We start from the raw sequence: 121,896 nt of genomic DNA on the forward strand, positions 1-121,896 counted from the left end.
TTTAAAGAGCAGCAGTTTTTAAGGTCTGGAGGGTAGAACTCAGAGGAGGGAATAAAATAATAATTTTCAAGTGCAAGGCACTTACTAATCAACTGAAACACACTTCAGGAACACTTCACCAATCCAGCATTGAGCCATGTCTCTTAGCTCTGCCCTCAAGCCATGATGAATAAGATTTCAAGAAATAAGTTTGTACCCAGGAAGGTAAGGGTAATTTAAGATAGACATAAGACAGGACTTCCTGAAGCTATAATCATTTCATTGTGGAACAGGAAGTCACAGGATAGTAGTGATAGGAGTTTAGACCTTTTGTCACTGCTGAGGAATCATAATTTTTGAATGCAGAATTTACATCCTATTGTGATGGAAAAGCCTCTTAGTAGATAAAATGTGTGTGTGTCTGAGTCTCTCTGTGTGTGAATGTGTGTGTGTTGATATATGGCAGTTGGACTTGGACATGCTCCTTAGATAACACCACTGTAATCACAGTTGAACCTGGACACGCCCCTTTATCATGCCAGGTAGAAAAGGAAAAATTTGGACCTTTGTGGGGAGGACTGGATAATAACCAGAGTAGCGCTTACTGGTCTGCAGGGGTGAGGGGCAGAGATGCTGCCTGCTTTGTATCTATTTCTTTCTCTTTTTTCTTGTACTAGGGCCTCCCTCACATACACACGGTGAATTTTCATCTATTTTTTTCCCTCTCTCTCAGAAACCTGCGAGGGGAGCTGTGGCAGGCCTCAGACTCTAAGAGGAATAAAAAGTATACTTGGTTTCTCTTTTCTCTCCTGTCTCTCAGTCCCAGGTGGGCAGTCACTATAAATTGGTGTCCCTGGGTGGGCACGAGGCCCCACCCAACAGCCAGGCCCCACAGGCCTTTGCAAGACTTGCAGCACTGGGCCCTAGCAACCTTGGCCCTCTGCAGTGTGCAGCCCTGCAGCCCTGGCAGCCCTTGAGCCTTTGCATACTGGAAGGTAGTGGATTATATTCCTAGATTGGTGGGAGAGATGATTCTGTGGTCTCTTCAAGAGTGGATATAAACTAAGTTTGATCCAAGTCTGTGTCCCAACAGTAAGAGAATGCCTGTTAAATTTAGCACCCAATCCCAGAATAAACAACCAAAGTTATCACTTGAAAGTTGGGGTGGTAGGGTCCAGGACAGTTCAAGGTGAGGGAAAGCAGTGAGCAGGCTGGGTTGGTAAAAGGAGGATCAAAGACAGTACTTTATAGATAGTATATAAGATTTGACTCTGAAGCACTTCTCATATCTGAATGGTAAATTAAAATGACTAACTATTCAAATACACATTTATTAGACTGTAAGCCCACTGAGTGTACCAGATCTTATTATCCTATCCTTGTTCCTTAAGAATTCTTAGCATTTACCATACATCATGGCATGAAGAAATACACTATCAATATCTATCCATCTATCCATCCATCCATCCATCTATCTATCTATCTATCTATCTATCTATCTATCTATCTATCTATCTATCTATCTATCTATCTATCATCTATCTATATCTGATTTTGGGTCAAAACTGGCAGTGCTCAGGGGTTATTCTGGCTTTGTATTCAGAAACTACTTCAGGACCATGTGGGATTCTGGGGGCAAAACCCAGATTGAGGGGCCAGAGTGGTGGCACAGGCGGTAGGGTGTTTGCCTTGCACATGCTAACCTAGGATGGACCATGGTTCAATTCCCCAGCGTCCCATATGGTCCCCAAAGCCAGGGGTAATTTCTGAGTGTAAAGCCAGGAGTAACCCCTGAGCACCACCGGGTGTGGTTCAAAATAAAACAAAACAAAACAAAAAACAAAAAACAAAAAAACAGATTGGCTGCATGCAAGGCAAACACCCTTCTAGCTGTATTGTGGTTTTGGCCCAACTATCACTATTTATTTATTTTATGAGTAATAAAACCAGGTACAAGGACAAAGTTCTTTAGCTGAGTACTCTATTACTCCTGATCTTAGGGAAATGACAAGATGTTTAACTTGCTGAATTTGAGAGGAATGCTTTTTGCTCAGTGAGAGAAAAATGGAACCTATTCTGCCTTCTGACCCAAAGACCCTCAGATTTTATTCCAAGATGATGAGCATGGGGAAGCTATTCATGTTAATTTGATTTCAGGATCACAAATCTTTTTTTTTTTAATTTTTTGGGCCACACCTGGTGGTGCTCAGGTATAACCCCTCCCCCAACTTCTTCCTATTTCACCTGGAGAGGGAGACCCTGGTATCACTGGGAGGGGTCTGTGGTTGCTAATAAAGGGGTTGCCTCAGGGGTTTAGGGGGATTGAGACAGATTCAGGAAGAAGCAGCAGGAGAGGTTGGCAGAATGGAGATATAGAAAACAGGTTGAGCTGCTGGGCGGCTGAAATAGGCTGCTTAAAAGGTTTAAGCTAGGGCCTTGAATAAAGCTAATGTCTCCTGAAACTTCATGACTGCTGTGGATCATTTCCTCGCTGCTATCCTGAATCCTCAGACCCTCCAGCTAGAGGGGGTTGCAGGCGCGTGGCCTGGGCTGGCAGAAAAAGGCCTCACCATCCTTCTATCACCATCTGACACCATCCAGGATTCAATAATTAATACGTATTTCTACACTCAGGGGTTAGTCCTGGCTCGGTGCTCAGAGAACACTCCTGGTAGTCTTGGGACCAATTGGGATGCTGGGGATTGAACCCAGGTTGGTCATGTGTAAGGCCATGTGCAAATGCCTTACCCACTGTGCTATCCCACTCTCTCTCCCTTTTTTAAATTACTATACTTCTTACCTGAAGCAGAGGGCCATATTCCAAAATTTCAGCACAGTATATATCTAGATAGCAGCAGAAAACAATGTGTTCAGTTCATTTAAAACATTCCTGACAGTATACTGCTTGTTGTTATTTAAGGATCAGGCAGGAGATTATGTAGAGTTCTAGCAGGGCAGTGGCAAAGAGAAAGGTCTCATTAACTATGGTAGGGTCTGTTATACCTGTTCATTTCTTCACAGAGGAAGCAGAAGGCAGTACCTTACATGTGATGTTGGGAAGTCTCCAAGGCTTATATAACTTACTAAGTAAAACTCTTAAATTAGCTACTAGACTTCTTTGGACATTGGCTGCCTCATCTATAAACCAAGGGTAACAATATTAATACGTCCCTCTCCCCCCCCCCCCAACTCCCATCTTTTTTTCTTCTTCTGGAGATTCAGAGCTAGCCACTAGGCCAAGTTTGTGAAAGTTTTTATTTCTAAATTCTGATGTCATGACAATCCCCCCAACACAAAGATTCTTAGCTAAATTACATTTACTACCACTAGCAACTGCAAAAACTGGTCTTTTGAATTCATGCTTATCATGTCTAAGTTTTCTTTTTCTTTCTTCCTTTTCACACTTATTGCATAGTTTGAAGACATTTTTCTTTTATTTTTAGACACACTTTTGGTGCTCAGGGTTTACTCCTGGCTATGTGCTCAAGGATCACTCCTGGCAGGCTCAGGGGGCCACATGAGGTGCCAGAGATTAATCCTAGGTCAGTCATGTGCTAGTCAAATGCCCTCTCTCACTCTGGTCCAAGAGATTTTCTTTAAAGATCTACCATATTGTTCTGGTTTTGATAACATGGCAGAAAGTAAAAGTCTGCAATAGCATAGGCGTTGTGCTCAGAAGTTGTAAAAGTTTATTCAAAAATATGTTCAGTGTGATAAAACAACAACAACAACAACAACAACAACAACAAGATGCCTTATTGCAGGGGCCGGAGAGGTGGCGCTAGAGGTAAGGTGTCTGCCTTGCAAGCGCTAGCCAAGGAAGGACCACGGTTCTATCCCCCGGCGTCCCATATGGTTCCCCCAAGCCAGGGGCAATTTTTGAGCGCTTAGCCAGGAGTAACCCCTGAGCATCAAACAGGTCTGGCCCAAAAAACCAAAACCAAACAAACAAAAAAAGATATCTAAAGGGCCCGGAAAGATAGCACAGCAGTGTTTGCCTTGCAAGCAACCGATCCAGGACAAAAGGTTCGAATCCTGGTGTCCCATATGGTCCCCCGAGCCCGCCAGGAGCTATTTCTGAGCAGACAGCCAAGAGTAACCCCTGAGCAACGCCGGGTGTGGCCCCAAAACAAAACAAACAAACAAAAAAAAACAAAAAAAACAAAAACAAAAGATGTCTTATTGCAGAGGTCCAACTTGGACAACAGAGACTGAGCAGAACCTTTGGATCCATAACATCCTAGGCTTCGGCTTAGGGACTGAACGAAAACAGGGAGCAAGTGTTACAGAAGACTGAACATCACAACAACGATGGATAGGAACCTCTAGAACCTAGAAATTCTATCCTAGATCCTGATCTATAACCTGCACAGATACCAAGATCGCTAGCTACAGTTGCTTGATTTTCTCAAACACAACCGAGAGGAAACTTTCCTGGCATCACAAAAAAGCCTTTGGGATGGGGTAATGAGTACATATGGAGCCAGGAGTTGATCCCATGATGGTATGCTTCAAGGATGGAGAAACCCTGACTCTCTCAGGCCACGGGAATTCCCTTTCTTCCCCAATGCTTACTGTGCCTATGCAAAAAAAAACCAAAACAAAAACCAGTGGGGGGAATGCCAAACCCTACCACTCCAGCACCCATACTTACTTTTTCTTGTTTTGTTTTGATTTGTTAGTTTTTGACTTTATTTTCCTTCTCTTTGTTCTTCCACTTTTCTCTTTCTTTTTCACACTTGTGGTTATTATTTAGAGATTTATTTTTATTTGCTGGGTCCATTTTTTTTTCTTTTTCTTCCATTTTTCTTTCTTTTTTTTTTTTCTTTTCTCCTTTCCTTTTTTGGTAGTTGTCACCAAATTTTTTCTCCCCTTTTTCTTATCCTTTTTATATCCAATGACGGTGGTATGGATGCTCAATCTACAACAAATTGTAAAGTGGAGACCAGTTGCACTGGCATACTGGGGGATAGAAGAGGGAGATGTGGGATGCATACTGGGAACAGGGGAGGAGGGAGGACAGCACTGGTGGTGGGAATGCCCCTCATTCATTGTCACTATGTACCATAAATGATGCAGTGAAAGATTTGTAATGCACTTTGGCACAATAAAAATTAAAAAAAAGAGAGAGAAAAGGGGGATAGAGAGAGAGTACAGTTAGTTTTGCACATGGCCAACCCAGGACTGATCTTTACCATCTTATATGATCCCCTAGATAGAGCAACAACAGGCGTGATTCCTGAGAGCAGACCCTAATCACTGGATATTGCCAGATGTATCCTGCCCCCCTCAAAAAAAACAAACCAAACCAAACAAACAAAAACACCCAAAGAGGTCTGAGGGGCGGCACTTGTGGGAGCTAAGGAGGTAAGAGGTGGTCTTTAAAGGGGCAGGCGTTGCACAACCTAGTCCTGCTGCAGGAATCTGCGGACTCTGAGGTGCTACTGCTCCTAATTTTTAAGAGAAACAGCAAATCCATTCAGGCTTTTCAGATTGAGAACTTTTTTTTTTTTTATGTAAACAGTGAACCACATAAAACACATCTGGGCCCGGAGAGGTAGCACAGTGGCGTTTGCCTTGCAAGCAGCCGATCCAGGACCTAAGGTGGTTGGTTCGAATCCCAGCATCCCATATGGTCCCCCGTGCCTGCCAGGAGCTATTTCTGAGCAGACAGCCAGGAGTAACCCCTGAGCACCGCCGGGTGTGGCCCAAAAACCAAAAAACAACAACGACAACAACAACAACAAAACACATCTACACACTATATCTGATTGAGTATTTGATTGGTATAATCATCTGTGAAACTAATAGAGTAACAAACATGGATGGACATGGAAACTATAATGCTGCATGAAATAAGTCAGAGGGAGAGAGACAGACACAGAATAGTCTCACTCATCTGTGGGATTAAAGAAAAATTAAAAAAAAAGTATGGTAATAATACCAAGAGACAATAGAGATGTGGGTCAGAAGGACTAGCCCATGATATGAAGCTTACCACAAAGAGTGGTGAGTTCAGTTAGAGAAATAACTACACTGACAACTATCATGACAATGGTACTGAGTGAAAGAAATAGAATGCCTGTCTTGTATACAGGCAAAGAGCTAGGGGAGGAGGGACATGGGAGGCATTAGTGGGAGGGTTGCATTGGTGAAAGGGGACATTCTTTATTTATAACTGAAACCCAACTACAAACATGTTTATAATCATGGTGTTTAAATAAAGATTATTAAAAACAAAACAAAAAAATATGCTCAGTGTGGAATGCAAGGATCTTATCTACATATTGCTTTAAAACTTTTAAGCACTAGGGCCAGAGCAATAGTACAGCAGGTAGGTAGTTTGACTTGCATGAAGCTGACCTGGTTTCAATCCTTAGGCACCCCATATGGTCCCCAAACCCAGCTAAGAGTGATATTGAGTGTAGAGCCAGGAGTAAATCCCAAGCACTACTAGATGTGGCTGCCCCCAAAGAAAACCCCTATAAACTTGTGTTATGAGTTTTGGACCAATATGACCAGTACCTATACATATCTCCAGTCCTCTGCTATGTTACCCCTCCATTCCTATATTTATCTGCAGCCTATGATTATAGCACTAAAATCTTTTTCTTCAGTGGTTTCTCTAGAGTGGAGGCTGAAAATGCCAGGAGTAACTTGTAACCAGTGATGGATAGGAGCCGGTGAGTCAGCACGTGTGTTATTTTTTTTTTTTTTTTTTTTTTTTTTTTTTGCTTCTTAGTTTGAAGAAGCCTGTGGTCCTACTCTACCAAGTCTCTAGATTCTTTCTATAGGATTAGGCTTTGGCTTTGGCTACTCATAGTACACTGACTTCTTACCTTAATTGTCTCATGTCTTCACTCCCTTCTTTGAGTTCTGGGATCACTTTTCAAATAAATTGTTTTAGCTTACATCTTTGTCTTAGGAACTGCCTTCTATGTCCAACTTAAGGTGAGTTTCTACTTGAATCAAGATGTTATGTAAGGTGTTTAGGAACAAAATGATGTATTAGGTAGAATCATGGGCCCAAAGTGTACACAACTTCTTGTTCCTTTTTTTTTTTTTTTTTTTTGAATTTTGGATCTCACCCAGCAGTGCTCAGGGTTTACTCCTGGCTATACACTCAGAAACCGCTCCTGGCAGGCTCAGGGGGACCATATGGGATGCTGGGATTTGAACCACCATCCTTCTGCATGCAAGGCAAACGCCCTACCTCCATATTATTTCTCTGGTCCATGTTATTTCTTCAGCCCCATTCTTGTTCTTTTTTCTCTCTTTCTTTTTCTTTCTTTCTTTCTTTCTTCTTTCTTTCTTTCTCTCCTTCCTTCCTTCCTTCCTTCCTCTTTCTTTCTTTCTTTCTTTCTTTCTTTCTTTCTTCTTTCTTTCTTTCTCTCCTTCCTTCCTTCCTCCCTTTCTCCCTTCCTTCTTTCTTTCTTTCTTTCCTTTCTTTCTTTTCTTTCTTTCTTTCTTTCTTTCTTTCTTTCTTTCTTTCTTTCTTTCTTTCTTTCTTTCTTTCTTTCTTTCTTTCTTTCTTTCTTTCTTTCTTTCTTTCTTTCTTTCTTTCTTTCTTTCTTCCTCCCCTCCCTTCCTCCTCCTCCTCCTCCTTTTTCTTCTTCTTCTTCTTCTTGTTCTTCTTCTTCTTCTTCTTCTTCTTCTTCTTCTTCTTCTTCTTCTTCTTTCTTCCTTCATTCTTCTCCTTCTCCTTCTTTCTTGCTATAATTTTTGGGTCATACCTGGTAGTACTTAGGGGCTGCTCGACTTAGTGCTGGGGATCATGTGGGCTGTAGGGACTACAGCAGATTGGGCCATTGCTTTGCATGTGGCTGAGTTGGGTTTAAATTCTGACACCCAAAATGGTCCCTAGAGACCTGCTACAAGTGATCTATGAATATCAGGAATGATCAGGAGTAAGCCATAAGCACTGCTGAGTGTGGTCCAAATAAAAGAAATAAACCAAACCAAAGTAAAGCAAAACTGTGGCTCTAGCATTCCAAGCTTGCTCTTCTGTACTTTGTGGTACCTCCCAGTCCCCTTCTAAATTATTTGACTATATTTTATAAATTTTCATTTCCTGAAGCATTCTTGTTTGCAGTATCTATGTATCTATTATGGCATTTATTGCAACCTACCACCTTTGTGTTCATAATTTGATGGCTTGAAATCAGCTGAATGGGAATATTGACACCAGAGACATTGGGAAATGCTCTAAACTAGAAATGCCCTCTACCATCTATCTGTGATAACTTGTAGTAATATTTATAGATCATCAACCATGTATTTTTCTGGAATCTTGCAAATGCCTTACTTCTCATCCTGAGACATTCTGTCAAACAGCCCCAAACTCTTCTTATGGGATCTTTCAAGTTGTAGATCATAATGCACTATTCTCCTTCTTAACTCTCCCTTCCTCAACACTGGCTTCTCACTTCACCCTAAGTAAGGCCTGCTTCTCTATTTCTAACACTAAGATATGGCTTTGTTATATGACTTTTGCTAAAATCAAAATTTCTGGGGTCAGAGAGATAGCACAGCCGGTAGGGTGTTTACCTGGCATGCAGCTGACCCAGGACAAATGGTGGTTCGAATCCTGGTATCCCATATGGTCCCCTGAGCCTGCCAGGAGCAATTTCTGAGTGCAGAGCCAGGAGTAACCTCTGAGCTCTGCCAGGTGTGACCCAAAAACCAAAAAAAAAAAAAAGAAAGACATTTCCAAGAACTTATTGAGAACTTTAAAAGAGGACTTACTGTATATATCTTCCCTTGAATCCCTCACAACCTTTTGTTTTCTGTCACTTGAACCATCTGCTAAGCTCCTCTCTGCCCCTCAATTTTTTTCTCTCCCACTAATTCTTCCATCTTCTTAAGACCAGATCAACTACTCATCATTTAGCTATCAACTGAACTATCACCCCAGAGAGATTATTTTTCTGATCAAATTCTTTATACCACTGAAATTTCCATTTTCAAATTTCTGCTTTCTCCTTTGCACAGTCCATTCAATTTTTTTTAATAGCCCCTGACTCCACTGGTTCATTTTACTTGCCTATTAATGAATTTGCTCTCTCCCATCCTTGTATGAGTTCCCTGGAAGAAACCTGTTGTCTTTGTTCAGAGATGTCTTCCCAGCATGTAGAATAGACAAGTAGAAGTAGCTACTAAACTGGGTTCATTTGTTAAATAGCTGAATGTTGTTTATACCTTCCTTCCCACTTCTTTCTTAGCAATACAATTTATTGGTAATCATACACTTATCTTCTCTAAAACATGTTCACCAGCTCCCTACTGACTCCAGAATTACTTTGCTTAGCCTAGACTCTAATATTCATATTGCTGGATTTCCTTGATAAGACTTTATTTAACAGGGCATACCATTCTCCACATATTGAAACTTTCTCCTATATGTGAATCTATCCTTTCTTGATTTGTTGCTGTTGTTTTGAATCTCTCTGTCTTGAACTCACTAGGAGATTACAGTGACGCTACTTTTTTTATTGCTAATCATATCTCCCCTTCCCTTGAAGGTGGTTTACACATGTGACCGATTTTGATCACTCAAATTAGTTTGGAAACTTTATGGATCTCCCTGTGTACTTCTGCTTGTTATCTTTTGATGTAGTCATTGCCATGGGAAGTGGATTTCATCTTTAGTTTTCTAGAACCAGAAAAGGGAAAGAGCCAAATTATGAGAATGTCATAATCAAAATAGAGGTGAATCCACAAGACTCTTAAATGAGCCAAGCAAGGTCAGTTGACCCATGATATGAGTTCCAACAAGTTGGGTTTTAAGTGATTTTAATGCATCAAAAGCTAATTGATTCCTTTGCATGGTTTCTATTCTTTCTCTAGGACTCTGGCATAGTCTTTATTTTTTTTTCAATCCACATATAACTCTGAACTTTAAATTCTTTATGATCACCTGCATTCTTAAGGTAAGAACCATGATTAGGCAAGAACTCATGCTTAGATTTCCAAACTATGTTTTGTTTGCTTGCTTTTTGCCTCCCAAGCAATGTCCAGTGAGCCTAGGGCCACTCTCAGTATTATTTGTCTAACTGGACTGTATCATTCAGTGCTAGGCCATGATATGATACTTTTCAGGTTCTGTAATGTTGACGACCACCATCCCAGAGTTGCTTAGGGGGTTCCAGAGCCACATTTGGAAATGATGGTGGAGGTCATGCAGTATCAGAGACCAAACCAGAGTCAGGCACACATGTTTTTTAACCATTATGTTATCTCTTCAGATTTCCAAAATGTTTTACCCCCCTGGCTTTGACCCCTGAACCTCAGACATACAGAACCATATCTTGAGCCTAATTCAGTTTAGGTGTAGACTCCTTGAATCTGACATGTTCAAACTGCCTGCAGTATCATCCATACCTCCCACAATTTCTGTCTCCCACTAGTTCTTTCTCCTGTGCTGTCTCAGCAGTGATACCACCACTTTTTTTTTTTTTTTTTTGGTTTTTGGTTTTTGGGCCACACCCGGTAACGCTCAGGGGTTACTCCTGGCTATGCGCTCAGAAGTTGCTCCTGGCTTGGAGGACCATATGGGACCTCAGGGGATCAAACCGCGATCCGTCCAAGGCTAGTGCAGGCAAAGCAGGCACCTTACCTCTAGTGCCACCGCCCGGCCCCGTAATACCACCACTTTGCCTGTCATTCAGGTCAGAAACAGATTCACAGGTGACTCCTCCCTGTCCCTTAGATCCCGTAGATGCCATATACCACCCATTTCACTTCTGAAACAGCCCTCATGGAGGATCTGGCATACCCTTCCCCACCTAACCACTAAGCCTTGGGCACCCAATGGAAAACAAGAACTGGACTGTCCTTGTTTGGTAGTTCTGAGGATGAAATCATTTGACTAGTGTATAAGACATCCAAAGATGTCCAACACGTAATTCCTGAAAATGCATTGTTATCTAGTGTTACCTATTCTTTATGAGGAATTCCCCTACCCTCATGATATTTTATTCTATCATTTATGATTCTTTCCTAGAGGTGGATAAAGCCAAACTGCTTTTTTTTTTTTTTTTTTTTTTTTTTTTTTTTTTTTTTAAATTTTTATTTTTAATTATGAGAACAAGGGTGCAAAGTAAGAGGACAAGGTAAAGTTACAGTGGAAGGACAATCACCCATAACATAATTCTCAGAAGTCCCCTTGCTGATATATTAACTTTGAAATTTCAGCCAAAGAACATTAAGATAAATAACACAGAATCCATGTACAATTACTTTGTCCCTCAAGTCCCCAGATTGTAATACATTATAATATTTCTTAACAGTACACAAGGCAATCTAAAGCCATAAAACTTACGTAACTCCTTAAACATTACAGGCATAGTATTTTCTTACATTTCCATATACATGCATATTAGCTTAAGTTAACCTCAAATTTTAAGTGAGTTCTTTTTAAGGATTAGAGTTAAAGGAGCACAGTAAGAATGGTGTTAGAGTGGCAATTGTTGTTTGCATAGGCTCACCAAAATATGAGGAACATGGAAAGAAATAACCTTGGCCTAAGTACAAAGAGACCAGACCCCTGAAGTTTCCTGGCACAAGACCAAGTCTAGGCTCCAAGCAAGCTAGATCGTCCAATCCAATACATTGTCTGTAGTGCCAACACACTTTTATTTTTCACACAGTCTCTGTTGTTGGTATCATGTTTCTGTATTAAAGATCCTGGAATCTGCATATCTTACATTGAAGTCAGGACGTGGAGCATCCTCTCCTTTCACCTCACAATCAAAGGGCAATGCAGGGAGCCCTGTCCTGTAAGCCGGTCGTTGTTGTTGTTAAGTCTTCTCAGTGTTAAGGGAAGTCTCTTTTGAGCAGGTCGAAGTCTGAGCAGTGTAGGTCTTCCATGGTAGAGGATTGCTTCCAAGTGATGTTATAGACCAGCCTGGATGTTTCGTGGATGGCTTTCCTGGTTCAGGGGAGAATGGAATATGCCCTTTCTTCTGACGTCTGTGCCAGGTCGTTATGTCAATGTTCAGGGTGTAAGGTCCCTTTGCACTACAAGGTTTGTGTGTTCTAATCTCTATTAGATAGGATCTTATTTGTATTTATACTATTTTCCCATTTTAATGTGCCTATGCAAATAAGAAGCAATGCCACATGGTGTTATTGGCGCGTATGGGGGCCATAAGAACAATTACAATGATTCCATTGACATGATTCAATCATAAGCATTAAACTGGGGGACTCTTCCACCAAAATTCCTTGTTAAACAGCTCAAAAAGAGAACATAAAAAGTGGTTAGAATCATCACTATATAAGACAACATTTAGTAAGAATTATAGCTGTCAGAGAAAAAACACAAAATATTCTAAAGAAATACGTGTCCATTTTATGTATCTTGAAACAGTTTGGGGTTGTCATACACAATGCACAGCTTTGGACTGTGATTACGATTCTACACTACTGAAGTTAAAAAGAGAAAACTAGATTAGTGATGTTTGAGAAGGGGTTAGAGAGTTAAGGAGTGAAAAAGAGCTTTGTAGGGGTGTGGGAAAGGGGAGAATACAAAATAAACATTCTGTGTACGGAAAACATAACATAAGAATAAGGGATATTCTGAATACATGAAATACATGAAGTACGCGCGGGGGCATAAGCCCCCGCGCGGTTCTGTAGTTTTTGGATGCCTAGGGAGGAATTTCTCACCCCCTCCCCCCAAGGCCCGATTAACCAGGCGTGGCCCTGAAGACCCGCCTGGTGTAGGGGGAATCATGCTCTCCTGGACAAAGTGGTCAGCCCAGGGTCCTATGGCTAGCTGTCCTGCCCAGAGCCCCCATCATACCAGTCAAAAGCCCACGAAATCCTGGCATGTGGAGTGTTCTGGTCCCAGCCGAGCCTCTGTGGTTTTTGGATGCCTAGGAAGGATTTCTCACCCCCTCCCCCCAGGGCCCGATTAACCAGGCGTGGCCCTGAAGACCCGCCTGGTGTGGGGGAATCTTGTTCCCCTGGACTAAGTGGTCAGCCCAGGGGTCCTATGGCTAGCTGTCCTGCCCAGAGCCCCCAACATACCAGGCAAACACACCAAGAAATCCTGGCATTCGGAGTGTTCTGGGCCCAGCCAAGGCTCTGCAGTTTTTGGATGCCTAGGGAGGAATTTCTCACCCCCTCCCCCCAAGGCCCGATTAACCAGGCGTGGCCCTGAAGACCCGCCTGGTGTGGGGGGAATCATGCTCTCCTGGACAAAGTGGTCAGCCCAGGGTCCTATGGCTAGCTGTCCTGCCCAGAGCCCCCATCATACCAGTCAAAAGCCCACGAAATCCTGGCATGTGGAGTGTTCTGGTCCCAGCCGAGCCTCTGTGGTTTTTGGATGCCTAGGAAGGATTTCTCACCCCCTCCCCCCAGGGCCCGATTAACCAGGCGTGGCCCTGAAGACCCGCCTGGTGTGGGGGAATCTTGTTCCCCTGGACTAAGTGGTCAGCCCAGGGGTCCTATGGCTAGCTGTCCTGCCCAGAGCCCCCAACATACCAGGCAAACACACCAAGAAATCCTGGCATTCGGAGTGTTCTGGGCCCAGCCAAGGCTCTGCAGTTTTTGGATGCCTAGGGAGGAATTTCTCACCCCCTCCCCCCAAGGCCCGATTAACCAGGCGTGGCCCTGAAGACCCGCCTGGTGTGGGGGGAATCATGCTCTCCTGGACAAAGTGGTCAGCCCAGGGTCCTATGGCTAGCTGTCCTGCCCAGAGCCCCCATCATACCAGTCAAAAGCCCACGAAATCCTGGCATGTGGAGTGTTCTGGTCCCAGCCGAGCCTCTGTGGTTTTTGGATGCCTAGGAAGGATTTCTCACCCCCTCCCCCCAGGGCCCGATTAACCAGGCGTGGCCCTGAAGACCCGCCTGGTGTGGGGGAATCTTGTTCCCCTGGACTAAGTGGTCAGCCCAGGGGTCCTATGGCTAGCTGTCCTGCCCAGAGCCCCCAACATACCAGGCAAACACACCAAGAAATCCTGGCATTCGGAGTGTTCTGGGCCCAGCCAAGGCTCTGCAGTTTTTGGATGCCTAGGGAGGAATTTCTCACCCCCTCCCCCCAAGGCCCGATTAACCAGGCGTGGCCCTGAAGACCCGCCTGGTGTGGGGGGAATCATGCTCTCCTGGACAAAGTGGTCAGCCCAGGGTCCTATGGCTAGCTGTCCTGCCCAGAGCCCCCATCATACCAGTCAAAAGCCCACGAAATCCTGGCATGTGGAGTGTTCTGGTCCCAGCCGAGCCTCTGTGGTTTTTGGATGCCTAGGAAGGATTTCTCACCCCCTCCCCCCAGGGCCCGATTAACCAGGCGTGGCCCTGAAGACCCGCCTGGTGTGGGGGAATCTTGTTCCCCTGGACTAAGTGGTCAGCCCAGGGGTCCTATGGCTAGCTGTCCTGCCCAGAGCCCCCAACATACCAGGCAAACACACCAAGAAATCCTGGCATTCGGAGTGTTCTGGGCCCAGCCAAGGCTCTGCAGTTTTTGGATGCCTAGGGAGGAATTTCTCACCCCCTCCCCCCAAGGCCCGATTAACCAGGCGTGGCCCTGAAGACCCGCCTGGTGTGGGGGGAATCATGCTCTCCTGGACAAAGTGGTCAGCCCAGGGTCCTATGGCTAGCTGTCCTGCCCAGAGCCCCCATCATACCAGTCAAAAGCCCACGAAATCCTGGCATGTGGAGTGTTCTGGTCCCAGCCGAGCCTCTGTGGTTTTTGGATGCCTAGGAAGGATTTCTCACCCCCTCCCCCCAGGGCCCGATTAACCAGGCGTGGCCCTGAAGACCCGCCTGGTGTGGGGGAATCTTGTTCCCCTGGACTAAGTGGTCAGCCCAGGGGTCCTATGGCTAGCTGTCCTGCCCAGAGCCCCCAACATACCAGGCAAACACACCAAGAAATCCTGGCATTCGGAGTGTTCTGGGCCCAGCCAAGGCTCTGCAGTTTTTGGATGCCTAGGGAGGAATTTCTCACCCCCTCCCCCCAAGGCCCGATTAACCAGGCGTGGCCCTGAAGACCCGCCTGGTGTGGGGGGAATCATGCTCTCCTGGACAAAGTGGTCAGCCCAGGGTCCTATGGCTAGCTGTCCTGCCCAGAGCCCCCATCATACCAGTCAAAAGCCCACGAAATCCTGGCATGTGGAGTGTTCTGGTCCCAGCCGAGCCTCTGTGGTTTTTGGATGCCTAGGAAGGATTTCTCACCCCCTCCCCCCAGGGCCCGATTAACCAGGCGTGGCCCTGAAGACCCGCCTGGTGTGGGGGAATCTTGTTCCCCTGGACTAAGTGGTCAGCCCAGGGGTCCTATGGCTAGCTGTCCTGCCCAGAGCCCCCAACATACCAGGCAAACACACCAAGAAATCCTGGCATTCGGAGTGTTCTGGGCCCAGCCAAGGCTCTGCAGTTTTTGGATCCAAACTGCTTTTTTATGCTGTAAAAGATAATATGTTTTGATCTTAGTGCCTCCTCTTAAAATAATATTTGCAGTTTAATAATAGAGAGCAAAGTACTCTCATGAGTTAATGGGCCATACAAGGCAATTATTCTTGTATGTTTAGTTTTTTCTAATAAAAAGGCTTTATTTGTTTTTAATATACAACTAAAACCTAATGTACTTTTTATTTATTTATTTTTGGAGTCAGATTGATTAAAGTGTGTTTGTTTACAAATCAAAGGCACCCTTTTCAAGAGTGTATGATTTGATGCTTTTGATCCCAGTTGCATAACCATGTATATCATCGAACCATGGAATATTTCTATCAACTTGAAATAAATCTTGTGTCCACAATGATCACACTTAGAGATAAACCTCTTTCAAGCTACTCTTTCACTCTTAAAGTTTTGACAAAATACAACAACTCCCTCTGGCTCACATGCATCAGGCTGTCTTAGGCCACCAGGTCTTTGCCCAAAGGGTAGCTCATCAGGCTCCCCCTTCCCTATCAGTAGGCTTAGAAGCTCTGCTTTTTTCAAGATATAGAGTAGTTTTTCTTTTACCAATGTGCCCCTTGAGAGGGAATGAGGTTGAACCAAAACTATGTGGCTGCACAGTCCCAGAAATGGCTGTGATCAGTCGCAGTGGTCCTCAAACTTTTTATACAGGGGCCAGTTCACTGTCCCTCAGACCATTGAAAGGCTGGACTATAGTAAAAAAAAAACAAAAACAAAAAACTATGAACAAATTCATATGCACACTGCATATATCCTATTTTGAAGTAAAAAAACAAAACGGAAACAAATGCAATATGTGGCCCGTGGGCCGTAGTTTGATGACAACTGGTCTAGAGGGATGAGAGAGAGGTGTCTTAGGTGTGTTGAGTCCTGGTGAGGAAAAGCTGATTTCCCGGCTCCAAGTTGTATAAGGATGACAGTATTGGGGGTTAAGGACTCCCCAGTATAGCTTGGCTAGCGATAGGATTGGGAGCAGCAAGGGAAGAAGAGCAAACACCCCATCTCTTCTTATATATATATATATATATATATATATATATATATATATATATTTATATATATACACACACACATATATATACATATACATATATATAATTATTTTTTGTTTGGTTTTGATTTTTGGGTCACACCTGGTGACTCTTGGCTCTACACTCAGGAATCATTGGGTGCATTGGGGATAGAACCCGAATACAAGGCAGGTATCATACCTACTGGACTGTCACTCTGGCCCCCACCTCTTTTCCATATGAGATCATAGGCTGTGTGGAGGCCAAACCAAATGTTAAACTACAGAAGGGAGCAGAGAGCTGCCTTCACCCCAACACACACACACACACACACACACACACACACACACACACACACACACACACACACACACTTTAACATGGGTTTTGTAATGAAATTTTTCCTCCCAGGGATCTTGTACTACTATAATTCAGTTAACAGTATTTATGGAACCTGCATTTCCTGAGCCTCCACTCTGATCCCTGCATCAGGTACCAGGTCACACAACACAGGTGACATTATCAAGCCCTTAGGCACTCATCCATCTGCCTATAGCTTCTGGTTGTAAGAAGATGCTTCTCTCTGCTGGAAGATTTTCCGTGGCTGATGGGGTGGGTTGGGGAGAAGCCTATAAAAGGGCCCCAGAAAACACCTTCAACCAAAGGACTGTCACTGAGTGGCTAAATAACCCATTTCCTTGCCTTGGGGGTGGTGTGGTATGGTGTGGTGTGGTGGGGTGGGGTGGGGCATCTCCCAAGGATATGCTCTCAGTTTGCCATGTGAAGCTGAACTCTGATACTTTGGGCTGCCTCTTCCTTACTTGGCAGCTACTTAGTCACTATCTCAGCTTTTCCCATCCCATCCTATCCCATCTTATCCTATCCCATTTTACTCTCTGCCAATGGTTTCTTTGATCATGTCCCACACGAATTACTAGAACCCAAACCCTCCTTTAGGGAAAACCACAGCACATAAGGAATAGGATCAAGGAAATCTCTGACAATTGGGTCCTTTCTTGATCTGTTCAGCACTCTAGCCTGCTTGCTCTGCTTAATAGTGAATTCCAGACACTCAACAAATATCAGGGAACGAATGCATGAATGATGAATGTTCCTTTCCTCAAACCCGAAGTGGGTTAGGGTTGTTCCTAAGAAGATGGAGACCTATCTCTAAGGGGCTAATTATTAGTCCAGTGGTGTATACTTCTATTCAGAGAGGTTAACTTATTTGCCCAGGATCAATTAGAATTAGTAGGGATCATATTCCAGTAACTGGGATTCCTGATTTTTCTTTTAAACCAGGACTCATCACAGGAAAAAGACTTCATGTTGAAAGCTAATCCAGGTCAATTCCTATTGATTAATCATTAATGTCTTAAGGAAATGCTGAAATTAAAAAAGGAGCTGTTTAATTTCAACTTTATTTCCACAGGATAGATTATGGTTTCCATACCTTTCCAGTTACTAATCCAATAGGAGTGACAGAAAGGTACTTAGTGGTATGATCCAGGAAGAGATATTAGGAAAAGGATCCTGGAGCCACCAAGCTAGGGTGAGGGGGTGGTGGAGCAGGGTGGTTAGTTGCTTGGCCTCTCAGAAACTTTAATTTCAAAGAAGCTGACTTTGGCTCAAGTTCAAAGAGTTAGCTTTATGAGACAGTGATATAATGGTTAAACACCAAGCTTCAATTTATCTTAATTGGGAGACTTATTTTGGCGCTCCAGAGAGAATGCGGCCTATATGGGGGAATGCCACGTGACGAATAAATACCAGTTGCTCAAGTTTCTAGAAAAGGAGTGTGTTTCCTTGGATCAGACCTTCCCGTTCTCCTCATCCCATGAAGTGAAATGTCATAAAGTGGGTCCTAATGATTGCCTTGCTAGTTGTGGTTTGGATCCGTGGCACCAATTAGGTAGGCCTTAATTGTACCCACCCTAAAAATGGGTGCGATGACTTTCCACTTTCAATTCCTCTGACCTTCCCAATTCCGTCTCCTCCCTCTTCTTAAAGCATATATTATTTTGTCCTTCTCTTTGCAGCTGGGGACTTGCCCTCCGCAAGCTGACTCCCCCCCCCCCAAATGGGGCCAGCAAAACTTGTACAGGCTCACAGCTTGGCCAAGTTGGGGGGGGGGCGCTGCATGTAGGAGGGGGTCGGGGAATCCAGTTGCAGTTGCATTTAAATCAAGCATTTGTCCGGAGGGTGGTTAGGTTTGCGCAATCCTGCTCAGGGCGACACCCACCCCTGCCTGCCACGTCAGCTCGCAGCAGACCGCCGGGATTCGAACCTTCTGCGACGCCGCCCGCCGGCCTAAGCGGAGCCAGCGGCGAGCCGCAGGCCTAGTGGGCGGGGCCGGCGAGCGCCCCCTCAACCCCCCCATCTCGTTGGGTTCCGGCCCCGCCCCAGCCTCGCGCAGGCAGGGCCGCGCGGCCACGCCCCTCTCCGGCCCCGCCCCGAGGGGGTGGGCGGGGCCTCGCAGCTCCTCCCCTCTCCCATTGGCTTCGGGCTAGCCCCGCCTCCCCGCCCAATGGGCAGCGGCGCGGCTCGTCCGTCTGCATTCGGATTGGCCGGCGGGCTCCGGAGTGACGTCCCGGCGGCCAATGGGCGAGGGCGGCTGGATGAATGGCTGTCCGGGTGGGGAAAGGCTGAGGCGGCGGAGCGGGCGGAGGGGGCCGTTCGGCGGCGCCGCGGTAGAAAGTGCCACGACTCCACAGGCGTGCGCAGCGGCGGGAGCGGCCGGAGCGGGCGGCGGGCGGCTGGCTGCGGGCGGGCGGGCGGACGGGGCGGACGGACGGGCGCGGCGCGGGACGGAGCGGGACGGGGCCGGACGGGCGGCTCTGCGGCGGTGTCGGCGTCGCTCGGCCGCGGCTCCCTCCCCGGCTGCCGGCTGGCGGCGGCGGCAGGTAAGAAACTTGGCGGGGCCCGTCAGGCCGGCCGGGCGCCGGGCGGGGCGGGGCGGCGGCTGGCGGTCCGGGGGCAGGGGGGCACGGTCCGTCGGGGCTGGCCGAGGCCGGGCCGGGCCGGGCCGCGAGTGACACGTCTGCGGGCGCCCCTCCCCCGCGGCGCCGTGGCCGGACGGCCGGGCCGGGCTGGGGCCATCCGCGTCCCCGGCCCCGGCCTCTTCCCCGCTCCCCGGCCCCCGGCCCTCCCCGGCCGCGCCGTCGAGAAGTTGGGCCGGGAAAGTTGCGGTGGGCCGGGGCGGGGTGAAGTTGGGCACCGGCCCGGAGAGGACGGCAGGGGCGCGGCGTGGCCACGTCTGTGCGGACGGGCTTCCCCTCCTTCCCCCGTGCGCTCACATTTGGGGGCTCCGGGGTTCGGGGATGAGGGCTCCAGGGGCTCCGGGGGTCCCAGGTCCGGGCGGCCTCCCTGGCCGGCCACTCACTTCCCGACTTGCGGGACCAGCTTCCCTGCTCCCCCTGGCGGCGGGGCCGGGGCCGGAGCCGGAGACGGTGCGCCTCGGAGGGGCGGGCGCCCGGGGTTGCCCTGTGCGGGGCCGGGAGCTCCGTCCTCCCCCCCCCCCCCAGACACCCCGACCCATCCCACCCCGCTCCGGGCCCTGTCTGGCCAGCCCTGCCGTCGTCGCGATGAATGGGCCGCCACCGATGCCAGGCCCGGACGGAAGCGGGCACCTCCGGTCCGGCCGGCCAAGCGCTCTCACTCTCGCTCTCTCTCTCTCTCTGGCACCCGGCCTGCTGCTGCCGCCGGGCCACCCCACACCCGCACCCGCGCCGCACTCGCAGGGTGAGCGTCTCGGAAACTTCCTTGCACCCCCTTGTTCAGAAGTTAGATCCTAAAGCGGAGCCTGCCTGGCAGAGTGGGGAATGGAAGGGCGTGTGGGGGTGTCCCAACTTCCGGCGCCCCATTTGCAGGGCCCAGATCTTAAAGCCTGGGAGAGTGGGAGAATGAGGGAGGGACGGTTCCCAACTTATTGCAGCGTTGAGAGGGATTGCACCACGGTGGCCCACCGTCCCTCCTCGCTGCCCCAGGTGGTGTCCTACACTCAAGAGAACTGTGAAGACCCGACACCTACAAGCCATCCTCAACAAGTGTCTGCAGTTGAGTTCAGATGAGTTTTTCTGGGGACCCTGCTGGCGCCCACTGGAGGGAAGTGAGGTCTGGCTGCCTGCCCGCAGGTTCTCAGGGCCACTGGCGGGCCTCCTCATAGTCCCAGGTCTGGATCCCACTCCTGGTAACGCTTAGAAACCTACGCAGGCTCCTTACCCTCCTGAACCCAGGTTTCCTTATCTGTAGCCTGGAGATAGAACCACAGTAGGGTCCAGGCTGCCTCTGGACAAGGGCTAGGGAAAACCGGGACCTTGTGCAAACAGAAGGTGGTTTGGCAATCACTCCCGAGGTCAGAGGTTAGCGGAGATGGGAGCTCCAAGGAAACGAAACTTTGGAAGCGCTTAGGAGCCACTAAAACACCCGGCTTCCTTTGCCCAGTGTGTTGGATCCTGGAGATTGGGGGCCGCTGGAGGGCATTTTCTGGAATTGGAGGTGAACCACCCAAGGGTCTCCACCTCATGCTGGACATCCAGCTACTGTGCTGGGTCAGCTGACCAGCATTTCCAGGAAGGACCTTCTGCAGCCCAAGGCATAGATTCATCCTGATTCTTTACATTTTAAGTCTGTGCTTTACATGTTAAGTCTGTTTAGTTACTCTATTATTCCCTTATCTCGCACCAGATAAGTCTTGGTCTGCTGTATCACGCTGTTATGCTACTTAATAGTGGTGATGTCTTCATTCTTTTATGAACTTTCTAAAGGTCAGCCCACTCCAGCCTGCCAGCCCATTTCCTTTCCAGAAAGAAGCTTCCTTCCGGTCTTGAGATCCTGGAGCGCGGCTATTTCCTTATCTGTTTTTGTAGAGGTGAAAAAGTGCAGATACGGCTTGCCAGTGTTTCTGGACCCATTAAGATCTGAAGGATCATGGAGAAGGAACTAGAAAGGGGTCTTGGGGTTTGCAAGCAGAGGGTGTCCAAAGGCACAGTGTTGTAACAATCCTCTTCCTCACTCCCCTCTCACCCTCCTTCCCTTGGTTAGGAATCAGTTCCTGAATATCTCTAATAATGATAGTGTTAGAGTGGGTCCTTGGTGCAGGAATATTTTTCAGTGATGGAAGAGTTTTAAATAAATCCTGAATCATTGAGTCACATTTGAGCAATTATGCTCTTTGCTGAAAATGAGCCCTAAGTCAACAGGCTGCAGTAATTACACAGCACCAAGTTATTTGGTTGAATGCAAATGATTTAATTGGAATATTGGTTTATTCTGTAGTAAGGGCACCTCTTAAAGATGTCAGGACCCCAGACTCTTCCTACTTGTTCCTTTATTCCTGAGAGTTTTAACCAAGGAGAAACACCCATGGGCAGATAGTTAACAGTCATATTTTCCTTTGTTAAAATCTTGTTTCAGTAGAATAAAAAAGATATGCTATAGACAGATTGTGCTGTCCAGTTGTAGTGCCTATTCCTGTGATGTTAAGGCCTGTCCCATAATACCAAGTGTTGACTCACTGAGATAAGACTACCATACTGATTAACATACTGTCATTATTTATCTGTATATCTCATTGGGTTGATATAGCTGAAGCCAGCTTGACTTCGTGTTTAGACTCAGATTCCACAACTTTGACATATATGTAGGTCTTGCAGTGTCCTTGGTCTATAGAGTAGCAATGATTGTTCCCATTCTGTGAAGGCCAGCAGGTCAGGTATTGGGCCAGATTTAGTCATGAGTAGTAACTTTCTGAATGTTCATCTGCTGAGGCAGTAACTACCTAAAGGGAGATTCAGTTCTGTAAGATGAAATTAACTTCAGTTGGAAGGAAAGTGGGGAATTGGTTGAAAAAATTAGCAGTGCCTGAAGGTGTATTTTATTTTTTTATGAAGCTTCTCCTGTGTATATGCTAGTCCTTCAAATTCTATAAATATAAACATGTAAGACTTAGTTCTTACCTAATGTGTTTCTTACCAAGATCAGTGTTGTCTGGCAGCCTGAGATAAAATACAGGACTAAGGACCCACCTTGTATGCAGTAGTGCTAGCTCAATCTCTGGTATCCCATATGTTCTCCCCAAATCCTCGCAAGGAGTGATCTTTGAACATTCCAGGAGTATGCCCTGAGCACTGCCTGGTTTTGCCCCCAAACCAGAAAAATAACAACAACCAAATATCCAACCAAAAATCTGTGTTATCCAGCAGTTTCTATGTGGAGCTATTTGAACCTTTAAAAGGTTCAGTTAAAATGAAATTTTAATTTCTTAGTCACAGTACTAGGAACATTTTTAAGTGCTTGATAGCTATGTGTTGATCATTGGAGCTTTAGCATATTTCCATCGCCATGGGAAGTTCTACTGGATTGTGCTGGTCTTTCTTAACTGGTATTCTTTAAACATCTTTGTCTCTGCAGTACTTAGAAATACTATTTTGAATATTGTTAATTCCATAGTTTAAAATAGTTAGCTGGTAACATATCTCATGCTTCAAGTAACCACTTTTGGGAAGCATTTATTCCTGACTTTTGTGCATGTTATAAACCATATATCTGAGTAAGGGGGTGGCCCAGGTACAGGGCAGGCAACAGAGATAATGGCCCTGCCCTGAACAGATTTTTACTTAGTGCTGACACACCAAAATGGTCAGATGTAGCAAACATAGTAAATAGGTACGAGGTAGAAAGCATATGGCTGGTAGGCAAAGTCAATATTTAATTCTAAGTAGGAGAGCCTGGACAAGGAGGGCCACGTAGCATTCTAGAACATTAACTCTTTGACTTTGTAGGAGGTGCTCTCTTTTCTCAGGCAGACCCAATCTGATGAGCCTCATGAAGGAGGTGGCCTGAGTTGCATGTCTGGAAACCAGACCTGGTGTGTTGAAAATGTATGGAGGAGATCGTTGCTCACTTGTCTATCAATGGACATCATAGTCAGCTCCTCAGGTTTTGTCTTTATAAATTTTTGACCAACCTGCTTGTTTTCACATAGGTGGCATTGCCATACTTGACATGCTGAAGTTGTGTCCTGGGTCAGTATTTACTTGCTGGATACTGCATGGGCCTTTGGAAAGCTCTCTTGAGAGCATTTGGGATGTATATTTGCATTCTTTGGAGTTGGGGGTGGGAACCACTCCCAGTAGCTCTCAGGAGTTCCTCCTGGCTCTGCACTCAGAAATCATTCCTGAGAGAGAGCACAGCGCGGTAAGGCGTTTGCTTTGCATGCAGCTGATCCAGTACAGACTATGGATCGAATCCCGTCATCCTGTATGGTCCCTCATCCCAAGAGTGATTTCTGAGTGTAGAGCCAGGAGAAACCCCTGAGTGCCGCTGGGTGTAAATCAAAAAAAAAAAAAAAAAATCACTGCTGGCAGGCTCAGGGGAACATATAGGATGCTGGGGATCGAACCCAGGTCAGTAGTGTGCAAGGCAAACACCCTACCCACTGTGCTTTCACTCCAGCCCAGAATCTTTGCATTCTTAGCGGTGCTGATTTTAGTGTTTTATGAAGAGTCAACTTAAACATAATAAGAAAACCTTGGTTGGTATGTAGGCAGCTTCTTACTTTCTCCTGGGTCAGAGGAGGAGGGCAGTGAAGACAGGAAGTTGTCAGCTATTTATAGTCACAATAAATACCCTCTGCTGACTCAAAAGTTGGAAGAAATGACTCTCTCTAAAGCCCCAACTTCAGATTCCATGTGCTAATCCTGGTTGAGGTGTGAGCAGCCTCAGACTGTCTGGAGACTGGCTCCAAGCTGGTTTGTGAATGGCTTGAACTTCATCTGCCCATGACACTTTTCTTGTCAATGTGGCATTAGTAAATAATTGAACAGTTTCTTTAAACAAAAATTTTTATGGCCATTAGTTTTGGGATCCTTCTGGGGGGAATGAGGATTTCTGGGTACACCAGGTCTGCTTTTTTCCGCATGGCAACTGAGGGCTGTGATTAACCACTTTAGGCAGGGCCCTTGCCCTTGTTCACCGGCTCCCACCCTAATTATCATTAGATGTTGGATGATCCCTCCCAGCCTCTGAGAGTGAGGAGGAATGGGGGTGGAGGACATACCTGAGTTGCCTGGGTGCTCAGGCTGCAGCTTGGCCAGGGGTGTGTGTTTAATTCCAGAAATAAGAGGTTTGACCTTGCACTTGACTTTTCTCTCTGAAGTTCAGTTTCCCCGTCATGTGAAATTAGAGAATTCCAGATGGTTCCATATTTCAGGTCGTAAACTGTGTTTCTCCCAAGCACCTGGTCTTCTTGCTTGTGTCCTGTATACCAGCAAAGCCCATCAACCTCCTGTTGACTCGAGAGCCAAGATTTACCCATTCTTAAAACCGTGATACCATCCTGGTTTAGACATCCCCCTCGCGCTCACCCCTCTTATGAGTTCTTTCTTGTCGAGTTCTTTCTTGTCTTAGTACACTGGCTCCAAATTGCTCTCTTATACCTTAAGCCTCTGTCCATTGTGTTCCTGGAGCAGATCCTGCCCCTCTTTGAAGAAAATCTGTAGTCAGATTCATCCCCAGGGACCCTTCTTTTAACGTGGACTTCACTTCCACTGCCCGTCCGGCCTCTGCACCAGGCACACAGGTCTACCCTTTTACTCAGGCATGGTTTTGCCCGGGTGGGGCTTTTTCTGGGGTACTTTTGCAGATAGTTGCCAGAGTTTGCTCTTCTGTCTTCTTCAGATCTGTGAAATGTCTTTGCTCTCTGACCACTGAGTTTAGAGTAAAGGCCACAGTCCCAGACACGCTCCTCCCCTGCTCCTGCTCCCTTTGCCCATCTCTTGGTTGGCACTGCTAGTTGTGCTGGGGGTGACAGTCTTGGGTGTCTGCTATGAGCAGAGGGATGTGTCTGCTTGGTTTGCCCCAAGTATCCCCCAACCTCTGGAGCCAAGCTGGACACAGTGACATGTCTGTTTGTGCTGAACCATGGGAGAGATGTTTTTCTAGTGCTATGTTCTAGGAATATATTCTTATTTAGCGTGAGCCAGGTTGGATTCCTAGGGACTTTGCTTTCATTTCTCTTCTCTTCTCTTCTCTTCTCTTCTCTCTCTCTCTCTCTCTCTCTCTCTCTCTCTCTCTCTCTCTCTCTCTCTCTCTCTCTCTCTCTCTCTCTCTTCACTCTCTACTCACTCACTCACTCACTCACTCACTCACTCACTCACTCACTCACTCACTCACTCTTTCTCTCTTACTATGGCTGGAGCCATACTACTTCAGGTAGGATGCTTTCCTTACATGCAGCCCACCCAGATTGGATTTCGGCTCCCTCTCTGGTCCCCTTAGCCTCTCCAGCCCAGTGTCATAACTGTCACACAAACCCTCACTATCTGTAGAGGGCACTATCTGCAGATCTCTGCCAGCAGAGGCTAGGGGTTCAAGGTGCCTGGAGGGACTTGGTGTTGGAGCTCTTCTGGGCTAGGTTTGCAAATCTCAGAGCTGCCTGTCTCCACAGAGCATCATCCTACATATACCTCACCATGCAGAGGTTTTTCTGGGTTCATCATTGAAATGAGAGCCAGTTGGAAGGCAGTGGATGACTTGAATTCCTTTGTAGAGCTGATAAACGTTACGTTAGGTGGGGCTTGCAGCGTAATTAGCAATCTGTGGCAACACTTGAGGCAACAGAATGTTATTTCTGGTTTGAACAAAGTGCCAGCTCACTTGGAAAAGAGATGGGCTTTGTGTGTAGTGAGCAAGCGTGTGCCTTGATGGCAGGAGGGAAATTCTTTTCCTTCATGTTGGCATTCCCTTCTTTTTTTATTTATTTTTTTATTCACACTGATGAGACTGAGGAGGAAGAGAGTTTGATAAGACTAAAATCCTCAGGTGGTTTTCATTGCACTCAGAGCACTTGTGTAGGAATCTGAGGAGAGGTGACGGAACAAGGAGGCTGCTGAGGGACTGCTTAGAGCCCTGGGCATGCCTCGCCCTGCTCTCTTCCTATTTGTGCTTTTATAGAGCTCTGGAAAGTAAGTCTAGGATTTATATATTTTCTGATATGATGGGAAGCTGACCAGGGAGTGATGCAAGGCCCTTCTCTAGCCCCAAGCCCAGGTGGTGAGGTTTTATTTATTTATTGGTGAATTTTGCATTTAGTGGTCAAAATGTACTTCATTGCATCAAAAATGATTTTTCTTTCAATTAAGAATCCTCCTGAATAGGAATTAGGTGTCACTTATCCGTAAAATACACTATTTCTATGTCAGTTCTAGATGTTTGGTTTTTTCCTTAGAATTTTGTTAAAATCATAATGATGGAAAGAAAGAAGGAATCAGTGCTGTTGCATAAATGCATTATTGGGCCAGCACATGCTTTGCATGCAGGAGGCCTGATGTAAATGATGGCTTGATCAGAAAGCCAGGAGTAGCCCCTGAGCGTTTTCAAAATTAAAAGCAAAACGAAACATCTAAACCAGAATAGATAGATTTTTGACATCCTTAGTCAAAAATCTTATTTGTAATGTGAGGTCTCCATTAGTCACAACTGCAAATCCCAGCCACTTTTTATTTTCTTCTCAAGATGCTTCACTTTGAGTTGGAAGCTCCTGAGTACTATTCTGTGCAACTTTTACAAATGAGCAAGACGGCCAGCAAGTAGACATTGCTTAGATGATGAGGGCCTGTGTGACATTGTAAGCTGAGGCTGGAGGAAGCTCTGGGCCAACTGACCTCTCCTTGGTGGGGGTCACACTCAAATGTGAGAGAACTGGGAGGAGCTGGAGTAAGCTCTGTGAGTCCCCAGGCAGTAAGAGCAGCAAGAACCATTTCGCTCCCAAAGTTGCCTTGTATTTGTAACTCTCACAGCTATATAAAAACACACAGATTTTCAGTCAGTGAACTTCCTCAAACTTCCCACCCTTTGAAATAACTCAAAGTAGACCACTTCTCTTCCCACTCCCAGCCTCCAACTTTTGTTGGGCTGACTCCAGTTGTGGTCCTATTTAAGGGGATCAGTGGTTCTAATCTATCTGCATACTTTGAACTCTGTGTCAGTGGGATTCAATGATGTAAGTTCTCGATTCTTGTGTTTAATATTATTGTGGTGTGACTCATCAGTGACTTGGGCTAGTACCTTCTCATTGTTTTATAGTATGTTAGCATGTCCAGATCACAGTTCCTCTGCTTTACTCTACATGCTTATTTGGATAGCTTTTAATTTGCATTTCATCATAATCTAAACGACATTGCATCACAGAATAGGAATTTATGTCCCTGACTTTGGTGTGGTGTGACCACTTGTCCACATTTTCAGTGGGACCTGTTCCTCGAAATGGAATTTCAGAGCACTGAGGGAGATGGCTTTCGAAGAAGGGAGTGCCAGAGATTTAGACATAATTGCAGATTAGATGAACTGGAAGATAGAGCAGAAGAAAATGTACAGGTTGTTTTCTTTTTTTTATTATTATTTTATACCTTAAGGAATGAAAAAGATGATTTTGTAAGTTTAGATATGTAAGTTAAATCCTAGAGAGGCTTGATTTAGAAGTGTGCCAAGTTGGGATATTTGGAGAACGAGAGTAAGTGAATAGAGAGATAAAATAGAATTTTATAGATGAGATAAGGTACCCATTCTCAAATAAAACGGGCTGGGAAAAAAAAAGCCCATGTGTGGAAAATGTAGTAAAGCAGCAAGTTGGGTGGGGGTAGAAATCAAGAGTGAGGGGAATGAAGATAACTTTTAGAAACAAGTTAGTTAATTAACTATGGACAGATGTTCACTAAAGACACTTCTCAAAGGATGTTCTTGGAGAGAAAGTAACTTTGAATGGAAAGAGATACACAGACTTGGAGAACAAAGCAAGCAGCAATTTGGGCATCTGAACAAATGCAAAAGAATATTTTCCAGTGGGAAAGGGAGGGAGGTAAGAAAAGGACAGGACTACGTATGTACATCACAGTAGTAGCTGCAGTTACTGCAGGGGCCGTGAAATTAGTAGATAAAGCTGTGGGCTTTATTGTTTCCTCCACTCTTCCCTTGATTGTTGATTATGATGTAGCTTTGATAGATAGAACACGTTACCTGGCTGTGATCTCCTCATACATGGTGCTCTTTTGGGGTGGGAATGAGGGTCAGGGCAGGGTAGGGAGCATTGTCACACATTAGCTTGCCGTGCTTGCATGTGGAGCTATAGTGCTTATTGCAATTTGCACGCCTTAGATTTTAGAGCTTGCACCATTCTTACTGGGACTCAATCACCCTTTTTTTAGTTGAGGCACATAAGTGCTCCCCCGAGGGCTTGTCAGAACTTATACTTCCTGACTTTAGCCTTTGTGCTGCTTTTTATCTGTGCTTGTTGGGGAGGGGAAGGGGCCTTTGTGTGCTGCTTACACTACACTTAGCTGTGTTGAAGCTAGAAATGGGGTGCATTACTGAGAACTCTGGAGACCTGGGCAGCTGGGATGCACTTGGCATGTGGCACATTGGGAATTTGAACTCAGGATCATTCACTTGCTAGTGACTCAGTTTTTTTTAAGGGAATGTTGTGAACTCTTTCCTTTTTAATTTTGTTTTTAAAGGTAATTACTAAAAGATATAGGCAGTGTACTTTTATATGGTAGAGGGAGGAATGAAATAGTGGGGGGAATAAAAGTTGGGAGAATGGGGTAGAAGGTAGACCAAAAGAATCCCTAAGGAGATGGGGAAATTACACAAAGTAAGATTTAAGTTTCAGTGCATTAACATTCATGTTACATGTATTATGTTGTCTCCAGTTAAAATATCAAAAAGTCTCACTAGGTTTTAAATACCCAACTCTGTTACTGTTTTTAAGAGATAGTGAAAGTGAAAATTAGGAATGTGGTCTATGGCTATAAATAAAATAATGCAACCAGTTGATTTGTAAATGACCTCAAAATTTTCAAATAATGGCCATATTTGCAACCTTAATTTCAATAAAGTAAATTGAAGTTATATGAAATTGATTATCTTAACCCCAACCAGAAATATGAATTGAAAGAGAAATAGAAAGTCATCTTGTATTAGAAATGAAATTATCTATGCTCCTAGTACTTATTGGTGGGCCCCTCCCAAAGGAAAATTTGAATAATATGAGCATTTTTAATAATAACTGCTGTTTATCCTAAGTTCATAAATTTATTACATTAAAAAAGGAAAGATTAAAGTTAGTCAATAAGGAAACATTGGTTTTTAGATGTTACAAAAAGCAAAATAAATTTAAACCAGTTAGAAAGAAGAAACTGTGAGAAGGAATTCATGAAACAAAACGAACAGTAACATTGAGCAAAGACAAACAGTTTAACAAAAGATGGCAAATATTGACGAATAGCAAACAAACTTGATAAAAGAAAAAGGCAAAGATAATCATGATCAAAATAAAATGGAATTTCACTATAGATTTGTTAGAAATTAAAAAGAGAAGTGGTTATTAAGAACCATTTGTGCAAAATAAAAATAAATGTCCCAAGTGTCATAGGTGTTTACTGAAGCTATATGAAGGATTCAGACGAGGGGACAATAACATATCATGTGACTTTGATTTTATGTCTTTATCAATAATTTTACAAATAATGTAAATTTGTAGGGAAATGCAATATTAATAACAAATGAAGAATAAAACCAAGAAACTGAAAATGGATATTTACAGAGTCTGCAGATATAGCTTGGTTGGTAAAGCACAAGCGGTATGTGTGTATGTGTGTGTGTGTGTGGGGGGTTGGTCCTGAGTTTGGTCTCTAACACTTTAGTCCCCTGCCCCTGAGCACTACATCACTGGACTGAACATTTGCTGGTGGTGACCCAGTTAAAAAAATTTTTTTTAAAGAATATCTACAAAAGGCCTGGAGCAGATATCACCAAAATAGCAGGACATTCCAGCCATTTAGTTTGAGATTAGGAAAAACAATCTAATTCATTTGTATTGTGTTGGAATCCCTACCCTGTAAAGAAATTAAGAAAGGTGAAGTGGGGCCGGAGAGATAGCATGGAGGTATGGCGCCTTTCATGCAGAAGGACAGTGGTTTGAATCCTGGCATCCCATATGATCCCCAAGCCTGCCAGGAGCGATTTCTGAGCCTAGAGCCAGGAGTAACCCCTGAGTGCTGCTGGGTGTGACCCAAAAACCAAAAAAAAAAAAAAAAAAAAAAAAAAAAAAAGAAAGGTGAGACAAGGAGCCAGAGAGATAGTAAAGTGGCAAGGCCTTTTGTTTGCCTTGCATAAGCTTGCCCTGGGTTCCATCCCTAGCACTATATATGGTCCTCAAGGGCCACCAGAAGTAATCCCTGAGCACAGGGCTTGGAGTAAGGGTGTGCCTTCCCCCCAAAAAATGGTGAGCAACGAATAGGAAGATTGGGGGGAAGGGCAAAACCGTGATTATAGGTTATGTATTCATATATGTAGAACTTTATTTTAGTATGTAGTGTGTTACTAGAAATGGGTCAGATGATGGGTAGAGAGGGCTACCCTCTTAAAAGTAAGTTGCATTTCTATTTTTCAGCAAGGAACAGAAAATGGAATTTAAAGGGGGGGATACTTGTAAAAAACTTTGAAGAACTAAGAAATAACTTTAAAAAATAAACATGTTAAGACTCTCCAAGTGTGCATTATTTCTCACTTCCTCATCAGTTTCACTGGGGTCCTTGAAATTATGTCAGTGAATGATGAACTATTTAGTGGAGCCTTCATTGAGCAGATCCTTAAGAGTATTGCTGGTTGGGCCCAGAGAAATAGCATAGCGGCGTTTGCTTTGCAAGCTGCCGATCCAGGACCTAAAGTGGTTGGTTCGAATCCCGGTGTCCCATATGGTCCCCCGTGCCTGCCAGGAGCTATTTCTGAGCAGACAGCCAGGAGTAACCCCTGAGCACCGCTGGGTGTGGCCCAAAAACCAAATAAAAGAAAAGAAAAGGAAAGAAACAAGAAAAAGAAAAAAAGAAGGAGTATTGCTGGGCTACATTGAGACCCATCAGAGCTTGAGCCCTACTTTCTGGGCACTGAATGTCTATTACAGTGGGCATCTGTCACCAGCTGGCACCACTGCCATTGTGGCCATTTTGAGTATCAGGACTTCTGACTCCTACCTCAGAAGGCTGTTGTCTTCATTAATAGACTGAAGCCTTTAGGCTTTTTTCAAGAACTTGTTTGGGGGACTGAAGCCTTTAGGCTTTTTTCAAGAACTTGTTTGGGGGAAACACAAACAGGTGAATTCTGAATTTTTTTTTATCTTCATAGAAATTGAATCTGAAATGGTGGATTTTGAAAAAGCAAAGGTTTACAATTGAATGCCAATTCAGTTGGTATGATTGAATGCCAATTCAATTCAATTCAATTTTTAGTACTTCAGTCTTTTCTTTAAAATGAGTTGGCATTGTTTCTTGGAGGAGTCAGGTATTTCCATCCTCTTAAAACATTAAATTCAGAGAAGATCTTTTAGTTACCTGTTTTCTTTTAGATTCTCTGGTGTTTTTTTTTTTTTTTTTTAATAAAACAAACACACACAAAACTGGTGCTGAAGAGGCAATACAGGCAATCAGCTGGCCCTGGTTCTATCCCAATCTTGCTGGGTAATGGCCCCCAATCCTCAAAACATTAAAAACATTAAAAGTTGAGAAGTAAACTAGAATTTACAGACGACACTCAAGTTTTAGGTGAATTTATTTTGAAACTCTTATACCATTAAGAGGTATGAGATTAAACTTTTAATTATCATTAAAAGGCCTAGCTGAGTTCACAAGGTAGTAATAAGGAGGGACTACCAGTGGTCCTGAGCAGAGGTTGCGGGGAGTTAGCTGAACCTAAGGTGTGGATGGAGTGTAATCATCCAGAGACCTCTGGGGTCCCATGTCAGGTGGGAACTGGTTTGTCAATTTGTGGAAGTACAGAGCTGAAACTGCATCACTCACACTCAAGAACAGTTTGCTCCCTTGAAAGGGTAAATAGAGGCTGAAGGCTGATGGGCTTCTGCTGCTTGCAGGAGAGTCATGCCTTTTTGTGTGTGTGTGTGTGTGTGTGTGTGGCATTTGGGTTACACCCGGCGGTGCTCAGGGATTACTCCTGGCTCCATGCTCAGAAATTGCTCCTGGCAGGCACAGGGACCATATGGGACTCCGGGATTCGAACTGATGACCTTCTGCATGAAAGGCAAACACCTTACCTCCATGCTATCTTTCCGGCCCCGAGAGTCATGCTTTGAGTAAGAGTTAGCCCTTGGTAAAGGAAGAATGAAGTTCCCTTATTTGACCTAGGGGACCCCCCCCCCAAATCATCCTTGACTGCTGATTTTTCTGAAGGCCCTAGTGGAAGCAAAGATGAAAACAGTTTTGGGGTGACAAGCTCAACACTCAGCTCAGACAGGAGAAAGTCTGAGAAAGTCTCCCTAAAGATATGATACAAAGTCACCATTAAGTTCCAAAAATGTGTTAATGGGGAAAAAATTCAGAAAGTTCTAGATCAGTGTGGGGGGAAAAATATACACCAGCAAATCCCAGAAGAACTCCAGTGTCCTGATAATAACGCTGGTTCAATTTAGCTGAAGAGATAATGAAGTGGAACCTGTGTTGAGATTTTCCAGACATTGCATCAGTATGATTGAAGTCCCTTTCAATGGTCCTCAAACTATGGCCCGCGGGCCACATATTGTATTTATTCCCATTTTGTTTCTTCACTTCTAAATAAGATATATGCAGTGTGCATAGGAATTTGTTCCTAATTTTTGTTTTTACTATAATCTGGCCCTCCAACAGTCTGAAGGACAGTGAACTGGCCCCCTGTTTAAAAAGTTTGAGGATCCCTTAGGTGTTCTGCTGCAAAGAAGCAAGGATTGAAACATTTTCACAGAACTAGGGCAGTGGGCTTTTAGGATTGCTAGTAGGAAATCGTGACTTCTCAAACTCAAAAGCAGGATGGACTTGCTAACAAAAAATATACAACAAAAATATTTTGAAAAATTTTTAACTCCACACTGGATCTTAAGAGTAATGAAGACCCCCCCTTTTTTAAAGTATTATAAAATAATGACAGTTTTACTAACAGCATAATTCTTACTCTCAAAAATCCCACCCATTTCTTCCCCCAAAGAAAACTATTAGCAGATAGATCATATAATATCTTCAGTGTGGTCAAAAAATAACCTTTGGCTGGTGACTCTAGACATTTTTTTGTTCATGAAGAGTGAGTGTATAGTACAATTTTTTAAGGCAGAGAAAGTTATAAGAATCAATCTTTACTGAAAGAACTAATCAAAAAATATGTTATGGCAAGCTCAGGAAGGGGGAGTGAGACGAAAGATCCCGTAAAATGTATTTGAGACATCAGCTCTCTGGAACAAAACCATAATGCATATTCTGGATATGTATCTGGTGACAGTGAGGGATGTCCCCAAGATGGAAAATGGCTCAAATCAGATGAGCTGCATCTTCAGACTTTGTGCTTATATGGTTAGAGAAGTCACATCAGTGAAATCAATTATGTTAGGGAAGTAAGTGTAAGGTTAAAACTATTTATATATGTAATTTTTGAAAGTGTGCTCACTTACAGAAAATAAATAAAAACGTTTAAGTTCCAGACATTGAAGGAATATAAGATTTGATTAATGCAATTGAATGGGAAAGAAAATTTGAATAGTTTGATCTAATGAGAAAGTATAAATTTTGTAATGATAAAGGAAATTACAGCAGATGTTGAAATATCTATAGATTGAAATATAAATAAATATTGAAATATTTATTATTGAAATAAACCTTCCAGTTTGAAAAGACAGATTTTTATAAATTGTTGGTCTGAAACAATCCAGCCCAACTCTATTTTTAAGTACTTTACTTGAAATATATGAACATTGGAAAATTGAAAGTTGGGAATATTTTTAAATTTCAGATTTATTTTATTCTGCCCCAGTTAGTATAATTTATTTCTTGTTATTTTTAGTGGGGTGGGCAAATTTTTGAACTGGGGACTACTTGGCTAAATGGCTATTTGTTCCATGATAGGGTGGGAGGATGCAGTGCTCGGGTTATTTGGGCAGAGCTGAAGAAGGCCTCCAGGGCCTGCAATGCTCCTGGGGACTGGGCATCAACCTTGTATGTGCCATGCCATGCACACACAAGTCATGTATCAGCTTCTCCACTATCCCTCCAGCCCTTCATAGACCTTTTCAAATAAGATGAATTAAATCTTAATGAAAAATTTATTAGCAACAAAGAGACTTATCAGGCATGTTTAATAGAAGGCCCCCACCTCCCTAAAAACCCATGAATTGAGGACTGGAAAGATAGTACAGTAGGTAAAGGTGCTTTGCATGTGACCTATCCCAGTTCGATCCTTGGTACTCCATATGGTCCCTCAAACACCATCCAGAGTGGTTCCTGAGTACCAAGCCAAGCATAAGCCTTGAGCACTGCCACATTTGGCCCAGAACAAATGCCCCCCCCAAAAAAAAAGAATAAATTGAGATTCTTGGGAGAAATTGGTATGTCATTTATTTATTAGTATTAGTATGCTCATGGTGGGAAATTTTTAAAACTCTCAATAGCTGTTAGATTAAGCAGGCAAAAAATAATGTTTCTCTAGAAGAAAATAACTTAAATTCAAATTAAGGGTTCATGTAAAACCCTTTATTCCACAGAATAATGACATTTATCAAAATTGACCACAGTCTAACAAAGTTCATAAGTAGAATCTAAATCATTGTTTTTGCAACTGTAAATCATTAGTGTTATTGTGTGGAAAACCTTTGCAGCTACATGCAAAATAGTGAACTCAGAACTCTATTTTTGTTTTTGGACTATACCCAGTGTTATTCCTGACTCTGTGCTCAGAAATCACTCCTAGCAGGCTTGAAGAACCATATGGGATGCTGGGGATTGAACCCAGGTCTATCTATGATTGCATCAAGGCAAACATCCTACCCACTTTGCTATTTACTGTGTAGATATCCCCCCGAAAAACCCTGAAATTGAGCTTCCATATGATCCAGCAATACCATTCCTAAGAATATACCCTAAGAGCCCCTAAACAATGCAGAAAAACCCTCTGTACTCCTCTGTTCACCACTGTTCACGATAGCCAGAATCTGGAGACAATCTAAACGCCTAAGAATAGATGGATAAAAAACAGTGGTACATCTACAAAATGGAATAGTACACAGCTGGTAGGAAGAAATTATGAAATTTGCTTATAATGGATGGATATGGAGAGTATTATTTTGAGCAAAATGAATCAGAGACAGGGATAGACATAGAAAGATCTCATTTGTGGGGTACAAAAAATAAAAGATAGTATGATAATATTCAGAGTCAATAGGAGGGCCCATCCATGGTAGGAAGCTTACCACAGGAGTGGTGAGTGCAGTTCAGAGAAGGGACCACTATGACAAAGCTAGTTGAAAATGATCACTCGGGTGGAGAGATAGCATGGAGGTAAGGCATTTGCCTTGCATGCAGAAGGACAGTGGTCTGAAACCCGGCATCCCATATGGTCCCCTGAATCTGCCAGGAGCGATTTCTGAGTGTAGAGCCAGGAGTAACTCTGAGTACTGCCGGGTGTGATCCAAAAACAAACAAACAAACAAAAAAATCAATCTGGACAAGAACTGGGTGCTAAAAGGAGATAAAATGATAGGCATGATTTTCCTTCAGAAACTATATAGCAAACCACAGTGTCTAAAGGAGGATAAAAAGGGAGTGAAAGAGAGGGAAAAAGAGAATGAGAATGTCTGCCTCAGAGGTAGACATGGGAGGGGAGAGAGAAAAGGGACACTGGTGATGGGAAATGTGCACTGGTGAAGGGTTTAGACATTGTATGACTGAAACTCATGAGCAACTTTGCAATTGTGATATTAGTATTGTTTCATGAAAATTTTATTGTTTATTTTTATATGCATTTGTTTGTGTGTACACACATATATGTATGTCACAATATATGTATACACACACATATATCTCTGATGAGCATTTGGGATTTATCAGTGATAGTTTAAAACCCCTGTTTTAGGAACTTCAATGGCACTGCCACCTCACGAGTTAAGAGGTAGTTCCTGGCACTGCATTTTCCCCTTCCTAATCTCGTAGGTGCAGTCCCCAGCACTACCAGGCCAGGTAGCACCTCATTGCCACCTGTGCCGCTGAGCTATGTTTCTCCAGGAATGGCCCTGAACCTCCTGAGCACTGCTGGGAAGGATCCAAAACAAAACAAAACAAAACAAAAAGAACTTCCAGTACATTTAAAAATAGCAGTGACCTTAAAACAACAAAGAATTTGGAGAAGACTTTCAGAAACACTGTAAAAGCTATCTGAAGGATAAACACACCAAACATGCTGTAGTCATTGGTTAGAATCACCTAGAGTAGCATATCAGTTCTTGGTGTGTTCATCTATAAACTTAGCATGACTTCCATACATATCACAGTAGAAATTTTGAGGAGCATGCACAGACTAAAAACGGTATGTTGATGCTGGCTGGAGATGATGAGAATTCCGATTGAACTGGGGTGTCTGGTAGCTGATTTGGGGTATCTGACCCCAAATATTTCAACTGGATGGGGCAGAGATAGCTGTGTGAGTCTTAGAAGGGAATGATGTGGGTCTCTGGGCTACTAGGGATATGTTAGATTGAGACATCAGCCACTAAAGGGTGTTGTGGAATTCAAGGGATGGGGAAAATTCATTAGAGCACTATTTCCTGTCATCTGTCAAAGTAAATCCTTGGTGATGAAGGATTTTAAAAAGCATCAGTGAAGTTTTTAGAAGAAAGTCACTTCTGGTGAAGTGTAAAATGATTTCCGTCATGTGGCGGTCTTTTGTCCCATTGGTTCGTAAGAAGTGTTAGGATGATTTTTTTTTTTCACTTTTTATGAACTGTTTAGTTTCCTTTAACATTAGACCCAAAGGAATGTATTGCTTTTCTTCAACATGAATTAGTAATTCTTTGAATTTAAAGAAAATAATGCTTTTTTCTTTTTCTAAACAAAAATGGAAGCTCTTTAGCAGGAGTGATAAAGGCAAATCTGAGTAGATAGGACTTCAGACGGAGTGGTGGTTGATACCCCAAAAGCACTGCTAATTGGTAGAAAGAGAAAACATGGACTGCACCACCTCAAACAAGCAGTGATTAATACCTACATTATTCTAAAGGAGCGGGCACTCAGGAAAAGGAGGCAGACCAGTAGGAATGCAGCAGAGGTTGTGGACAAGTAACGAAGGCAGAAAACTTGGAAGAGCCTTACACCTGGGAGATGTTGCCTTCCTCCCTTTGGTTCTGTGTTTCCTATTTGTTCATAATAGGACACACAGGCTGAGAGTGAGTGAGGGAGAAACTCGTTGCTGCACTGCCCATTTAGGCCTCATTCATGAGAGAGCCCTGCCCACCCTATGGCCTTGTAGGTCCATTGTGTGTTCAGCCTAGAAATTTTGCACAGGGAAGTGGGGAGGCTTGTTTCATTTTAGAGCCTAACAGTTTAAACCCCCAACTTAGGCTTGTGGATCCGATCCATCTCCATTTATGGTCTGGGTAGGTATAGAGGAGTCAAAAGTGAATAAAGCTATATGTGTTGAACAGGAATGAATCTCCAGATGGTATTACCTATAGTGGTCATATTAGAACACCAGCACTCAGAGCAATACCATATTCATTGGTGGGGACACACGTTTGTAATGTACACATATGCAGAAGTGTTGAGTAACATGTTGCAGATTCTGGCTCAATGCAAGGAATGCCAAGACTCTGTGAGAGTGTGTGTGTTGTGTAAAGTAAAAGGAAGGTCACTTAGTTCTCTTGAATATTTGAATTATTTATTAATGTATTCTATTTATTTTTAGTTTTGGGGACACATCTGGCAATACTCAGGGGTTACTCCTAGCTTTGTACTCAGGAATCACTCCTGGTGGACTTAGGGACCATATGGGATATAGAGGATAAAAACTCTTCTATGTCTGAAGAATTTGGGTTCCACTTACTTTTGTTCCTCAACTCTTTGCCTCGTAGGAAGAGAAGAAACTTCATCATCTCAGGACCCTTGGGGGACCAGTGAGTCTCAGCCAGTCCAGCCGACGAGTGATCTCACCCTTCAAGTGACCCCTGCCTCCTTCCCTTCGAAGTCCTTTACCTGTCCACCTTACACCAGAGCCGTTCAACCACAGTAAGTGAGAGCATGTGCTTTGTAGATGTTTCCTGAATTAATAAGGTTCTTCAGGATCTGACCATTTGTACTTATAGATGGATTGAGTACACAGTGGCCTCATTTTTTTTCCCACTTGGGCACAGTCTTGGGGGAGACCCCAGGCAGGACCTTCCCCAAAGTCCTGCTTTGAGGTGGGTTGCTTTTAGGACAGTAAAGCTCTTAGATGGCTGATCATTTGTTGTTGTTATTGTTTTGAAGGGCCACAGCTGTCAGTGCTCAGGGGTTGCTGCTGGTGAAGCTTGGTGCTGGGCCATGTGCAATGAAAGCATCCTGCCTGCTGTGCTGTTCCTTTGGGTGTAGAAGGCTGATGCTGAGAGTACCCTGGGTGTGCCTAGTTGGTTCACTCCCTATATATCTGTCCCCACAAGTACCCCTGACCTCCCTCCGACTCCAAAGCACCAGGAAACCTGTCTCTGCTGGCCCTTTTCTCTGCTACTTGTGGTGTCCAGCCTTCACCTTGTCTTCTTGTCTCTCCTTCTAAGACAGGGTTTTTTTATTTTCGTCTGAAAGATTCATTTCAAGAAATTCTCACTTGGGAATTAGTAGTGGGGATGTCCTTTCTGTTCAAAGCAGCCTGTTATATAAAAGTCTGGATGGACTCTTGTGCTGCATCAGATGTAATATTTGTGTGTGCTCCAGAGCAGAAATCCTTGTCTGAGCTGCTCCCAACAGTGAAGGCATTTTAGTATCCCCTGTTTGCCTCACTTGTATAAGAGTACAAGCTCATTTTTCAACCTTGGCTTTTGTGCCTAAACCAGGTGGCTTCCCAGCACCCGCAGTGCTTTTTGTACAGGCTTTTTGTACAGGCCCTGCTTTGTGTACTAGTCTTGCACCACCAGAACCCTGGCTGCTGGGCATGGAACTGGAAGGTCTTCTAGAGGGTCTGAGGCCCTGGAAGAAGAGAGTATTTCCAAGGGTATTTGCATTCTGAATATACTAGATGTTGTGACTCACATGTAAGTTGTATATCTGAACATGTAAGTTGTATATCTGAACATATTCACAACTGAAGCTCTCTCAGATTCTGGGAAAAGTCCTGGAGTTTTAGTTGGGAGATCTCACAACCAAATGGAGGTGGACAAAGCTTTTTCTGTTTTATTTTTTGGGCCACACCTGGCTGAGCTTGGTGCTTACACCTAACTCTATGCTCAGGATTCCCCCACACCTGGTGGGACTTGGGGATCATATGGGGTGCCAAGGATGGAATAGGAGTTCAGCCCCTACGCCAAATCTTTTTATCCCTGTCTTTCTAGTCATTGGATTCCTTCCTGGTTGGACAGGACCAAGTTCCATAGTCCACAGAGACATACTGGTGGATGTATCACTAGGAGTAGCTCAGAAATCAATGTAAAATATCCTTCCTCGTTCAGTGGAGTCTGATGTGGCCTTTCAGAGTGGGGTTATGGTCTGGGAGAAGTGAAGCTTCTGCTGCCAGCAAAGGAAGCAACCTTTGTGGATAGCACAGACTCCGAAGTGTTGGGCATGAACATTTAGATTCTCTCTTTACTGCAGAGGTTTTAAGAAAAAAAGTCCATTTCTCAGAGTTATGATTATTCTTAGGACCACGATGCTGAGATCTTTTAGGTACTCCCTTTTTTTTCAGCCCCTTCTCTCAACCCCACTCCACTTTCTAAGGAATGAGCTGAGACCAAGTGTGCCCACTTAATCTCAATAATTTTTTTCATGGGGCATAACTGTTCACCTCCTCTCTTTTTCTCCTACCCCTTTTACCTGCCCTTACCTATCCTTTTTATGCTTAGCTTCTCTTTACTAATGCTATTGCTTGTTCTTGAAGGGTCTGTGAGTTAACCTGTCCACTCTAGTTCTGGAAATGTAATATCAAAATGAGTGTGGCATCAAAACGAATTGGTAAGAGTTGAGCACAATTAAATACCGTAAGCTGCTTGGAGTCTTTTTTTTTTTTGAAGCCTGATTGATTAATCAGGCCAGATTGTGGGGACCTGGGTGTTTCTGAGCCTTTAGACTTTGGCCCAGAGGCAAGTGGGAAGGGTGACTGTTTTCTGGGTTGGATTTGTGTCATCAGGCCAAGGGGCCCTTCCCCAGGGTAAAGATGGGGCTTAGTGATAAGTGTCTTCCTTAGCTTGAAGCCTGTAGCTATGAATTGTCACACCCTAAGCCTTCTATTTGGTGGGCTTCTCAAGTGAACACTTCCCATTTCTCAGCCTGGTTGGTAGGATTGCTGGCAAAAGGCTATTTTCTCTTCTCAATTGCTTCATCATCGGATTGTAACCTGAGGTTTTCAGCTTTGATGCCTGGTGGTGTATCGGAAGGCACTAGGAAAGCAGGAGGGAGCAGCAGAAAGCTGGCCCATGAGGGTCATGCTGGCCACAGTGCAGGAGGAAGAAAATCACAGACACACTTGGTTTGGCTTCGGTGGTATTTTTAAAAATCTGTCAGTTTTACCTGGAGAGAAAAAGAAAAGCTTCTGGCCTAATGTGAAAAAGCAAAGGGCCCTCAGCACAGTGCTCACACCTCTCTAAATCAGCTATGCCTGACGGACATTTGCATGTTATTTTTGAGGGGTCATTTTTTGCCATAGCCACTACCAGTCCAGCTCTTACCACATGGTCTGATCATGTACATCCTTGTCCCCCACATCTTGACTTAGGATGTTTCTTCTGAGTTTCTTGGATATTCTCTTTATAGATTCTGTGATATATTTTGTATAGTCCCATTTATAGATCTGTTTATATCTTGTATACGAACTTTTAAAGAGGAGCAGGAAAGGATATATGTAGTCTCAGAATTTACTTGGTTTGTTCCGTCCTTGTCTCTTAGTCTGAAAAATTAGTAAAATCTTAAGTTGAATAACCTTACGTTTGATGATGGCTTGGGATTAGAAGTTGTTGCATTTCTGGAAAAGTGATCCCCATGTCTGTGTTGACAGGTAAAAGGAAAGCAAGCAAGGATGGATTTCTACGATACTCAAACATTGGGAGTGGTGGTCTTTGGTGGATTCATGATTGTTTCTGCCATTGGCATCTTTCTGGTGTCAACCTTCTCCATGAAGGAGACATCATATGAGGAAGCCCTAGCCAACCAGCGCAAGGAGATGGCCAAAACTCATCCCCAGAAAATAGAGAAGAAGAAGAAGGAGAAAACAGTGGATAAGAAAGGAAAGACCAAGAAAAAAGAAGAGAAACCCAATGGAAAGATACCTGATCATGAGCCAGCTCCCAACGTGACTATTCTACATAAAGACACAGTCAGAGCTCCTTCAATGGCCGTGGCACCAACTCCCATCCATTCCTCTGTAGTTCTTACCCCAATAGCCACCGTAGCAGCCATGCCCCAAGAGAAGCTGGCTTCTTCCCCTAAGGACAAAAAGAAGAAGGACAAAAAAGTGGCAAAGGTGGAGCCAGCCATGAGTTCTGTAGTGAATTCTGTTCAGGTTCTTGCCTCCAAGGCAGCCATCTTGGAAACTGCCCCCAAGGAGGTGCCGATGGTGGTCGTGTCCCCAGTGGGTGCTAAGACCACTGGCACTGCACAGGGCAAGAAGGCAGAGGGAGGCCAGAACCAGGGCAAAAAAGCTGAAGGGGCTCAGAGCCAGGGCAAGAAGGCAGAGGGCAAAAAGGCTGAAGGGGTGCCAAACCAGGGCAAAAAGGCAGAAGGGGCCAAGAAGACAGAGGGGAGCCCTAACCAGAGCAAGAAGGCAGAGGGAGCCCAGAATCAAGGCAAGAAAACAGAGGGAGCCCAGAATCAAGGGAAGAAAGCGGAAGGAACCCAAAATCAAGGCAAAAAGGCAGAAGGGGCTCAAAATCAGGGCAAGAAGACAGAGGGAGCTCAGAATCAGGGCAAAAAGTCAGAGAGTGCCCAGAGCCTGGGTAAAAAAGCAGAGGGAGCTCAGAATCAGGGCAAGAAGGCAGAGAATGCCCAGAACCAGGGTAAGAAGACTGAAGGGGCCCAGAATCAAGGTAAAAAAGCAGAGGGAGCTCAGAATCAGGGCAAGAAGACAGAAGGGGCCCAGAATCAAAACAAGAAGGCTGAAGGGGCTCAGAACCAGAGCAAGAAAACAGAGGGAGCCCAGAATCAGGGCAAGAAAGCTGAAGGGGCCCAGAATCAAGGCAAAAAAGCAGAGGGAGCCCAGAATCAGGGCAAGAAAGCAGAGGGAGCCCAGAATCAGGGCAAGAAAGCTGAAGGAGCCCAGAATCAAACCAAGAAGGCTGAAGGAGCCCAAAATCAAGGCAAGAAAGCAGAAGGAGCCCAGAACCAGAGCAAGAAGGCAGAGGGAGCTCAGAACCAGGGCAAAAAGGCAGAGGGAGCCCAGAATCAAGGCAAAAAAGCAGAAGGAGCCCAGAATCAGGGCAAAAAGGCAGAGGGGGCTCAGAATCAGGGCAAGAAGGCCGAAGGGGCTCAGAATCAAGGCAAAAAAGCAGAAGGAGCTCAGAATCAGGGCAAAAAGTCAGAGGGGACTCAAAATCAAGGCAAGAAGGCAGAGGGGAGCCCTAACCAGGGTAAGAAGACAGAGGGGGCCCCTAACCAAGGCAAGAAGGCAGAGGGGGGCCCTAACCAAGGCAAGAAGGCAGAGGGGGACCCTAACCAAGGCAAGAAAGCAGAGGGAGCCCAGGGCAAAAAGGCAGATGGAACCCCCAATCAGGGCAAAAAGGCAGAAGGGGCTCAAAATCAGGGCAAAAAGGTAGATTCAGTTGCTAATCAGGGTACAAAGGCAGGTGTTGGAAACCAGGGGAAAAAGGCAGAGGGCACTCCAAACCAAGGCAAAAAGGCAGAGGGAACCCCAAACCAAGGCAAAAAGGCAGAGGGAACCCCAAACCAAGGCAAAAAGGCAGAGGGAACCCCAAACCAAGGCAAAAAGGCAGAAGGTTCCCCTAACCAGGGCAAAAAGGCAGAAGGTTCCCCTAACCAGGGCAAAAAGGCAGAGTCAGCTCCTGTTCAGAGCAAGGACACAGATGTGGTTCAGAGCCACGATGCAGTGAAGCTAGAGGCCCCTGCAAAGAAGAAATCTGGTTCAAAGAAGAGAGGAGGTGAGCCTGGTAAGCAACATTGAGTTCGTCTGAACCTGGGGGAGAGCTGTCTAAGTGATTTACTGTATCCCCTGGGGAAGCGGACTATCAGTTAGCTCTTGCCAGAGACTGGAACAAGCATTCCCGAACACAGCACAGACACCAGTAGTCATTTATTCTTGCTTATGCTTCTTCTTGATCAAAGGTTGAATGATCTGTTATCTCAGCTGGGTGACTCTGCTCTCTACTTGGTTTACCTGGGTCTGGTTCCTGGCTATGTATAGGTTTGTTGTATATATCATTTGGGGTCCCAGATCGATGCTTCCATGACTCTGAAAGGAAGAAGTTATGGCAGAACCTCGAAAAGAGCACAGTTCAAGGCAGCGTTTGACTGGCCAGGGCAGGTCAATTAATAGAGCAGTTGCAGGACCCAAAGTCCTGCCTCCTATGGGAGGGGATAGTGAAATGATAGGAAAAGATGTGAGCACAAGGAGAGGTGAGGGGACCTAATTCCACCCATCCACATGCTGCTCAACCTCACCTGATGCTATAGCATGCTTTTAGGCATTTTTGTTTGTTGACTGAAAAACCGTGGGATGATGCTTTGAAGGATCAGTGGCATCCACGTTCCTCTCCCTGAGTCCCTTACCTCCCATCCCAGTCATTCAGTTGAACAGTTAGAAATATAAAATATATATATATATACTCACGTACCTATGTAAAAGATGTTTGATTATGTTGATAATACAGAATGTGCATTTTCATTATATTTTGTCATGCTAATTAGGTCCATGAGCTCTTGTTTTCTATGTATCACTCATTTGACATAGTTTGATATTTAGTTTTTTCATTTCAGTCTTTTGAATAACCATTAGTTGACTGGCAGACTTTGATAGCATTGGCTTTTCAAGGGACTTGAGGGGCTCAGAAACTTTGGAGCTATATTGAGGGGACCTGAGTGCCCTGTGTGAAAGGCTTCGAGTTCCTGTTGCAGGCCAGTTTACCTGGCTCCACACACAAGGTGAACTTTCTGGTGTCCTAAAGCCTTTAATGACCCAACATTCTGACCTATGTGAAACCATGTGGTAATTCTAAGGAGGTGGATATGGCAAAGGGTGATTGGAACAGAGCAAAGGAATACACGGGCCCCTGGCTAAGAAGTACTATGAGAGAGAATGTGGGCATTGCTCCCTTAGTGACTGTGTTTTTTGTTTTGTTTGTTGTGAGTTTTACCCATCCCCTCTTCTTTGAAAGGCTATTTGAAAGGTCCTATCTGGGGGGAAAAAGTAGGTTTCATTTGGGAATCACCATGAGTGATACTTGAGGTCCAAACCAGGAACAAATCCTAAGCACCGGTGGATATGACCCCAAATCCAAGAAAGAAAAAGAATAGAAAAAAAATTCGGTCTGACTTGAGTAGACTTTAATGTCTTTTGGGTAGCCAGTTATGTGTACTTTTTAAGTCTGAGGAGGACGCCAGCCTGTGGTCAGTCCATTTGCTGCACCACAGCAACCTTCTAGGGAGTAGGGATGCCAGTGCACGATCAGGCTGATGGTAGTAGTCATGGCAGCAGCTCTGAGATCCTCCCTATGAGAGGAAGGGTCGATGAATTAGGTTGGATTTAGAAAGCAGGTGCAATAACTTAGAAAACAGAAAAGTTCGCCCAAACGGATCTTGGCCATGTGACCCATGTGGCCATTTTCCAGGGATGCAGTGGGAAAGTCACCAAGGCACCACTGTCATGACAGACCAGACCAATGCACTGTGGCTCAGAGCAGTATGTGTAGTCTTAGCCCCTGAATAAGGAGTTTCTCTCTTAATCTTGACTAAGGGCCTGGAAAATGTGGTGGAAAGACATCTCATGTGTTTTGATTTAAGTTTTCCTGAACAATCCTGAACATCCTGGCATTGTGAGATCTATTACTGGCCTATTCTTTATTTTCCCTGGGTGGGTATGTAAAGCCATCTTTCCTCCTGGACCTCAAGGTGGATACGATCTACCTTTCTAATGGATTTTCTAAGAAATGGTCCAGTTGTACCCCAAAGTACAACAGGTTCAGACTCAACTTCAACTTCTTGTTGAATATCTCAAGATTCTGCCTCAGTTTTTCTGGACAGGGTCTGAAATTGCATGACTCCTGTGAGGTGCATACAGTGTCAGGACTGCTGGGAGATAGTCATTACCTCTAAGTCACTGCCAGAACCAGGTAGCACTCTGCTAAGAGAGGTGACATGGTTTTTCTGCAATGCTTGGCTTCTAGCAGCTTTGGCTATTCTTGTCTATGGAAGTCTGCTTTGAGGGTAGAAGGACAAAGCATGAGCCTCTTCTCTCACTTACTCTAGATTTGCCCTGATATACATGAGCAGTTCAGGGCTGGCTATTTCCATATTCTTTCCTTGGCTAGAAAGGCTGCATTAGCTTTGGTCAGCTTGTCCTTGACCTCCCTCACCAACCAGGGCTGGACTTCTCTGTTTAGAGGCTGTCTACCCTGCTTCTTCAGGGCCCAGGAACCCACAGCTAGAAACTCTAGATAGAACCCCCTCTGGGTTTACTGGCCCCAGACATTTGGAAAACCTGCCCCACCCCCAATCTAATAGCTGGGGGATGGGGCACATGGTGGAATGGTTTTCTGACCCCTGGGGAACCTGGGAGAAGCTTGAAGATTGGGTGTTAGGCCGTGGGTGCAGCATAGGCCTGGAGAAAGTGCCTCTGAGTCTTTTTTAGTTGAGTGGATAAAGGCAGTGGGTCTGACACGTGTTCATTGTGGTGGTCAGAGTACTGGATTCTAGGCCCTACTGCTCAGTGGGGTTGCTGCAGTCTCTTGGTACCCTGAAATTCCTCTCTCCTGTCCCTAGACTCCAAGGCTGTGGTGAACCAGGGGCACTTGACAGCAGCAGCTCTGTTATCTCAGAGCTGAAGTATCTCCCTTTGCCCCCTTCTCCCCCCAATCAGCCTATCAGGAGACTCTGAGGGATGCTGGGCAGATGTGGAGGAAGTTTATTCAGAACATGCTTTTGCAGGCATGATCACTGCCTGCATTAGAGCGTTCCCAAAACTTCCCATCTGATTTTCTTGCAAGAGCAAATGGAGCCACATGACAGGTTTTTGCTGTTTGTCTGTGGCTGAATTTGACAATGAACAACTGCCCCAATCCTTGCTTTTTAAATTCATTCTCGTAAAAATATGTGCTTCCAGCAAACAAAATGCAGACTGGAGAAATGTGGAAGGTGAGAATTGAATTGAAAACCATGTTCGCTTCCCACCCATCCACCCACCACTGCTCTCTAGGGTGAACCCCAGAGCTGCTCTGCTTGTCACCCACTATTGACATGCACTGGAACCAACATCTCTTTTCCTAAAGGCACCTGTAGGGCCTCATACTCGGAGGCAAGAGTAGGTTCGTTTATTGGGGTGATATTAGCGGACAGTGTTTTGCTGCTAACATGAATGTTCCAGTAATTATGTGAATATGTTTGTAAATTCCTAATGCTGGCATTGCCATGTCCAAAGGTAGGTGCCTGTTAAATTTGGAACCATCTTGTTCCAGAGGAGCTACACAGCTCAGAGCCCTTCTCTTGCCTTCACTCTTAAGTAGGACTGAGATTATGTTGGACTCTAGGAAGCATTAGGACCCTGGCAGGTACTAGGAAGAAAACACATGTCCATGAAATCATTTGCATCCATGGCCTTGTCCTGGGATCTGGAGAAGAGGGGATTGTGGGAACCTCCCTGAATGGAAGCTGCTGAGGGTTTTGCTGTACACACTAGCAGGTCTCTGCTGGCTTCTTTGCTGGCAGCTGCCAGGGTGATTCTGCATTGGTGTGGTCGGAAAGCCACGGTTCTTACCTGAGAAGTATGGGTGCAGGGCTAGAGGGATTCTGGAAAATCTTTCTGGAATTCTGTCAGTGCTGCTCAGCTGGTTACTTCTGAGCTGGATCCACTGTGGACCAGTGACCTGGTCAGTGTGTCCTTTCAGGAGCACCCACCAGGAAGTGAGTCCAGGCAGCATAGTGGTGCACCCTGGAGGACCCAAGGATTTAGATTGGGATGTGCAGGAGACATGTCCTGGAGGCCTCACTGATGGCCTCCACTCTGGTACACCATGCTTGCTCAGAACTTGGTGTGCAGCTAGGCGGGAACAGGTTGGCTGACAGTCATCGTGTCCCTAGGAAGTGGGGGGAGCTGTAGGGATTCACTGAACTTCCTTTCCAGACTTGCTTCGGCCTTTCTGCCTGTTGGGAGTGGGTGGGTGCTCTGGCCTAGTGCGTTCTTCAGACTGTGAGCTGGTCTTATGCTGGGTTCCTTTGTGCCCCTCCCCCAAGCGCCTTTTCCCGTGGGTATGGGCTGTTCACTTTCAGACCAGAAGCTGTCACCTGGGGTCAAACCCTTTCTCAGAGGTGTTGGTGGTGTGTCTGTGGGACAAATACCCACAAGTTTGTGTGGAAAGAAGGTTCTGGCTTTGGGGCCAAGATTATAGATTTGCTTTTAGACTTTCCCTCCACCTTTCTGTTTTCTTAACATATCTTGCTTTATGGAAATGAACAAAAGTTCCCCTTATTTACCTTAAACCATAAAGCATCAGTTTCATTGGAATCAAGGGCATCAGCCTGTCATTTGGTGCACTGTGCTGCACCACAGGTACCTGGGACACAATGAAAAGAAGTTCTTTGCTCCTTCAAGGGGTCAGATTAAGGCAGAATGGTTTACTCCTTAACTTGTCCTTATCTTATAGACAGCTCTCCAAAATGGTCATGATCTAAGCCAAGGAAAAAATTCAAGCTGGCCCTCTTGTCTGCTGACCTAGCAGTCAGCCTTTTTTGGTGGGGAGGGCATTTGGGCCACACTCTATGGTGCTTAAGGGGGTTACTCTTGGCTCTGCACTCAGGAATTGCTCCTGGCAGTGCTTGGTGGACTATATGGGAGGCCAGGGATTGAACCCAGGTAGGCTGCATGTAAGGCAAATGCCCTACCCACTGTACTATCGCTCCAGCCCCTAGCCAGCCTTTGGTGTAAGACCTCACCAGGATGTTTCTGCCTCTGTTAGATATATTAAACATTCACAGTAGGAAAGACCCAGAGCCTGAACACTGGGATCATGTTCTGTAAACTGACAGGTATGAGAGGGCTCACTAGGGTCAAGGGACTTTTCAGGTCTTTATTAGTATCACCACACCCTCTCTCCCAGGCCCTGCACCCTGGCCTCCTTGTACCCTGTTCTGTGCCTGGTATCTGCTTCTGAGTACATCCCTGCTGTCTTCAACCACCAGGTGTATGATTTATGGGCTTCCTTCCTACTTGTTTAACCCCCAGCTTTCTCTAAGGTGGCTTTGTATTTTCACCCATTTGAGAGAAGCATATACCAAAGCTCAACCCTGTTTTCCAATTGCCCCATAATTCACCAGGCCCCTAGGCCTACTCCCTGATATCTGTTCTTTGTGTTCTCTGCCCACTCTGCTGATGACTGGCTAGCAGATGTGTGGGAAGAATGGCAGATTCTCCTTTGAATCAAACTTTATTTCTTGTTTCTTCAGAAACTTTGTTTCTGAAGCTTAGAAGGAAACTCCTGGGCTTTTGGTTCCTTACTTTCTGTATGTTTGTCAAACTGAACTGTCTTCTTGTTAGAAAAAGAAAAATATTCCTTTGGGAAGCATACCATGTATTAATGTGGCCCTGCTACATCGTAGAGAAGCTGCCAGAGGAGTCTTCCCGAAACTTCCATTCAATACTTTCAGCAAAATCTTCTCTGGCCCCCCCCCCCATTGCTGTGATCAGGAAGTCCATGGTTACACATCTCCTGTCTCTCCTGCAGGCCTCAGGTAAAATCTCCATCGTCATTTAAGAGGTGTTCTCCTTGGACCAGCCTGCATGCCTGAGGAAGCCCAAGGATGGCTCTTGCCCAGTGACCCTCCGGGAGTTGTCTCTTGTTAAAGAGAATGCTGTGATGTGGTGTTTTGGTGTTTTTTGTTTTTAAGACATAAAATTGATTGTCGCAATTTGGAGTGGTGTGGGTGAAGGAACGAAAAGAATACAAAAATAAAAGCATTCGCTCTGTAGGATTTAAACATTTTGTTAGCCATCATTAAATGTACAGCCTTTCAGATGACATTTCCTCCAAAGGAAAAGGCCGGACTGTGTAGGCCCCAGTAGGGCTGCTCCTAAGCTTACTTGTTCTTGTATCTGGGGTACTAGAATGCCAAGGTCACTGTTTCTGGCCATCAGAGCTCAGGGGAGACCTATCTTGGAGTCTGCCTCCCACAAGGAGATGGTCGACCATCTGGGCAGTGATGGTTATGGGGTGATGATTCATGTCACGTGCTGACGCAAGGCAGAGTTGCCTAGTTCATCAGGTAGATCTTCCAGAGACCTGCATTGGGGTAGTGACCCTTAGGGCCAGTGTCTGTAGATGTGCTGCCAGAGGGGAATGGAGCATTTGTGCTGGCTTGCTACCCTTGTAAGAACAGGTTGGCCTGCTGATTCCCCTGATAGAAGGGAGCATTGCTTTGGCAGGGCCTGCTTATTGCCCTTTTTGGAAGCTGAGGTTATTAAAGCAAGGTGCCACACTGCATAATCTACCCTGTGCAGCAAGATTGTGAGGGAAGAACAGGTAAAAGACCCAGATGGAGGAAGGGGCACCCAGGAATCTTTCTGGGAAGAAGCAGATCTGGAGATCAGGTCCCTGCCACTGGACTGGCTGCCTTGTTGACCTTGGCTGCTGCTGGAGGTGGCCTGCAGGCTGGACCTGAGGGTGACCAGGAGGTGTTTGGTCAGCCCTCGGGTTTATTTGATTGGCTAGTTTTCTCTTCTGTAGCTTTAATATCAGAGCAGACAGTCTCACCTAGGGCAGGCCTGCGGCTCTGTTTCTTTGATGGTTTGGTCTGAGCATGCCCTGGGCCACCCTTCTCAGAGGAATCCCTGCATCTCTTGGAAGCTAGGCTATGGATGCTGCTTTTGCAGTGAGCCACTGACCTGCTTTTCCTCCAACCACACCCTCCATAGTTCATTCTCACCTGCTAGGCCATGCAAAACTTGTCTTTTCTCACTGCCTTGGGGGTTCCATGGAATCAGCCAGCTTTGATGTTATGGCCCACAGGGTTCATTTCGAGTGTCATACTACAAATGCTCGGATCTCTGGGTATGGGTTGTTTGCTTTTACCAATGGGGTCCTGGCAGGGCAGTGTTCCTGGGAGGGAGAGTATGGGTGTCCCTGGCTTGATATCAGATTGAGCTGAGTGCCCCTGATGTGGGGAGAGGACTCTGAAACCCAGGAGTGAATGTGACTCCCACAGAGCTCCTCAGGTTCTGGTGTCTGCTTCTGAGTGGTTTCCAGTTCTCTTCCAGCTTTTCTTCTCCTGATTTTGGGGAAAACATGAACAGCACAGATCTGATCTAAAAGACTGAATGAAAAGTTTTGTGAGAATGAAGAAAGCCAGGGAGGTTTTCTGGAGGAGTGGGTGGTGGTAGATTGTTTTATCTGTGATAAGTCAATCCCCCTGACTACCCTGGGATGCACTGAAGTATCTGATGAGGTTTGGAGAAACCTTAGAAACAATTAGAGAAATTTAGAAGGTTCTGGTAAAGACTAACCAGGGTGCCAGTCAGAATATTTTCTTGGGATTGTTGCGGTGCCCCCGGGTGTCCTCTTTAGGAGAGGCTTGCATTGCACCCAGTGATTTTGAGGTTTCTGCAGGGATTTCCATTTGAGGTTCTTCAGAGAGAACAAGGCATAGATTGGCTTGTCCATGGAAGTGCATGAGGGAGTCATGAAAAGAAATGAAGCTTTCCTTGCGGTCAGCTTTTTCAGAAAGGCAAATAAGAAACAAATGGAATGCATCTTTTTTAATTTCAACATTTTATTTAACTTAATGGCCTGGTATTCCCACGTGTATCATGTAAAACTGTTGGAGCTATTATGATGATTCACTTCTCAGAACCTGGGTCTCTGACTCTGTGCTTCCACTTCCATATAAGTCCATTTGCACCAGTCCCATTTCTTCAGGTGCCCAGAAATAGTAGGGTAGGGCCGGATCTCTGCACAGATAAGTGATGAAAGGGAGGCAAGAGGGCCTGGAAGACTTTGGCTGTGAATATCTGGCTATTGACTGAATGGGAAAGTTAGGAAACCCCCAAGTTCAAATGCCACCTGAAAGCAAGGTTTCTTCCTGAGACTTGTTTGATCTTAAACAAACAAACAAACAAACAAAACACTTCTTTAGTTGGGGCTCTGTTGTGCTCAGAATGTTCTTGAGTGTGTTTCTGGCTACTATGAAGGTTGCGGGATGTTCTGGTTACCATTAACATTGTATGATATACGCATTTCACTGAGAGGAAAACAGAGTGAAGGGGAGGTACCCATTGTGTGGCGCCCACCCACTCGTGCCACTCGGACTTTCGTGTCTGTGAGGCTGTTTTTAATTTCCCACTAAAAGTGAGGTAAGTAGCTGGAAAATGAGGTGTCAATAGCACCTGCGCATCCATAGCCCATGCTCCCTGTATTAAACGGTCGTGCTAAATGCTGCCCCTTGTGATGAAAATATTAAGCCTGGTAAGTGAAAATATCGCAACAAGTAAGAGAGTTCAGGGTTTCTGCGGAGACTCCCCATTCTCTGTCTGCGGTGAGGGGTCTTTGCTGAAAGTGCTACTGTAGCCTGGACCCTTGTCTTTGCTTCAGCTGCGTTTGGGCCCATCATCTCTGGGCCAATGTAGGCCTCATGGCTAGGTCTGGTCTTGAGTGTTGGAAACGGGGCTTGGGGAGCAGGAGATAAGGTATAGAAACTTCGGTGCATGGGAATCAGCCTTCTTTCCACAGGACCAGAGAGTACCAACATTGGCCCATGAGCATGTTTGCTTTCTATCCTCCCCTGGGTGCAAGGATGTGGCTTGGGGTTGGGAGTGCTGTATAGTGGAGGGAGGCTGCCAGATGCCTAAATGCCTGGGCTGCTGGTCCATTAAAATTCAGGTCATGGGAGAGCCAGGCAAGCCGTTTAGGTCAAGAACTAGGCCTAAGTGGCTTTTATAGAAAAAGAAGGGAAGGAAATGATATTGTGCTCAATCCTTATCCTGAGAAGGGCCTCGTCCCCAGGACAGCGGCATCCAGCCTGCTATGGAACCTGAATGGCTCCAAGACACCTTCCTCTGCCACCTGAGGCAGGCCTCCAGGCTCCTGCCTGTGGCTCTGTGTCCTTGGCTTGCTTTGCTGTGCCCGGGTGTTCGCGGTGGTGGACGGTGGTTCTTCTCTGACTGGTGCTAGAGTCTTAGTGGCATCCTTGCTCCTTTCTCCTCTCTTGCTTCCTAGGACCTCAGGATGCTGACGGCCCTCTCTGCCTCCCCTACAAGACGCTGGTGTCCACTGTGGGAAGCATGGTGTTGAGTGAAGGTGAGGCCCAGCGGCTCATCGAGATACTGTCTGAGAAGGCAGGTGTCCAGGATACCTGGCACAAGGTAGGCCTTGGCTATCCTAGCTATCAACAGGTTTTTGCTCTTTCCTGAACTTTCCTCTCTGCTTGGTCAGGATAGTGCTTGCCATGGAGCTGCCCCATGGGCTGGCTGCTCTTGCCAGTTTCTCTGTGGCTCAGCTCTGCAGCCCAGTGATCACAGATGGGCGCGGGTCCTGTTGCTGTGCTCTGAAGATGAAGCTCTGAGCTGAGCCTAAGCTGATTTCCTGTGGTGGAAGGAAGGAGTATAGGGGAAGCTGGGTGTGCAGGGACCTGGGTGGCACACTTAGTCTTCTCTTAATTTTCATCCCATGGCTTGGGTCAGTGCAGAAGCTTTCTGGGTACCCCTGGGATAGGCCTGCTTCTGGGCCGCATGTGTTCAGCTTCCTTGGACAGGTGTTGAGGTTGCTGGGCTGAGAGCTTGGGGGTCCTGAGAATGAGACTGTAGTCTCTGCCTCAAAGTTGGTGGCATTTATCCCACTCAGACCCTCACTGAGTGGGCACTCATGTCATACTGAGCTCCTGCCTTGAGCAATGAGGAGTCCTTTGGGCAGGTGCTGCCAGAAGGGGTCAGATTTGTACCCCTCCCCTCCAGACTTGGCCCCAGTCTCCCCAAAATGCATCTCCCCTGCATAGCTGCCTGCGAACCCACAGTGATTTTTTTTCCACCTGGCAGGGGTTGCAGAATCCCCCAAATGATCCAGAGCTCCAAAGCCTCTGGCCCCAGTAGCTCTCAGGCCTGGATACCCTAGCACGGTTCAGGTAGCACCTGTTGGCGACACCCTTGCTTCCAGCCCTTCTCCTGTCAGGGTCTGAATGCTGAGGGTAGCGGTGGGGAGTGGGCAGGGAATGAGCCATGTATCAGCTTATTCTCCGAAGAGACTAAGCTGTGTTGGGAATTTCTAGGCCTCTCAGAAGGGCGACCCTGTGGCCATTCTGAAACGTCAGCTGGAGGAGAAGGAGAAACTGCTGGCCACAGAGCAGGAAGATGCATCCGTTGCCAAGAGCAAGCTTCGGGAACTTAATAAGGTAGGGCCCACTAGGCTGCCCACTTCATTACCCTACCCCATCTCCAGGAAGGGTGAGTCCCAGGGGTGTCTCAGGAGGCTGTATTGGGGGAGCACTGGGCTATAGCATGCCTCAGTAACTCTAGGTGGGCCTTCCTGTGTGTGTTATGGAGGCAGTGAGGCACCAATATGTTAGGGGGTCACTCTAGACTGGCCACTGCCACAGCCCAGCCTGTTGACACAGAATATTTTTTTGAGATCTGCAGGACAGTGCTGGTGGGCTTTGGGTGGCAGGGCCACTCAGTCTCACTGCACACGGTCCTGGTACCATCCTATAGGTCCTGCCATCAACCTATAGGTCCTAGCACCATTCTTCATCCTCATGCCTGCTGGGATGTGGCCTTGGTACTCAGCTCAATCAGAATTAGCTGATAATGGGATGGCATAGCCAGGACAAGCTGGGGCTCCTATGCCCAGCACTCACAGAACTCAACTCTTCTCTCCAGCCCAGTCCCAGGGACTGGTTATGGTTAGACTGTCAGTTCTAGCTGCAAGTGCAGAACACGAGATGGCTGGGCCTCAAGGGCCTCATTTCACCAGGCTGTGTGTGCTCCTTGCTGGAAGGGTCTTTCTGGGAACCATCACAGAGACAAGAGGCCAACAGGTTGCCTGAGTTTCTGGCCTAGACATGGCCAGGCTGTTGTAGCACTAGGCTACATCCAGGGAAGTGTACTTGAAGGGTAGGTGGTTATTCTTACTTTGTGCTGTCCCAGGAGGGCAGAAAAGGGCAGGTCCTTGGAGATGGGCAGCCTTCTTGGTAGCTTTTCCCCTCCTCCCTCCCAAGACATTCTGGGAAGTGGGTCAGACACACTCGTCGTTGGATGTACTTGCTGTGCTCCAGCCTATATAGTATGCCCATGTGCCTGCCCTTTCCTCTGGGGCCACATGGCAGAAGCTGGAGTGTGGCATCCTGGGAATGGGCCTCTCACCCCAGAGCCAGCTTACTGACTTGTGGCTTACTGGCTTTTGCTTAGTAGCTGGTGGTTTCTTTACCCTCTGTCTGAGTAAACAGGCAATCTCCTAAATAAAGCTTCAGTAAGAGGAGACCCAGTTGAGTTCTCATGGCAAGTATTCCTCTGCCCTCTTGCAGTGGGGCAACCTGGTAATGTACGGAGTGAGCGGGAGCTAGTGGCTGGGGCAATGCAGGGAGGGAGGACTCTATGTAGAAGGTCCTCACATGCTTCCCTGTGGGCTGTCTGCTTCCTGCTGCATGGTGAGATTTTTGGTAAGCTCAGTGGCCGACCAGCACAGGAGCCTCTGCCTTTCTCTGGCTGAGCAGACTCGTTAGCCCATTCTCTCTCTCTCTCTATCTCTCTCTCTGTCTCTCTCGCCCATTCTCTCTCTCCTCTCCTTCCTTCTCCCTCCTCTCCTATCTCCTCTCTCCTCTCCCCTCCTCTTCTCTTTACTCCCCTCCCCACTCCTCTCTCTCCTCCCTCTTCTCCTTTCTCCTCCCTTTTCTTCTCCTCTTCCCCTCCCCTCCCTTCCCCCACTTCTCTCTCTCTTTCTCTCTCTCTCTCTCTCTCTCTCTCTCTCTCTCTCTCTCTCTCTCTCTCCCTCCCTCTCTCTCCCCTCTCCCCCTCTCTCCCCCTCTCCCCCTCTCCTCCCCTCCCCTCTCCCTCCTACTACTCCCCCCTTGTGAGAGCCTCTTAAAGCTTCATCTCAGGCATCCCTGAACTTTGTTTTGGCAGCTAACACTTCCTTCCCCTCACCCTGCCTCTCCCTACACTCTTCCTGTATCTCACCACCCTGTGCTCCTCCTCTATCCTATAGGCCCTGCTCTTTTCCTTGTGTGGCCGGCCTCATGGCCTGGCTGGCTGGAGGTTTTTTCTTGACCAGTAAAGTTCTGTTTGCTCTTCCTTTCTTGGCTGGCCTTCTTTAGCTTCCCCTGGCCTGCCCAGCTCAAGGGGCGGGACTGCAGCTTTGCAACATTGTCTTTGCCCAGCCTGTGGCCAGTGACCTTCACTGACTTGGAGTAAAGAGGAAGCCCCTTTGTGCCTTGAGCCTTTGCCTCTTTCCTCTTGGTGCTCCCGGGACCCTAGGGCTCTGGTTTTGCTGAGTCGTAAGCAAATTCGATTCCAAGCCCTCCCTCATGCAGCTGTGGGAAACTAAAATATCCAGAGTGTGTTAATACCTCACTGCCATTGAAGGTGGTAATGGTAATAGGCCATGCTATATTCTTATTAAATTATCCAGAGTGTGGCAATGCCTCACTGCCATGGGAGGTGGTAATGGTAATAGGCCATGCCGTACTCTTCTGGCAGTGCCATGCTGACTTTGTCCATGGCTTTGTCTATGCTGAGTGTGTGGGAGCTGGCTTGGTGCCTTCTTTCTCCTAGGGTCTGAATAGAGGTCCGACTGGACTCTCAGGGAATGTGGTGCTCGCTTGCCAGTCCAGACCTGAAATATGGTGAAGCCCCTGCAGAACTTGATCCAGGGCGATTAGTCCAGGCATACCCTGCAGGGGTTAGTTGGTTGGGTACCCCAAGAACTCCAGCCTAGCCTCCTGGTCCCCTTCATGCATTTGAGAAACTCATGAACAGGGCTGGAAACATCGGCCTTTTGAAGTACTGTCTTTGTGAACTTTGGGGCCTATGTCCTAGGTTACCTTCCAGGAGTCCTGCAAAGCTAATCTGCTCCTGACACAGGGCATGTGTTCTTGATCCCTGAGGAGGCTTTTCAGGAAAGTATGTTTGATGCCTTCCACTGAATTGAGAATATGAAGGGCAGAAGGAACTCTGGAATTCTGAGCTTTAAAAAAAAAATTTTTTTTTTTTTTGGAGGGCATAATAGGTGCATGTAGGACAGGCTGGGTTTTCTCTGACCTTTATAAACTCAGAGGTAGGAGCTAGAGTAATAGTACAGCGGGGAAGGCATTTGCCTTGCACACAGCCTACCTTGGAGTTCAATCCTCGACATCCAATATGCCCCTCAAGCACTACAAGAAGTGATTCTAGAGTATAGAGCTGTGAGTCACCCCTGAGCATCATTGAGTGTGGTTCCAAACCAAAGCAAAAAGCTCAGAGGCAAAAAGGAAAGGGAAACCCCATTGAATTCTGGGGGTCCCAGGAGAATGACTTTTCACCTGGGTCTGAGTGGAACCCAGCACTCTATGAGGCCTACCCAGAGTGGTATGTGGTGGTGTGTCCTTGGGTTCCTGGTGTGAGCTGAAGTGGGTGCAGGGGGCCTTTGCATGTGAGAAGCATCACCTGCTGCCAGTCTGGTTATAGGCCTTTCAGTTGTGGCTGCTTCCAGCACCTCACTAGCTACTTTGATGGGCTTCCAGTGCTTACAGACTTGGGCCATCCCTACCACACCTGTTCTGCTAGTGACATGCAGACTACTTAGCCCCAAGTCCCTGCCTAGCTCTCCTTATGGTAGCCTTAGGGTCCAGCCCCTGTGTTTGCAGCCATTCTCGACCATGGGCAGTCTGTCTACTCCATGCCCTGTGTGCTTAGTTAACCTTGGCATGGCTTGCAGTTTGCCCAACACAGGAGTGAAGCAGACCCCTGCTTGGTTACAGATTCAGAGTGGATCTGTTCTCACTCAGACCCCTTTTGATCAGGTTTTGCTCATGGTCCTGTTGCCACACCAGGCAGACTTTGCAATGTGAGGCCAGTGTGTCCTAGGAGCTTCCTCCCTGAGCCCATCCCTGGCTTCTGATTTTCCCTCATGTCAAGCAGGAGGGCCTTTGTGGTCCTTCTGATGATTGGTTCTTCCTGGCAGCCGCATTCTGGAGATTGCCCTTTGCTCTGGCTCACTGCCCAGGACAGGACAGGGGCCAGTTGGGTATACAACAAATAGCTGCCTGTGTGATGAAGGGCCCACCAGACAAGACACTGCAGCCTCCCAGGGACCTTACATTCCATCATCAGTTCTGCCCTCTTCTTCAGTGCCTCCGACAGACCCCAGCCTGCCCTTACCTGAACCGCTTCACCTTTCCCACAGTCCAGGGACCTCAGGGCTGGAGCTGGATGGGGTGTGAGTGAGAGAGAGATTGCCATTGAAGCCCAGTCTCCTGGGGCCTACCCCTGTGAAACAGGCCTCTGTTCAGGTTTCCACTGAGCCATTGAGGCTGGTGGCCTTGTTGGCTCTCAAGTTTAAGAGACTTAAACATGGCACTCCCTCTAGCACTGAGTCCAAGTCTCTGTAGAGCCTGGGAACAGCATGGTAGCTTTTGTGACTGCTTTACAGGGTGTCTGAGTGATCTCAGGACTTCTCCGTGACTCCCCAGAGCAGCTGGGTTCCCTACTGACTACCCATCTCCCACTGACTACCCACTGACGACCCGTTCTCTGCTACGGTGGCAGTGGGCTCTTAGCTTCACCACTCTCAGCCTGTTGCTTGGGCAATGCCTGTCTCATCCTACTGGAGTAGCTCTTCACAAACCCCTGGGTCCCTTCTCTCTCAGGAGCTGGCATCAGAAAAGGCCAAAGCTGCAGCCGGAGAGGCTAAGGTGAAGAAGCAGCTGGTGGCCCGGGAGCAGGAGATCACAGCTGTGCAGGCGCGCATGGAGGCCAGCTACCAAGAGCACATGAAAGAAGTGCAGCAGCTGCAGGGCAAGGTGGGCATCACACTCCTGCAGGGCAGGGCCCATGGGATTGCATCAGCAATAGTCGGGGAGGCAGAAATGCTGTTTCAGAGTACTTCTTAGGGCTAGAGTAATACAGTGGGCAGGGTGAGTGCACAGCCAGTAGTTAGCCCTGAGCACTGCCAGGTATATCCCCCCAAAACGGGTGACAAAACCCGTACTTAATTACAACTGCCATGGTCTCAAGTGACATATTCTGTAGTGCCTCTCCTAGGTGCCTCTAAGCCAGGTTCTCTGCTTTGGAAGCAGCTCCAGCAGATTCTGCCTCGGCCTTTGTGTTGGGGCCCCAAACCTGATTGCCTCTGCTCACAACGGGGTGTGCATGGGAAGTTGGCAAGGTGTGGGAGGTGTTTTCCTCCAGGTAATTGGAGGCTGTGGCTGGTGGCCACGTTCTTTGTCTCAGAATACTCGTCCAGGTAGGATACACAGGGAATTGGTTGCTCAGGGCCCAAGAGAAAGGAGTGAGAAGAGGTGTGTGGTGGGGGCTAGGCCTGGTAGGTGCTATTCTTGGCCAGGCCCCCATGTGCAGGTCCTTATTTTATGGAAATCTTTTTCCAACCCCTGCAGCAGAAACAGCTTGGGGCATGGGGTATGGGGAGGGGCTGGCATACAAGGCTTGAGGGATCTGGCTTTGACTTCACAAACTTCACTCCACAAGTCAGCTCTTTGTATGGCGGAGCAGCCTGACGGGTGGGTGAGCAGCCCCTGAGGCCCTGCCAATGTCCTTGCAGATTCGGACTCTTCAAGAGCAGCTGGAGAATGGCCCCAATACACAGCTGGCCCGCCTGCAGCAGGAGAACTCCATCCTGAGGGATGCCTTGAACCAGGCCACCAGCCAGGTGGAAAGCAAGTGAGTGACTGCTCTAGACATAAAGTGACAATTCTGCCATGGGGATTCCGAGCCCTGGGGCCCCTTATCTTCCCATACTTATGAGGCTCGATGGGTGCACCCTGAATCCTTACTGGGTATAGGGCATTGCTGCAGCCTTGCTGTTGTCCGTGTCGTGTCCCCCCCCCCCCCCCCCCCCCAATATGTACCTGGGATTACTGGGCTTCTGTCTTTAAATGGCTTGTGTTCTTGCACATAGTCAAGACCACAAAAGAGTGAGTGAGATTTGGGTTGCCTATGCCTGGATGTTGGGGTCATAGGCCTCTCAGATCCTGGGTTTAGGGGCCAGAGAGCACCATGGCCTGCTTGTGCCTGCATTTAGGGAGTCAGAGGGCTCCCTGGCTTGCCTGTACCTGTGTTTGAGGAGGGGTGGGATCCACGGCCTGCTTGTGCTTGGGTCAGAGGCCTCCACAGCATGGCTCCTGAATAGCAGATGTATTTTTGCATGCCTATTCACACAGGAGGCTTTATTTTTTTATTCTCCCCTGGTTTGGGGGCCTCACCCAGTTGCACTCAGGACTTATGCCAAGCTTTGCACTCAGGGATCACTCCTGGCAGGATGTGGGAACCATAGAGGGTTGAACTTGTACAAGGCAAGTACCCTCCATATTCTACATATTCTGCTATTGCTCCAGCCCCGTGGTAGGTGGCTTTTAAAAAGTCCTGATGGGACCCAAGCCTGATGTATTAGTGTTAGACCTGGAGCAGTAGGAGAAATTCAGCAAAAGGTGCCAGTAGCCAGGAGTCTGGTAAACAGTTCAGCAGCAACCATCCAGCAGGAGCAGTCTGGCAGGAGTGGCAGCAGCAGAGTCTCTTTCCTAGCTTAGCACTTTATTTTATATACCCTTCAGCCAACTGACCTAAACAGCAGTTACAAGGGACAGACCTCTGGTAACTGACATCTTTACACTTAAAGAGACAGTACCTGCTTATGTCTAACCAGGGGCTGTAAGTATCTGTTTCCTTGTATCTCCTCCTTTTTCCATAGTAAAAACAACTTTTTTTTTTGGGGGGGGGAGTATGAATAAAAGTGTCCATGTATTTTTCTACACTGTCAATCAAGTTTGAGGTAGGTCAGATACAAAGGATTTCAGCTGATGACATAATCTATCGGTGCAGGAAGTCAGTGGTCCTCTGCAGGTCAAAAGAGCCAGGTTCTCAAGCCAGGACTCCAAAGAAACCAATTCAGGTAGATGGTGGGCTGGTTGCAAACAGCATTTCTTTTAATCCTAATGGGGGGGTTGAAGCTCCATTGCTAAGAATGAAGCCTCAGGCTCCAAAGTCAGGACCTGGAGAAACACGGGTCTGGAAGCAAACATCGGTGCAGGAAATAATCTACATAGTGAAAGGGAGTAAAAACGGGTTCAAGAATTTCAACAATCAAACCAGGAATTCCAACACACAAATCTTCCACTCCCAAGAAGGAAGATAGATTAGCAGAGGAAGACCAGAGAATCCTGAGACCCTGGCTTTATATTATCAGACCACATCCTACCATGGAGAATGAATACTAAGTAGGGAGGGGCCCAGTAATCCAACACCAGACCACACCCTGTGGTGGAGGATAATAAATACTGAGTAATCCAACATCTCCCCCTAACAGACTATAGAAAAACAAAGTAATTCACATTCCATTGTTCTAAGAAAAGGGTGAATGCTTCTAACTAAAAGATAAAGGTTGGCAATACTTTGCATAGGCACAGCTAAAGTTGGGAAAATAGGAAGAAAAACTTTTGGCCTAAAAATAAGGTATCCCTACCCATAAAGCATCCTGCCAGAAGACCAACTATAGATTCTGGGCATGAGAATTTGTCTGATCCCAAAGTCTTTCTTCAAGACCTCAGGAAAGATTCTTCTCAATTATGGTTTTCACTGTCAGATTTCAGTAATTCGAGACATTGGTGTTAGCATAGACTTTGACTATGTCAAAATCAGGATGTCCTGATGCATCTCCTGGCTTCATCTCACTGTTTTGTGGCAAGGCAGGGAAATTTGCCTTCAAAGCAAGTCATTGCTGATTTCCAAGCCATAATATGGTTAGCATGTTAGCCCACCCTGGGGCAAATATGTGTCAAGGCAGTTCCATTCATTTATAGATGATCTTCAGTTTCCCTAGGCTAATCCACCTTTATGGTAACAGGATTACCCAGGCTTGGCTGATGTAAAGATGCAAATGTCAAGTCAACATGATGAGCTGGAAGGTGTCTTTGGGACTATTATTCTCTCTAGGAGTGTCCTGGTAGGAGGGGATTTGCCCTATCCTCCTTAGGGTTGGGAGACTCTTGATCTCCAGAACTTATCTCAATGTTGAGAACAGAGCCCAGACTGTGGACAGTTGGTACACATCCAGGGTTAATTTCTGGATTGGTAGAAGGTCAATTCCTGCTGTAGTGCAGAGAGAACCCTGCTAAACCTAAAGATGAGACCCAAGGTTCGGTGATAATCGGCTTATGTCAAAGCAACTAAAGTCTAAGTCAAGTCCCTTTGACAAATGTTTGGTGTGGAAGGTCCGTGTAACAAGAAATTACTGAGTTCTTATTCCTGATGGATAATAACTCCTCTTAGAATCTAATATTTTTCAATTTTAATGTACCCATACAAAAGGATTGGGCCTAAGGAGAAGATAATAGCAAACCAAATAATCCCTAATCTGGTTCTATAAAAAGCACAAAATTTCAAGGGTACTATCTATACTATCTTCTAAGAATTCCTACTAGCAAATCTAAAGAGAAGGGGGAATGTTGTAACTACGTAATTAAATATACAATAAAGAATATATATATATAAATGTATAAAAATGTAAAAAAAAGAATATATAAAAAAAGAAATATACAGGGCTGGAGCAATGGTGCAGTGGTAGGGTGTTTGCCTTGCATGCACCTGACCCAGAACGGAACGTGGTTTGATCCCCCAGCATCTCATATGGTTCCCCAAACCAGGAGCGATTTCTGAGTGCATAGCTAGGAGTAACCCCTGAGCGTCACTGGGTATGGTCCAAAAGAAAAAATATATACATATTGAAGAAATACACATAAGAAGTATACAGAGAAGGTATAAACATCCCCTAAGTCTTGAAATAGTCTGAGGGCAGGATAAATTCCGGATCACAGCTTCAGTTGCAACATGGTCTTGTGGAGTCTGAGAAAATGCTCACAGCAATCACAGATCAGGAAATTTATTATCCATTTTTATCCCAATAGGTGAATTATTTATTTTGTTTTTGAACATCTTTTCTGCAGCTATTTAGGACTCTCTTTGGAGTTAATTTAAAAAGTTTAGTGATAATAATGTTAAGTATAAAATGTCAGTGGATGGCATGCCTCTTCCTATATTTTAATATTTGAATTTTGAGATTCTGTGAGCTCTTTCAACTGTGACTTGTTCCTGTGGATTATAGGAGATTTCAGTGATATGTTTGATTTGCCATTCTTTGCAAGTGGTTGGAAAGTTTTATTGATGTAGGCAGGATCATTGTCCATTTTTATAAACTGTAAAATACCCATTACAGAAAAACATTGTAGCATGAAGGTGCAAACAGCTTTAGCTCGTTTAGAAGTCATTGGAACTCCCCATGTTAAATAGAACTATGTATCCACCACTACATGGAGGAAAAAAGTCAATATGTGTAATATCCCCTTTGTCATAAATCATTAGTTTGCAACCCTTTAGGGTTGGCCCCAGCTACATGTGTTCTTTTATGCAAGGGTACACAAATGGTATATGTATCGACTATTTGTTTGGCTTGCCTCCATGGAATATGATAGTTCACATGTAAGCAGTGGACATTTGTATGTAGCACAGTATGTTCTTCTGCAGGTGATTTAAACATTGGCATGGCCAGATGATCAGCAGTTTTATTCCCTAGAGCCATCACCCTCGGAGGCCAGAGTAGACTCTAATGTGAATGATAAATATTGGCTCAGAATGTTTTTATTTTCAGAAGTGTTTGTAATTGCTGTAACAAATCTTGAACAACCTGGTTATGAGCATTTAAAGAGATGATTACTATGCGAGGAACTACTATGTAAGCTGAATTGCTTACTACATTGCACAGCTCTGCAACATGTGATGTAATTTAAAGTAGAAGTTCTACTTGAGCAGACTTGTAATTGGTCCAGTGGTCCTCAAACTATGGCCTGCGGGCCACATATTGTATTTGTATGTTTTGTTTCTTCATTGCAAAATAAGATATATGCAGTGTGCATAAGAATTCGTTCATAAGTTTTGTTTTTACTATAGTCAGACCCTCCAGTGGTCTGAGGGACAGTGAACTGGCCCCCTGTTTAAAAAGTTTGAGGACCCCTGGTACACTGTTGTGGTCAGCAAAGGGCCAGTAATATCACCTTTTCATGATGATGATCCATCTGTGTAAAATGGGAACATCAGGTATAGGGAATGAGTGGATAATAGAGGAAATCACACGATGTGTCTCCTCTTACAGAAGTCCCAGGTCTTTCAAGCAGGATAATGGGAGAAAACTTCTGAAAAATTAGATAGGGCTCATTGAAGGGGCTCACTGAGTGGTAGAACCCACTGTATTTCCTTTTTTGGAATCAGCAACACTATCATTTCAGGATCAAAACGTAACAAGGAAACTGCTCTGAGCCTTGCTTTGATGATAATAGCAGTGATCAATTCCCAATAAGGCACACATGTGTGAGATTGCTTGTTGTTGAAACAAACCATTCTAGAGGCCCAGACAGATGAGCAATAGCATCTGCAGGAGAATGTGGGGTTGCAAAAATTAAAAGCCACATCTTCTCTCTCCAGGTTTGAACCTGGAAAGATAGGACTTTTGGAGCCAGTCCATGGATAAATTTAAGTCTTGTTGGGCCTTTTAAGTTAAACATTGCGACTATTAAGTCTGGATTTCCATCATACAACTATAATCATATTTGTAATCACAGTGTTTAAATAAAGATAATTATAAAAAAAAAAAGTCTGGATTTCCTTTCAAAGTTCTAAGTAAGTTGAGTTCTGAGTTTGGAATCAAGAGATGGAAGGATCCAATTTAATTTTTATGACCTAGGAGTTTTGAAAGTCATTAAGAGTCCTTAGATTTTTCTGATAAATAGAAGTCTTTTGGGGATTCATTGATACAAAGCCTGAGTATTGAAATGGAAGCAAAGTTTGGATTTTTTTTCCTGTGGCTATTGTTAAACCAGCACCCTGCAAGCAGCTCACAGCAAATTCATAAATACATTGTAATTCTCTATGAGTAGGGGTGGCCATTAATTGTCATCCATGTAATGAATCAAATATGCCTGGGGAAACTTTACAAGCTGAATATAAAACCACGTCAAAAAATATTGACACATAGTGGGTGAGTTTGCCATGCTTTGAGTCAAAACCATCCATTGAAATCACTGCATAAGGGCCCTGTTATTGAGAGAAGGAACAGAAAAGGCAAAGCACTTTCTGTCTTTGGGGTGAATGGAAATGTTATAAAAACACTCCTTTAAGTCAATTACTATTAAGGCCAGTCTTTTGGAATGGCTACCGAAGGTAAGCCATTCTGTAACTTTCCCACAGAAATCATGGATGCATTTACAGTTCTTATGCAGATAAGAATCTCTAGCTACCTGATTGTTTTTTAGTTCAAATGTAGGCAAATTCCATTCAGAAAAGGAGGTTTCAATTTGTCCCAGTCTCAGCTATTGATTGACTAAGTTTCTAAGTGTCTCTAGTTTTCTGCTGTTGATGGGCCACTGGAGAATCCAAATTGTAACAGTGGATTTCCATTTGATTGGGATGGGTTCTGGATGCTTTAATCCAGGTGGCCCCAATTAAAAAGGCGAATCCTCTCGTTAATGGGCTGGGAGGGGTATGGATGAGGGATGCCCTCCATTTTTTATGCAAATCATGTCCCCAGAGGCTCATTGAAACTGGAGCTACTTATGGTAAGAAAACAGCCTGTTGATTTTCTGGTCCTGCGCACTTCAAATACCTAGTCCTCTCGTGAATGGAATCTGGAGGCAAGATTCCTCCTATTTTTTCTAAGTTGTTAGGAATGTATTGTAAGGCCAAATTTTGGGGCCAATTTCTTAAACAAATCACAGATATTTCAGCTTCAGAGTTAAAAATTCCTTCAAACTCCCTGCCCTGAATTTCAAGATTTAACATTGGATTTTCCTCTTTAAGCTTAGCAGTAAAAGCTGTAAATGTATTAGCACTTTTGGATTGTACTTCCAAACCCCCTTCCCTGATGCATTCTGATTTGCCAGGTATAACATAAGGAAGTAACAAAATTTGAGCTATGTTTTCACCTTTTTAAAAAGTAAACTGTGGGGGGGCCGGGCGGTGGCGCTAAAGGTAAGGTGCCTGCCTTACCTGCGCTAGCCTAGGATGGACCACGGTTCGATCCCCCGGCGTCCCATATGGTCCCCCAAGCCAGGAGCGACTTCTGAGCGTCACCGGGTGTGGCCCAAAAACCAAAAAAAAAAAAAAAAAAGTAAGCTGTGGGTACAGTAGTAACATGAACTATTATTTGACCAACATAATCAGAATCTATAATTCCCAGGTGTTTAACAATTCCTTTGAGTTTCTTCCTAAAATCATTCTTAAAGTCCCTGGAGGCATTGGCCTTGTTGTTAGATCGAATCTTGTAAGGCATTGAGCAGAAATTATGGTTAAATCTTCAGGGCAGGGTATATTAAGACCACAGCTTCCTGAAGTGACAGGCTTTAATGAGCTTAAGCTGTGGATTGGGCTGGGAAGCTGAACTATTGATGAAAAGGTTCCCTGATTTTGAGGGACCAGGGATTGGCCCCTGACAGTTTCTTCCAGGTTTTTAGGTTTTGTGGCATAGTTTCTCAAAATAGTCTCCGATTACTGTTTGAATTTCTGCATTAATATCTAGTGATATTACCCCCCTTTTCATTTCTAATCTGGTTTATTAAGTTTCTCTCCCTTTCTTTGTCAGTTTTGGTAGTGGTTTATCGAGATTGTTTATTTTTTCAAAGAACTAACTTTAGCTTTCATTGATCTTTGGATTTCCACTTCATTATTTTCTGCTCTAAACTTATTTCCTTCTGCCTACCTATTTTTGCTTCATTTTGTTGATCAATATAATTTTATAAGCTGTCATTAAGTTATTTATGTAGGCCCCTTCTTCCTTCTTGATGTGTGCTTGCAAAGCTATAACTTTTCCTATTGTACCGCTTTGGCTGTGTCCACAAATTGTCATCATTTGTATTTTCATTCACATTTGTTTCCAGGAGTCTTGATTTCCTTTCTGATCTACTGGTTGTTCAGCAGTGAGCTATTTAATTTCCAGATGTTAAAGCTTTTCTTTTGTGCCCCTTTGTGGTTCACTTTTAATATCAATGTATTGTTATCTGAGAAGGTAGTCTACACAATTTCTATCCTCTTGATTTTATGGAGGTATGTCTTATGGACCAACATGTGGTCTAGCACTCTGTCAGACAGGAAGAAGGTAAAGTGCTTACTCATTTCAGTCATAAGGTATCTCCTTCATGGCCCAATGGTGGGGCCAATATTGGGAAGAAATGATGGAAACATCAGCACCTATGTCAATTGTTCCTTTAAATTATTTTCCATGTATCCCTAAAATTACTGGTGGGTGCATGCTTTTTGTAATATTACAAGCTTACAAAAATTAATGGTAAAGGTCACTAGGGGATCTACAGAGACTGCTAAGGGTGCTACCAAAACCTCCAAACTGTGTGCTCTTGGGTTGGCCAGGCATAACAAATGGAAGAAGCAAGAATTGAGCAATGTATTCTCTTATTAGATGTCCATACTATTGGTACTGTAATAACAATTATTATCTCTTTTTTCTAATTGGAATCTATTATTTCCACATGCACATTCATTCCTTTATAGTTAGACTTCTTCTTAAGAGTAGGCCTGATGGCATTGGCCCCTTTATTCTGGTTTTCAGTTTATAGGCACATTGAGCTGGTGTTAGTGTGATGTGTCAGTGCAGGGGATATCCAAGGCAGCACTTACTGCAGTGTCAGGTTTCAATGAATTTACTAGCTGTAGCCCTGTGTTAGGTTGGTCCCTTGATTTTGTGGGACCTGGGATTGGCCCCCTTCCCAGTTTCCTGATACCTGTTAGTTGTTGGGGCAGTTCCTTGCCCGGTGATCTCCTTCATTGCATATTGGGCAAGGTGTCTGGGTCGTGGTCTCCAGAAGGTGGGGCCAGTGAGGGTTCTGCAATCCCATCATTAGTGGCCAAAATTTCCACAATTATAACATCTACTCCTTGTTTGTGAGGTTTGGGGTTGTCTTCTCCAGTTTTTCAAACCCCAAATGGAGTCACAATCTCTTGCCCAATTGTTGGACCTGAGAGAGGCTGAGGGGTGTAATATCTTTAAGTAATTTGGTGAGTACAGTATTGTTTCTTTTTATCATTCTTATTTGGAGATATATATTGTAGCAAGACCTCATCCCTAATAAAATGAATAACAGTAAGTCTTTGAAAGACATGGAATAGGGTAAAAGACTTTGATTATATATCCAGGAGACCAGCATGGATTTACTCCACCTTGAATAAGGGCCTTGATCTATGAAGGGATCATGGCTTCGATCCACAGGATCACAATTCTTATTCCCCAGAGGATCATTAATCACCCTTTTTGGGTACCAGCTGTTAGTGTTAGGTCTGGTACAGTAGGAAAGATTCAGCAAAAGGCAGCACTAAAGACCCATAAGTATGCTACAGTGCCTTTAAGGATGAAGATGTTAGTTATAGTGTCTGCCCCTTGTAAAGTCCCAGGATGGCAGTTGGCTGGGGGAATATAAAGCCAAAAGCTAAGGAGATTGAGAAGACTGCCACTACTGTCATCCCTGCCAGATTGCTCCTGTTGGATGGTCGCTGCCAAATTGCTAGAGAAACTTTTTTTTTTTTTTTTTTTTTTTTTGGTTTTTGGGCCACACCCGTTTGACGCTCAGGGGTTACTCCTGGCTATGTGCTCAGAAATCGCCCCTGGCTTGGGGGGACCATATGGGACGCCGGGGGATCGAACCGTGGTCCTTCCTTGGCTAGCGCTTGCAAGGCAGACACCTTACCTCCAGCGCCACCTACCCGGCCCCGCTAGAGAAACTTTTTACTGGATTCCCACCTCCTGCTGCCTTTTCTGAACCTCTCCTACTGGTCAGCGCTTAACAATAAGAGTTGGCTCCCAGAACAGGGATAGAAGCACACTTTTGGCTGGACAGGGGCCATAAGACTCTGTTTCCTTATATACGGACTGCTCAAGGTCAGCCTGCTATGACATTATTGTGGCCTGAGCACCCTGTCTCAAGGTGTAGGGGCTTTTCCTGGTCCTGCCTATGTATCCTGCTCTCATACCTCTCACTGGAAAAGCTTGTATGCTTTCTGTCACAAGCCTCCTTCCCCCAGGCTTGAGCTTTTTCCCTAGGTTTCACTAATGGTGTTGAAGGTTCTGGTTGCTTATTTTAGAAGCATTATGAAAATTTTACTGTGCGAGATAACTGTACTTGCAGTTTCTTCATTGAGACTAAGTTAGTAAAAGAATACCCAGAGGCTGGGAGGTAATTGGGGCAGATACTTTGAGGTTCTGTAAAATGCTCAGCTGGTCACCCTTCTGGCCATTATATCACCCACCAGGGGTCTGGGAAACATTGCTCCATGAAGGGTGGAGTTTGGGGACAGGGGAGTGGTGTCACAGCAAATCAGCTTCCATTCCTGGCCCTAGATGTGTCTTGGTCGCCAAGTGAGAGGTGTGCCTTGTCTCCATGCCCTTTCTGGGGCCTCACGGTGGGTGCTTTAGCATGCCTTTCTTCACTGCTCTGTCTCACCTCTAGGCTGTGCTAGTGAGCAGGACATGCATCAGCACACCAGCCTGCAGACTGCCACACAGGACAGGAGGGCTTGGCTCATGGTGCCCATACTTGTTGAACAAGAAGGAGACAGGGGCTGCAAGGTCTCTGGGCTGCACTGGGCCTGGGGAGCTGAGGCTCTTGCTTTTGCTGTCCATCAGCGTGGGGTTTTGGGAACTGTCTTGCAGGCAGAACGCAGAGCTGGCCAAACTCCGGCAAGAGCTCAACAAGGTCAGCAAGGAACTGACTGAGAGGTCAGAGTCTGCCCGGCAGGAGGAGCAGCAGCGGAAGGCTCTGGAAGCCAAGGCAACTGCCTTCGAGAAGCAGGTTCTGCAGCTGCAGGTGAGCTGGGGCAGGAATCACCTCTGTGACCCCTTCCCAGGGGACCTCACCTATGCATAGCAGAAAGGCTGGGGCCATTCTTGCCTAGCCATAGCTACTGTTCCACTCAGGACCCTCCACCATGACCCAATTAACAGTCCCTGTAGCTTGGTAGCCTTGTACAATAATTCTCCCCATGTCCCTAGTGTGCTGAGCACTTGGCAAATCACTCAGGTGATTGTTGTCACCGTCTGAGTGAGGGGACTATTAGAATTCCTTAGGAAGCTGAGGGCTCAGGAAACTAGTAACAACTCCTTCTCATCCCCTACCCCGGCCTACCACAAGGAGGTTTTGAGCTCCTGCACCCACGTTCAGAATAGGTTAGTATTTGAAAGAATGCTTAAAGGCTGCCATCCTTGCCCCTGGTTTCTGGGTGGGGTAGATGATCTTCCTGTCTTAGCTTCTGACCGAGGCCCAGACACTCCTCAGTTTGCTCAAGAGAAAGATCATCCCTATTGCTTTGTGGCACAGAGTGGCCTCCTATTTGGGTACTTTGCTGTCTTCTGGTTCCCCTTCCTTAGGAGCAGATGGCCAGCAGGAGGCAGCTGCCACTTGGGGGCCATGGTGACTTTGCCTACATTGCATTTTTGTGGATGATGGCCCTTTGTAGCAGGAAGGGCTCTAGGATCCTGTCCTGTGGAGGCACTGAGCAGGACTATGGGATGTGTGCAGTGAAACTGGCTAGGGTGCACGTGGTTCCAACCTGCATCCAGTTTCTCACCAGTCACGTAGAAACTTGCTACCACTTACCACAAGAATATGGGGATAAACCAGGACATTATTTCTCCATCAGCAGTCTTTGAAATATTTTTTTTGTCCAGTTCAACTGGGAGCCAGTGCAGAAAGGTTGAGAGTGTCTGTCCTGACTAGAAACAAACACAGCAGGAGGCTGGAGTTCGCACATGTCTGTAGGACCAAGAGAGGGCAGAGCCAAGGCTGAATGCAGGGTTGGGAGGTTTGAATGGGTGAATTGGATTGGGTGGGTGGTTGTTGTTTGTTTGCTTTTGTTTTCATTTTTCTGTTAAGCAGTCCTACCTGAACATGGGATGGTGATGAAGTTGGGATCTTCAGGGTTCACGCTAAAGCTTCTGGTCCTTTTTGTTCACTTCCAGGGTGCTCTTTCCTAGCACTGGCGCCAGCCTTGTTCTGGGCTCAGCACCAGGCATGGACCTTTCTGTCCTCACTCACACTCACACTCACACACACACACACACTACACACACAGCTATAGAGCCACACACACGCTTTTTGTTTGTTTGTTTGTTTGTTTGTTTTTGGGTCACACCTGGCAGCACTCAGAGCTTACTCCTGGCTCTATGCTCAGAAATCGCTCCTGGAAGGATCGGGGGACCATATGGGATGCTGAGATTCGAACCACCGTCCTTCTGCATGCAAGGCAAATGTCCTACCTCCATGCTATCTGTCCGGCCCCCTAAGCCTTTTTTTTTTTTTTACTGGAAATGGCTTGTGTGTTTTTTAGGGGGGGTTGGGGGGCTTTGGTTTTTGGATCACAACCAGTAACACTCAGGGCTATGCACTCAGAAAAAGCTCACACTCTCTCTCTCTCTCTCTCCTCTCTCTCTCTCTCTCTCTCTCTCTCTCTCTCTCTCTCTCTCTCTCTCTCTCTCTCTCTCTCTCCTCTCTCTCTCCCCTTTCCTTTTCTCCCCTCCCCTCTCCTCCCCTCCCCTCTCCTCTCCTCTCTGAGGCTAGTTGAGAAGGAGCTTCATTTTATAGCCCCCCTTGGGAAACCCTCCAGTTTGGTGGAGGAGAGGTGGGAGACACATCTGGTTTGTCCCTCTCCAAAGACCAGGCCAGCCTTAAGAGCTCAGGTGGGCTTATCTCTGGCAGAGGGGAGTGTGCATATGTGTGTGACTGGCTTTCTTAATTCTGGGGGATTCCATGGCAAGGTTGATGAAGGTTGTGAGGCTCTGCTCCATCTCCTTGTGGCCCTTTCTCCTCTGTCCATTATGCAGATGTCCCACAAGGAGAGCGAGGACGCCCTCCAGAAGCGCCTGGACGAGGTCAGCCGGGAACTGTGCCGCTCCCAGACGAGCCACGCCAGCCTCCGGGCAGACGCCGAGAAAGCCCAGGAGCAGCAGCAGCAGATGAAGGGTGAGTGGGCTGGGCCAGGCTCTGCCTCTGCAGGGGCTTATGTGCTGTCTCCCAGACCCCCGAGAACCTTGCCAGCTCCTGCAGTGACTCCTCCATGCCTTTCTGCCTCTGTGTGTGGGTTACTCCCCTCAGCTCATGGATCACCTCCACTCTCGGCAGAGAGCAGTGGGGCTAGGTAATGGGAGACTGCCTGTGGTAGACCTCACAGCTCTCCTGACCAGTTTCATGGGCCGCTTCGAGCAGCCCGGCCTTGTCCAGGAGTGAAGTGGGGAGCAAGGCCAGAGTTTGAACGCAGGGTTCCTAGATCCTTTGCTCTGCAGACAGGTCAGATCCGTAGCTTTCTTAGGTAGGGCAGGGAATTTCTGTGAAGGACCAGGGAATAAATGCCTTTGGCTTTGTGACCCTGAGGTCACAGCTGCCCTGTGCTAGAGCAGCAGCAGACTTAGAAAAAATGGTAGGTCTTATTGGGTTCCAATAACTTTATTCAACAGAACAGGCAATGAGAGGCCCATGGGCCTAAATTTTTGGTCCCTGCTATGTTGAGTCAGTTGTGTGGGGTTTGGAAAGGTGAGGTGAGGTGAAGGGAATGTGTGAGCTGAACTGAGATCTGAACACCAGTCCCGAAATTGGGAGAGATCTTGAACTTGGCTGATGTGGGAAACATACACAGGGAGCTGGGAATGATCAGGCAGGCAAGTGGCTGGCGAGTGCCATGCGAACTTGATTCAGGTGGCCCATGTGATAAGTGTGGGTACTGTGTAGAGTGACAGAGTGCTCTGGGATTGGGGAGAATGTGATGGGACCCCACTTCTAATCTGGGTGCTGTGGTGTAAGGTGGAGCTCCGACTGGCAGGCTTAGATTCTCATAATCAGGAACCAGAGACTTCTTTAGACCTCTGCAGGACAGAGTACTCTGGCTGCTACTGAGGGCTCACAGCGGGGGTTGTTTGTGTGGGGGTGCTGGGGAGCTCAGGTTCTGCTCCAGTGTCAGGCAGTTGGGGAAGTGACAGCCTGGATTTAGAGTCAACACTAGGCTTGGGGACTTCACAGCATCATAGATACAAACAAGGAGCCTAGGGACTTCCCTAAGGTCACTGGGTCATGAGGCCCATGAAAGCTGGACCTTCAAGATCTGGGGGTTGGGGAAGGCAGGCCCATGGGGCAGGCAGTCTCCTAAAGACTTCAGGCTCCATCAGCCCTGCCCTTGGTCTCAGTCAGTCTGAGCCCATCATCAAGGAAAGATGACATCTACTTTGGATTTCCATCTTCTCCCCCTGAGTGATCTGCAAGCAGTTCATTCACTCCAAGATAAGAGCCAGGCTGTGATCTTCCATTAGCAAACTGGATACTCCATGTGAAAGCAGCAATTAGACCTTCAGTGAATATGGGTCTTTCCAAGTAGATAATAGGAGGGTGCTCTCCGTGGCCATACACCAAGGGACCATTCAGCCGCAGGGTGTCCAACTCAGCACCTCCTGCCTGTCACCTCACCTTGCTCCCTTTTGCCTTGCCACAGAGCTGCACAGCAAACTCCAGTTCTCTGAGGCCGAGGTGAAGAGCAAGAGCGAGGAGCTAAGTGGTCTCCAGGGCCAGCTCAATGAAGCCAGGGTTGAGAACTCACAGCTCAGCGAGAGAATCCGCTCCATTGAGGCCCTGCTGGAGGCAGGCCAGGCGAGAGATGCTCAGGTCAGCGGAGGAAGGCCTGTGGGCGATGCCCTGGAGCAGGGGGGCTGCTGCTCTACATGGTGACTCATGGTGTCAGTTTTGTCTTGTTCCAGGCCAGTCCTGCAGAGCCAGACCAGCAGCAGGCCCGGTAAGGAGTGGTACAGGGCACCTGCCTTTGGAATCGGTTCAGAGCTAAAATTGCTCCCCTGGGTACAAGTTACCAGCCCCTTCAGTGGCTGAGGAAGCCTGCTTGTGGGCAAGCAGCTGGGCACATTCCTCTGCCTCCTCTGGTTGAGCCAGAGAGATAATGTAGGGGCTGAGGCACTAGCCTTGGATACCACTGGCCTGGCTCTGATCCCCAGTGCCATGTATGGTGCCCAAGCACCAACAGGTGTGGCCCAGAAATCAAAACAAAGGGGCCAGGGACAGTACTGGTAGGGTGCTCGACTCAGGTTCTATCCCCAGCTTTCTAGATGTTTTCTCTATCCCTGATCCCCACCAGGAGTGATCCCTGAGCACAGTCAGGAGTAGCACTGAGCATAACTGGGTGCCCCTCCCCTCCAAAAAAGAAAGAAATTTCATCTACATGGTAAATGGCAGGTTTGGTGGGAGCAGACCTGCCTTTTCACCTAGCACTGCTACTGTGGGTTGAACTCTCTGGCTGGGGTTGCCTCTGCCTGCAGGATGGTTCAGGGACCAAGGCTGCAGCTTTACAGGAGTGTGGAACTTGTGCCATCTGGAGGTACCTGGGCATCTATCTTCCTTAGTTTTGAGCTTCAGTGCTTCAGTGCAGTTCAGGGCACACTGATGTTAGGACTCCCTGTCACTGCCAGCGACCAGACTCTCCTGTGTTTTCTGAGTATGACTGACCCTGAGGTGGGTTGGCTCCCACTGTGGATGTGGGAGTCCCTAGAACGGAGGCTCTGAGGCTGTGTCAGTAAGTGGATCATGAGTGCTATAACCAGGTGTCATAGAGCAACCATGGGTGAGATGTGGAGTTGACCCTCCTGGGGCCCTCACAAATGGCCCCAGACTGAGCAGAAAGATTAACTCTTGTTTCTGTGCCCCGAATGGCTCAAGTTCCTTTGAGGGGAAAAAGCCCCCAAATTCTTGATTGTGGACCATGGTGACAGTCATGGCATCTCTCCCCTCTGAGTGCTGGTGACCATATCTCATGTATTCAGGCTGGCAGCAGGACCCTTCTGGGGCACAACAACCCCTGGAGCAGGAATCCCCCTATCAGGAACTCCCCCACCCCCAACAAGAACCCCTGGCTTTGCCATTTTCCCAGGGGATTGAAAGTTGCCTCTTCTAGTCTGTCATGCTGTTCCTGGTGGGAGGGAGAGGGAACTTCCCTGCATTCATAGTCTACTGTGCCCTGGAATCTAGAGGGAAGGCTGTGGGAAGACTGTGGTGGGGAGTAGTTGGAGCGTGGAGCAGGTGGCTTTTGCTTCATGGGTTGGGTTGGCTTAGTGGTTATGGCCACGCAGAGATCAGCAGCTATAGCAGTGTGAAGAGGCTAAGGTGATGGACTGTGTTGTGTCCTTGAACCTGGCAGTGACCCCCTCTTCCCTTCAGCCTTAGAGAACTGGAGTCCCAGGTGAGGAGTATGGAGAAGGAGACCACCGAGCTCAAGGAGGCAGTGGAGCAGCAGAAAGTAAAAAATAATGTGAGTTCTGGGCGTGTAGGCTAAATCCTAGTAAAGGGCCTCACTTTGACTCCCACCACACACCTCTTGTCTGAAGGCCTGTGTTCTCTCGGTGAGGGACGGGGGAGCACTCAAGTCCATTGTACATCCCCAGCCTGGCTCTCACAGGGTTACCACACAGCAATTCCAGAGCAAGGAGCTGTGTCTGAGAGGGGACTGACAGCAGAAAATGCACCCATTGGCCATGCTACATCCTCCCTGGATGTGGTGCTTGATCACCATTCTCATAGCCTGCTTTGCCTCTGGTCCCTCCTGCCTGCCTGCTTTCCTCTGAGATTTGTGACCAGTACTGGTTCTGTGAGGGCAACCCTGTCATGTACATAATACCTGGCCCTATTAGTGCTGTCAGGAGCAAAGCAGTCAGGGCCCAGGGAAGGTGTGTTTGGACCCAGTGCAGGCTCCCCAGAGTGAACATTGTGAGGTCGGGAGGGCTGGCCATAGACCCTACCCTGCTAGAACATCTGAGGCCTCTGGGCGCGAAGCAGGAGGGAACATGGCAGCTGCTGACCTGTCTTGCTTTACCTCATGTCCTTTCCCAGGACCTACGAGAAAAGAACTGGAAGGCCATGGAGGCACTTTCTTCTGCTGAAAGAGCCTGCGAGGAGAAGCTTCGCTCCCTAACCCAGGCCAAGGTCAGAACCCACCTGATTCTTGGGCCTTTGAGCCACACTTGTGGCTCAGCAAAACACCAACACACAGGCACAACTTATTAACTGCTCGAATTGTCACACCTGAGTACACTGCTTCCATGTCTTCTGCCTGCTTTCCTCCTCTGTCGACGTCTGGTTGGTTGTTCTTAGGGCAGAGAAAACTCAGAGCCACAGAGCAACACATATGAAGACCCCAATAGTGTTGTGCTCCTGAGCTCTTTGTGGTAGTGTTAAATTTTGGGTTGTTTAGATTTGAGATTTTATTGCAATTTTTTTTGAGTAGGGTATTGGGCCACACCCAGCATATAGAAGAAAATGGTGATTATCTTGTTGACTCAAAAGCCGTAAAACAAGCTTGGCAGGGACACAAGCAGTTTAATGAACCTATTATACAGCTCTGGGAGTGACTGCTGGCACAGGGGATCATGTGGGCACTGGGGGTTGAGCCTGGGTTGGCCACTGTACCACCTCTCTGGCCCCTGGTGTCTTCTGAATACTCCTCTGCTTTCCTGAGCCTTGGAAACCCGGTGCTATGGTTTCTGTGGTCAATCTTTATGGTGGCTCGTGGGAAGGGAGAATGTTCTCAGGGACCAGTGCTCAAGTGAGGAGCAGTCTCTTCCCCACGTATGTTTGGAGCCAACACGGAGACTGTTGCGATGTGATCTGCAGTCGTACCTTTTGCCTTTGAATGGCCTGGGCAGCCAGCCTGCTGAGACAAACATCTGCCCTGTTCCCTTGAGCCTCGTGGCCCTGTTGAACTGAGGGCTCTACCATGGGACTTAAAGAGGAATCTGACCCTCCTTCTAAAGAGGAGCTTGACTATCCCCCCTGTGGCAAACATAGAAGCTGTGCACAGACACATGCTCTGCCTTGCTTGTGTCCACACCAGCTGCACCAAGGGTCTGGGCCCTTGGTCTGGCCTAGGATCCCAGAACTGGGGACTGAGTAGTCTCAGGTTGGGTCCACTGTCAGGCACAGGCACCTTCTGGGATGCTCAGGTAAGACACAAAGGGTTTGCTTCTGTGTGTCTCAGATGTGTCAGGCCATGTATTCCAGAAACTAGACGCTATGGAAGTCTGCATTCCCCCAAGCAGAGCATCTGTGGCTGGCCGGTGGGCAACCTGTGGGGCCACTGCTCTCGAGATATCCATGCATGTGGACATGTATGTGTGACCAGAGGAGTCCAGTCTGTCTCAGGAGACCATGGCCCTATCTCGGGATTTCCTTCAGGCTCTTTTCCTGGGAGAACAGAAGTTCTTATTGCTTGAAAAGACTCTGAGGAAGAGGAGGCAGGGCCCAGCCAAACTCTGCCCTGGTCTTTTGTCTCCATACTGTAGTGCAGACCCACCGTCCTCCAGGATTGGTAGGTTCTGGCTGGTGCTGTTGTTCACTCTAGAGGCTACATTTCCGTGTCTTCATGGTTCGTACACACTCATGCATGCACCCAACACTCAGAAGAGAACGACGTGTTTGAACTCAAGTGCCTGTTTGGAGGTGTTGAGACATATGGCCCCTGTAAACTGTCCCAGCCCTTCTCAAGCAGGGTCACATGGAGTTTCTGTGGGCCCCCCAGGAGATTTCCAAGGGACCATTAGTGATAAATAGGAAATCAAGGAGGGCATGGTGTGAAGTGAGTGCCTAGTGGACTGGGCAAGGGCCACAGGAAGGAAACAAGGTCAAGGGCATGTTGAGAAGGTCAAAGCCCAGCCCTCCAGCCTGCTTTGTTGGGAAGCGACTGTTTTAAATGGCCCCACCAAAGCCAATGTGACCAGGACCCCTCACTGAGTTTCAACCCTGTGACAACCTGCCACCTCTGGTTGGCATGCAAGCAACTCTTGCACGCCTCCTGGGAGTGCCCTTGACCCCCATGATTGAGCCATCCCCATCTCTCCAGGAGGAATATGAAAAGCAGCTCAGTCAGACGGAGACACAGACCAGGGAGGTCCTGCTGATGCTCTTCCCCACACTCTCCACCTCAACCAGCCAGGTAAGAGGGGGCCCTGGGTCTGGGATCCTGCTTTTCGGGCCACACTGTGGTGGGTAACGCCTTCTGAGTCTCATTGCAGAGCTATACCCAGTGGCTGCAGGACATCCGGGAGAAAGCACCGGAGCTGCTGCAGCTGCAAACTTCCGCAGAGCCCTCGTTGGTGAGCCTGGGCAGTACCTACTACGTCCTGTCCCCAAGGCCCTGTCATGGCGAGAGACCTGGGCCTGGCTAAGTAGACTCTGCTCTGTACTGTGTCCCCTAGGACCTGGCCTCCAAGCTACGGGAGGCTGAGGAAACCCAGAGCACCCTACAGGCCGAGTGTGACCAGTACCGCACCATCCTGGGTCAGACGGTGAGCTGGACTAGAGGAACACCAGAGAGGGCAGCAGTGTGGGAAACCCCTGAGTGCCTGGTCTTGGCCCTCTGGTATAGGGCGAGGTGGGGGGGGGGGGGTGGCACTTCAAAGGGCTTTCTTGCTTCACAGCTGTGTGGTGTAGGGTGGAAGGGGGTTGCACAGCAGATCTGTCAATAGATTTCCAGTCCTGGGGTGGGAGCTCTTGCATAGGGCACAGCCTGGTCAGGAAGGGGAAGTGGAGAAGTGGCTGCTGATAGACGCCCTGAGCAGGTGTAGTTCAGGGAGCCAAAGGCCCTAACTCCTGTATGATCCCATGGCCAGTATTGTTTCCCTGATGTGGGTGGGTGGGCATTGCAGCCAACTGAGGCGGAGCTGGGGGGCATCCTGGGCTGGACAGATCTGCTCTAGCACCCATGTTCTCCAGGAGGGCATGCTCAAGGAGCTGCAGAAGAGTGTGGAGGATGAGGAGCAGGTATGGAAGGCCAAACTGAGCAGCACAGAAGAGGATCTTCAAAAGGTATGGCTGGAGGCTTGGCTGGCAGCACAGTGGGAGGGCATAGGTTTGCCACACTTCCTACCTGGGCTCAGTCTGTGCCACCCTGTGTGGTCCCCTGAGTGCACCAGAGGTGAACCCTATGCACCTCCAGGTGTAGCCCCAAAAAGACAAAACAGAAAACCAAAGTGCAGGATGGTGTCCTAGTCCCCATCCCCTGGTCCAACCACACAGAGCATTGTTCCAGGGGCCTCCAAATCCGAAGTATGAAATGGTCCCCAGCCCCCAGGGTCCAACCACATGGAACTCTTTCAGGGCCCAGTTCCCTTAGCAGAGAGCTGGTGGCTAGGGAGGAGAGCTGGGCAGAGTGTCTTCAGGGCCAGACAGCATGATGGCACAGTGACAGCCCCACTGGAATGCCCTCCACCTTGGATAGGTTCCTCTCCGGGGCTGGGGTAATGGTGTCTCTCTCGATTTGCAGTCACAGGTCAGAGTGAAGCATCTCGAAGAGACTCTAGAGAAGTTACGAGGAGAACTGGAAGCTTCAGATCAGGTACGGGGTGGCACTGGGTCCTACTCTCTGCCTAGTCCTCACAGAGAAACTCCCAGAAGCACCTTGCCTTTCCCTTATTGTGTCTTTCTGGTGAGACACAGATATGTCTGTCAGTCCTGTTTGTCCCTGACGAAGGTCACTCAGTTCCAGGAAGAGTGAAGCTTCTCACAGGCCTTTTGCGCCCCTCCCTGCATACACTCCCTGCCCTACCTAGGGGCAGGAAGCCTGGAGGTTGTGCTTTGATGTGTCTGGGCACTCTTGAGGTGGATGTCCCCAGGGACACAGCAGTGCTGGTGCACAGGTCACCATTTGCAGGACAACATGTTTATCTCTGAAGTCAGTCTTCAGCCTTGCTTATGCTGGGACCTACCAGGCATCTGTGGGAGTGTGTGCTAGCCTCTGACATGTGTGCATATGTGTTTTGTGTGTTCAGGTGCGGGAGCACACCTCGAATCTGGAAGCGGAGCTAGAGAAGCACATGGCAGCTGCCAGTGCTGAGTGCCAGAGCTATGCCAAGGAGGTGGCTGGGGTGAGTTTGGTGCCCTAAGGGTCTCTGCTTACCCAGGAATGTACTCACACCCCCAAATACTTGAATGGCACTGTTGTGCTCAGAGTGTCAGCCTAGCCTAGGATCCTCAGAGCTGAGGTGTGTGGCATATTCCAGACAGCCTTGCAGTCTGCATGTCAGTTGGACCTGTTTGGATTTTGTTTTTTCTGGGGTTTTCTGTTTGGTTGGTTTTAGGATTATACAGTCTGAGTTCAGGTTTTATCCCTGGCTCTATAGTCAGGGATTCACAGTTACTCCTAGTTCTGTGCTCAGGGAACCATATGGGATGCCGGGGGGTCAAGCCCAGTTTGGCTATGCACAAAGCCAGTGCCATATCCATTGTACTATCACTATGGCCCCTGGTCCTTTTCTGACTCTTCATACCTGGCATCCCTATTCTGACATGAGAGCAGACCTTCAGCCTTACTTGATAAGCCTTGTTTGCCCACTTTTTTTTTTTTAAAGTGGGCTATACCCAGAGGTGCTCAGTGGTTACTCCTAGCTCTGTGATCAGGGATCACTCTTGGAGGGCTGAGGGGATCGTGTGGAATGCTAGGGATTGAATTTGGGTCAGCTCAATTGTCTACCACTTTGAGAAGGCGAGCGATGAGGTGTAGAGAGACTTCTGACCCAAGTTTAGCAAGTAGTAGTAGCTGGAGGAAGTTGAACCACTGTGCTACCACATTGTGAGAGGGGGGATTGGGTACACAGTTGATTCACTCATTCACAAGCTCTCTTCTGTGCTCTCCTCCCATGTGTGGGTATTTTCCTCCCAGTTAAGACAACTTCTGTTAGAATCTCAGTCTCAGCTGGATGCAGCCAAGAGTGAAGCCCAGAAACAAAGCAGCGAACTTGCCCTGGTGAGTGGTGGGGTGTGGGGCGGGCTGTGCATGTATGACATGAGTCTGTCCATTCTTCATGGACCACCTGCCATAGGGGACCAGGCTCTGTGCTGCCCAGTGAGTGGAGTGACCTCACTCTGTGCTGCCTAGCAGCTGTTTGGGGCAGTTCTAGGACAGACCCAAAAGAGCCCCACACACATTAGTTCCAAAGTATTCGCTGGGCTGCTCCACTTTCCAGCTGTTGCAGCTGTGTCACGTGGATCCCCCAGAACCGAGAGGGTTTCTTCCATCAGGCCAGCTGTGGCTGCGTGGCTGCAGAGCTGCTCTGTGCCCTCTCCACTCCTGTGATGCTCTGGCTCACAGCTGGGGCAGTGCCCGGGGCGTGTTCTGCCTCTCCAGCCTCTCCCAATCCTGAGGTACTGCCGGGAAGGACTGGACTGGAGCTTGTGAGTTCATGCATTCCTGTCTGCTTCCCTGGTGCACTGGAGCTCTTTCTAGAGGGGGACATGGTCCTGACCCCCGAGGATCATTAGGGTCTCACTTAAGACCATCACAGTGCTTGTTTGTTACCACCAGAGTGCCAAGGCTTCTCCCCAAGTCATTGTTTCAGCTGACTGTGGGTGGCAGGCTCTGGAGGGGGACCCAAGCATGGACTCCCCATTTTTGCCCTTGGACTATACAATTTGGTTTTTGGACTTAGGGGCTAATGGTAGAAAATATGAAAGAAAACATGATGAGAGGGCCTCACATGGTACAGCAGGTAAGGCGCTAGCAGCCAACTTGGGTTCGATCCCAGCATCGTAAATGGTCCTTTGAGACCTGCCAAGAATGATTCCTGAGCACAGAGCCAGGTGTCACCCTCAGAACTGCTGGGTGTGAGCCAAGAACAACTCACAAACAAGAAAAGTGAGGGTAGGCCTAGTAGTGTAGTCCTAGGTGGGTTTTATAGATGAGACCAGGTGGGGTGAGGTGATGTTGGGTGGGATGTGAGTGCTTTGACTATGGGTCCTCCATCCCACTCTCCCTAGAATCTTCACTGTAACATTTCTTGAGCCTCTTGTTTCTGTGCATGTGAGACTTAGGGGTCTTGGGGCTACTCTGGGGTCTCAGCAAACCCCATTCCCAGCGTGGTGGAGATCTGAACTCCAACAGCATTGCCAGTGGCGTGCTTGAGGCTCCTTCACTCTGCACGCTGTCAAGGTGGAGATATCTCTGGAAGGTCCTTTCTCCATATTGCTGGCCTTGGAGCAGGTGGGAGTCTGGGGCTCTACTGAGCCTCTTGCTGTTGTCTGGTCCTTGGCTCAGCTCATGTGAAGGGCTCCAGGCTTTGGCCCCTCACACCAGTGAGCCTTCATAGGATCCTGAGGTCATCTGTTTCCACAGTAAGCCCCCATGGCCTTGTGTGGGTGTGAGTGTGTGGTGCAGCCTCTGTGTGCATGTGTGAGGCTGGGGCTTGCGTAAACTGCCCTCCCTGTTTCAGGTCAGGCAGCAGTTGAGTGAGATGAAGAGCCACGTAGAGGATGGTGCCCTGGCTGGGCCCCTGGCTGCCCCCACAGAGGCCCCCCCAGATGAGCAAAGCCCCATCGAGGTTAGGGCGGTGCGCGGGTCCCCAGATGTCTGTCACCAATGGCCCTTGTGTACTTCCCTCCCCCAGAGGACCTGCAAGTCAGGTTCCTACCACCTCACCCCTCCCTCCCACCTGCCTACCCTGCCACCCTGCCCCAGCCGGTCCAGAATCCTAGCAGCCAAAGCAGAGCAAATGATGTGGAAGGGGACAGGTATGGGCCCACCTGGCAGGAAAGAAGGGGATCTTCCAGGTATTGGACCAAGTGACAGAAGCCCTGGGCAGGTGGTGGGTGTGCTGCCATGTCACTGGACGGAGGAGCTCTGCAGGCTCAGGGCAGCCTCCTTAGCATCCTGGAGGCCCCCAGCATCACTTGACTCCATCAGCTCTGCTGGGCCTGAGGGCACCTTCTGTGGGTAGAAGGAGCTGGCAGAAAGGGCAGGGGTAGGTGGGCAGGGCTGCTCTCAGGGCCACTCTGGCTGCTGGAAGGTTCGTCATGGGCTTCCTGTCTCCCCATAGCTGAGGTCGCAGCTGGAGTGCACAGAGACCAACCTGCAGAGTGAGCAGGCACGGCGGCGGCAGCTGACAGCCGAGTTTGAGGAGGTCAGGCCAGGCATCCTGCATCCTGCAGGAGGGTGGGGGCAGGGTCAGAGGCCTCCCTGAGCTCTGCAGCGGCACCCCTAACCACCTCTTTGCACAGGCCCAGAACTCAGCATGCCAGCTGCAGTCTGAGCTGGAGAAGCTCCGAGGGGTCTCTGAAACAGAAACTTCACATCTGAAGGTAAAGGGCTGGAAGAGGGTCAGATGTGGGGTGCTGGTCCCCTTTCTTGCAGTCATCCCTGAGGCTAGGAGAGCAGAGGAGCTCTTTGGAGGCATGGCAAAGGCCCAGCTTGGTTTGAGGATGAGGGACCTAGAGCAGCTGTTTGCTCCTGTGTTGCCCCAATCCTACTGAGGCACCCCACTTTCACAGGCAGTGTGGCAAGTAGCCTGGGCAGGGACCAGCACTCCTTGCCCCCATGCTCTCAGAAGGATATAGGTCCTGTTGGGCCTTGCTGTGCTGCCAGTCAGGCCTGGCTCCTGAAACCCTCTGATACTGCCCCCGCCCCCCACCTCCAGGAGAGACTAGAAAAAGAGAAGAAGTTAACCAGTGACCTGGGGCGTGCAGCCACCAAACTGCAGGATCTTTTGAAAACCACCCAAGATCAGCTGGCAAAGGAGAGAGACACCGTTAGAAAGTTGCAGGAGCAGCTGGATAAAGCAGTAAGTGCCTTGGCTTTGCAGGATCAGTGGGGCCAGCAGCTCGGCTCCTGTGGCCAAGGGAAAGCACCAACAGCTAGAGATAGAGGCTCCTGAGAGACTGAGGTGGGGGCCTTGGCTGCCTTGCTCCCCCTCATTACATTGTGCTTTCTTGTTGATAATGCTGTTCTCACAGGCTGCGCGGGCCTTGGGCTTCTCCGCAAGGAATAGTGGTGCAACTTCCAGGGGACTGGTGATCACAGGAGGTTTGGGTGGGGGAATACTCCCAGCTGTATCCTCACTCTGCCCTATGTTCACAGGAGGAGAGCAGCTCAAAGGAGGGCACCTCTGTCTGAGTCTCCGGAGGAAAAGAAGTTACTGTTCAACTTACCAAAATGCCTTACACATTCCTTACAAATAAACCAACACAGCATTATCCAGGCCCAACTTCGGTAGCTCTGAGAAGCCATTAGAGATGGAAGTCTCTTAGAACCACAGAGCTAATCTTCCAGACCCTCATTTGTAAGAGAAACTTTGTCCCCTACAGAAACACTATTCCCCAGGACCAGCCCTGGACTAGGCCAGCAGACGCCAAAGCCCTTATCAGCTGCGACAGCCCCAGGCTCTGTGCTGGGGCAGCTGGGACTCGGGGTATTTGTGTCAATCAGTGCAATTGTTTGTGTTTTTGGGGGGTGGGGAGTGGGCAGTGGGCAGACCAGGCAGTAAGTCTCCAAGGCTGTGCAGTAGATTCTGGGGTCAGTGGGATGGTATGGTCAGTGGTATGTTCCAGCCTGGCTTTACAAGACGGCATCCCCTCACCCTGGAAGACATTGCCAACCACCACTGATGTGTGACCTCCTGGATGTTATGCCATTAAACCAAGTGTCGCCCGGCTCTCTGATTTCCTATGCTCTTCTGCTGGGGCTCCACAACCTCGCTTGGGGGACAGGGTCAGGGAGGTAGCAAGAGAAGGAACTAAATGTGGGAGGACTTGGATAAAGAAAAAGCACATTATGGTGGTAGGTTTCTTTGAAACTGAAAATATTGCTTGTGCTGCTCCGGGTGGGGTCTGTATTAGAGGAGGAGGGCTGAGCAGAGCTGTGGGTGGCCTGGAATCTTGTGGGTACATCATTAGTGAACAAGTCTGTGTTGGCTGGTTTGGAGACAGCCATGTCTGAAGGTAGTCTGGCAGCCCACAGCCTATCTGATGGAGCAACAATCCAGAAGCAGAGCCCTAGACTTCCCATGACCTTCAGACTTCAGATCCCTAGAAGGCAGAAAAGGGCCAACACCAGGGAAGATGAGTGGTGCAGGCAGAGGAACCAGAAGGTGGGAGATCTAGCCTCTGAAAGACAGATTTTTCAAGCTCATGGAGGGAGACTGAGGACCTGGACTCATGTCTAGCCCGAGTGCTGGGGCTGAGCTGCTGGTCTGGGTGTTTGAAGTATGGGGGGTGCTGGGCGCCCCACATTCCCATATCCCTGGCCAGGGACCCAGTTGGGGGGGGGGAATCACAGCACCCTCTGCACAGCAGCCTCCTGTACAGTTTCTGGTGGGGTGACTTAGGTCAGGCCTGGACTGACACTGGGACCCTGGGGCTTGCTCCTTCCCATTCAGTTGGGAACTGACAAGTGCTGGGGAGGTGCTGTTCAGAGAGATGGTGTGGGTGGGGTGGGGGTCTATAGGGCAAGGTAAGCATGAGACCCATGGAGTCCCCTGTTCCTGCAAAGCACAGAGAAGTTAGGGCGGGTATGCCTCAGTGTAGGCCCCCAAGGGTGGGCCAGGAGATGGAATGGGCAACTTCAGTGCAACTCAGTCTTTCCACTGAGCAGCCTTCAGCCCAGCAGGGGGAGCCCAAGTTTGCCTGGATGCCTACAGAGCCATTCCTTGCCAGGCCTAGTGGTCAGCCGCTCTTGAGCCAAGGTTGTCCCTGGGCTGCAGAGAGGAAAGAGCCATTTTGGAAGGGATTGGTGGTTCACAACCCAGTAGTTTCCAGATTAAGGTCCCTAGATGCCCTGATGCAGATAGCCAAGAACCTGGTCACTCTCAACCCCTGGCCTGTGTGACCTATGCAACCCCTTAGTATGAAAACTATTGAGGCAGACAGTATAAGCTCAGTTTCACATAAATCATGAGGGTTTAACCACATCTGCTATGAAACCTTCCCAAATGGGTACTCTGGAACCATCCAGAAGGCTGCATCTGGAGGGACCTGCTCACCAGCTTTCAGCAGGTAGATGCCAGGGTTGGGCAGTCTCTCTCTCTTTTTTTTTTTTTTTTTTTTTTTTTGTGAATGTGGTGCTTCCAGTTTTGAGCCTTAGTGGTCTTGGCAATGACCCAGCAATAGTGTCTCCAGACCAGAAAGCCCTGACCTACTTACTACCCATAGGTATCTGACACAGCACTGAGGAGGAAGACACAGCCACCATAGCACCCTAGCAAGGAATGGATGCAAAGGATAAGGCTCAGAAACCCTGCATAAACACTCAGAAACACTACATACCTTCCACAACTACCTTCCCCCCATTTCCTGGAGGATGATGCTTCACAGGCCCTAGAGCACTGTATTACCTTCCGTCAGGCCCATTTCCAGTCTCCTCCCCAGCAGTGAACTATCAAAAATAAGTCCTCTAGGGTGCAATGTGAGTAATTTCACAAGGAAATATATCTTCCCACCTCTGACGCTGCTGAATTATATGAAATTATAATGCTGAATTATATTATTAGGTAAGTTACAGGCTTGGGAAATCCTCTCCCAGCTGGTCTCCTGGGATTGAGAAACCCAGATAAGGCTTACACCAGACTAGCTGGCCTTGGAAATAAATCCTAACTCCAGCACTTTCCCTGCTCTTGCCACAGTGCAACTGTCTACCAGCTAGAGACTTAACTACTTCACAAATGTTCTCAGCCCTAGAGTTAACTACTGCACAGATGCCCTGGATCCTGAGGGAATCTGGTGTCCCAGAGCACATAGTATTTCTGATAGTCCAAAGTACAACAAATCATACTTACACAAAGGGACCAGCCAACATAGCAGGCCATTCTACATAAAAGTGAACCTCAAGCTAGGCCCAATTCTACTTGTGTCGTTCAGTTTTCTTCAGGAGAAATAATTAAGATCCTGGCACCACACCTGAGCATCATCAGGCATGACTATTGAGCACTGCTAAATTAGTCCTCACTAGATGGCTACTAAGTCATTTTTCCTTAAACTTTTTTTATGTCAGCACTTGCAAAATTTGTGACTATCTGTAAAAAATAGTATTGCCATTTCTTTTTTTCTTTAATACTACAGAGATCTAAAAGACTAATTTGGAGAGGCAAAATTCAAATAAAGGCCAGTATTTTGCAGGTAGGAGGCCTGGGTGTGATCACTAGCACTGCATGAATTTCCAAATATCCTTACAAGTGGCCTTTCTTCCCCTCAGCAATGCATACTGCAGAATCCCACTGTGTATAACCTCAGACCAAAAAAATAAGTTTAAAAATGAAACATTGCTTTTTCATTAGAATTAAGTGGAGGTGCTAATTATTAGCAAGATTCTTGGGCTACAATCTTGGAAAAAAATAATCCGAATGCCCGAGGTAAAGCTAGAAATAACGATTAGCATCTTCTATTTCTGGAATGAGAATGGAATGCTAGGGGATGCTTGTGTAGACTCTGGAAACCCTTACCAGAGTTATATAGCGTGCATCACCTCTAGGATCCCACAGCTGTCTCCCACCAAGCACTCTCCACAAACAGATACACAAACACACAAGCACACAGTCTCACCTATACTGAGCAGTGATTATACGGTAAGGGAATTGTCACATGCCAATACCACAGAATTTCTGTGGCTAAAAGTCCTTGCCCAAAGACATGTGTGTTCTTAATTAGGGCAGTTGTACAACAGAATAAATTCCCAGTGAAAGATAAACAGCGTGTATAAAGCTGTAGCCAGCAGAATTTTCTAGACAATTTTAAAAGGACTACTTTGACAAAACAAGATCAACTTTTGTGCCCCTCAAGAGATTAAAAACAATAGCATTTGGATAAACATTTGAAGTTAAAAAGACTTCACCTTTGAATGCTGTCTAGCCTAGCCTCTCTGAAAAACAATATGGATATTCCTCAAAAAGCTGAAAATTGAGCTCCCATATGATCCAGAAATACCACTTCTAGAGATATACCCTAGGAACACAAAAGCACAATACAAAAGAACCCTATGTTATTGCAGCACTATTTACAATAGCCAGAAACTGGTAACAACCCAGGTGCCCAACAACAGATGAGTGGCTAAAGAAACTATGGTACATATATACTATGGAACACTATGCAGCTATTAGGAAAAATGAAGTCATGAAATTTTCCTATACAGATACTCCTTGCTTAACAACCAAGTTCCGTTTCAAAGACTTAGTCGTTAAGCGAATTGGTCATTAAGTGAGGAAGTGCATGTACTGTATACAGTAGTACAGTATATGCATAGTACTTGATGATACAGTATTCGAGAAAGATCAAACCGAAAACTTCCACTTGTTTTAATTTGCATAGGTTGTGTAATTTACACACAGTACTGCACTGTATTACAGAACATAAAGTTAATAAAGTACGTACATTAAAGCACCAAAAACCACAGTACTGTACTGTAGAGTGTACAAGATGGAAAAAGGATATTTAAAATAAAATAAAATAATGGTGAACAGATGGTCATAAGTGCGAGCGGTCGCTAAACAGGTAGGTCATTAAGCGAGGAGTATCTGGACATGGATGGACATGGAGGCTGTTACCAGAAGGAGAGAGACAGACATAGAGTAGTCCCACTCATCTGTGGGATACAAGAAAAATAACTGTGGCAATAATATACAGAGACAATATAGCTGAACGTTGGGAGGACCAACTCATGACACAAAGCTTGCCGCAAAGAGCATTGAGTGGAGTTAGAGCAGTAACCATAGTGACAAGGACCATGACCATGACAATGAGGGAAAGAGGCAGAAAGCCTAAGAGGGAAAGGAGCTTGGGGTGAGGGAGGGAAATGGGGGACGTTGGTGGTGGGAAGATTACATTAGAGAAAGGTGGTGTACATTCTATTACTGAAACTCAAGTTTGAATATTTTTGTAACCATGGTGTTTAAATAAAGAAACTTAAAAAATTCCAGCTGGTTTTTTTTTTTGGGGGGGGGGTAGTTTGGGCCACACCTGGTGATGCTCAGGGGTTACTCCTGGCTATGTGCTCAGAAATTGCTCTTGGATTGGGGGACTATATGCAACATGGGGATAGAACTGAGGTCTGTCTTGTAAAGCAAAAACCCTACCGCTGTACCATTGCTCTGGCCCCATAAAAAAAAATTCCACCGTTGACCTCAACTTTCTCAATCTGAGAGGAAGGAACTCTTAATGTTTCTTCAGCATCCAAAATACCCAAATCTCAATGATGTACCCCAGGAGAATGCCCAAGTCCCCAGGAGAATGCCCAAAGCAAACATGAGTAATTACACAAGGTAAGTTAAAAATGCTTCCTTTATTACATAAAGCAAATAGAGCTACTACTACATTAGACTGACTGTGTACCTCTACTGTTCCAAGAGTGATGTCTGTGATTTTTAAAGACAATCACTCCCCAGTGCTTCCTAGATCGTCACTCACCATGCCGGCTCCCCATTCCATCTTGAGCCCACCTGCACTAGGAAAAAAGAAGCTCTCCTGGCCCCAAAGCAAATGCATGATTATTGTTCTTCCATACATTTTATAGCAGAAGCAATAAAGTTCTGAGGGAGACACAATTACAGATATCACAGGTGTCCTCGCTTGTCAAAATAGAACATTTTCATTGACAAGGAGATGGGCAATGACGTTCTAATCTCTGTTACAATCAGTCATCCAAAAGTGTCGGACAATGATGTTCTAATCTGTGTGACAATCTGTCATCCATCACAGGTAATGCATGCTCTCCCAAGGACACACCATGGCTTCCAAGAGGTGATGCCACTCAGAACAGTCTCTGAACACGCAAGTGGAGAGCAAAGGGATGTCACTAATGACATGCTTGAAGAGTGATTTGCAAGGGTAGTGCCGGTCTGGAGCATCCACAATTCTGAGGCAGCATGTACCACACATTCTGAGCGGAGTAAAAACATTCTACCTCACTTAATTTCGCTGTAGTTAATATATTAGTGCTGGCAGAGGTGGTGAGGAGAGTTCATTTTCATTCTTCAGTGGAGTTCCAGAGAATAAAAGAATCCAGGCCAAATTTATAGCCAGATAATGAGGAGGTTAACAAAAGTGTAATCAAAGGGCTTGGTTCTCTTTTGTGAACTGCATTATTACGTTTCATGAAAGTAACAGAAATATCTTTAGAAGCCAACTCATCCCAACAGGCATCTGGCCAGTAAGCAGTTAATTTTACATCATGATAACTTTAGGTTTTTGATTTATGTATGGCCATTTGCACACATATACATAATATTTCATTTTAAGAAAGTCCCCCCACCCCCAGTGAGACCCTGGCCTAAGCATATTTGCTTTACTGAATAGAGCAAGAGAATAACATTAAACACGGAAGCTTTCGGTTGTGGCACTGAATGAGGGTCTACACAGGGCACCCTTCAAAAGCTACAATCAAGGATCCACCTAACTTTTCAGCAATACAAGCCCGATTTAGGTCTTCTGGACCATTTGCTTGACATTCATGTTTTATGCCTAAGGGAAAAAAATAATTCTATTTAGAATGTTTGGCAGTATCTTAGTTCTTTAAGACATTCAACTTTTAAAATACCAGTTAAAACGTGAATAGATAAGACTACTACATAGTAGAACAATATCGAATGACATGCATTGGAATTAATGATTTCACAAACATCATGTTGACAAAAGCAGCCAAATATAAGAATATACACACATTCTAAGTGAGTTCATTGGTATAACACACCAGCCAAAGCTATTCAATACTATTAGTAGCTGCGCTATTGCTTATTCTGTGGAGGAAAGAACGAGTGCGAGGGATCTGATTGGGGTGCTCAACATTACATTAAGAAATGCTCATTAAGTTTGGCTTGTGATGTATGTCCTTCTATAATAACTTATGACATACTTTTCTATTGCTATTCTCATGTCAAAATTCAAAATCAGGTCTAGTGATCATTTTCTGTTTTTAAAATAAGACGAATTCAGTATCTGACTACAACTGACTTATAAATGACAATCCTTTGGCTAAGAAAACAACTAACTCTCTGGTTAAGAAACTTGCCACAATGAAAATTGAAAATGTTTCACTGATTAGTTTCTCAGAAAAAATGACATCACCCCACTGCAGAATAAGCTCAATTATGTAGTTAAACAGTTGTTTCTCTCTAAACAACTATCTTTGAACAAGCTGTTTCATTTCTGATTTTACACAATTTTCAAACCAAGTTGTAAGTTGCTTTTGGAACAGCAGACCAGCTTTTGGAACACTTGAGGCTAATGACACACCCAGGGTTGATTTCACAACAAAAGGGACCAGGATGGCTCATGCTGGGACACTGGCTGCAGCCCTGCATCAAAGTGTTAATAGTAACAGACTAAGCTGTGCAGTCATTCTCTTACGGAGAGGCACTGCAGTACACAAAGGATGCAAAATGTCCGAGACTCAGCAAGTTGGGTAAAGCATGAGTTACTGCATGGGCGAATGCATTAATGGAAGACGGCCCATTGCCAAAGCAAATACACATCTGACCTGAAATGGCCAGAACAAGGCAGCAGCAGATTGCAGGGAAGAGGTTGAGAATTTTCTTTTCCCGGCTAAGTGAAAATGAATAGGCAAACCTGTTCCACTATAGGAATATAAAAATAAGTCATGATAAAACAAACAGAACAAAAATCACATTGGGCCAAGCCCTTGTGACCCTGGCTAGCCCAGCTGCTTAGGAATCAGTCACAGCAAGGAGGTGCAGCAGGAAAAGGCCACAGGCTAAACTAACTCATTCTAATCTAATTCAGCTCTCAGGAGCCAGACGGAGCCTCCAATTTCTGCAGCTGAGAGAAGTGAGGCCTGTGTGAGGTAAGGCACATCATATATCAGAGGCCATTTCAAGGAGACATAGACAAGTCAATTACTTAAAATCATCCCATTCCATAAAGAGCTAGAGAGAAGAGAGTACCTTACCCGCCTAATGAACACTTCCTGTCTGCAACTGTGTTCTGTTGACTACATTCCAATCAAGAGCAAATTTCTTATTTAGCATGAATAGTGTAAAGAAGCCACGTCTCTTCCCAAATGTGGTGATACCTCAAGTTATCAAGAGGCCAGAGATATGAGATGAGTGAAAAATCTCGTCTGGCACTCGACTGACCCGGTTGGATCCCCCACACCACACATGGCCCTCCAAACATCACCATCTGTGAGCCTTGAGTACAGCCTGGTGTGGCCCAACACCTGCCCCCAATAATAATAAACATAATAAAAACAGCATGCCTGAGTGCTATGTAGATATGTTGAAAGAACAGAACCTAAAACATGGATTTTCACCACCAAAGAAACCAGCACATAGCAGAAGGGATCATTAACCTTCTGAATATATGGCCAAGATACTCTTAAAAGAACAAAAATTATCATAAGACATATATATATATATATATATATATATATATATATATAGCCCACATTACAGTGGTTCAACAATGCTCTAAATGTTAACAAGGAAACAGACTATACCTTGAAATTTCTTTTTGATTGCATCTTTGGAGCTTGCATAGATCATTTTACTTTTCAGTGGTGCTAATTCTGGTGCCCTGGAAAAAAAAAAAAACCCAAAACCTTAAAAGAAGGCACATATTACATCACATTAAACATTTTCACTAGCAATAGGGGACAGAGATTATAGTTTTAATACTTTCTGGTTTGAAAAAGTTTCAAAATACATGAAAGAACAAAGAATATTGAGTACCTGCACCCAGAAAAGAAATGCTAGCAATTTTAGCGTTTTTTGACTTCAGATTGTTTTAAGAAAAATACAACACTTTAAAAATAAAATTAAATGTCTGTCTTACCTTACTGCCTAGTCCCTTCACTTATGTCAATTCTAGTAGCAAGTTCTGACCTTGAGTACTTGTTTTCCATCTGATTCTAACATGTTAAAACATGTCAGGAGATTCTTTTTAAGTTTAATGGTCAGACAGTAATACTACTATTTTATTTCGCAAGATAACAATAGTCTTGTATTTTCTTAATTTTAAGTGTCTCCCTTCTTAACTGAACATTGGAAGTACAACATAACTTCACTTGCAATATTGAAAAATAGTAGAAATAATAACAATGAGCAGAAAACTTTCATTTTACTCATAACTACATCATTGCCCATGAAACCACCAAGCTTCCAAACTACCTTTCTGACATACCAACAACAACAAAAAAATGCAGTGCACTTCAATTACGGTAAACATTCCACCAGTTTCCAGAGCCATAGGACTTTGAGCAGACTCTGAAATTGTGGGTAGGAGGCTCCTCCCACCGCTAGTTTCTGTCCCTGAAAATAAAGGAAAGGTTGGGGCTGGAGTGATAGCACAGTGGTAGGGAGTTTGGCTTGCATGCTGCCAACCCAGGATGCACCCGGTTCGATCTCCAGCATCACAGATGGTTCCCAAGCCTGCTAGAAGAGATAACTGAGCACAGAGCAAGGAGTAACCCCTGAGTGCTGCTGGGTGTGGCCCAAAAAACAAAAACAAAACAAAAAAAAAAAAAAGAGAGAAAAGAAAAAGGAAAGGGAAGAAGACTCCAAGTCTCTCTGAGGTTTAGTCCTCTGCAAAGCCGTAATATCTTCTGCCAAGTTAAGTGGGTAATTTCCTTATACAAATAGGTCAGAGAAAGAAAAAAGGCATGAGCCATTCTGATTTTATGGTAATCAAATTTTGGAAAGATTTTAAGATTATTCTGAGACAAAGCTAGATAGGAAAAACACTCTAAAAAAGCTTTTATCTTTACATTTCAAAGATAGCAGTACAAAGTAGAAATCAGTGCTTCCTTTTTGTCTTTCTACTTTTACTGGCACAACTGAGGAATGAGCAGGTCATAAATGTACCTTTATCAAAAATAGGAATAGCCTCGCTCAAATCTCAAGCAACAATCATTTTGAGGCAGTGGTCCTCAAACTATGGCCCGCGGGCCACATATTGTATTTGTATCTGTTTTGTTTCTTCATTGCAAAGTAAGATATATGCAGTGTGCATAAGAATTCGTTCATACGTTTTGTTTTTACTATAGTCAGACCCTCCAGTGGTCTGAGGGACAGTGAACTGGCCCCCTGTTTAAAAAGTTTGAGGACCCCTGGTAGAGCTTCCAGGAGAACTACACAATAAACTGCTCATACACATGTTCTTGGACTCACAACTCTATTTACCAGAGTCCTGACTAAATCAAGAGTAACAAAGTCTTGGGGACTGAGGACTGAGACTGAGACTGAGGTCAGATGGAGGTTTTTTTTTTTTTTTTTGGTTTTTGGGTCACACCGGCAGCGCTCAGGGATTACTCCTGCTCTACGTTCAGAAATCGATCCTGGCAGGCTCGGGGGACTATGTGGGATGCCGGGATTTAAACCACCATTCTTCTGCATGCAAAGCAAATGCCCTACCTCCATGCTATCTCTCTGGGCCCCAAATGGAGTTCTTTTCTTTTTTTTTTTTAATTTTGTTTTGGAGGCATCACGCCGGCGACGCTCAGGGGTCACTCCTGGCTCTAGGCTCAGAAATTGCTCCTGGAAGGCTTGAGGGACCATATGGGATGCTGGGATTTGAACCACCGTCCTTATGCATGCAAGGCAAATGCCTTATCTCCATGCTATCTCTTCGGCCCCATAAATGGAGTTCTTTTTAAACACAAATCCCCCTACAACTGTACCTTACCTCTTGGGCTGTTGGAGGTGAACACACAGTTCAGCTATTTACTTTGCCCTGTCTATTTCAGATCGAATTATCAGGCAGGGAAGACAGTTCCAAAGGCTGGAGCATAGCTTCTGCATGTTGGAGTCATGGTTTAATCTAATCCCAGCACCACCAAGGTCACTCCGAGCATAGAACCAGCACAACAGTAGCCTCCAAACACTGTCAGGTGTGGATCCCCAACCAAAAACAAAGAAAGGACACGAACACAGACACACAGACATGGACACACACACGGACACACATACACACACAGACAAGAACACACATACAGACATGGACACACACACTGCCAGCTCCTCTAAACAGAGGCTGTTAGCAATTCCCCTTGGCCTAGAACATTTCTCAAAATTCTCTATCAAGGAAGGTACCATAATACAATGAGTCGAGAGATACAGGTATGACTTCTAACCAAAGGTTTGCCTCAAGTATTATGTGACTTGGGAAGACCAAAAAAACTCATTTGAGCAAGCAACTGAGAAAAGGTCCCACTAATTATTTCCACCATTTTTTTACTCTTTGAAGCAACACTACTGGGGGGAGCATTCTGGGGTGAAGAAAACACCATCTATGCTGCCAGTGAAATGAGTCAAGGGAGAAACTGAATCTTACCTTTTATTTGATTTAAATCAATTTAAATAACCCAAGTATGCTAATGTCTATCCCTCTAAACCCCAGGATAATCCAAGCCCAGAGCAAACAACAGCAAATAATAGTACCAATGTCAAAGGCAGCAAACCTCAGAGATACAGCTCAAGGATGAGTATTCCAAAAGGTGGGAACTCGGGGGGGGGGGGGGGGGAGGCGGAGAGATAATATGGAGGTAAGGCATTTGCCTTGCATGCAAAAGATCAGTGGTTTGAATCCCGGCATCCCATGTGATCCCCTGAGCCTGCCAGGTGCGATTTCTGAGTGTAGAGCCAGGAGTAATCCCTGAGAGCTGCCAGGTGTGACCCAAAAACCAAAAAAAAAAAAAAAAAAAAAAGACAAAAAAAAAAGGTGGGAGGCTCATCCCTGGCATGCCATGTTGGAGAATTATTTTAGTAAGGTTAAATCCCCATCTTAGTATTCTAAAGAAAATAGAGAACTGTGGCAGGGGAAGGGAGAGGAGAACGATATCCCATGTGGTACTCAGAACCCCTGGGGCATTCTCAGCTAACCTGGAATGAGGTGCTACTCAAACCCTGCCCACCTGCACGTGCTAGAGATAATCCAGGCCACGGCTAGTGGTGCTGGGGACTAAGGCTGCACACGGGAGATTCAGCAGTCATGTGGGCCCTAGGCATCAAAGCAGGAATGACCACATATATGCAAGGCATGTATAAGACCTAGTACAATCTCTCTCTCTCTCTCTCTGGACCTCGAAGAAAAATTTTAGAGAAATTTTAGTCATTTATGAATTGTGGATTCAGAGGATGCAGAGAAATCTACACCCACCAAAAAGCTATCTTCCCCTGCCAAAAGTTCTAAAAGTCATGTTCTCATGAGCAGACAAAAAATAGTTAGGGTTTAATTTTGGTTCCACAATCCAGTTCAAGATCTTAAAAACTTGAAGCCATGAAATTAAATGACAATGGCCAGAGAAACTCCGAACTGAAAATTACGTTGGTCCTAAGAACTGGTTCTATATGGGCTAACCAGAGATTAACTCTGAGTTTTACAGAAACTTACCACAAAAAAAACATCAGTTCTTCTTTTCTGGATTCCTTGGTTTCAAAACTTGCATCATACAAAGCATAGCGACAATCCTTTTCAGGAAGCATTCCCACAAAATGCTTGAAAGGGTCAGTTATGGTTACCCCAACATCGCCAACCAAGATCTCTTTGCCTTCTTCTACAATGATGCACTTTTTGTCTGCACTGAGACAAAAAATAACAGCCTTCTTCCTTTTCTTGATTTCTTCTGGTGTGGAGCACTTCCGAACTTTCATGTCATAAAATATGCGACATACTTCATCAGCAACTTGCACTCCGGAAGCCTAGAATGGGGGTGGAGGGAATCAAGGAGGATAAAATTTAGATCATGTCAAGTACTTAAGGCGCTGCTTTAAGGGACTGCTTTAACATTAATCCTCTAATTCTTATTATAGCGGTGGTTCAGAGTCCTGAAAGGGAAATAGTAATCTTCGCGGTTTGAGTTCTGATACATAAAATTCCTTTCATAATACATAAGAGATGACCAGAGAATTCTACTCCTAAGACATATGTTGCTCTTGAAAATAAATTAAAATGTCTTTGTCCTACTTCCCTTTTAAACGTGTGATTAATACTCAGTAACATGTTAGTCACACCCCTCTAGAGTCACACCTTCCATTTTCAAAATCTCCAAGTTTTAAAATAATGTTTTTAAAGTTTAATAAAGATTATCTTAAAAAGCTATAGTGAGGATATATTATGCTATAATAAAGAGATGCTAATTTAAGGTTATAGCAAAAGATAAATAAACTTTTTACATATGATACATGTTATTTTTACAATATCTTGGTAGCAAAGATCTAAAACCAACTTGAAATCATTTCATCTTCTTTCGGGAATGGCATTTCTCTTCACTTGGCTATGCTCAGATTGTTAAGAGATTTCCTCAATGACTCTAATGTTATGTGATTCCAAAAGGAGAGTTCTGAGGCCTAAGAAACAGCATAGGTATGAGGGACACACATTGCATATTTTGGACTCTAACACTCAAGCACCTCCAGTATAGTTCTGGAAGATCCTGAGCACAGTGGTGTGTGGCCTGGTGGCCTCCAAACACCACCAGGGTGAACCTAGCTGTCTTCAACATCCCTGGACCCAAGCAGTACTGCATCCAGAAGTCCTGGCACTGAGCAATCTGGCCCAGTTGGTTGAGTGTTCCTAGGAGAACCAGAGGGCCCTGAGTGCTGCATGAGAGCCCCAAATAAATGAATAATGAACAATCAGAAATGGAATCTTAATACTAAATGGTGCAAAAATATGAAGATCAAAGTTTAATGTTAAGTAATGCAGTCATAAGAATACATGTAAGATGAAAAGTTAACACATCAGGAAAAAATGCTTATAAATTAGTCAATAAGTATTTGTACCAGAATATAGTAAAAACAAAGCCCAAAATATGTCGTCTAACCCAAAAATTTTTAACTAGGCAAAAAAATTTAAGACATTTCTCTCAAAAAAACACACAGAAACAGCCAACAGATCTTGGGAAAAACCACTCATGCTCATGAAAGAAATGTCTTCATCCTCCACACTGTAGCACAAGGCTGTGGGTACACACATCTGCCTTATAAGGAGGCCAAGAGCTCTGTCCAGACCTGCAACATGGGGGAAGTGGGATCCCGATCACACTGATATTGGGGCTCTCCAACTGTGAGCATCATCTCTAGTGCACCACAACACACAACCACAACCAGTGTGCTGTGCACCACAACCCAGCAAGAAAAACCAACGAAAGGAAAGAGGCAGGGCGCTGAATGAGATGCTACTTTATACCCACTAAGAAAACTGGAATAAATAAAACAATAGAAGGGCTGGATGGAAAGCACAGGGAGAGCCAGAGAGATAGCATGGAGGTAAGGCGTTTGCCTTGCATACAGAAGGTCGGTGGTCGGTAGTTCGAATCCTGGCATCCCATATAGTCCCCTGAGCCTGCCAGGAGCAATTTCTGAGCATAGAGCCAGGAGTGACCCGAGCGCTGTCAGGTGTGACCCAAAAACCAAAAAAAAAAAAAAAAAAAGAAAGCACAGAGGGGAAGGCATTTGCCTTGCCACACAGTGGTGTGCCTAGTAGACATCTGGGTGTACAAGTCAACACCACTGCAATGAATGTCCAATTAAGTAACAAAAGACAAATAAGACAAGGGGCAGGAAACTAGTAAGAACAAGGAAGATGCTTTAGAACAAATCTTCTGGAACATACCAAAGGGAACCACTGAAGGCAAAGCAAAGGCTTTGTTTTGTCAGCAAAGACAACAGTGGATTTGTCAGAAAGCAGATACTGACAGAGTGTCCAAAGGAAGGATTCTGCATTCTCTTAGGCTATTTCATCCAGGTCCGAGATTTCAAAGATCCAATCCAAATGTCTCAGGCATTGTTCAGACTTACACTCAATTTCCTTTTTTTTTTGTTTTGTTTTTTTTTTTTGTTTGTTTTTGGGCCATACCCGGCGTTGCTCAGGAGTTACTCCTGGCTGTCTGCTCAGAAATAGCTCTTGGCAGGCACGGGGGACCATACGGGACAGTGGGATTCGAACCAACCACCTTTGGTCCTGGATGGCTGCTTGCAAGGCAAACACCACTGTGCTATCTCTCCGGGCCCTCAATTTCCTAACAACCATCTTCAAGTGTGTGTGTGTGTGTGGGGGGGGGGGGATATCTAATTTGAGATCAGCCCAAAACACCAAGAGGCCATTTCTCTTCTTGTCTATATCTCTTTCTCAGTATGGATCATGATCCAAATTACTTGAGGCCCAAATCTCAGGGACATCCTCAATAACTCCCTCCAGCAGTTATCTGGATTTTCTTATCTTTCCTCAAAGACACTGATTCCCCTCCATCCTCTCAACCCAAGTTACCAGCACAATCTGTTTTCAGGGACTGAGGTGTGAATGGGATAGGGGTGGGGATGGGTTACAATATGCTACACAGCAATGTTCCTTTTTCAGAGCACAAAAGGACACTATTCAAAAGGCTTCCTAAACCTTTAGCTGCAACCATGTGACTGAGTTCTGCCCAGCAAAAGGTGGGTAGTGACATAAAACCACTGACAGCCTTCACCCTTTAAAAGTGGTTCTTGATGTCTGTTTTTTCCCTACCAGGATGAACCTGATAGTCACACCTCAAAATAACAGATGGCTATGCAACTACACAGCACACGGTATGATAGTAAAATCTTAACTTAAAGCGGGATTTTCTGTTTAATTCGTTACCTACAGTCTAACACAACAGGTGGCCGAGTATGGGAACTAAAACTTGAATCCAATTGCCATGCTTGAAAGCCTGCAATGACTTTCCGTGGAGTTGAAGGTAAAATAATCACTGAACACACATTTCCTACCTCTATCATCCATCTCTCTAGCGCCACTGTGTCCAGTACATATTCTGCATTCACACTACTTTGGCTTCTCAATGGTTTCTGTCAACCATGCCTGTCCCACAACTGTTCCATGCCTGTTCCCACTGTCAACCATGCCTGTCCACGACTTCCATTGCTTCTTTTCCTGATTTACTCTTGAAGTCTCAGATCAATCATCATTTTAGAAATAAGCTGTCTGGGTCAGAAACCACAAGACCATCTACCACCTATGCCAAAACACTTATCACTTTCAATGTTCTATCTTTAAGAAATTTTCTAAGAGACAGTGTCCACTGCAAATGAATTATTGTGTTCCTATGGAAACCAAAGATTAACCAGATCCCCAAGATGGTTGATCTGACTAATGGAAAAGATAAAAACTGCATATATGAAGTTTTAATACTTGAAACATACTCTAACAGAGAGGAACTTAATTAAAGAAAGTAAACACTAGGGGCCCGATATACATGACAATGCTCTTCAGGCACAGGTGGCTGATTCTGCATAGTTCCTTGAGCACAGAGAGAAACCAGAGAGATGGGACAACAGGTAGGGCATCAGCCTTGCAAGCAGATGACTCAGGTTTAATTTCCATCCCATAAGGTCCTCCAGAGAAGCACCAGGAGTGATTCCAGAGTTCAGAGTCTTGTGCATATAGCTGGAGTCACCCAAAAACAGACCAAAAAAATCCTTGAGTAAAGTGCAACTGCGGATGTCCCCAAGCAGCAGCACCTGGCCCTGGCCCCTCACAGTCCCCAAAACATTAGAATACCCTGGTGTTGAGGGTTTTAGCAGTGCTGCATCCTGAATCAGTGGCCAAGATGGAGAAGAATCGCAGGAGAGGCCTCCTGGTTTCCTGAATACGAGTGTCAACTATGCCCCCAAAGAAAGAAATGAAAGATTAGATTGGGGTGGGGGTCACCAGGGAGGGTTTTCACATGGAAGCTGACTTAAAGCACCCCAAAATAAGATGGAAAGGATGTAAAGATAGTCCATGGTAATGAGAGCCTGGCATACACCATCAGAAGAGAGGGTCAAAGGAAGGTGAATGAGACATACACAAATACATATTTAAGTGTAGATCTAGCTAGATACATTTATCAATGATAAGGCTTTATTTATAACTTAGAGTAAATGATAAAAACAATTATTATAATAAATGGTATAAAGTTCTATATGAATGTAGTTCTTCTATCAAGTTAAAGTTAATGAGCATACTAGCTTCAGTGTGGCCACTTCAATGTCAAAAAGTAAAATCTTGAATAGAGAGGTATCAGGAAAGAGAAACTATAGGAACATCATAACACTAAATTCTGTCTGTGGAAATAAAAAGTTAAATCCAGATAAAATATTATTCGATTCATGTGCAATGAATACAGATGCTTAAGTCTGCCAGACCTAAACTTGGTATATCCTTCAAATAACTAACTTTTATATGAAAAATGAAACTAGTTCCTGGATTCTTGATAGTGATTTTTGTTTGTTAGGGGCTATACCTAGGGTCCCTTAGGGGCTACTCTCAGCTCAGTGCCAAAGGAACATCAGAATGCTGGATGGGACCGGAGCAGTGGCACAAGTGGTAGGGCATTTGCCTTGCACACGCTGACCTAGGACAGACTGTTGTTCGATCCCCCAGCATCCCATATGGTCTTCCAAACCAGGAGTGATTTCTGAGCACATAGCCAGGAGTCACCCCTGAGCATCACCAGTGTGGCCCAAAAAACAAAACAAACAAACAAATAAAAGGATGCTGGGTCCTGAACTTGGATCTCCTACAGGCAAGGCATGAGCTATCTATTATCGCTCAGTTCTTAGTAGTGACTTTTATAAACTATAGCTGATGCTACGCAGGAAAACTGGGAAAGGAGGAAATTTGGCTCCCAATCAGTAAGGCATTATCCCCAGGCAACTGGTTTCCTGATTTGTACCAACAAGTCTACCATCAACCACCTGCTAATTCGGTTGCTGGGTCTGAGGTGTGGATCTGGAAGCTGCAAAACAAGATTAGTGGGATGCAAAGAAAGTGAATCGCCAAATAACTACCTTACTGACATCTTGGGCAAAAGGTGATGAACAGTTTCATCAAGCTACGGACTACCACCTTGGTAGTCATTTCATTGCATATTTCTGAAGAAAACTGGCTCCTTCACCGGTAGTTTTGTGAGTGAACTAGACTAGCTCTTCTGGGACTTTAAGGGTATGCCAAGTTCATGTGGATCTGGTTAAAACATAGAGTTGAAGGAACTTAAATAAGACTACGGAAAGAGGGTATCTGCTGTGCATGTGGCTAGCCAGGTTAGATTCTCAGCACCCTATATGGTCCTCTGACACCATCAGGAGTGATCTGTGAGTGCAGAGCCAGGAGTAAGCACTGAGACCCTGCAGAGTGAGGACCAACCCAACCTCCAACTTAACCTCCCACACGCACCCCATCATAGGTTTTCTGATCTTGGTTCAGGGCATCTATGGTAGAGCTAAAGATTCTACAGTTCCATTTAGGTACAAGTATAATCACTAACATTTAGTCAAAAGTTCCAAGAAAAATACTATATAGTTAGAAGCTACAAGAGTTAATACACCAGGCAGGTACCTGTCTTGCTTATAACTGACCTAAGTTGATCCTTGACAACCATATGGTCCCTGAGGCCGGGCCAGAAGTAATCCCTATGCACAGCTGGGTGTCGCTCAAAAAATTAAAACCAAAAAACCCACACACATAAATAATAAAAAGTTGGCCTGCTGCTAGTTCTTTACATTTTAATTTTCATTTAAAAATAAAAAAGCAGTAGTGATCGGTACTTTACAAAGAATAGTAAGAATACCCAAGGTCATTTATTTCTATGCCATATTTCTCTGATAAATCTTATAGATCCTTCAGCAAAATTGTGTTTCAAATAAAGTAAAAAATATGTAACAGGGATTGTGATACGTAGACTAGAGCACATGAGCAAGCCTGCACACTTAGTTTTTTTGTCATTTGATTTTGTTTGGGGCCACATCTGGCAATGCTCAGGAGTCACTCTTGTTAGGCTTGGGGGATGCTGGGGCTCAGACGTGGGGTGGCTGTATGCAAGGCAAGTCCCTCACCTGCTTTACTATCTTTCTGGACCCACATGTATGCATACTTGGATCCCTGGATCTCCATGGCACCCCATTCCCAGCACCACACCCCAACACTGAGTCCAAGCCCAAAGCCTCCAGGTCTGACTATAGAACTTCCTGGTTCACATACTAAGCTGAACATCTCTAGGAGTAGCCACTCCCCCCACATCACAGGGTATGGTCCCTGTTTTAAAAAGGAAAAAATGGGGCCAAAGAGGTCATTCTGTGGGTAAGGTGCTTCCTTGCCTGGCACACGGTGATCCAGGTTCAATACTCAGCACACCACCTGGTCCTCTAAACCCAGCAAGGACTGATGCCTGAGTAGAGTCAGGAATGAGTTAAGCACTGGGCACCAATGGGTGTGACCCCCCCAAACAAAAACAAAATAAGTAGTCAGTTATGTTAAATATATTAAATATTGATGATTGTTAGATTCTGTAATTTTGACAAATTTGTTCTCACAGATATATCTTAGTAAATTTTAAAAACTGTAATACTAATAGAAATATTTGTTCTTTTTCACCTAACCAAAAAATTCATCATTTTCAACTTTCATTTTTGTTTCTCAAATGTTAGATTATAAAACTATTAACTACTTGACCACTGAGAAAACTAGAGTATTTTTAAGACCAGAATTAAATACCATTTTTATTTAACTTTATTTTATTTTTGGTTTTTGGGTCACACCCAGCAGCGCTCAGGGCTTACTCCTGGCTCTATGCTCAGAAATTGCTCCTGGCAGGCTCAGGGGACCATATGGGATGCCGGAGATTCAAATCACCGGTCTTCTGCATGCAAGGCAAACCCCTTACCTCCATGCTATCTCTCCAGCCCCTTTAACTTTATTCTTTTAGGGACCAGATAGACAGAGGGATTAGGACACAAGCCTTGATGTTACCCGGCTTGAACTGACAGATCCCAAGCATCACATGGCCTGTGGAACACAGCTTCCTTGGGTCTTGCACTAAACCATAGCCTGGTGGGTAAGAATCACCAGGTATGGTCCCTGGGTCCCCTAAGCACCCAGAGTTGCTCACCCTGAGCACACTTGGAATGTGTCCCCCCAATAAAGTTCTATTTGGGGTACAGGAATGTGGCTCAGCAACTAAGTTCTTGCCTTGCATGCATGATCTGTGGGCTCAATCCCCAGCAATGCAAAAAGCTAAATTCAATCACAAAGTTTTAACATATAAGACCATTAAAGGATATGCTGAACACGGCACCACAATTTGCTGTACTTGGCATGGAAAAGCTTGAGAGCAAAAATAGATTCGCTTATTACAACAAGAGCTTTGTGATTACCTTAAAAAGATATGTTTTCCATGATGCAATTGGAGCTGTCTGACTAGGACCACTAGAGAATAACAGTTACTCTTATGATTCTAGCCCATGTTAAAATAGTTGTTAAAAACTACATCACTTTGGGTTAGGAGATGCAACTCAGCAGAATACCTTGAATGTGGTAGGTCCTGGGTTCGATTCCTAGCACCTCCAATAAAAAAACTACAGCACTGTTTTGCTCCTCCTGGCCTATCAGCTTCCAATTTGTTAATGAAACACCAAACCATCTCAGTCCCCTCCAGCAGGACTTCTGTAACAAAATTCTAAGAGATGAAATCAACACAGCTGCAGCATTGCCTTAACCCACTAAATTCACTGAATGTATAAGCTTTAAATAAATTACACCAAGAAGAAAGTAAATATTGTAAAATATATGGAATACTTGATATTTTAAGGTTGTAAATGACAGAGTATAACTGAAAATAAAAATACTATTTTAGCATAAAGATGCCAATCTTTAAAAACAGCATCAAATTTTTTAAGGTTTTGCAAATAACTGAATCTAGTGATAAATGAGGTAACTTAGAAAAGTTGTGTTTAAATTTAATTTAGAATAAAAAGGACGATCTATTCTACACTGTTAACTCAGGTTGGACATAGCTCTTAAGTCCCATAATTAATGCCAACTATGTTTGATCACTTCTTCACTGGAGAAAGAAGGAATAAGAGCTATTTGCCTATTTCAAAAAGTTATTGATATTCCGGGGTTCATTTTTCTAAGGAAAAAGAGACTTAAAAGTCAGATACTGTACATCAAAAAAAAATTTACTCTTCTAAATCTGCAAACAACAAGCAGAAAACAGGCGTTAGTTACTTTCTCAACTTTCCAACTCTGAAACGATCCAGCATTCCTGCTAGTCCAAGGAATTAGGGAGTTTTAAAACAAATTCATGAGTCTCCTTTATTTACACTATGCCTTGTACAAGGGCCAAAGGAAATACAAAAATATGTGGGTTTTGGCTACTACAACAACAGATGCCTTTGAGCAATAAAGCCAAGACAACTGTAAGTGATCGGTACTTCAGCACATTTCAAGAGAAAAATGTTAACAACCTCACATGCCCTCTATTAAGACGGAGGTAAATCCTCGACTATTTTAAAGCTTTTTTTTAATCCTTAGCTTGCTAAAGGAGTTTATACATTTTTAATAATGAATTCATGTTTCATCTATATTGAACGTTCTGTCTGATCAGATGGAATTTTTTAACATTTATAGATTTTTATTACAATCTTTCATTTACTAATGCAGATACTTAAGCAACTATAATATTTTCTAACATTATTTTCTTAGAATAAAACTTTTATCATTTTATAGGCCTATTTAGATTTTTTTCCCCCTTGCATTTTCAGACTATTGCCCTCTCAACTTTACTCTTCAGTAAAACAAAGGGTTTTTTGGATGGTCTTCTTGATTCTTGGTTCGTTGTCTGGGCTACACGTAACAGTGCTAAGAGAACAATATAATATCTAGGGTCAGACCCAGGGCTCCTATATGTAAGCATGTGCTCTGGCCCTTGGAGTCATTCCTTAGGCCCTCAGGTTGGTTTTATTTTATATTTTTTATTAATTATTTTCCACCCACCCCTTCCTGTCCATTTACTGCTACTGCTGCTATTGCAGTGACCTGGCATTCCACACAGGCCTCATTGGGGTGTTGCTGACACACTCACAGCCACAGTACTAAAGAACCACACCCTTACCTGTGGTGACTGTACACGCTCACTGGTTGCTCTCCTTTAGTGCGAGTGCCCACATGCTTTCTGACTGGGCAGGAGCCCATTGAGGAACCTACATTGGTGCTGGCTGAGCTGGGCTCACTCCTGGCCATGGTGCTTACAAGTTCTCTGCTACAGTGCTTGCACACATCCAGCTGGGGCATCCTGAAAATCATGGACACTAGTAGCCTCAGGCTTGCAAAGCCAGAGCCTTGCTGGCCCCCTAACATGGGCTCTGGTTTTATATGGGGGGAGGGGGCCCACATAGTGGCTTATTCCTGACTTTGCACTCAGGGACCATTCCCAGCGGGCGTGGGAGTGAACCTTAGTCTGCTGAGTTCAAGGCAAGTACTCTCCCCACTGTACTTGGGTACAACATCTGGGTCCCCAACATGGTTTTCTGGAAAAGATCATAAAGCCACAAGAACAAGAACAGAATAGAAATGGTTCAACAAGAATGAAAGAGTGAAATGAGTTTGAGAAGAATGTGATGCTTACTTCTCTCCTAGACTCCATCTCTGAATTCTGAACTTGATTCTCTAGAGAGGGTAAATAACAGGGTTTTTTGTTCTGTCACCACATGGGGAAAACAGTTGACCATAAATGAATGCTAAGATACTGTCTCAAGAGCAGCATCCTGAACTCTACAAAGCAGCCTCACTGTTCCAAGAGCTATGCTCTGTGACCATCAAATGTCCTGTCCGTACCCACTGTTAAAGTGGTAACCTTCATCACACGTGGCTAGTTCAATGCTCAAAATGTGGCTAATGCAACAGAGAATTATCTGTTTAATTTTATATAAAATAATTTGACATGAAATATAAAATTAAGTCTCTCAGTAGTAAAACAGGTAAAACAGTAGTAATACAGGTGTACATAAATTTATAAACTAATATGTTCTGCCTTGGAAAAACAGTATATAATTCAGCTCTGGGATGACTTGGGTCAGAGGCAAGCTCAGTTACAGTACTAAGCAGGGACAGAAAGATACCACCAAGGACAAGGTTTTATTATTACTGTAGTAATGATCTTTTTTTTTTTTATGGCAAGGAAACAAATTCAGGGAAAATTCAGGAAACCTATACTAGGTACATATTTTGAGTGCTATTAAAAGAACTGAAACTACAAAAATGAAGATGTCATAAACTTTCAAAGGAACAACCTAACTTTAATCAAGATTGCCGTTCTACATGTGAAACCAAAATAAGTTGTTTAACATCTTGAGGGAAGAAAATTATGTTCATATTGGAGAAGTGAAATAATTTTAAAACATGGTTCATATATTATCAAGAAATAAAGCTTCATTTTTACAAGATGTATTACACAGAGCTATTTCAGATTATATTTTGTCTTTTAAATGGATAAAAATATTTTAAAGCCAGCAAGAAAAGCTAAATCAAACTTACCCAAATCTTGTAATTTGATCAAATCAATGCTTCTCTAAAAGCCACATTTCCATAACCTATGAAATGTGAATTATAACCATCCTAACTCAACAAGGCTGATAACAAAATGCAACAACTTCACTAAACACTTAAATACAGTGCCAACAATGGTACTATTTAGTAGTGACACTTTTATTTAAGCTTTATTTTGTTGTTGTTTTGGGGCCATACCCAGTGACTCTCAGGGCTTACTCCTGGCTATGTGCTCAGAAATCACTCCTGGTACAAGAGCCACCCACTGAGTGGGAGAAATTATTCATTCAATACCCATCAGATAAGGGGCTAATATTCAAAATATACAAGGCACTAATGGAACTTTACAAGAAAAAAAACACCTAATCCCATCAAAAAATAGGGAGAAGAAATGGACAGACACTTTGTCAAAGAAGAAATACACATGGCCAAAGGCACATGAAAAAATGCTCCACATCACTAATCATCAGGGAAATGCAAATCAAAACAACTATAAGGTACCACCTCATACCCCAGAGATTGACACACATCACAAAGAATGAGAACAAGCAGTGTTGGCGGGGATGTGGAGAGAAAGAAACTCTTATCCACTGCTGGTGGGAATGCCCTCTAGTTCAACCTTTATGGAAAGCAATATGGAGATTCCTCCAAAAACTGAAAATCGAGCTCCCATACGATCCAGCTATACCACTCCTAGGGATATGCCCTAGGAACACAAAAATGCAATACAAAAAATCCCTTCCTCATACCTATATTCATTGCAGCGCTATTTACAATAGCCAGACTCTGGAAATAACCAAGATGCCCTTCAACAGATGAATGGCTAAAGAAACTGTGGTACATATACACAATGGAATATGATATGCAGCTGTCAGGAGAGATGAAGTCATGAACTTTTCCCATACATGGATGTACATGGAATCTATTATGCTGAATGAAATAAGTGAGAAAGAGAGAGAGAGAGAGAGAGAGAGAGAGAGAGAGAGAGAGAGAGATAGAGAGAGAGATAGAGATATTCAGAATAGTCTCACTCATCTATGGGTTTTAAGAAAAATAAAAGATATTCTTGCAATAATTTTCAGAGACAAAAGAGAGGAGGGTTGGAAGGTCCAGCTCACAACATGAAACTCACCACAAAGAGTGATGAGTGCAGTTAGAGAAATAACTACATTGAGAACTATCATAACAATGTGAATAAATGAGGGTAGAAAGCCTGTCTAGAGTACAGGAAGGGGTGGGGTGGGAAGGAGGGAGATTGGGGACATTGTTGATGGGAATGTTACACTGGTAAAGGGGGGTGTTCTTTACATGACTGAAACCCAACCACAATCATGTTTGTAATCAAGGTGTTTAAATAAATACATTAATTAAAAAAAAATTGCTCCTGGCTTGGTGGACCATATGGGATGCCAGGGGATTGAACCGAGTCCGTCCTAGGTTAGCACATACAAGGCAGGTGTCCTGCCGCTTGCGCCACTGCTCCAGCCCCATATGCATTATTTTTTTATTTCTGGGATACACCAAGCAGTTCACAGAGCTTACTCCAGGCTATGTGTTGAGGAACCACTCCTAGCTGGCCTTAGAAGACCAAATGTTGTGCTTGGGTTCAAACATGGTCAGCTATGTACAAAACAAACACCCTATCCTTATATACTATAAGGATACTATATATCCCTTCTGAGTTAACATTTTATTAACCACAAAATCTACTTATGAATTTCAACTCTTTCTAGTTATCAGTGTAGTCAACTTTTATTGAAACCTTTGAGTAATAAAAGGTTACAGATAGAAGCCATTCAGACAATTTAGAAAAGTGGTATTTCTACCTGTTCTCTCATGTCCAAAACACAAATGAAAAAAAAAAATACTAAACGGACATTCAATGAATATATCTTTTTTTTCTTCTCAGACCCACTGAAGACATCCAGTGTAATGAAGAGGATAATAGTTCTCTTTAACTGTAAAATTCTATTACACCATCTTGACTCTTCTCTTGTACACACTGTCTACAGCCAGAATAAAAATTCACAGTAACAGAAATTGTGCCTATCTGGGGAGCTAATACATTTTGTCCTAAAATGTGCCCCTGTTTAGTACCTATCTATCAGTCAAGCAAGAACACGGCAACTCCTCAAGCCCTTGATAAGCTCAAAATATCCAGAGCCAGAGTCAAGTTCTACAGATTGTTTCGGGATGTCCTGTGAAGGAGGTGAGACAGAAGTAAATTCAAGGACATGTTCCACAAGGTCAAGAGATGCGCCTAAAAGGCCTGGACTGTTGAAATAACTGCCATCTGTTTGTATCTTGAGGCCACATCACTCAAAGGGAGCAAATTCTGTAATTTGGTCAATGTCAATAACAAATAATACAGGCATTCAGTGATCCAGAAAATGTTCCAAGTTAACTCTGTCTTTCTGGTCCATTAGAAAAACACAACAGGGTCACTAACCAGTGTGAAAGTTAAAGCCAATTTCCAATTATAGAAAAGTCTTTCATCCACCTCAGCAAAATACAGATAATGTCCTTGAGATAACCTGGACAGACCAGCAATAACGCTGTGAGGTCTAATGCTTAAACAATGCCTCTAAAATAATAGGAACCACTATTTAATAACCTAAACTCATGAAGTACAAACTACACTGAAAATGAAATGGGGATATGCAACAAAAAAGCATCTTGACAAAATGGTGATACATAACAAAGTTCCGTTAAAAAAGAAACAATCTCACTCAGATTGTATGCAATCTTATAGAAAATTCTAACTAAGTCTATTAATAGGCTTCCCACCCCAATTATCACCCCTAGGTTAGCTATGTGATCCCTTCATGTACTATATTTTGGCAAAGTACAGTATAAAAATTAAAGCCAATTTCCTATTTTAAAGTCTTTATTATCCACTTAATAGCAAAAGACTTATCTATTACTTGGATTAACTGTCTATTAGTTTTATAATTCTCTCGTTAAACTGCACATCTTTTGTGCAAAAAGCAATATTTAGTATCTTGTTTTAAACCATATTCTACATAAGAACTATTATCAACTTTATTGGGTTTTTGGAAAATGGTTATCCCTTACAATTTCTATAAAATGCACTCCTGCCTTCAGGATTCCTCTCAACCCCCCATGTATTTTTAGTAAAAGATTTACATGATCTGAAGAGAAACCAGAGTATATCCCCATTTTTGTTTAATGGTATCATTCCTTGGGAAATATTCTATCTCAGCCTATGGGAGTTTCAGGGGGGAAAAAAAGGGCATAAATAAATAAATAAATAAATAAATAAATAAATAAATAAATAAATAAATAAAATGTCTAATTTTTACTGACCCCAGTATTTTGATCCTAGTGAAAGAAATTCCCCCAAAATATACATTTTCATTTTTATGAAATATATTTGGATAAATTTGCTACCAATTTACTTTTAGATCACCATAACTGACTGAAAAGAAATGACAAAGCCTGGAATATTTGTAATAACAATTCACAGCATGTTACATCATAAAATATGAACATCCTTATGCTGAGGAAATTGAAAGGCTTTTCACTGAGCTTAAGCAGGGATTGGGGGGTGGGGGAGAGATCAGGAAAAAACCAGCTATGCACAGGCCTTACTCCTAATGATGTTTAGGGGAACAAAGCAGACCTTGAATGAACCAGAATGAACCTCATGCAAGGCAAGTGACTGATACCTGCAGTATCTCTCTTAGCACATACTAACATCATATTAGTTTCAGGTTGTACAACATGATTTACAGTATTTGTATAAGCTGCAAAGTCACTATAATAGTTAGAATAGCTGACATCCATAATCAAGCTGTTTCTTATAAGAAATTTTAAGATCTACTTTTTTCTATCCTTTCAAAGATATAATTCAATATGACTTACTATATTGTATACTGTCATCCCCAAAAACATATTTTATAACTGAGGAACTTCGTACTTTAATTTTTACCACCTTGACCTAGTTCACCCACTGCTGAAGAGCTAGGTATACCCCGATGCACCACAGTGACCATCCATCTATGCTCTCAGATTGAACTGAAGGGGAGATTTGTTTTTCAAAGATTCTACCTGTAATTGAAAGCACACAGTGTTCTCTCTCTGATGACCTCAAGGTCTACCCATCTTTCATAAACAGGAAAATTTCCTTCATTTTATGAGTAATAGTCTAGTATATCATCATGTACCATTTAAACAATGAGATACTAAGAAATGCATCATGAGGTGAGTTCATCTTGTGCAAACATCACAGAGTATAATTAAACAACTCTCAATGATCTAGTCTACACCTTACAGACCCTATGGTAGAACATAGTAGGACCACGGACCTATATGCATTCTTCATTGACCAATACATCATTGAGTGATAGGTCATATTTTCTTTATCTATTCAGTGTGGCCCATCTTCCCCTGACAAAAATAATTTAAATCTTGAAACATTTTTTAAAAAGTATAAGTTATAGATATGTACTTTTTATTTGTGGAAGCGTTTGAAATCAATATCCCATAAAAAGACACTTCAAAATTTCTGCAATCCATATTGTTAAGCCATTAAATCATGCAGTTGAAAAAAACTCTGATGTATTTATAAGATGCTTTTATTAATAGTTTTATCCAAGATATTAAGGATGACTGCTTCATGCTTGGCAATTAGGGTGTATGTGTGCGTGCTTTGCATGCAGAAAGCCTGGGTTCAACCCCTGATATCACATAGCCTCCATGAGCATTGCTTATGTGATTGAAAAAGAAAAGAATGATAATTGTTTCAAGAATTACAAATCTTTTGTTTTTGTTTTTGGGCTACACCCAGTGGCACTCAGTTTACAACTGGCTCTGAGCTCAGAAATTGCTCCTGGCATGCTTGGGGGACCATATGGGATGCCGGGAATCAAATGTGGGACGTGGGTTGGCCACTTGCAAGGCAAATGCCCTACAAGCTGTGCTACTGCTCCAGCCCACATGATTATAAATCTTAAAAAAAAATTTTAGGGGCCGGGAAGGTGGCGCTAGAGGTAAGGTGTCTGCCTTGCAAGTGCTAGCCAAGGATCAGGACTGCGGTTCGATCCCCCGGCGTCCCATATGATCCCCCCAAGCCAGGGGCGATTTCTGAGCTCATAGCCAGGAGTAACCCCTGAGCATCACACGGGTGTGGCCCAAAAACCAAAAACCAAAAAAAAAAAAAAATTTTAAACTCCATAATTATGCATTTTTCACTAAAATAGAAAGCAAAAAAAAAATACAATTCTCAACTGGAAAGAATACTATTAAGCAACAAAAAGGAACAAACTGCTGACTCTCATTGAGATATATAGATGGCATATATACATATATAAACGTGAAACTTGACTTAATATATTTGAAAGACTGTATTATTTTTTTGGTTTTGGTTTTTGGCCACACCTAGTGATGCTCAGGGGCTACTCCTGGCTATGCGCTCAGAAATTGCTCCTGGCTTGGGGGACCATATGGGATGCCGGAGATCAAACGGAGGTCCGTCCTAGATCAGCCACGTGCAAGGCAAATGCCCTATCGCTGCGTATTACTCCGGCCCCAAAAGACTGTATGTTTTAAAAAAAAATATGCAAAAGACAGAGAGGTACACAAAATGTGACTTCATTGGTTAAGAGTAATGAATTTAAATTTAACAGAAAATAATTTCATAATACATGTGCATAATAGTATTTAAGAATTTGAACATTTTTACAGATATATGTAATAAACCGTAACATTCATTATCCATTAATATACAAGTTCAGCAGGTTTTAGTATTTTCATAAAGAACTGTACATCTCTTTATTATCACAATCTAACTTTAGGACATTTTGAAGATCTCCCAAATAAACCATAAACTCACAGTAACCATTCCACATTTTCCACTCCCTCTTAACTGCATTGCTTCTGTCTCAACCAACCTGCCTGGCCTCAAATTTTACATAAATAGAAGAATATAACAGATAGTCTCTTTTGACTGGCTTCTTTTGTGCACAGCTTGTTTTCAAGATGAATCAGGTGTTATCAATATTTATTTTTATTGCTAAATAATAATACATTAAATAGACTTACTACACTTTATCTGTTCTTTCTTTCTTCTCTGGGCTATTCTGAATATGGTGGCTATGAACATTCATGTACAAATTTTAAGATGAAACTTTTTCATTTCACTTGGTTGTAAAATATGAGTGAAATTACCATTACAAGCTAACTTTCAAATTTAATTTAATGAACAACCAAACTAGGTTTCCGAAATAGCTGCCCCATTATACATCCATACATTCAACAATGTATGTAAGTTCCTTTGCCAACATCTCTTATTGCTGGCTTTATGTTTCATGATAGACATCCAAGTGAGTCTCAGGTAGTATTTTACTGTGCTCTTGATTGGCATTTCCCTAATGGCTTATGATATTAAGCATTTTTTGAAGAGCTTATCTTCTTGAGAAATGTCAACTTAAAGTCTTTGCCAACATGACTGCTTGCTTATTGTTTGTTGTTTTGTTTTTGTTTTTGTTTTTTTTTTTTGGTTTTTGGGCCACACCCGTCGTTGCTCAGGGGTTACTCCTGGCTGTCTGCTCAGAAATAGCTCCTGGCAGGCACCATATGGGACACTGGGATTCCAACCAACCACCTTTGGTCCTGGATTGGCTGCTTGCAAGGCAAACACCGCTGTGCTATCTCTCCAGGCCCTATTGTTTGTTTTTTTTAACAGTGACCCTTAAACATCCTTGGTATACTCTGGATACAAGTTCTTAGTTGGACATAAAGATTGCATTTATCTGTTGTACTCATTTACTTGCTGGTATTCTTTGATGCAAAAATAAACAGAAGTGTTTTTTTTAACTTTATTGATTGATTAATGGTTGATTGATTGGTTTCTGGGCCATACACAGCGGTGCTCAGGGATTACTCTTGGCACTGGACTCAGAAATCACCCCTAGCAGGCTGGGGACCATATGGGATGCCGGGAATCAAACCAGATCTCTCCTGGGTCGACCGCATACGAGGTAAATGCACTACTGCTGTGCTATCTTTCCCACCCCAGAAGTGTTTAAATTCTTTTTTTTTTGGTTTTTGGTTTTTGTTTTTGGGCCACACCCGCCAGTGCTCAGGGGTCACTCCTGGCTGTCTGCTCAGAAATAGCTCCTGGCAGGCACGGGGGACCATATGGAACACCGGGATTCGAACCAACCACCTTTGGTCCTGATCGGCTGCTTGCAAGGCAAAAGCCGCTGTGCTATCTCTCTGGGCCCAGAAGTGTTTAAATTCTAACAAACAAACTATAATTTATCTGCTTTGTCTTTGATCCTCATACTTTTGGTGGTATTGCCTAAATTTTACATAAGCAACACTTAGCCCAAGTTCAAAAGAGACTCATAGTCCTTCGAAGGTCCAGACCACTGAGCTATGTCACAGCACCACACACACCTCCACCTCAGGTCCTCGGTTTCAGCACTAAGTAAAAAAAATAAATGGGCATTTATGGAAAAATGGGTGGTAATTTGATTCTTTATTCAATCATTTTTTTATTTTTAGGCTACACCTTTATGGTGCCCAGGGTTTATTACTCTTGGCTCAGTGCTTAGGGAACCATCTGGGGTGCTATGTATTAAACATGGGTCAGCTGCCTATCCTCTGTACAATCTCTCCAGCAGATTTAAAAGCATTACTCTTAATACTTAATCATCTATCTAAAAATATTTTCATTGTAAGATACAAATTAAACTATAAAGCAGTACAGAAATGGGAGGCACTATTCAACTCATTTAGGTCTTAAAATTCAATACCCAAGATATTAAAAGAGTATATAGGAATAGTTATAATAAAGTCTATAGGAAGTATATACATTAAAATATTCCACCTCCATGAGATCCTGTTCTTGTCTTTTAACTTAAGAGTTGGCTTCTCTTTTTTATTTTTTCATTTTGGGCCACACCCTGTGATGCTCAGAGGTTACTTTTGCCTATGCGCTCAGAAATCGTTCCTGGTTCAGGGGACCCTATGGGACGCCAGGGGATGGAACCAAGGTTCATCCTAGATCAGCTGCGTGCAAGGCAAATGCCCTACCGCTGTGCTATCACTCTGGCCCGAGTTGGCTTCTCTTTCGTTCATTCATTCGTACTCAGTTAGTAACATCTTTTACAGGTCTCTATGGGAGGCATCTTTATATAATGAAATACATAAGCCCCATCATAAGGAGTTTAACAATAAAGGTTGGCAAGATACTTTATTATGTGCCCCCCAAATAATTCCTATCCTATCTGAGCACTGATTCTTAGAAATACAGATAAGCAGAAATTTATAGTATACTATTACCCTTCCAACATCCCCATATAAATTAAATACGTCAATCCACAAAATCTGAGGACAATTCAGTAAGGAGACCACAAACCACAGGAGTCAATGAAATGTGACCATTGCAATTGAACTACATTTTCAATTGCAATTCATTTAAATTTCAAAACTGGTTATCAATTCCATTACAGGAAAGCTTCTATGTCTGAAGTAACTTAAGCATGTCTCCTGTCAACTGTCAATTTTATACCCATCATGTCTTTCCAATGATAAGTGAATATTTAAATTGAGATGTGCTGAAGCGGTATAAAAATTAATGTACAGAAGCCCTATTTAAAGGTCAGAAAGCTAAAAGTTTCTAAACTTGTACCATACCAAACTACAAAACCTAACATACTTGCATGTCCAACAGGAAATGATGTTTCCCTACACCATTAACAGAAAGAACCTGCCAATTCACCCACACCACCACCTGAACACTATATAAAATAATCCCAATGGTTGTTCTAGGAAAGTACTCATATGTCTCACCATGATACTACACTTTTCTAAAATGCCTTGTTTGTTTCTATATAAATCCATTTTGTTTGTTTTTGTTTTGTTTTTGAGACACTCAGGGGTTAATAATTCTTTAAGCTTTAAGGATAGAAGAATCCCTAAGGTTTAGAACAGTTTACTTAAGTTTACTTATCCAGGAGCTAAGGAGACTGCGGAAAGGGAAGGTGCCTTGGCATGCATGCTGGATGGAGCCCTGGGTGCTGCCAAAGGAAGTTCATTTACTAGCAAATTGGAGGCGCCTTACCTTTGAGTATTTGAGACATACCAATGCTTTGGTTTCAGCTCAGATATAAATACCACCACTGTAAAATAAAATTCTCAAAACCAGATACCAGTTTTAATAAGATTGCCTCTCCAGTTTGCCTAAGGTGCCCCTAATTTAACTTGTCCTGGACTTTTTGTTTTGAACCTTCCTCATCAGATTGCTGTCCCAGCAGCAATAGCCCGAGAAAAGATGAATCTTGCAGGAGATTTTGAGTGGGCCATGAACATAAAACAAATTTCAACCCTTTCAACTCTTAAGAGCCTGGGGTTTCCCAGCCTCTCACTGGAACTACAGTCAAGTTCAGCAGATATTTTGTCTGTAAAAAATGTAAGCTGCAATAAACATATGGAAATATGCTCAATTTATGACTAGTCAGAGAAACTGATATACAATAAATGTGACATTATTTCACACCTATCAGACTGGCAACAGTTTCAAATTTCATATCACAGTTAACAGCCTCTTAGAAGTAGCTGATGAAATGCAAACTAGAATTTGTACCTGAAGAATAAAAAGTATATATGCACACAACCCACATTCCTGTTTCTAGATACAGAATAAGGAGATAGTCATGTGGCTAGAAACAGCTTGAATTTGTCCAAGTTAAAAAGCTAAAAGCTTGGGAAAATATGTAAGTGGCCCAAACTAGAAGGTGAAATAAAAATGATTTAAATTTAAATAATGATCAAGGCCCGGAGAGATAGCACAGCAGCGTTTGCCTTGCCAAGCAGCCGATCAGGACCTAAGGTGGTTGGTTCGAATCTGGGTGTCCCATATGGTCCCCCGTGCCTGCCAGGAGCTATTTCTGAGCAGACAGCCAGAAGTAACCCCTGAGCACCGCCGGGTGTGGCCCAAAAACCAAAAAAACAAACAAACAAACAAAAAAAGATCAAATAGAAATTATTCACCACTGGAAGTGCCAAATATGGCTAAAAACAAACAAACAAAAAGCATCTGCTCTACCACAGAATACTCTCCATTTTTTTTTCTAAGTTTTAAAAAGACTATTTACCAATACAAAGATCAAAGTATGAGAGAATGAGTTAGTCAATATCATGAAACTATGCTGAACTTGACCTGTGCTCCTGAAAAGCAGTTCTGGTTAAGAAATATACCCCCCTTATCTGATATTCTAGGAAACAAGTAATAAACAGACCCTGCTCTACTACCTTGGAGATAAGATTGCCTCTCCAATCTTCCTAAGGCATCCCTGATTTAACTGCCCTGTCGTTTTTGGTTTTGACCTTCCTCATCAGTTTGCTATCCCAGCGGCAATAACCTGAGTAAGGATCATCTCTTTAATTGGAATATTTTTGTTTTGAGGCCTCACCTGGGGTTCAGACCCAGTCAGCCATGTGCAAGTCCTGAAGCACTGCTTGCTATACTCTTTCTCTGCCCCAAATGTTTTTTTATTTCACCTGTTTGAGTTTGGTCTGGTCGTACCTTGTAGTCCTTGGGAAGGGCTCCTAGAGATGAAGGAATAGCAGGTAGCTGGGGTCAGGATTCAAATGCATACATTCTGCATGCAAAATATGCAACTTAGCCTGCTGAGCAAATTCTAACTATTCTTAATGTTTTTGTTTTTTTTTTTGGTGTGGTTTGGTTTTGAGGAAGGAAGGGTGTTTTTTCCACTGTGGTTTTTATTGTTCTTGTTGTTACCATTTGATTTTGTCTTGGGGAGCACATCAACGATGCTCAGGATTTATTACTGACTCTGTGCTCAGGGATCAGCCTTAGAAGGGCTCAGGAGATCATATACATTATCAGGGATCAAACCCAAGTTGACTGTATGCATGCAATACCACCTTCCCCACTATACTATCTCTCCAGCCCACTACATTAGGTTTTTGACACAGGTATGGTTATCTCTAAGAAGAAAAAGGGATTGGATGAGGAAAAAAAGGTACATATTTAACTATTAAAGCTAACAGAAACCTGAAATATGGTCAAAAGTATACCTTTTTCTTGTTCTTTTACATAAAGAGGAACTGTCATTCTGTGTATTCTTCCAAAATCCTTCAAAAATTAAGCCTGTCCTTTACAGCCTGTTTTCATTTTTGCTACAGAGGCACATGCACTCTTGCCTAGTGTATGTGAAGTTCCGGGTTCAATTTCCCGCACCACACAAAGAGGCTCAAGATCACACACCCAATCTATTCCACTAGGAATAGATAACAACCAACTTCCTAGTAAGGTTGTTATAAGTCAAAGTGTTTTGTTTGTGATTCTGTGGTAGAACATATTTTATAATTCACCCTGAGTCGATTATTTCAGTTACGGCAAAGTTCTAATGACAGGGAAATTATAGCTCTTTCCCAAAGTTGCCAGTACCACCTCATATAGGAGTGCCAGAACAGAGGGCAGTAGTAGATTGGTGTAACTGAAGGGACTTTCTGGTTAATTACTCCTTTGAAGAATGGCTACTTCCAGGGGAGCTTTAAATAATTCATTTTTTCTAATTGGGCCAAATAAAAAATTTGTGATAGATAACCTCAGTCCATCTGAGGGCCAAGACAACCATTATATATCCATGGAGCGGTGCTGCAAATCACAGGTCATTGGTTAGAAGAGAAGGCAGGCAAATCGACCTGTAGAGTTTCCCTCCAAACCCAACAGAACTTCTGAGCAGAGCTAACCTTAGAAACCTGAGGGAAGGCTAGTAACTGGTATATGAGGAAACTGTATACTTAGCACACACACACACACACACACACACACACACACACACACACACACACACACCAAAGTTTTTTGTTTGTATGTTTGTTTTTAGGCCACACCCAGTGTGCTCAGGGGTTAGCACACACACACACACACACACACACACCAAAGTTTTTTGTTTGTATGTTTGTTTTTAGGCCACACCCAGTGTGCTCAGGGGTTACTTCCTGGCTCTGAGCACAAGAATTACTCCTGGTCAACTCAGAGGACCCGGGGATGCAGGGGATCAAACTGGGCAGGGCATGTGCAAGGGGAACGCTCTACCCACTGTACTATAACTCCAGCCCCTCACCAAAGTTTTATTTCGATTGTGTAGATGTAATTTCTATGAAGAATAAACTGGGGTCAGGGGTAGAGGTAGGGAGCATTGTAAAATGAGAGCATGAGTATACTATGAGGGTAGGATAGGGGTAGGGAGCACTGTAAAATGAGACTTTGAAAACATGAAATCTTATTTTAAAAGTACCTAGGGTAATCTTTTGAATTGGTTTCAAATTGCTTTATTCCCAAGTGCTTCTAGAACACACAAGGAAGTGATTTTCTAATGTAGAACAAGCCCAAGAGCAGTTAAAATTTAATCCTTTAAAAAAAAAGGCACAAAATTTAGAAACTTGGAACCAAGTACTCTAAGCAGTTTTAAATAGAGGAAAAGTACTAAAATCTGGAATAATAAAGGAAGTCTCCATCTTCATATGTTCTGTAGATGGTCTGAATAGATACTCTGGGCTCATAAGGCTAAATACAAGAATAATCATCGAAAGTATCGATCAATATGCTGAACTCTCCTTGCAAGCATCCCAACAAAAACAGTTTGTAAAGTCATCTATATCTCCCTAAAGCCTATAAGCCTGAATTTATTTGTAACCTAATTATTGTGGTACTTTCAATTTGCCCTCTTTCCCAATAAATATTCTTCCTTCATTATATTTGAATACAGAGAAATGTGCGTTAGACTTTAAAGTTAAGTATTTATGCTTTCAACTGAAGTTGAAATGCTTGATACTATTTTCAAACATAAAGTCTATCAGGGGTCTTCAAACTATGGCCCGTGGGCCACATATTGTATTTATTCCCATTTTGTTTCTTCACTTCAAAATAAGATATATGCAGTATGCATAGAAATTTGTTCATGATTTTTGTTTTTACTATAATCTGGCCCTCCAACAGTCTGAAGGACAATGAACTGGCCCCCTGTTTAAAAAGTTTGAGGACCCCTGGAACAAAAGGGGAATAATATGTCAAGCCAGAAAGCCCTAAAGAATAGAGACACACTGATTCTGAGAGGATACTCTTAAATATACAAGAACTCAAAAATCTTTAGTATAAAGCAATGAATACATGTATAATCTTCATGATTATAAAAAAAAAAAGTCTTAAGATGCTGGTCTTGACCCAAATGATACAAAACCTGAATTGAATCACCTTTCATCTACCCATCTTCAATCGTCAACACATTAACCTTTCTTCAACTAACGAGCCAGTCTGCCTGAACCTGAACCTGCAATACCTTCCAAACTGATAAGCACTACTGACAGGCAGACTGATAGGACAAGAGGGCAATATTTCTAGAAAAGTCTGGTATGCCTTTGCCTGCACATTGTTGACCAAAAATGGCAATAGTGTGTGCAGACTCAAAAAAAAAAAAAAAAAAAAAAAAAAGAAGGACCAAATGTTCTATTCAACCTATCAAGTCGGAAAGCTTTTTTTTTTTCCCCAGAAGATTTGGGAGTGACAAAGTGGAAGGGGAAAAACGATCAATGAAGCAAAATGCCTATCACCTACATACAATACAGGGAACGGGATTCCCTCTTAGGGAGCTGAAAGCTTCCAGAAAGACCCTTTTAAAAACAGTTTTTTGCATTCGATTGCACACATCTCTTACACGCACCCCAAATTCCGTTGGGGGGAATCCTTATAGCTTGAGGGGCGAAGGAAAAGGTCTAGCTGGACAGGGAGAGACCCGACAGGTAGAGGGTTAAGAGCACCCGTGCCAAAGCCCAGAAGCCTCGATGGAAGCTGATTGCCAGATATGACAAACAAAGCGACTGCCGGGCCACCTCGCGCTTTAAACGAGCCAGGCGGGGGGGTGGGGGGGTCAGGATCCCCGGGATCTTTCCGCCTGCTGGGGCTGCTGCTCCATTAAAGCCCCGTTTTCCCCTTGGGAGAGGAGCAGCTCTTCCCGAGGGAGGAAACGCGCACCAGTCAATTAGGGGGTGCAAACCTGCGCCCAGGAAAACCCGCGCGGCATTCTTAGCTCACTCTCCCCTCCACCGCCACCCCGATTGCCCGCGATCACTTTCCCCCCGCGGGAGGACTTGGGGTGATCGAGCCCGGAGGGTCGTGCCCGGGCAGGAACCCGGTCCCAGCGGCCCAGGTAGGAGGCAGCGTCGAAGCCGCAGCCCGCAACATTGCCCAGACCCGCGTCCGCCCACCCCGAGCAACCCTCCCGCTCCCGCTCACCATCTTCGCCGCGGCGGTCGCTGGGACGCGGCAGAGGGGGCGAGCGAGCGAGCGACGGAGCGAGCGAGACCCGACTGGATCGCCGCAGACGCGAGGCCGAGTTTAGCAGCCGAGAGGGCGGCGCCTCCAGCCTGGGCGGCGGCGACGTCACAGCCGCTCCAGGTTGCTGCGCAACTGCCGGCCTGGCCACGCCCCCCGCTCGGCCCTTCCGACTCCGGGAGGGCGGGGGAAGGACGCCTGCGTCTCAGACACCAGGCAGCCTCGCAGCGGGGCTAGGCGCTGTGGGACGGGGAGGCTAGAGAAGGGAGGGGCCCTTGTAGCCCTCGCCCCGCCCACCGCGCCGTGCTTGTCCTTACAAGGAAGTGGCCACCTGGCCAGGTGTGCGCCGCCGCTGAGGGGCGGGGCCTGAGCGGGAGGCGAGACGCGCCATTGGGCGGGGCCTGTTGGTGGGCGGGGCCCGGGCGCCACCGCGGTGGGCGGGTCCCGCGCTGAGGGGCGAGACGCTGAAGGCGAAGTCAGACTCCGGAGTCGGGGTGCGGGCCGAGTCGGAGAAGCTCCCCGCATTTTTTAACCTACTTTGGTGAGATTCCCGTCGTCCTCTCCCCTGATTGGCCCCAGCCCGGGCCTCGCAAGAGGAGAAAGTGCCCATGTTGCCTCCTTCCTGAGGTGACTCGCCCGCTCTGAGCCCT

At 45.2% G+C, this 121,896-nt stretch overlaps 2 protein-coding genes across 5 annotated transcripts; one reads left to right on the forward strand and one right to left on the reverse strand.

Moving 5' to 3' along the window:
* Window positions 1–38,340: 38,340 nt before the first annotated feature.
* On the forward strand, window positions 38,341–84,287 carry RRBP1 (ribosome binding protein 1). 4 transcript variants are annotated; one of them, XM_049774323.1, is made up of 26 exons: window positions 38,341–38,490; window positions 41,441–43,007; window positions 43,068–43,373; window positions 43,404–43,544; window positions 52,809–52,954; window positions 53,854–53,976; window positions 58,423–58,575; window positions 59,334–59,452; window positions 69,489–69,642; window positions 71,655–71,793; window positions 73,310–73,479; window positions 73,572–73,606; window positions 75,037–75,127; window positions 75,706–75,798; window positions 77,711–77,803; window positions 77,883–77,963; window positions 78,066–78,155; window positions 78,583–78,675; window positions 79,133–79,204; window positions 79,638–79,733; window positions 80,528–80,611; window positions 82,074–82,181; window positions 82,677–82,760; window positions 82,858–82,938; window positions 83,274–83,417; window positions 83,714–84,287. In XM_049774323.1, the coding sequence occupies exons 2-26, from the start codon at window positions 41,462–41,464 to the stop codon at window positions 83,747–83,749; spliced, it is 4,278 nt and encodes a 1,425-aa protein (XP_049630280.1). In that variant the 5' UTR covers window positions 38,341–38,490; window positions 41,441–41,461; the 3' UTR covers window positions 83,750–84,287. The 4 variants fall into 4 exon arrangements, with proteins under 4 accessions (XP_049630280.1, XP_049630282.1, XP_049630278.1 ...); XM_049774325.1 differs by having other exon boundaries at window positions 43,098–43,373; XM_049774321.1 differs by having other exon boundaries at window positions 41,441–43,544.
* A 4,594-nt stretch (window positions 84,288–88,881) lies between these two features.
* On the reverse strand, window positions 88,882–121,372 carry DSTN (destrin, actin depolymerizing factor). Its single transcript, XM_049774368.1, has 4 exons — window positions 121,208–121,372; window positions 95,962–96,269; window positions 92,072–92,148; window positions 88,882–90,078 (listed from the first exon to the last, which is right to left on the reverse strand). The coding sequence occupies exons 1-4, from the start codon at window positions 121,208–121,210 to the stop codon at window positions 89,969–89,971; spliced, it is 498 nt and encodes a 165-aa protein (XP_049630325.1). The 5' UTR covers window positions 121,211–121,372; the 3' UTR covers window positions 88,882–89,968.
* Between the last annotated feature and the right edge of the window lie 524 nt (window positions 121,373–121,896).

The sequence above is a fragment of the Suncus etruscus genome, chromosome 6 (assembly GCF_024139225.1).
Source record: "Suncus etruscus isolate mSunEtr1 chromosome 6, mSunEtr1.pri.cur, whole genome shotgun sequence".
In the NCBI taxonomy this organism is placed as follows: domain Eukaryota; kingdom Metazoa; phylum Chordata; class Mammalia; order Eulipotyphla; family Soricidae; genus Suncus; species Suncus etruscus.

Coding starts and splice junctions, on each gene's coding strand:
- DSTN (XM_049774368.1), bottom strand. Junction 92,149..95,961: donor GAACTGATGTTTTTTTTGTG/GTAAGTTTCTGT, acceptor TTTTTTTTCCAG/GGCACCAGAATTAGCACCAC. Junction 90,079..92,071: donor AATCAAAAAGAAATTTCAAG/GTATAGTCTGTT, acceptor TTTTTCCCTTAG/GCATAAAACATGAATGTCAA.
- RRBP1 (XM_049774321.1), top strand. CDS start 41,462: ATGGATTTCTACGATACTCAAACATTGGGAGTGGTGGTCTTTGGTGGA. Junction 71,794..73,309: donor GCAGCAGCAGCAGATGAAGG/GTGAGTGGGCTG, acceptor GCCTTGCCACAG/AGCTGCACAGCAAACTCCAG. Junction 73,607..75,036: donor CCAGACCAGCAGCAGGCCCG/GTAAGGAGTGGT, acceptor TCTTCCCTTCAG/CCTTAGAGAACTGGAGTCCC.